The 144179-nt window shown below is 43.2% G+C and overlaps 2 protein-coding genes across 3 annotated transcripts; one reads left to right on the plus strand and one right to left on the minus strand.

The window, feature by feature from the left end:
* Window positions 1–15708: 15708 nt before the first annotated feature.
* Window positions 15709–44774, plus strand: LOC124595208. Of its 2 annotated transcripts, XM_047133845.1 has the most exons (6): window positions 15709–15892; window positions 27874–28141; window positions 35859–36076; window positions 38054–38371; window positions 39427–39507; window positions 42278–44774. In XM_047133845.1, exons 1-6 carry the CDS (start codon window positions 15848–15850, stop codon window positions 42986–42988), a joined length of 1641 nt encoding a protein of 546 aa, XP_046989801.1. In that variant the 5' UTR covers window positions 15709–15847; the 3' UTR covers window positions 42989–44774. The 2 variants fall into 2 exon arrangements, with proteins under 2 accessions (XP_046989801.1, XP_046989803.1); XM_047133847.1 differs by lacking the exon at window positions 27874–28141.
* Window positions 44775–46785: 2011 nt separating this feature from the next.
* LOC124595866 (glutathione S-transferase 1-1) lies at window positions 46786–110052 on the minus strand. The gene is made up of 6 exons (XM_047134773.1): window positions 109964–110052; window positions 90110–90281; window positions 72718–72776; window positions 72362–72503; window positions 57910–58027; window positions 46786–47504 (listed from the first exon to the last, which is right to left on the minus strand). Exons 2-6 carry the CDS (start codon window positions 90251–90253, stop codon window positions 47266–47268), a joined length of 702 nt encoding a protein of 233 aa, XP_046990729.1. The 5' UTR covers window positions 90254–90281; window positions 109964–110052; the 3' UTR covers window positions 46786–47265.
* Between the last annotated feature and the right edge of the window lie 34127 nt (window positions 110053–144179).

Raw genomic sequence — 144179 nt, forward strand, 5'->3', positions numbered from 1 at the left:
CCTCCCTTTCATGACACTCGGCTCTTATAACTGCCGTTTGGTTTTTGTACAATTTGTAAATAGCCTTTCACTCCCAGTATTTTACCCCTGCTTCTTTCATTTCAAAGAGAGTATTCCGATCAACGTTGTCAAAAGTTTTCTCTAATTCTACAAATACTACAAACGTAGGTTTGCCTTTCCTTAACCTATCTGCTAAGATAAGTCGTAGGTTCAGTATTACCTCTCATGTTTCTACATCTCTCCGGAATCCAAACTGATCTCCGCCGAGGTCGGCTTCTACCAGTTTTTTCATTCTTCTGTAAGAAATCATGCTAGTATTTTGCAACCATGACTTATTAAACTGATACTTCCGCAATATTCACGCCTGCCGGCACCTCATATCTTTGAAATTGGAATTATTATAGTCCTCTTGAAGTCTAAGAGTATTTTTGCCTGTCTCACACGTCTTGCATACGAGATGGAAGAGTTTCGTCATGGCCGGCTCCCCAAAGGTATCTGTAGTTCCAATGCAATGTCGTCTATTCCCGGGGGCTTGTTTCGATTTATGTCTTTCAGTGCTTTGCCAGGTTCTTGGTCTGCTGAATTTGGTGCATTTTTATGTATTCTCCTTTCATTAATGAAATTCAATATCTCCTCCGTTATCCAATGATTTCTATTATGCCTTGCTTTCCCATCCATCTGATCTTCTGCTGGCCTCACTATTTCATCTCTCAAAGCTACCCAATCGTGTTCTATGTACACCTTTCTCCCAATGTATATTGCTTTCTCTGAAACTTTTTACAACCTCTGGTTCTTTCAATCTATCGAGGCCCCATTTCGCTTATTTCCTACAGTTTTACAGTATATTTAGTTTTAATATACAGTACACAAACAACGAATTGTGGTTAGAGACCACATCTGCCTCTGGAAATGCCGGCCGAAGTGGCCGTGCGGTTAAAGGCGCTGCAGTCTGGAATCGCAAGACCGCTACGGTCGCAGGTTCGAATCCTGCCTCGGGGATGGATGTTTGTGATGTCCTTAGGTTAGTTAGGTTTAACTAGTTCTAAGTTCTAGGGGACTAATGACCTCAGCAGTTGAGTCCCATAGTGCTCAGAGCCATTTGAACCGTTTTTTTTTTTTGCCTCTGGAAATGTCTTGCATTTTAAAATATGGTTCCGAAATCTCTATCTTACCATTATATGCTCTGTGCAAAATTCTATCAGGCCGCTTCCTCTTTCATTCCTTCCCCCAGTCCATATTCATCCAGTTTTTTCTCCTCTTCCTTTTATTACTATTCGAGCCATGGCGGCTGCAGTCTTGGCAGCATGGCACTCTGCTGGCGCCACTTATTACTTGGGTTGCCGATATCGATCTGATCGTTTGTCGCTATCAAGGGATTTTGGTAGAGGTGGTGTCGTTGGTTTGGTGGAGCCTGGGGCAGCCAGTTAGCTGGAGGCCACCTGGCTGGAAAATCGTTGCTTCAGGGGGACTCCGACTGTCCAGCACGGGCCTCGAGAAATCACGAATGGTTAAATGGGTCGGCTGTCTTACGGATTGGTAGTGGTGAGTTGTGGGAAGAGCAGCAGACGTCGCATGGGGCCTGGTCGGCAAGTTCTCGGTCTACTCAGCAAGCTTAAATTTTACGGCACCTAAACGACCGGTTTTAAGGACTGGAGGCAACAACGACACGGTTTGGAATCCTGGAAGTCACTGTTTCTTCACATATGAGTGGAGTTAAGTGTTGTTTCCGTATTTTTTGGGTGCTTGATATTGAAAAGCCATGTCTGTGTTAATGTGGTTCAAATGGCTCTTAGCACTATGGGACTTAACTTCTGAGGTCATCAGTCCCCTAGAACTTAGAACTACTTAAATCTAACTAACCTAAGGACATCACACACATCCATGCCCGAGGCAGGATTCGAACCAGCGACCGTAGCGGTCACGCGGTTCGAGATTGTAGCGCCTAGAACCGCTCGGCGATTACGGCCGGCTGTGTCAATGTGAGACTGGACCTGTTATATTAACGTGTCTCTATGTGATTGTGTGTACGATCATCAGTCAGCGTAACTGATCGCAATTTGTTATTCCAGCCCATGTGTATGAGTAATCTCTGTTATAAATTGAATCGACGAAATTAAATTTGTAACGTAATATGTGCTGGAGGCAGGGCACCCGTTAATCATTGTATCAGCAGGCGCTGATATTTCATCTCTTAATTTACAAGTAATTTTAAGGAGTGTTAAGCTTGTAACTTGTCTATGTAGTCGCTTTCGCGATAAGTTGAGATTTCCCACTCTTAGGCATTCTCGCCTGTAGCCTTATGTGAGCAGATTACTGTTCCCTTCTGGTGTGTGTTGGCAGGGTAAGGTTGGTAGCGGACGACGTGTTCCTGTTTTCTGGGCCTGCAGCAGAGACGTGTTTCCTTTCTGCTGCGACGGCACTTCCGCCATCGCACGATGTCTGGGATGCCCGGAAATCTGGTGCCTCTACCAGCCGTGTCGCAGTGGCTCAAGTTAAGTTGATCGTTTGATACGTACCACGGCTGAGAGGAACCGATTAATTAGAAACAATTAGTCCATCCTATTTGATGAACTCAGTATGCTCATGAGGTTTAGAGCGTGTTCTGCAAGCCCAAAGTTCCTCCTCGCTATACCTGCTCTTTAACTACTCGTTAAAACTTTGCATGCTTATTTGCCACTCCTGGAATGAGTTAAATTTTAAGGCCTTTTACTTATCAATATAAACCTTTGAACATTTCCTTTGATCCACAGTCATTAGCTACCTCCACTCGTTGTAAAACTTGCATACTTGTTCCTTGTCGCCTGCGATAGCCATCTGCTGTAATTCTCAGCTTACCTTGTATTTTGGGCAATTGTATTCTTATTAAGTGTCGTTGTCAACGATTCTGCAGTTCAACCCCATAGCCCTTACCCCAAATTTCCAATTTTTTTTCACTGTCCACTAACGCGGCAACAGCATGCGCTTTTTCTTCAGAGACACTAGGACGATCTGCCCGATGCATGTCTGCCACAGTTTGTCGACCTTCGTTGAAGGCTTTTACCCAACGTACCATTGTTCTAAACGGCAATGCTGATTCCCCGCAAGCCTCTTGAAGACGTTGATGACACTGTCGTGCTGTACGACCTCTGGTACATTCAATCTTGACCCATCTCCGTTGTTCCTGTTTCGAAAACGTAGTGACACCGTTAAGTTAGACCGCTCACTCACAAATAACTGTGTTTCTTTCGATTGTGCGCACGCCGGTGACGTGGGACGGGCGAGTCCATTTGCTCGGAGGTAAGGTAGATATGTCAAATGGTTCAAATGGCTCTGAGCACTATGGGACTTAACATCTGTGGTCATAATTCCGCTAGAACTTAGAACTACTTAAACCTTACTAACCTAAGGACATCACTACATCCATGCCCGCGGCAGGATTCGAACCTGCGACCGTAGCAGTCGCGCGGTTCCAGACTGAGCGCCTAGAACCGCTCGGCCACCGCGGCCGGCGGTAGATATGTCAACAACGTGTACTATCAGAGACAATAGTAGATTCCATTGCATAATGTCTCCACAGCAGTGTTGCCACTATTTAAGTTCCAACCTACGTATAATTGTTCGTTGATACTGCTTGCACCAACGCCTACATGGTGTGATTTCTTTATTGCATTTTGGAACTGTACACTCTTGGTTTCTGGCCCCGTTCTTAAATTGTTAAAGCTTGTTATTAATGAATTGAGTCTGTACAATTTTTTAAATGGTTGTCAGCGTTGTTATTTTTTTAATATTTTTTTTTTTTTAAATTGACATTTAGTATTGTTGTTAACCAGTAAAGTGTATTCCGTGAAACAACAATAGATGAAATATACGAGTCCATCTTCCATGTGTTTCTTCTTAAAATTGTCCCAACCCTATTTGTGAAGTATTAACCATATAATTCCACTCCCCTACCACAATTAAATCTTCGCCTCCCTTACCTTTATGAAGAATTTCTTATATCTAATTGTACATTGCTTCAATATCCTCATCATTTTCGAAGCTTGTTGGCACATAAACTTGTACTACTGTGGTGGGTGTTGGCTTTGAGTATCTTAGCTGTGATAAGGCGTTCACTATATTGTTCATAATAGCTTACCCGCATTCCTCCTTTCTTATTCATTATCAAACCTAATCCTGCATTAGCCCTGTTTGATTTCGTATTTATAGTTCTATATTCACCTGATCAGAAGTCAAGTTCCTCCCGCAACCGAACATCACTAATTCCCACCATATCTTACAACATTTCCAAATTTTCTAGCCTACCTGTGTGTTTAAGGGATCCAACATACCACGCTCCGATCCGTAGAACTCCAGTTTTCTTTCTCCTGATGACGACGTTCTCTTCCCCAACCGGAGAGCCGGATATGCGACTATTTTACCTCCTTGATATTTTACCCAAGAGGATTCCTTCAGCACTTAAACATACAGTAGAGCCGCACTCCGTCGGAAAAATATTTTGCTGTAATTTGTCCTTACTTTCAGCCGTTTGCAGTACCAGCACAACAAGACTGTTTTGGTTGATGTTAAAAAGTCAGATCAGTCAGTCATTCAGACTGCTGTTCCTGCAACTACCAAAAAGGCTGCTCCTCCCCTTAAGGAACCACATGTTTGTCTGACCTCTCAACAGATAACCCTCTCTTGTGGTTGCATCTGCGGTACGGTTATCTACACTATGTGGTCAAAAGTATACGGACACACCCAAGCCGGCCGCGGTGGTCTAGCGGTTCTAGGCGCGCAGTCCGGAACCGCGCGACTGCTACGGTCGCAGTTTCGAATCCTGCCTCGGGCGTGGATATGTGTGATGTCCTTAGGTTAGTTAGGTTTAAGTAGTTCTAAGTTCTAGGGGACTGATGACCACAGATGTTAAGTCCCATAGTGCTCAGAACCATTTGAACCATTTTTTTGACACACCCAAAAACATACGTGTTTCATATTAGGTGCATTCTGTTGACACCTACTGCCAGGTACTTCATATCAGCGACCTCACTAGTCATTAGACATCATGATAGAGTCGAATGGGGCTCTCCCGGAACTCACGGACTTCGAACGTGGTCAGGTGATTGGGTGTCACTCGTGTCATACGTCTGTACGCGAAATTTCCACCCTCCTAAACATCCCAAGGTCCACTGTTTCCGATGTGATAGCGAAGTGGAAACGTGAAGTGGCATGTACAGCACAAAAGCGTACAGGCCGACCGCGTCTGTTGACTGACAGAGACCGCCGACAGTTGAGGAGGGTCTTAATATGTAACAGGCAGACATCTATCCAGACCATCACACAGGAATTCCAAACTGCATCAGGATCCACTGAAAATACTATGACACTTAGGTGGGAGGTGAGAAAATTTGGATTTCATGGTCAATCGACTGCTTATAAGCCATACATCACGCGTGTAAACGCCAAACGATGTCTCGCTTGGTGTAAGGAGCGTAAACATTGGAGGACTGAACAGTGGAAAAACGTTGTGTCGAGAGACGAATCACGGTACACAATGTGGCGATCCGATGACAGGTGTGGGTATGGCGAAATCGTGATGAACTTCATCTGTCAGCGTGTGTAGTGCCTACAGTAAAATTCGGAGGCGGTGGTGTTATAGTGTGGTCGTATCTTTCATGGAAGGGGCTTGCACCCCTTGTCGTTTTGCGTGGCACTATCACAGCACAGGCCTACATTGATGTTTTAAGCACCTTTTTGCTTCCCACAGTTGAAGAGCAATTCGGGGATGGCGACTGCAACTTTCAACACGATCGAGCACCTGTTCATAATGCAAGGCCTGTGTTGAAGTGGTTACACTACAATAACATCCCTGTAATGGACTGGCCTGCATAGAGTCCTGACCTGTAGAACACCTTTGGGACGGTTTGCAACGCCGACTTCGTGCCAGGCCTCACCGACCGCCATCGATACTTCTCCTCGTGCAGCACTCGGTTTAGAATGGGCTGTAATTCCCCAAGAAACCTTCCAGCACTTGATTGAACGTATTACTGCAAGAGTGGAAGCTGTCATCAAGGCTAAGAATTACCGATGGCTGGCGCCACGAACTTATAAGTCATTTTCAGCGAGGTGTCCGGATATCTGTGATCACATAGTTTACGTTTTGGTGGCAACGTTTTTAATCGACCTCTGCTGACATGCCTGTTTGGTAATGACTACCAACCAAGGAATAATACTTTAGTATTAGTCACACAACATATTCCGTCGGTTTCCTTTGGTTTTGCATTCCATTTTTCCAGACCTCTTCCAACAAATCTAAATCTTACATTTCGTCTTCCCTAATTCTGATTTTACATGGTCGTCCCACATCATACCACTTTTCAGTTTGGTCCTTAAATATGTATACAATTTGTTGTTGACCATCTATCTTCTAATCAGATGATATCGGGTTGTTTCTTTTTATTACTGCCGTTAGTTTACATTTATCCAGTTTTAAAAAGAACTTCCATTAATTATACTAAATGTTCTTGTAATTCCTTATAGTGGCACGTGATACTATTGACTGCGATCCACACGTCTGAGTAGAATGCTGTGCTCGACATCTCCTGTGGCACATTTCGAGAGAAATAGGATATATGTCGCCACTGGGTTTCGTCTTCTTCGTTAATGGTGATCAGAAACCATAGGTGGAAATGTCGGTAGTAATGAAAGCCTAGTGAAAGCCTGGAGGCGTCTACGTTCTGACGGTTATGGCGACTGCTAAAATAAAAAAATAAAAGAAAGAAAGGAAAATCAGGCCAGAATTCAGACCTGGCACATATTTTCGTTAGTGAAAACATATTTTACACTCTTCCACCACAAAATAAACACGACGCTGTGCACTTCACACCCATTCATCACAAAAAATGGCTCTGAGCACTATAGGACTTAACTCCTGAGGTCATCAGTCCCCTAGAACTTACAACTACTTAAACCTACTTCATTTATTGGGTCGAGGTTTTATGCAAAGTAAAGTACACGAAGGAGTGACAGTTTCTCTCTGCTGTTAATAGTAAAAGCAGCAGCGTAGGAAGCAATATAGTTCCTTTTAAGCAAAACAAAATAATTCTAATGGACTTCGATAAAAAGTTGTAGGACATCTGAATGTTCGCCTTGAAACTATTCCCAAAAGAGTATTGAAATGTACGGAATGTGAGACTAGTGAGTGGAAATAGTGCTGCTTCACACCCATTACTATGTGAACACAATATATAACGGAGCTGAAACTGTGACGTGTCGGAAACCTTTGCCCAGACGTTAACCCTTAGGTGGCTATGCTATGTAACTTTTTGCGGCAGATGCAGACATACGCTCTACCACTACACGCCTCTTACGCAAGATGTCGAATGCAGTTATAAAACTGAACTGTTTTGTTTTCTTTTTAATGACGTAATTGTTCGGTGTCTGTAGAAGTACCGTGCGTTTGCCGAGCGGAGAAATACTGCCCCCGTTGTCTTGAGTTTGGTTCCTTAAATTTTTCGTGAATTATTTTCGATACAATTCAGAATAATATGGAACTTGTATGTTTACAAATATTACACATTTTCCCTGTGAAAATGTGGCTACATGATGGCCATTTACATAATTTTATTTCTAATTTAATCTTATTCTACGACACGGTTTAAGAAAATACAAGCATCTATCAGAATTTCTATTTTCTACTACCTACTCAGAAATTTATGTATGGATAGGAAAGAGACATCAAACAGAAATTATTTTAGTTTGTTCCACAAATTGTTTTATTCTGTACCAGTACCTCTACTTTCATGGAGTATAGTCAAATATTTTTATGGCTGCAAGTTTTGCTGCTCTCTCCACAGAAGTATGGCTAAGATGGGGATAAGGATGCCGGTTTTTGTTGTTAGTGTTATATTTTAAGTACTATAACTTGGTAGAAACCGTGTAATATTTGTACATACAATTTGGGCAAAATAATAGTTAAAAGATACACCCATCACTGACTCCTTGTTAATGAACAGGAGAACTGCCCATCACAGAAAATGGCAAAACCGTTATTTTATTGTAGAAATCAGTTTCTGTCACATATTTGCGCATGCGTATCCCGCGCATCCTCTACCGAACGAGTGGTGCTGTGGTTAGCATACTGGACTCGCATTCGGGAGGATGACGGTTCAAATCCGCGTCCACTCACCCTGATTTAGGTTTTCAGTGATTTCCCTACACCACTTCAGGCAGATGGTTCAAATGGCTCTGAGCACTATGGGACTCAACTGCTGAGGTCATTAGTCCCCTAGAACGTAGAACTAGTTAAACCTAACTAACCTAAGGACATCACAAACATCCATGCCCGAGGCAGGATTCGAACCTGCGACCGTAGCGGTCTTGCGGTTCCAGACTGCAGCGCCTTTAACCGCACGGCCACTTCGGCCGGCTACTTCAGGCAGATTCCGGGATGGTACCAGTGAAAGGGGACGGCCGACTTCCTTCCCCATCGACTCATAATCCATGGGACCGATGACCTCGCCGTTTGGTCCTCTTCACCGAGAATCAACCATTTAATCAACCGCAACTGCATCCTCTGCATTGAGTACTTCGCTGTTTCATTACGTTTGAGAGAGTGGGAGGCGCAGACGTATTTACTGACCAGTTGAATGCAGCGCAAAATGGTACACACGTTAAAACAGCACGTGTTCATTGCCGAGTGTTATGCGAAGTACAATCCGTTGATAACGTATGCGGAACCGTTTGCGCAACATTTTAAGAATGGAAGTGTTATGGCAGACACGAACCATGTACCTCGCCGCAGGTGGAGTGGCTTGTGTGCCTCGGCATATATACTATGTGATCAAAAGTATCCGGACAACTGACTGAAAATGACTTACAAATTCGTGGCGCCCGCCATCGGTAATACTGGAATTCAATATGGTGTTGGCCCACCCTTAGCATTGACGACAACTTCCACTCTTGCAGGAATACGTTCAATCAGGTGCTGGAAAGTTTCTTTGGGAACGGCAGCGCATTCTTCTCCGCGTGCTGCACTGAGAAGTATCGATGTCGGTCGGTGAGGCCTGGCACAAAGTCGGCATTCAAAAACTTCCCAAAGGTGTTCTATAGGATTCAAGTCGGGACTCTGTGCATGCCAGGCCATTACAGGGTTGTTATTGTCGAGTAACAACTCCGCCACATGTCGTGCATTATGAACAGGTGCTCGATAGTGATGAAAGATGCAGTCGCCATCCCCGAATTGCTCTTCAGCAGTGAGAAGCAAGAAGATGCTTAAAACATCAATGTAGGTCTGTGCTGTGGTAGTGCCACGCAAAGCAACAAGAGGTGCAAGCCCCCTCCATGAAAAACACGATCACACCATAACACCAACGCCTCCAAATTTTACTTTGGCACTACACACTCTGCCCGAGGACGTTCATCAGGTTTCCGCTATACCCACACCTACTATCGGATCGCTACATTGTGTACTGTGATTCCCCACTCGACACAACGTTTTTCAATTGTTCAGTCGTCCATTGTTTACTCTCCTTACACCAAGCGAGGCGTCGTTTGGCATTTACCGGCGTGATGTGTGGCTTATAAGCAGCCGATTGACCATGAAATCCAAATTTTCTCACCTCCCACCTAACCATCATAGTATTTGCAGTGGATCATGATGCAGTCTGGAATTCCTGTGTGATGATCTGAATAGATGTCTGCCAATTACACATTACAACCCTCTTCAACTGTCGGCGGTCTCTGTCAGTCAACAGACGAGGTCGGCCTGTGTGCTTTTGTGCTGAACGTGTCCCTTCACGTCTCCGCTTCACTATCACATCGGAAACAGCGGACCTACGGATATTTAATAGTGTGGAAATCCCGCGTACAGACGTATGACACAAGTGGCACCCAATCACCTGACCACGTTCGAAGTCCGTGAGTTCCGCCGAGCGCCCCATTCGGCACTTTTACGATGTCTAATGACTACTGAGGTACCTGGCACTGGTGACAGCATAATGCACCTAATATGAAAAACGTATATTTTTGGGGGTGTCCGGATACTTCTGATCGCATAGCATATCTCTTGTATGGCTCATGATGAGTGTAACGTAATGGAGATCATGACACGTACACAAACATATAGACAGTATGTTTTATCTCGCTCAGTATGAAAAAAAAAAAAGAAACAAGCTGTTCGTACGCAGTGCGCTTCGCCATGCACTGTACAGGGGCTTGTGGTGAACATAACTAGATACAGGTGTAGATGCCATCACTACGTTCCTGAAAGGTTTGATATTTGACTAACAAAGGGACCATGCCTACATTCGTCCAGATTTATAGTAGATGCAGCCCTCAGTCGAAAATGAAAGTTATGGAAGTGGTAGCTCCAGGTCAAAAGTTTAGGAGAAAAAAAAAGCATTTTTGTCGAGGTTTGGGTGAGGCACGAGCCGGATGTGTTAGAGTAGTTAGCACGCAGTGGTTGGCGCAGCGGAAAGAGTACAGGAAGGAAATCCGGGGGTAGTGGGGTTGAATCCCTGTATGGAAACTTAGGTTATTTTCAGTCTTTATGCTACGTACACTGAAAATAATCCCAAATACTGCTCCATACATCACGTTTATTAATATCTTCATGAAAAGGAAAAACAAATCTGAAATTGCAAATAAATTTCCAAGACGTGATTGTACTTACATTGCATGGGGGCTTAATTAAATAAATAATGAATGCAAATACTTTTTAATTTTCAGTCGCTGTATGTACGATTACGAAGTCTCGTAACCGGTTGGCCCTAAGTAGTATTAGTACGCAATCTGACTGCATAGAATAACAACAAAGAACGAAAGAAAACTTCCGTTAACACAATTAATTAATTAAGTCCCCAGCAACTATGAAAGCTATGAAACAACAAGGCACAAGTGTCGCTGTTCTGTGTGTGGAGGTGTGATTCAACGTACACATCTGGCACGGTTCTTCCTCAATACGACAAGATATTTTAAATACCATTTATACTGAAGTAATTAAAAAAAAAACAGAAATACTATAATTGCACATAGAAACCAGAAATACAGTCTAATACAAGAACACGAGCCAGATGCTTTGTTGACTGAACCTGTGACCAAGAGGCATTATTGTTTAAGACAATGAAATAATTAAAAAAAAGGAATTTTTTTTTACCTTCATATATATTGCCGAAAAGCACACTCTGATCGTTACAGCATCCCCAATCCAACAACATCTGGTGTCTAGCCCATCAAAACAATACTACAAGTTCTGAACAAGCACTCTCCATGGGAACTTCTCAACAACGACTCACCACTACTACATCTCAACAAGCACTGCCTACTGCTACTTCTCAATAAGCACTCTCCACTACCACCTCTCAACAAACACTGCCAGTGGAGGCGGCTGAATAATACTCTTTGGCGCAATCTCTGGCGCTGTGACTCAGTGTAGCCACCTTTCAACTTCACCTACGAGGTCTTTGCAAACAATTTTCCAAGAAGGGATTGTAATTAATCCGTGTAGGTCTCCGTATCTCTTTTTTTTTTTCACTTTCCGATTCGATCAGACTGCATCAAAATACATCCCATGGTACATCACCCGCTTTACTCACCAATATTTGCCGAAATTATGCGTTATGTGTGGTTTGCTGCCAAACAGTACTATAAAACAGAAACTTTTATGGCTGTGAACCAAGTTTTCCAGTCATGTAATTGAAAAAAATGCGGTTTTTATAATGCATGCTAATGCCAAGAAAATTATGGCATCTGTTTGTACGGTCAATATCACCGCAGAACGTGTAAATCAGGTTGTTCCAACCGAACTCCAGGGAGCCGGAGCGCTCCGGAGCGGTCACTGCGGCAGCTCGAAGTCCGCGTGGAGGGGGAAAGCGAACTCACTGCCCCCTGGCCGCATACAGCCGCAACTGACGCAATAATCCGTGTTCAATGACAGCTATGACTAGCCGCGGCAGCCCTGTACCTTTATTGGAGGATACCTTTCTATTCATTGAGAGGGATGGTCGTCCGCAGTGTCTTGCATGTCATAAAATATTTAATTCTGCGAAGAGGTACAATATACAACGACATTATACACGTCTTCACGCAGCGCACTACGATCAGGTAGAAGGCGTTGCACGCAGGGAACTGGTAGCCAGGCTTAAGAACGACATACCAGGAGACGAAAGTTTAAAAACGGTGTCGTAATACGGAAGGTATCAAAATATGCACCATAGTTCGTGTTCTGTAATGCGTTTACAATTTTCAGGTGAATGAGAGCGGAGAAAACACTACTGAATCTGCAATTCGAGCAAGCTACAGGGTCGCTCACATAATTGCGACGAGTGGCAAGCCGTTATCGGTGGGCACACTCGTAAAATCGTGCATGATAGCAGTTGCAGAATGTTTGTTTCCAAGGGAGGTGCAGGCAATTGAGGGGGTTTGCCCGTCGAAGCAAACAATGTGTCGTCGAATCCTGGACATGGCAGCGGATTTAGAAACACAACTCAGGAAAAAGGCGGAGAGCTTTGTTGCATTTTCGCTAGTGCTTGACGAAAGCACCGAGATATCGGACTGTGCTCAGCTGGGAGTCTTTGTGCGTGGTGTCGACATGGAGCTGCAAGTAACTGAAGAACTCTTGGATGTGGTACCACTCGATTACACCGCAACAGGACGTGACATTTTTGAAGCTGTTTGTGAATCAGTGGACAATATGAATTTGCAGTACGAAAAGCTCCATTCTGTAGCGACAGACGGTGCACCACAAATGATCGGGCGTCACTAAGGTTTTGCTTCTCGTTTGAAAAATAAACTCAGGAACGAATTGGGGAAAGACATTTTGAGTCTTCATTATTTTATTCACCAAGAGGCTCTGTGTGCTGAAACAGTAGAGCTAGGTGGCGTAATGAAAGATGTCGTGAAGTGTTAGAATTTTGTGCGGCGTCACGGTATGAATCATCGCCAATTCAAAGGATTCCTGAAAGGTATGAAAGCGGAGTATGGGGATATACCTTATCACAGTAGAGTTCGTTGGCTGAGTCGAGGAAAAGCTCTTGATGTTTTCTTTGCCATTTGTGAGGAAATTCTCAAAATTAAAGGGGAAGAAATGCGTTGTCTGAAAGATATGAAATGGATATCAGACCTGGCGCTCCTAGCTGACATAACTATGCATCTGAATAATTTAAATCGGTCATTGCAGGGCAAAGGGCAGCTAATCGTTGACATGCACTATCAGATCAAAGCGTTCATGGAAAAGTTACGTTTATTTGAAAGGCAGATGAGTAATGGACATTTAACGTTCTTCAATCGTCTTGCTTTTTTAAAACTACCTGAGGGTACTACTTTCGGCGAGTACCAAGCAAAGTTAAAACAGCTCATCACGTCGTTTGAAACACGATTCCGAGACCTCACTAGTTTGGAAATGGAACTTATGGTGTTCAGCACTCCTTTTTCAGTTTCCCCCGATGACTTGTCATCGTCACTTCAATTGGAGATTATTTATTTGGAAAATTCAACTTTGTTGAAAGAGAGGTACTACATAACGTTGGATTTGTCACGATGGTATCCTTCATTACAGCAAAAACATTTCCCAAGCTTCACAACAATGCCGCTCAGATCAGTGCATGTTTGGATCTACGAATTGTTGTGAGCAGCTTTTCTCAGCAATGAAAAGAGTAAAAGTAAGGAACGATCGTTTCTTCAGGATGCAACAATGAAGGCCATCCTCCGCACTAACGCTGCGAGCACTTTGACGACTGATATTTCCGATCTTTTAATGAAAAGAAAATGTCAAGCTACAGAGACCCAATAAATTTAGCATGCAGTTTCTTGTAAAACAGTTGTCTCTCATTTATTTCCTGAACATCGTATTTCCTGGACTAGCATGTCACCACGCCTTAGGAGCTAAGAGTATGAGGTTGTCGATCTTGTAAGACACTTGCCTTGCCGCCTGCCTTCAGCCAGCCGTGCCACGTGCCGGCGTGCCGGCCCACTTGAATGGCCACAGCGACACGGCTCCCTGGAGCAGGGAGCGCTCCGCGGCTCACCGCGGAGCCGACGAGCTGGAACAGCCTGGTGTAAATCATCAATCGTAAAATAATGAAAGTATCCAATTTTATAGAGAGTTCTCATGCACGCTTGCAGTTGCTGTCTGGAAATTTATTTGCAATCTCAAATCTTTCTTTGCCGTTTTTTCTTATGCCTTTTGTGAAAATATCGATACATACGACATACTGTGCATTATTTCGGTTTCTTTGCAGTGTAAATAACGTAAACATTAAAATAAAAGCAATTCCACATAACGGCTCGATCCCAGGACTCTCGGGTTTCCGTTCTGCCCTCTTTCCGCTGCGTGGTAACTTCGCTAACATACTGGGTGATTATAATTAAAAATGAAAAACGAGTAGTCTTTGGACAATGAAACATTGTTTAAGCATTTGTAGGACATTCGGAAGAATGAGGGTAACATTTGCTGATCGTGTACCATGTTTACGTTCCAGGTTACGGACGTTGCTCAATGTGCACCCATCTGCATCCACTATACCAGAGATTGCGCTACAGTTGCCCGAAACGACTGTTATGTGACGGGCCATTGAATGTTTAGCTGTCGTGACACAAATCGTGTACTGCCTGAAGATAAAACATTGCGTCTACCATTCTCAGCAATGGCAAAAGTAATTTCTTGAACAATTTGTGGCGCAATTGGCCGCTTGCCTCTCCCAGGAACAATTCCCAGATCGCCAGTTAATTCGAACGTCCGAACAGCGTTCTTCAACTCCGGCGCGTGAAAAGGGCCTCTGCGTATTCCTTTAATGCATCGATACGCGCGAAGAGCAGCAGCGCTATTGCTGTTTTGATAAAACAGCTTTATGAGTAAAGCCCTGTTGACCTCGTGTACACCCGTGTTGACTGTAACGCACACTTATGCTCGAGTTTCAGCCCTATGGCCGTACCAGTATCGGCACCTAACGGCAAGTTATGACACTAACACTACTAACAACACAAATCCTACAGCGCACATTCTGAGTGTCATTCCATTAAGTTGGGTGCCCGTTAGGTAATAGTTTTCCGTCAACGCTGGTCCAAGTAGGGAAAATTTAGTTATAACCAGCCCGTATATGGTTCATACCCTGTCTGACCCGTGCCAAAGATGATAAAATTTTATAAACGCTTGGCAATGTGGAGCTTCCATTTCTGTCACTTTCATTTCTGATGAAACACTGCATATAAAACAAATCTGGACGAGATCGATGATGATGAGTAGGCGCAGTTCCCTTGTAAGAAGATTAGTGATCCTCCTAGTGACCTTGTTTTTTGCGCCGTCACTTTCGTCCCTCTTGCCGTCTAAATTTTGGTGGTAAAATTTTTTACACGACCTAGTTTCGAAACGACCACCTCAAGGTCGCGCGCCTATTGTGTAATTAGCGACGTCTGCCGAGATAACGGTTGGAACTGCATGTCAGTACCAGTCGTACAATGCGGGATGCTACGGAGATATCACGTGACGAGCAGCGTAAGAGGAAGATATGAGGGAGGACGTTCTTTGTGTGAGGTGTGACGTAGCATCACTATCGGCGCGTCCCTGCAACCATCGCCACGGCCAATAGTACGCCGGGTAAATATTGTGGAGGCGGTCCACGGCGTGGCGGAACGCGATGCTGACCTGCACTGCGCCCGCTTTGTTTGTTTACGCTGCGCGCGCATCCTGTGACGTGGCCAGCCGGAGGCTGTGGTGGGGCGCCGCGGAGCGCCTAAGTAGTGGTCGCCGAGCGGGTCTCGGCGCAGTCTACTGTCAGCTGAGCTCGCGAGAGAGAGCCGAGCCAACCCACTTCAGAGATGGCCAGCTGCTTCGCGCAACAAAGCGCCGAGTGTCCGCTGCTGCGACTCCTGCAGAAGGCGATCGACGTGTTGGCGAATGGCATCACCGAACTCTGCCGCCGCATTCGCTCCGTCTTCAGACGTAAGCGCTCCCAATTGTTGCGCCTTAGTTACTTATTTAGCAATGTAGTGCTTGCAAGTAGATCTGAGTAATTAATGTGAACGTACTTGTAACACAGTGATATAGCTTCAGGTTTTTTCACACTGTGCTGGTATTGTAGTTCTTTTCTTTGTCGTGTAAGGGAAATAATTTTTAGGTAAACAATTTGGTTTCTTGTCTTACATATCTCACAGCATTAAAAATTAATTTTGATCAACAATTTGTTTCATTCCTTTGAGGTTGTACAAATGTAATTCCAAGTCATCCAATCGGCTCATAGAGGGTGTATGTTCTCTTTTGATTGCCTGACGTTACAACACCACTCCTACGAAGTTAAAAGAATGAAATGAATTGTTTGTTTTTAAAATGGAGTTATAATGTTCTGAAACACATAAATAAATGATCGGAATTTAGTTTATTTCCTGTACAGTGAACTTTTTACCCTCATAAAATAATACTATAACAAACACAATTTCGATAGAGTTTAGATTTTCCGGCATTTGATGACGTCGATACGTTCTCGTGTGGCGACATCTGAATGTTTCCATATTTCGGCAAGCTGTTTTGTCACCACCGTTAGTCTTTTCCAAATTTAGTACTGACAGTGCATGTACCCGTAACACAATACTCTAACAAGTACAAATGCATATGAAACGAGCAAATATATACATATTTGTACAATATCTAAAATGCTACTTTACTGGTTTCCAGAAATATCCTCTATTTTACGTTAACATGTATTTCTTTCCATTTTTGTTTACCACTGAGATTTCCTTGATATATTAAGCTTTCGACTACATTTTTGTAGTCCGTGACATGTGACAGTGTACTGTGTCTTATTGTTGATGTGTGTCTTCTTACATAGATATTCGTTGCTGGTTGACACAACAAATATCAGTTAATTGTCAGAATGATACAAAATAAATTTCTCGCCTCACAAAGCCAAATATAAAGTTTTTCTACAAGAATCGGGTATGCGTAATAGGTGACGATATACCCATTCTGAAGACAAAAGAAATCGTATAAACATATTCCTGAATGTTTCCTTATAAACAGTTGTCTGAAGCTGTCAGGAATGAGAGAGGCCCAACTGACAATTTTCATTTGCAATTCACATTAAAAGCTTGCTATTATTTTCAGCTCGTGCGGATAAATTCTGTGCCATTAAACGCTGCTGGTATTTGTTTTCTAGTTTAAAGCGCACTAAATAGTTCAAATGCAAGCGAACAATTAATCTCTTATTTGTAATGCTTATCCGTAAACTTTACTCTGAAAATAATGCCAAAAGGTGATACTCTAACGTGGGAAGATAGTGTACTGCGTGGCAGTGAAGTGTTTGGCAGCACACTAGCCGTGAGTTTCAGTTTATTTGCATGATATTTTCTCATCATGATAGTACTCTGTATTTTGCTTTGCATAGGTCTTCTAACGATCTTATTTAAGGAAATAACACCTCCTGTCTCGGGACACAAAGTATTCACAACAATAACTCCGGAACACCTGATAATGCCCTTCAGCTGTAGCTTTTATTTATTCAGATTTCTAACAACAGCTACGTATTCACTATGAATAATATACTGCAAATATAATACTTCGCCGGCCGGTGTGGCCGGGCGGTTCTAGGCGCTACAGTCTGGAACCACGTGACCCCTACGGTCGCAGGCTCGAATCCTGCCTCGGGCATGGACGTGTGTGATGTCCTTAGGTTAGTTAGGTTTAAGCAGTTCTAAGTTCTAGGGGACTGATGACCACAGATGTTAAGTCTCATAGTGCTCAGAGCCATTTGAACCATTTTTTCCTTGTCTGCTGCATTCCCAAATACATAAAGAGGAAGATTATTGTCTGTATGCTTCCAGAAGTGCCCTGATCTGTCGTACCTTGTTTATATGCTCCTTAGCCAATTACCCAACAGTTAAAATTATAACATTGCTTCTCTGCTCCACAATAGCGTTTCGTGAAAATAAGGTCGTCTTTCTGCAAAATATCGAGTAGAAAAGCGGAAAACAGACTAATTTTGCGAAGTACTCAGTGAAGGTTTATATACTGGGAAAAGAAACACATCACAAAAATTAGCATTAACACCAGAAACTAAAAATTGTTTAAATAATTTCATACTGTGCTGTTACTGACACACAAAATAAGACGATATTGTGCATCTTTTTGCATTTATTGCGTTCGTTGTAACATATCCATTGCGTTCTGGTAAGGACTTTCGAGATTACCTCTCACTGAATGTAGCTAACTGAACAATTGTGTAACTATTAATAATCAACATTACGTTGTCAGTTATGTAGATGAGGAAAACTGGCTCTGACTAAGCGAACACGTCACACCAGTTGCGCTTTCTGCGAGAGTCGCTAGAGCTTACGCTACTGGTCGACTACAAGGAAATATTCATGTACCTGTCTGTCCAGTCCCGGCGTGCTGGGTCATAGATGCAACGGTCTTTTCTTTCCTGTTTTAATCTAAACACGCCTGCGGCCTGCAGGTCGCCCCGGACAGCGCAGCAGGCGGACAAGTGCTTTGCGGGTTGCGTCACTTGCAGGCGCACTAGTTTACATCTCCCGGTCTGTATTAGAGGTCGGGAAGTTACCTCAGCGTCATCAGCACTTAAGTAACAAAATTAGATCATTCGCTTGCATCCTGGATCCGCTTACATGAACTGAAGGAGCTCTTGTTGCTCGCTTCTACATTGTTAATCGAGAGAGGAGATATAATGGCCATGATGATTATCTAACGCAGCGAACGTAATTCCTTCCCATCCCAGCAGTATATTTTACATTTGCATTTGCGCATGAATGAGCTTATATATTCGTATGAGTGTCACGTATGTCTCGATAAAAGAACAGACGATACTGAAACTCAAGTTATCAGCCATTGATGGGCCTCACAGCTTTCCAGTGTAAACTTAATGTTCTAAATAGCTATCAACTTACTGTTCGTAGCAATCGTGTAATCACATTAGAAACACAGTTGTTGATTGTCGTTACTTGATTAGTTAACATAAAGTGTCTAACCAGTGGAAACGGCAATTGTACCTGTCCAGTAGGGTTTTGAAACTCGGAGCTTTCGTAAAGACATTCAGTCCAAACTAAAATGTTACTGGAGAGTCATTTTTAGTTCTAACAGGCATTTGAGACGAAATACAAAGTTCTCCAAAATTTCCGGTTCATCTAGAATGCAGTCTTAGTTGTAGGGACATCTAATGGCATTGTTGACATTGGTAGTATTTTTAGTTAGCTATTGCCATTTTTATAACTCGACAGTTACAATCGTGAGACTTACGCTGTATTTATAGAGAAAATACCTTAAGAACATGCAGGACAAAGCAGTTTATGAAGCTTTACGTGAACTGCTGGTTTTTCGATACAGGTAGAAAATTCATATTCAGCTTCAGCTACTGCGGAGCTCTGTCAATATTAGTGTAATCATTAATGTTTTTGTTTGAACTCTATCGTAAGCACGGTTTTCTTTGTATTACGAAGCTTTGGCAGCAGGCTTCTGAATACACTTTCATGTCGATTATTTCATTTCATTTTCCTTCTCCTGTGTATTTATAGTACACGAAGCCACCTTGAATGCTATCACTGTTGATATAATCATCGTCAGCAGTTGTTCTGCCATGCGGCAGGTCCTCTCCCTTCTCGAGCATTTCTATTCAGTTGGGTGGAGATCTCGCTTTCTTCCATTACACGGTCCGTTAATTGGTATCTCCTTCTCACCCTCTCTTTCTCTTTACTGTTCCTTCAATTTCTTGCTGCAGTAATCGTGGTATTACCATGGTATAGCACAGCCAAGTTTCATTTGTTTTCTTTGTGGTTTGTAAGAGGTTCCAGTTCTCCTGAACTCTTACCAACATCACCTCGTCCCTTAACCTGTCTTTCCAACTCTAGCCCCCTCTAGTTTGTAGTATACTCACACTTCCAGTACGTTAAGCCTTCTTCCTCATCTTTCTCAACGTCCAAGTCTATGCGGCGTACAAAAAACTATTTTCAGTGGTTTGAAACAGTCTGAAGAGCTTGTGAGGGTAGTGTAGGGTAGGTAGTGCTGACAATAATTGTTAAGAAAAAAATTCGATACGTTTCGCTTTTCCGAGTTAATTAGATTTGAAGTTAGCCAATCAGGTCGTTGTGCACGAAAATTCAAGCTGCCCGCCAGATACAATGTCAGTTGTTCTCATAGCGTAGATGATACCGCACGAGACTGCTCAGCTTATGACTAGGGTTGCGTCCAATTTTTGTGTAGCTCTTTTGTTCGGTTTTAGGAAACCAAAGGCAAAACACGTTCAGCGACACCAGCTCACTTGAATCTATGCACTAAACGCCATAATTGTCTCATTTAGATGCTAATTAACTCGGGAATGGCGTATAGTATCGGAAGTTTTTTCCGAACCATTATTTTTCAGCAAAACCTACCCTGCAACACGCTGTTTCTGATCATCATGTAAATCATTTGGCCCATATCTCCCTTAGGTTATTATTCAATGACCCACTAAATAATTTTTTCTCTTTGTTGAACGGCTCCTTAGCTATCGCTATTTTCAATCTTATTTTTGTTTTGCTATAGCACCAAAAACTTTCCTTGGATGAAAGTCTACGGCGTCCGTCATGACAATAGATTCTGACGACCCCAGGCATGCTGTCGGTTAACCGTAGTTCCCGACATGGTGTAATATAAGACGAAACAGTAGGCGGCACAGCGCGATACAGAGAATTCAAAGAATTAGCTCCGGGAGTGAGATGTTTGGCAGAGTGTATGTATTTTCATCCTGTACATGTGTAGATACGGACATACACTGACGAGTTACAACACTATGGCCAGCGCCCACCCCGAGATTGAATGCTGACTCGTGACTCTGACGGCACGTGACGTGATAAGGGAAGCATTTGAGCGGAACACAGACGAATGGGGAATCGTTCTGGTGACGGTAAGTCGCACAAATGGGGAAATACACTGGCGTAAGCGAATTTTACAGAGGTTAAATTACTTTGGTACTGCACCTTGGACGAGCATCTCGGAAACAGCGACGCTGGTCGGCTGTTCGCGTGCTATGGCTTGAGCATCTATGGAATATGGATGAAGATGAAGAAACTATGAATAGGCGACAACAAGTTGAACGTCCATCCCTTATCACAATAAATAGGGATCGAAGGCTTGCCCGTTCATTTTAGCGCGATCTGTGGCAGATCTGCCGACAGAGTACGATGCTGGCGGAGACACAAGTGTTTCGGAGTACACTGTTGAGTGCACATTATTGAACCGGTGTTTCGCAGCAGAAAACCTCTACCATGTTGATCCAACAGCATCGTCAAATATGCTTGTAGCGAAATCAGACAGTGGGTCATACCAGTTCGATGGTAGTTTACAGATACGTAGTCATCCAGGCGAACAGCTGTTGCCGGCCGGGGTGGCCGAGCGGTTCTAGGCGCTACAGTCTAGAACCGCGCGACCGCTACGGTCGCAGGTTCGAATTCTGCCTCGGGCATGGATGTGTGTGAAGTCGTTAGGTTAGTTTGGTTTAAGTAGTTCTATGTTCTAGTGGACTGATGACCTTGGCAGTTGAGTCCCATAGTGCTCAGAGACATTTTTGAACAGCTGTTCGAAGAATTCACCGTGCCACGGACACAGGCCTGTAGGAGCAGAATTATGTTATGGGGGCGGGGGATTCACCTGGGCTTCCATGGGACCTGCGTAGTAATCGAAGGCACCATGACAGCTGTGGACTATTAGGGACCACCTGTTTCCCATTATGAAACTTTCCTGGCAGATTACAACTGTGTGCCGGACCGAGACTCGATCTCGGGATCTTTGCCTTTCGCTGGCAAGTGCTCTACCATCTGAGCTACCCAAGCACGACTCACGCCCCGTCCTCACAGCTTTACTTCTGCCAGTACCTCGTCTCCTCCCTTCCAAACTTTGCAGAAGCTCTCCTGCAAACCTTGCAGAACTAGCACTCCTGAAAGAAAGGATATTGCGGAGATATGGTTTAGCCACAGCCTAAGGGATGTTTGCAGAATGAGATTTTCACTCTGCAGCGGAGTGTGCGCTGATATGAAACTTTCCTGGCAGATTAAAACTGTGCGCTGGACCGAGACTCGAACTCGGGACCTTTGCCTTTCGCGGGCAAGTGGTCTACCGCAGGAGAGCTTCTGCAAAGTTTGGAAGGTAGGAGACGAGGTACAGGCAGAAGTAAAGCTGTAAGGATAGGGTGTGAGTCGTGCTTGGGTAGCTCAGATGTTAGAGCACTTGCCCGCAAAAGGCAAAGGTCCCGAATTCGAGTCTCGGTCCGGCACACAGTTTTAATCTGCTAGGAAAGTTTCATATCAGCGCACACTCCGCTGCAGAGTGAAAATCTCATTCTGGATGTATCCCATTATGCTTGATGTCTTCCTCAACATCTATGGCATCTTGCAACCGGACAGCAGTTTGTGTCACAAGGCCATAATGGTGCTGCAGTGTTTTGAGGAACAGGACAGGGAAGTCACGTGACGTCTTGACCATTAAATTCGTCTTGTCTGAATTCGGTGAAACACAACTAGGATGCTATCGGGTGCCAGCTCCGCGCACACAAACCACCCGCCCGTAAAAGACGGGAACTGTGTGTACGCATCTAGTGCCACAAACCTCTGGGAACCTACCAAGTACAGGAAGAATCCATAGCACGCAGGATCACTGCAGTATTGCGTACCAGAGGTGGACCAACACACTTTGAAGCAGGCGGTCGTAATGTTTTGGCTGACCATTGTATGTTGCCAGACAGCGGCTGGCGAGGTGCGTCACGGTGCTGGGAGAGCCGGCCTGCGCAAAGCGTTGGTTGTTGGCCTTGGCGGCGGGCAGTCCCAGCAGCAGCTGAGCCACTCGCCGCAGCTGGCTGCAGCTGTCCCTGAACTCCGTAGCCGCTCCGGTCGTGCAGCAAGTACCCCGCACTGCGGGTAGACTGCCCGCAGGCGCCAGCTGCCATCTCCCATCCAAACCAGAGCCGTCACTTATCAGGCAAAGTCTCTCGGGAGGAGCACTCGCGTAGCTTTCGGGCCGGCTTAAAAGGGGTCACTTTGTAGCGCTGCTCTATGGTTCGCAAGCAGAGCCTTAGCTGATACTGATGGAGCAGCTACAGAGCGAAAAGGCTCAGGAAGCTCTGCTCACCTCATGTAAAATAGGATATTTCGTTAAATTCTCAACGAGATCTGGCGGAAATTGTGATAGATACTTGCTGCCTTCTGCATAACTTCGTCAAGGAAAGAGATGGGTATACGTCTGAAAACACATTTTCTGTTGCTGGGCTACAGGATGAGATGCCAGTAGACAACTCTCTACCTGGAAACTGTACTAAATGCATCCGAACAACATTTTCTGAGAACGAGGGCTACTCAGAAAGTAATAGACGTATTACAATAAAAAAAATTAACGAGATTTTGTTGTATACATTTTAAAGGTACACTCTGAAGCTGCTTTTCTGCTTAATCGCCTTCAAACTGAGGCAATTATCGTACGTGACACAAGTGTTTCAATACCGTCTCTGTAGAAATCTGCCGCCTCTCATTGCAACCCCTGGTTTATACCGACGTGCAGCTTGGCGTCGGTATCAAAGCGCTGTGTAGCGATCCATGTCTTCATTTCTGCGAAGACGTGGTCGTTGCGAAAGTTCCTTAATAATGAAACGAAGATTTTCACAAATTTGGTCTCTGCTTTTCATCACCAGTTTGTCAGTCAGAAAGCTAGGCATACCACTGCGGTCCTCAAATGATCTTTCGAAAGGCTATACATGAAATTTTTCTGGAACATTAATATCGTTTATACTTCAAGAAGACAGCTGTTGTATAGTAGTTGGCACTTTCTCCTTCCGTTTTCGATATGGTATCATGTGTTACTTTCTCCTATTCTGGTGTTCAAATCAGTCCCCTAGAACTTAGAACTACTTAAACCTAACTAACCTAAGGACATCACACCATCTACGCCCGAGGCAGGATTCGAACCGGCGACCGTAGCGATCGCGCGGTTCCAGATTGAAGCGCCTATAACCGCTCGGCCAGAGCGGCCGGCTATTCTGGTGTGTGCAAAAGATCGAAGGATAGTATTTCTGTACTTCTCTCCGACCGACACCGTACAGTGGCTTACGAATGTTACGGTGAGCGTGAGTAGACTAAAACACCTTTCATGGATGCGAATGTCACCGTTGGCTGCTAACTCATTTATAGGGGGTGGGAAGATGCACAAAATCTATGAAGACTGGGGGATTAACGCTGTTCTATCCATAGAATCATCCCAAGATATAAAAATACCATCCCTTTTTTTCCACTCGACTGTTTCTGTAAGACTATTGTATTTCTTAAAGAGGTGCATATGTAGTATGTTGCGTTGTCTTTGCTGGACCTACCTCTCAGACGATTCAGAAGCGTAAAACTTTTGATAAACTAGGAATAAAATCATTGAAACTTTGTCACCATCTTTCTCCTCCAAATGCGAAAGTATTTTGTTGACGCCGAGTTACATAGAGAGGAACGATCACCATACGGAATGACATAGACGTTCTTTTTTACCGCGCACTGTTCGAGAGTGGAGTAATAGTTATTGTGCAGGTGGTACGATGAACTCTCTGCCAGGCACTTAAGTGTGATTTGCAGAGTATCGATGTAGATGTAGATCTAGAATCTGAGTGCGAGTAGTTTCGGCACTGTAATTATACAAATTCCAACGTTAGCGAAGTGTTTAGCGCAGGCTATTTTGAATTGAACTACGAAGGGCGTTGCGCTGATAGGTAATTTAACTAGAGAGGAGAAACAGAAGCTAGAAGCTACAGGTAGGCGAGAGTATCCTTTAAGGACGAACATTCTGCTTCCAGTATGGATGAGCAAACAAATACCACAGATGGATCGATATCCGTCTGTTTGCTTCCGGCGATAGCCCTTATTGAAGTTTATTCTACAGAGATATCAATGTCCCGGCGCCACGGGTCAGAGCCGAAGGTCACTACTCCAGGGCAGCACTCTCTGGGGTTGTTTGCCATTGCCCGAATAAATAGGACGAGTTCAGTTGTAAATTATGATCCACTTCTATAAGAACACATTGTGTATCACTGTTTGGGAGAAACATATAATCGATAGGTCTGCAATATCCTTTTTTGTGTGATCTTTTTTCTTTTTTTTTTTTCGAGTATAGTTCCACAGTATTTGTTGGAGTCCTCTGTTCGGAAATCGATCTGCACGCTATTTTCGGCCTGTACAATCGATCTGCACGCTATTTTTGGTCTCTAAATAGTCTTGAGTTTCTCTCTGTTGGAGTTATGTCTGCGACACGTTGAATTTAACATAGAGAATGGAAAGTAATTGATTTGACTCGATGGGTGTTCAAGGATTTATGGTCATTGTCGAAGTAGAAACAGACAGAGTTGTAGACCAAACTCTTGTAGACGTTGTCATCTGCCTACCAATCACTACTTGATATTTTAAATTTAGGCTAAGGGGCTCAATTTTCTAAGCTTTTTGTTTCTGGGCTTTGTGAAGGTGATTTCTAATTTTGTGATCACAACCACTTTTTTATTCTTGCTTATCTCCACAATTTTCATCTTATAGTTAGTGTGGTGTCTAGGAAGCGTGCATACTCGATTTGCTAGATAAACAGTTCAAACAAGTTGTATTAATTAGTTTTATTACAATAAGATAATATACAATACTTTTGCGATTACACTGATATGTCGCAAGCAAAGGGCGACATTCAAAATAAGCAATCTTCTTCGCTACAGACAATGTCCAAGTTTGTGAGACAGAGAGAGTACAAGCGACGTAACTACAGCTTACACTGCTATAGTACTCACTAATCTTGAAGATGCTATTGAATAGGGCCCTCACCACGGCGCTTATGCTCTCTTCAACTAGAGGTCGCTGCTGTCGCGTTGTCATCCTGAAGAGGGGTCGGTCAGCGTGCTATTGGCTGACGTCTCACAGCCGTCTCTTCTCTTTCGTTCCCCACTGGCATGCCGGCTCTTGACTTTACGCCGTAACAGTTATGGTCTCGAACCTGTTTCAAGGGAAAACCTGGTCATGCTTTGGCGTAAACACACGAGTGGTAAATGAATGTTTAGAGGTGACAAGAATGAGCAGGCTAAATCAATAAATTTTCTGAAAATTTTCCCCTCATATAAAAGTGAGAATTCCATATAAATCGACTTTCTTGTTAAGCTGATAGTGATTTGTTGCACATTCGTATGACCGTCACCTCAAGGAAATGTAGGGAAGCATTTCTAAGACTACAAAACCAATGTCTTATGACTGTATATGTCCATCTTTACAGAGATGGTTGCGGGACTGGACTGTTCGTTAGAGGATGTCAAATGAAACACCTTTCAGCCGTCTAGTTTCCAAACTTATTTTATTTGGTTACCAGTTTTGGCGATTTACTACCCCATCTTCAGGCCCCTGACTGAAATTTTGGAAGATTGTACCTCAGTTCTGGTCAAAACAGGGGCCAGCAATACTGGTGTTAGAAGATTTCCACTTGCTATAGCGATTACTTTAACCATCATCTGCCAATGGTGGTATATGGTTCTATCCTTCGTTAATCCTAACATATATCATGCGATGTGTCGCTGCTTTCACATTTGTTGTTTGTGAAAATGATAAATATTGATATGATTTCCATTTCATATTAAACTGATTGTCCTACCCCCCTCCCACCCCACCCCTTACAAACGAGACTGGGTTAGTTGTTCCTCCGATTGGAGGAATACAGGGATACACGATTTGCGATAGCAAGAAGGCATGTCGTTTTCGAATCAACCGTGTTGGACAGTTTCACTTAAAATGGGTGTGTAATGAAAATATATCGAGAGTGAAATTGGCTTTATGAATATAGAGCGTCCATTGAAAGATTAAAAAAAAATGACAGGACTGCCAAGGAGCTGCAGGATGACGTTATTTGTTCGATGTTTAGTTTCTACGGCATTGTCTTACCCTCGTCAAAATAAACACTCCTACTAGCTTAATAGCGCCAGCCGTTCTCTTGTCCTAACTAGACAGTACGGCCTTTCATATGGACCAGAAGCATGTAATTCAATGTAAGCTAGACATTTAACAAACAGTCATAATGAAACCCCTCGGCTATCGTCTCTTTCTTTTTCAAATAGAATTTTCCGGACACTACCTTCAGAAAATACTTCGTTCATGATGGTCATGACGTGTTCTGCTCATAACGCAGATCCGTAAATGCAAGTTCTGCATTTTCCACTCTTCCCGGTTTTCCTCCATTCTTTTTGTAGCTGTTTTTGATTAATTAATCTTGATGTCAGTTCGAAGATGAGTGTGAGCCGTGAATGGAAACGGGGGCTCGTGGTAGTGTGGCGTAAGGCGGTGAGAGGAGCAGTGACTTCAGAAAATACATCGTTGATGATGATCATGATGATGACGACGGAAGTGATGATTCGTTCTGTCCATAATGCAGGTCCGTCACTGCAAGTTCATCATTCTCCACACCTCCCAGTTTTATGCCTTCCTTTTCGTAGCTGTTTATGGCGCATTAATCTTGATGTCGTTAGTTGTCTGATGGCTTCTTCTTTTTATGGTCCTTTTCAATATATCGTGAGCAGTTTCATATTCAGTATCGTGTTTAAGTTCCAATTGACGAATATGGGCGTGAGTAGATGGACGTGAAGACGTGAATAGAGATAGGGGAGGTGGTAGGTGCGTGTGAAGGGGTAAGACGGGCGGGTACTGGATGACAGAACGCTCAGTTTCGACAAAGAAACTGGAAGGAATAACTTTGGCCGGTTTTCCTGAAAAACAAACTAATTCGGTTTACTCTTACAGCCATGTTGTGTAGCTTGCTGCTTGGTAGTCAGAGCACGTGGTCTGAGCGCTTTTGTGGTGTCTTGTGGCTTAAGTGGAGGCGGTAGCTTGTGGTGGTGGTGGTGGTGGTGGTGGTTGTAGCGAGGGCAGAAGCCACGGGTGCAAGCGCGTCGGTCGGTGCCGCAGGCTGGCGGTGCGGCGCGTTCCCCGCCGACGTGTCCGGGCGTCGAGCCCCGTCGGGCCCCTTGCGCTGCTCCGTGGAGCTGCCGGAGCACGCGGAAGTGGCATCGGCGAAGGCGGCCCTCGAGTCGTCGTGGGCGTCTCCGTGCCCGTCTGTCTCGGGCGAGGCGCCTTCCGCCACCGACTCCTGGGACGAAGAGGACTGGGACGCTCGCAGCTTTGTCAGCGCCGCCAGCTCCGTCGGGGGCGCCATCTTCTGAGCTCCACCGCGCTAGTACGTCCCGCCTCTGTCCTCTTCTCTGCTATCCCTCTTGTCCGCTTTAGACTTCTGTCTGCTCCAGTAGCTGCCCGGCCCTTCAAACTGATCAGTTGCTATTGGCCAGAAGCTCCATTAGCTACCGTTGTTCTTCGTAATCTTCTCCATAATTTTCGAAACGAAAAAATGATATTCGGACAATATTGATGCCGGCCGTTGTGGACGAGCGGTTCTGGGCGCTTCAATCTGGAACCGCGCGACCGCTACGGTCGAAGGTTCGACTCCTGCCTCGGACATGGACGTGTGTGACGTCCATAGGTTAGTTAGGGTTAAGTAGTTCTAAGTTCTAGGGGACTGATGGCCTCAGATGTTAAGTCCCATAGTGCTCAGAGCCATTTGAACAATTTTTTTTTGGAAACAATTACGAGGGTTGGAAATTTAATAGTGGCAACTATTTATTTACAGCTCATACAAAATAGATGTGTGTTTCAAAGTTTTACTGACCTTCAAAGTAGTCACCGGCGTTGTGCATAACCCGTTGCCAGCGATGTGGGTCGTAGGATACTCTTAGCTGTGCCAGTTGTGCTGACAGTTCGAGCGGCGCGGTCTATTGCCCGACGAATTTGTAGCTCTTCTGAAGCGAATGCCGTGAAGTGTTTCCTTCAGTTTAGAAATCTAGTTGAACTCACGAGGGCTTAAGTAACGGGAGTGCAGTACGTCGTATAGCAAGTAGCAGCCCCATCAGTCAAACAAATCAGCAACAGCTTGCACTGTACGTGCTTCAGCATTGTCGTGCAAAATGATGGTAAGGTCCTGCAGAAAGTGTCATCACTTCTGTCTCTAAGCTGGTCGTAGGTTATGTTCCAAAAACGAAATGCATAGAGACAGAAGTAATTACACTTTCTGCAGGACCTGACCATCAATTTGCAGGACAATGCTGAAGCACGTACAGTGCCAACTGTTGCTGATTTGTTTGACTGTTGGGGCTGCTACGTGCTACACGACGTACTGCACTCCCGTGACTTAAGCCCTCGTGAGTTCAACTCGATTTCTAAAGTGAAGGAAACACTTCACGGCATTCGCTTCAGAAGAGCTGCAAATTCGTCGGGCAATAGACCGCGCCGCTCGAATTGTCAGCACAACTGGCACTGCTAAGAGTATCCTACAACCCACATCGCTGGCAACGGGTTATACACAGTGCTGGTGACTACTTTGAAGGTCAGTAAAACTTTGACACACGTATCTAATTTGTACGAGCTGTAAATAAATAGTTTCCACCATTAAAGTTCCAACACTCGTATAACGTCATGCGAAAGAGGCATAACGCATAAACCGTTGAAAGAAACACCTTTTACTAAGAGGGTAACATTCGTTAATTGCGTACCATGTTTACTATTGGGTTCGCGAACATCGCTCAATGTGAAGACCATCCGCCTCCACTACAGCCTGCAACCTCGCTAGAGATAGCATTTCACAACTGTTAGCAGCACTTTTCGAACGGTAGACCACGGAATGATCAGCTGTCATTTCACGGCTCGTACACTGGTTGAAGATCGCACATTGCGTCCAGAATTCTTAGTCGTGGCAACAGCAATTTCTGCAGCAATTTGTGGCGGAGTTGGCGGTCGGCCACTCCCAGAAGCAATTCCCAAATCGTCAGTTAATTCGAACTTGTGAACCGCGTTCTTCAATCCCGGCACGGTAAAAGGGCATCGACACTCGCGATGAGCAGTAGCAATATTACCATAGTTCTGACAAAACGTTGTTACGAGGAAAGCTCTGCTCACCACGTGTTGACTGTAGCGCACACTGATGCTCCTGTTTGAGCCCTACCAGTACCCACCTAATGGCAAGTCATGGTACTAACACTACTAACAACGCAAAATCCTGCAGCGCACAATCTTAACATCATACCTATTATCCATATGGTAGATAGTTTTCCATCTACGCTGACTCAAGTAATAAAATTTCAATTGTGATCAACTTGTCTATAGCCAAGCTATAGAGCTGGATTTGGCATCACTGTTGATTCGCTAATCGCGAAAAAGTATCTATAAATAAAATGAAAACAAAGTGCGACTGAGGTGTTGCTGTTTCCATAAGAAATACTTTTCTCTTTTCTTGATGTCAGTAATGTTGATTTATCGTATCAAAACATGCACGCCTATGCCTTGTTGTCCCATTGACACCTTCCACATCACGGTTCCACAAGCCGTACATACCACCACATATTTTGAAACTACATCTCATGTTCCAGTCTGTTGTTTCTGTACGCAAAGTAGTACATGCCATGAAACTGAAACACAAGTCTTCCCCCTGCTAGTTAATGTGCACACTGCGTAGCTACTAGTTATTACGTTGCTCTTAATTACTATTCCGTAAAGGAACAAGGGTACTTCTAATAATGACATTTTACAAAACACAGTCCCTAAGGAACTGTTTCTGCGGCATCCAGCAGTTATTAAAAGTGTACGGCAAGCTCGTAAATCAGATGTCAACTCTAGGTGCCGGGGTAATGGAAGGGAAGAGATGCGTGGACTCACTGGCTATCTGGAGGTTACATGGTTCAAATGGCTCTGAGCACTATGCGACTTAACTTCTGAGGTCATCAGTCGCCTAGAACTTAGAACTAATTAAACCTAACTAACCTAAAGACATCACACACATCCATGCCCGAGGCAGGATTCGAACCTGCGACCGTAGCGGTCACGCGGTTCTAGACTGAAGCGCCTAGAAACGCACGGCCACACCGGCCGGCGAGATCACATAAAAATGTAGCAGAATATGGGAATGAATGGTGGCACCACCTACAGAGGCCGTCCAACAAAGTACTGCCTGACAAAAGACTTCATTGTCATCCAGGGAAAAAAGAAGTTTCCGTACTCAAAGTATTATATCGACGTCATGTTTCCTGAATTGAAGCCGAGACGGGCCATAAGATGTACTACTTGACGAAAGAGCAAGAAAGCACTATTTACATTTAACAGCTCTAAACGTAATTTGACATAGCCTTTACAAGGTCTTTAAATCACTCTTCGATGTTAATTGCGATGTTTCTTAAGTTACTCTTTCTTGTTCTACCAGTGTGAAGCATACAGACCGTATTCGTGTCATAATGAAGTGATAATCTCTTAGGTACAGAAGAATTTTATAGTGATAGATAATATTACCATTTTGAGTAAAATCTGTGACAGAAATAATTAGGTTCAAATTCAGTTACGTACCTCCATACCACTACACCTATACCACTTTCCTTAGAATTTCAGCTCAAGCTACAAACTTGTCCTTCCTAAACCTTCCAGACCGTGTTTTAAGCTGCAGGCGAAGATTAAAACTAGGTAATTTATTTTGAATGAACTTTTTGGCCTTGATGTCAATAGAAAAAGTAGCAGCAGACACAGTGGAAACACGTTGAGTTGGCACACATGTGGCCATATCCGTGAGGGTAATTTGTGTGTGTGTGTGTGTGTGTGAGAGAGAGAGAGAGAGAGAGAGAGAGAGAGAGGGAGTGAAAACAGGTTTTGGTGCTCTAAACCTCAGGCTATGAATAAACTTCATGAAAAAAACTCAGCTGTCTCCGAAACCGGTTTCCCAATCTTCGCACAGCAGATCAGTGGACAACGATAATCACAATCACAATACGCGGTAAATATTTTCTCTACAGTATCATATTCTAATAACTTTCAGACTGCTCGGTAAATTTACGATGGGTATTTACACCCGATGCTTTTTATTTTTAATTGACGACTACATCATTAGTGCTTTTAAATTATACAATGTACACAGTATCCTTGTAAATGAGTTTCTGTCATTGTTTTGCGTAATTCTTTGAGCCCATTTGCTGAATTTTACCCGCCCATTTGACAGACTAGTTTATGATAAATTTTGGTGTATAAAATGCGTAGCTCTTCTTGAGTACACACAGGGTTCTTACATTGGAAATCATATGATTCCACATCATTCAAAGATATATCAAATGCGTAACTGAAAAACGAATAAAAACTGGTAAAAAGTTTTTCAGTTCGGATTGAGACGACAGAAACTGTGGTCATTCAAGGTCATTACTCCAGGAAAACAGTTTTTCTAAACTCTCGGGCTGCAATCGTAAGGAACATTTTAAACGGAGCCTAACCAAGTCGTTGTTCCTGCAGTCAGTCATGGGGAGAGCCTGAAGGCTACTCAGTCCACATGGCAGCTCTGTGCAGCAGGTTGCCTATATGTAAGTTACGCATCAGTAATTCGAGCTGCGATGAGTGAAAGTACACTCCTGGAAATTGAAATAAGAACACCGTGAATTCATTGTCCCAGGAAGGGGAAACTTTATTGACACATTCCTGGGGTCAGATACATCACATGATCACACTGACAGAACCACAGGCACATAGACACAGGCAACAGAGCATGCACAATGTCGGCACTAGTACAGTGTATATCCACCTTTCGCAGCAATGCAGGCTGCTATTCTCCCATGGAGACGATCGTAGAGATGCTGGATGTAGTCCTGTGGAACGGCTTGCCATGCCATTTCCACCTGGCGCCTCAGCTGGACCAGCGTTCGTGCTGGACGTGCAGACCGCGTGAGACGACGCTTCATCCAGTCCCAAACATGCTCAATGGGGGACAGATCCGGAGATCTTGCTGGCCAGGGTAGTTGACTTACACCTTCTAGAGCACGTTGGGTGGCACGGGATACATGCGGACGTGCATTGTCCTGTTGGAACAGCAAGTTCCCTTGCCGGTCTAGGAATGGTAGAACGATGGGTTCGATGACGGTTTGGATGTACCGTGCACTATTCAGTGTCCCCTCGACGATCACCAGTGGTGTACGGCCAGTGTAGGAGATCGCTCCCCACACCATGATGCCGGGTGTTGGCCCTGTGTGCCTCGGTCGTATGCAGTCCTGATTGTGGCGCTCACCTGCACGGCGCCAAACACGCATACGACCATCATTGGCACCAAGGCAGAAGTGACTCTCATCGCTGAAGACGACACATCTCCATTCGTCCCTCCAATCACGCCTGCCGCGACACTACTGGAGGCGGGCTGCACGATGTTGGGGCGTGAGCGGAAGACGGCCTAACAGTGTGCGGGACCGTAGCCCAGCTTCATGGAGACGCTTGCGAATGGTCCTCGCCGATACCGCAGGAGCAACAGTGTCCCTAATTTGCTGGGAAGTGGCGGTGCGGTCCCCTACGGCACTGCGTAGGATCCTACGGTCTTGGCGTGCATCCGTGCGTCGCTGCGGTCCGGTCCCAGGTCGACGGGCACGTGCACCTTCCGCCGACCACTGGCGACAACATCGATGTACTGTGGAGACCTCACGCCCCACGTGTTGAGCAATTCGGCGGTACGTCCACCCGGCCTCCCGCATGCCCACTATACGCCCTCGCTCAAAGTCCGTCAACTGCACATACGGTTCACGTCCACGCTGTCGCGGCATGCTACCAGTGTTAAAGACTGCGATGAAGCTCCGTATGCCACGGCAAACTGGCTGACACTGACGGCGGAGATGCACAAATGCTGCGCAGCTAGCGCCATTCGACGGCCAACACCGCGGTTCCTGGTGTGTCCGCTGTGCCGTGCGTGTGATCATTGCTTGTACAGCCCTCTCGCAGTGTCCGGAGCAAGTATGGTGGGTCTGACACACCGGTGTCAATGTGTTCTTTTTTCCATTTCCAGGAGTGTATAAACACTTATTTGCCTGCGATGAGATAACGTTAGTGTTAATTCACTGTGAGAGCACAGCGTCGTGCAGCAGAGCGTAAGATAGACGTAGCACCAGCTTGAGTCAGCGTGGGTCAACGGTCCGACGACACGCGGCGTAGCTTGCTTGCGTTTCACACAGTGACATTGTGGTGACGTGGAGGAGCCGGCTTGTAATGGACCGCCTGGGGTATGCGGGCCTAATCTAATGATAGTCGGCCAGAGATAACTGCCACGCCTTTGTCCATGGTGGTGACTAAGCGCGAGTGTGACCAATTGATCCTTACCGCTCTCAGTGCGATGAGTAAGCTCTCGGCACAACCGCTGCTGCTAATATAGCAGCTGGAGTAGACAGATGGCGAATGCTATTCTTGGCTTGTTGCCATATGCGCTGAATATCTCGCAAAGACCTTCTGATGATATGTGATGTCTCCACGCAGCGACTCTTTCACCTTTATGTATTCTCACTGAAGACGTTAGATGAATATTTTACTTACTGGTACACATCTAGTCTCGTGTTTTTTAATTTATTTCTGAATCATTTATTATTAACGTTCTAATTAGACAAGAGACAGTGAATTGTTCGGAATATACTCGAATGACACACACACACACACACAAACAAACAAACACAGTGAGAGAGACCTTACTAGTTTTACTTTTCTGACTTTAGGAAGAGGCTCAAAGAGGCCTATGTATGTTTATTTAGGAACAGTGCTAGTTACCGATTCCTCAGTTTTCCTGACAACGCAGTTTGGGGAAAGGTGAGGTTCCTTTTCTTTTATTGTCTTTCTGGCAGATTCCATTAAGCCATCTCACTTGTGTAAAGTCAATTATGAGGAAACGACCGTAAGGACAATACGACACCCCGTTCCCGAGCGTAGAAAATCTTTGACCAGGCCGGGTATCGAACCCGACTGAAAGGCGACTTGCGCTTACGAGTATTTACTCCGGGCCGCTAAGAAAAGTCTATTCCTTTTCGAATATTTGCAGATATTCCTTGTTTCTCGTCCTTCAGTTAACCGCCTGTCTTGAATGCTGAAGTTCAGGTGTTATCGTTCACTGTAGCTATGACACCGTTGACCACAAAACGTTGCCATAAAAAAACTGAGTCTCAATATTTATTCAATGTGACTGACGAGATTCAGTGTATTACACACTAGAAATCCGTATGTACTGACTGGTATGAGAGAACGTGAGAAGTATAATCAGTGATACTATTATGGTCACATTGCAGAAAGAAGTTCCTCATTTGAGAACATGGATCAGTAGAAGAGAAGAAACAGATACCTCCCTTTGGATGATCATATGAAAAAGTTTATTCGCACTGAAACTACCTGGCAGTCTGAAACTGTGTGGTGGACCAAAATTCGAAATCTGAACCTACATCTTTCGCGAACAAATACTCGACCATCTGAGCTACCCAGGCAGAACAGTGCACCCCACCCCTCCCAGTCCCCAACAACAGTCCGTTCTCCACCACCTTCCAAACTGCACAGAACTTCTCCTGCACACCTCGATGGATTAGCATCCCGGAAGAAAGGATAAGCGGAGAAATGGATTAGCTACAGATTAGGAGATTTTTTTCGACAATGAATTTTCAGTCTGTAGTGGAATGTGCGCGAAATATTGTACATTAGATTAAATGAATTTTTTCCGGAAATCGGTTGTTGGTGACTGCCATCAACGGCTGCTTGTTGACCCTATGCAACGCACTATTCAGGTCATCTACTTTCAGAAGATATTTCGCCAGTACAAGGAAAATAATCTTGAAAATATGGATAATTTCGAACATAACTCTGTACCACTTAACGCCAGTTGCTAACCAATGGAATACTTATGATACGTGCTGGAGAGACTTGGAACCGAGCTATATCGTTTTTCTGCGGTGGTGTGGGCAGCTACTGGAGCCATAGCCATAAAGTATACTGATTTCTTGGTGTTTCTTCTTTCCTCCAATTGGTATGCCTTATGAATATCGTGTGGATGGATAGACTGGTACTTGTAAGAGGCGTGTGCCGGCGTGTTTCAGGGTGGGGCGGGAAGCGGCGCTGCTTCAGCGCGCAGGAGGTGGAGAAGCGGGTGATGCGTCTGGCCGGAAACCGCCGCAGTCAGCTGGCGAAGGAGGTGCACGCATTCGTGGCAGCCATTCGGCGCAGGCCGCTGCTCCAGCCCGACGGCGACTGGAAGGCAGCCTTCAACGACACGCGCGACCAGATGACCGCCACCAGGAACTACCTCGCCCGCAAGGTCAGTGCTTCAGCCATTTGTGTATTATTATTATTATTATTATTATTACTATCAGAGCTATTCAGAAAGTAAGGTCCGATCGGTCGTGAAATGGAAACCACTGTGAAAAGGTTTCCACCAATTCTCTGTGCTGATCTGCAGCTCGTTGTCTGTGCCAAAAAGTTGTCTACATAGCCAGCGGTACATGTGAGGAGAGATAATACTCAAAGGGAACCAATTACGGGCTGTATTGTGGTTGGTCAAACAGCTCCCATCCCAACGCTGCAGGACCATCTTCATTGCTCCTGCAGAGAGCGCCCTAGAATTGTCGTGCAGAAGGAAAGGCATGACAGTTATGTTATGTGGTCTGCACGACATCAGGCGAAATCTCTCACCAGGCTGTCGTACTTGGCGGAAGACACTGTTTCCTAGGCATCTTTTCGTTGTCACTGTGTGCTAAAAACTGGAAAGGTAACTGCAAGGTAAAGTGACGTTTCAGAGTTTGTATCAATGTTCTTTTGGCAGTCTGATTTCACTTCGTTAGTTGAAAGTAGCAAACATATAGAATACATGTATAGTTAACACAACATTTACCTATGGACTCCGTAGCTTTGCTACTAACGAAGCGGAAGCAGCCTACCAAAACAACATTGCTACAAACTCCGAAATGTCATTTTACATGGCAGAAAAATGTTTTGCCGTGCAACACTTTCACACGTAATCTGTTAAAAGAAGCGATTAGTGGGTTTCGAATTCGGGACCTTTCGCACGGCGATCTGACGCTCTACCAACTCATCTGGCAGAGATATTGTCCTCGATTATAAGTGTTAATCGGAGGTGAGGGTATCATCTGGAGTGCCCAGGGAAGTGTGCTAGGTCCGCTGTTGTTTCGTATCTACATAAATGATCTTTTGGATAGGGTGGATAGCAATGTGCGGCTGTTTCCTGATGATGCTGTGGTGTACGGGAAGGTGTCGTCGTTGAGTGACTGTAGGAGGATACAAGATGACTTGGACAGGATTTGTGATTGGTGTAAAAAATGGCAGCTAACTAAATATAGATAAATGTAAATTAATGCAGATGAATAGGAAAAAGAATCCCATAATTTTTGAATACTCCATTAGTAGTGTAGCGCTTGACACAGTCACGTCGATTAAATATTTGGGCGTAGCATTGCAGAGCGATATGAAGTAGGACAAGCATGTAATGGCAGTTGTGGGGAAGGCGGATAGTCGTCTTCTGTTCATTGGTAGAATTTTGGGAAGATGTGGTTCATCTGTAAAGGAGACCGCTTATAAAACACTAATACGACCTATTCTTGAGTACCGCTCGAGCGTTTGCGATCCCTATCAGGTCGGATTGAGGGAGGACGTAGAAGCAATTCAGAGGCGGGCTGCTACATTTGTTACTGGTAGATTTGATCATCACGTGAGTGTTACGGAAATGTTTCAGAAACTCGGGTGGGAGTCTCTAGAGGACAGGAGGCGCTCTTTACGTGAATCGCTACTGAGGAAATTTAGAGAACCAGCATTTGAGGCTGACTGCAGTAAGATTTTACTGCCACCAACTTATATTTCGCGGAAGGACCACAAATATACGAGAGATTAGGGCTCGTACAAAGGCATATAGGCAGTCATTTTTCCCTCGTTCTGTTTGGGAGTGGAACAGGGAGAGAAGATGCTAGTTGTGATACGAGGTACCCTCCGCCACGCACCGTATGGTGGATTGCGGAGTATATATGTAGATGTTGATGTATATTTAGACACACAGACGCAATTTCCCTTTGCTCCGTAGTTCTGGTGTTGCTTTTACTTACCGTTTATTCATCTTCTATTGGACGACAGCACGCATCACTAACTACTCTCGACACAGTGTTTGGTACCGATGAGAGTGTAACATCTGGAGGTTTGGGTGTTAGCGTACTGTCGACTTCGTGTACGCCACGTGCACTTCGAGTACAGTACTTCCCTCGCCTTAACTCTCGCTGTTGTTACACAGCTGGGCACGGGCGGCAGCGAGGAGGAGGAGGACGCGCTGGAGCGGTGCGTGCAGAAGCTGCTGTACGAGCCGGTGTTCAAGGAGCTGTACCACCGCGCCATGCTGGGCCTGTGGAGGGAGAGCTGCGTGCGCGACATGGCGCTCATGGTGCGCCGGCACCGGCGCGTCGGCGTGTCGCCGGCCTGGCTGGGCGCGCCGCAGATATCGCCCGCCGCCACGGAGCGCGTGCGCGCCACGCTGCTCAAGATGCAGTCGGCGCGCCTGCCGTGCGACAAGCTGCACTTCCTCGCCACCGCAGCCGAGGACGCCACCAAGATGGTGAGTACTACTCCGCCCACTCCATTCTCTCTACCTGTCCTTTCCATCTAACCAGGCGTTCGTGTTGGGCCAGGCGGAGTAGTGCGTGGATTTTATGACTCAAAAGGTCCTTTCTAAACAAAGTAGCGAGTGTGGCACAGTGCTGAATCTCGTGTAAGTCAAAATGGTTCAAATGGCTGTAACCACTATGGGACTTAACATCTGAGGTCATCAGTCCCCTAGATTTAGAAATACTTAAACCTAACTAACCTAAGGACATCACACCCATCCATGCCCGAGGCAGGATTCGAACCTGCGACCGTCGCAGCAGCGCGGTTCCAGACTGAAGCGCCTAGAACCGCTGGGCCACAGTGGCCGGCTCGTGTAAGTCACTCCGATCCAAACGGAAGTACTTTCTGAACAGATCATCATAAGTCAGACGTCAAAGACAATTCACAGTGGCTTCTCCTATTGTTCATGTATCTTCTTTTTCTAGTTTGAATTACTCTGTTTGCAAGTTACGCAATATCAGCATCTCCATTTCCTCATCAGAAACCAACTCTAAATTGCGATCCGTGAGTTCACCCATTGTATCACGACCTAACATCGCACGATAGTGCCTAAGAGTCCAGTTCCGTGCTCGTACAGTGTTGCATAGCTTCACCTGCCTTGTGCTCTGCTGCCACGAGTCACTTGCTCACACACTGCTCGAGAACGTGTATCGTAATCGTGAGCCACTCGGCCCCTTGACGCGTGACAGTGGTCTCTGTTCCCTCTCGGTTAGGGTCCTTTTATGACCACTCTTCTTACGCCGTGTTACATGGCTGCCAATTGTACACCAACCCTTTTAGACATCTCGGACAGATGTACGGTAGTCTACTCTATTCCTTTCCTTCTTTCAGTGAATCGGTGCATAATGCTCCGTTTGAAACTCTTAACAACCTCTGTTTCTTTCAACTTATCGTGGACCCGTCTCCTTAATTTTCTACTAGAATGATTCAACACAGATTTTCAGTTCGCGATAAGCGGCTCAATTACAGGGATGCTAACGTGCCTCTTTTGTTTCTTGTCCCCAGGCAGAGGAGGAGAACGGAATCATCGTCAACTCTGATAACTTGATACCACTGATCAGCTGGATACTGATGGATATCGGCATGGTGAGTAAAACAAAAATATAAAAGTTGACTGGATATTGAGATAAGGAATCTATCGTTCTGAGAACTACCTTCTTAAAACTTTCTCACCCATACAATATTTTCACCCATAATAGAGTAAAAAAAATTGTTATCATTGGGATATGAACCCACGGCCCTTGGTAGGACGATATAAATCTCTGCAGACTTCCTCACGGAAGCCATAGATACTACATACAGTATGCTTTTCCTGTATTCTGTAGCTCTGGTGTTACTTTTATTAAACGTTTACACCTTTTCTGCTGGACGACGGCACATAGTACGAACTACATCGGACCTTTGGTTGATATTCCATCGGCATACGACGTTTGGTACCGCTCTTAGTGTATTACATCTGAAGATTAGGGTGTTAGTTGCAAGGTATTTTGTGGAGCTACTTAGATGAGCTATAAAATACAGGACAGGAGGGTTTGCTATAATTATACCAAACATATATCATGAAGAAGTCTGTTCAAACCTTTTAAAATATTATTTTTAATAAACGTAAAGATGTTTAGCTTTTGTATCCTTCAAAGTGGTCCCCTCCTCTTTCTACACTCTTGTCCCTGTCGTGATTCCGCTTCGCCATGCTGTCGTGAAAAAGTCTTTTGTAACATTGTTTTCTTTTCCCTTTGGAAATATCTTAGGTGCCCATGACGAATTCTTAGTCATCCTTTAAGTAGGGATTTTAGTTTTCGAAGTAGATAAAGTACCATGGAGCGACGTCTTTCGGACAGAATCGCTAGGGGCTGAATATTATCTGAATTTTGGACAGAACTCGCAAACTGACATAATGGAATGTACAGGCCCATTGCCATGGTGAACCATGGTGCATCTTATTATAACTGCGGTTCTTTCTGCGAATTTCCTCTCGAGAAATCCTCAAAATCATTACTCTGTAGTGGTTGTGGGCTGTGAGATTCTATGGCAAAAAACTCGAAAGGAACAATGCCACTGACATCGAAAGAGTAAACCGAGACTTTTGTATCTTCCTGGGTGTAGAAGTCGTTTACCAGCTCGTTGTGATAACTTTATTTTGGTGTTGACGTCATAGCCATAAAACCAAAACTCGACTCCTTTTATAATCCTAATGTTTCGTCTTCGAAAGCTTCTTCAAGGATTACCTTGCAAACGTACAGTTGATAATTCTTTTGTACTGCTATCCTTTAAATGTTTAGCTTCTCGGTTAATATCCTGAGAGGCGAACCAGTTGAGATTCAGACAGGTTTTCTGGCAGTAAAATGATATTTGGCGCCCCAGCTTCTTGATGTTCTGACTGTGCTCCACCGTTGACAACCTTCCTGGCCGAGAGTCATTTCCGATTGATTGACGACTAATTTCGATCCAGGAGAGCCATTCGGAACATCATTCGGTCCAGAACACTATCTATACTCGCATCATAAGTTGAAACGTGTTCGTTATTGTCATTCTCGCTTCCTGGAAAAAATTGAGGTTTCGTCTTTATTATCGAAAATAATTGCAAATATCGCCAGGAAAATTGTACTATCTTTCAATCACTGTACAGGTTGACTCAGACAGAACACCCTTTTACAACTGTTTACAAAAACTTTAATAACACAGATCTTCATGATTTACAAGTGCAAGCGTGTTAGTGAGACTTTGGAGTTTCATGCGGCATATAGCGCTCACTTCTTAAAGCTCACACCACTCAGATGAGCACCATCTTTGTCGGAGTGCTCACGTAGACGAGCTATTAAGGCGCTACATAAAGTTTCACACAGTACTGCAACTGAATTAGCGGTGACTTCCCCACAGATGTTCGCCTCCAGCGCCTGGAGGTTTGCAGGGTGAGTTTCGAACACTCTGAGGAACGCCAGAGGAAGAAATCTGGAGTCGTAAGAACGGGTGAACACGCTGGCCAAGCCAAATCACCAAATCTGGGGTGATACGTCCAGCAAACGGTTCACGAAGTTCGTCCGTTGACAAGCGGGCGGTGTGTGTATTGCACCGTCCTGTTGATATCGTGCGATTGGACGGGGATGGTTTAATCTGCGGGAAGTTCGTTGTGTCGCTACTGTTGACTTCGTTTCAATTTAAAGTTCTACGACAAGGACACGGTCTTGTACACTCTAGTTCTCCATCGTAACTGAATTTACCACTCCCTTTCAACGCTGCTAGGGTATCACCGACAACCTGCGCACGCACCCGCAGTCGCAATTGCCGACTGAAAAAGGGCGTCCTTTCTTACCATGTATGAGCAAAGCATAGTACATGGCTCATATTCTTATTTCAGTTATCAGTTTCGGCGAAATCAGGCCACCTATCTAGCCATGCATCAAGCGGTCCACGTCGTAAAAATAGTGAGAGAGAGAGAGAGAGAGGGAGAGAGAGAGAGGGAGGCATGCCAGCTCACGCCACTACTAAGAAATGCCATCCTCTTCATGGCTTAGGTCCTTAGGTCTGAATCTGGCTCACTTTTCCCAAAACCAAACATCACAATGAAAAATAGGTGAGCTAGTAGGCTGTTCTTAGTTCATCCGATGACAAAATAAGGTTACTGTCTTCCTGCGGCGACACAATGCAGCCATTTTGTATCTCTCATTCCGATAACAATAACTTGGAAACTAAGCGAGATACTTACAATGTGAAGCAATGCAGTTACTCAGCAGATTGTGACGAATACAGCGCTGCCAACAGTATGGTGCTATGACGCATCACAAAAGAGACTTTTTTTATAGGTTTCGTGTGTTGTTCTCGCTACGAAATTCTGACCTTTTGCTTATCTCCTTTTCAGATATACGCCATAATCGAGGCAGAAATGCTGCTGAAGCTTCTGCCACCAGAGAAGGCCCACGGAAAGGCCGGCTTCTACCTGACCATTTTGTACTGCGCTTGTGTGTGTGTTAAGACGAGGCCGGACGGGCCCAGTCGTACAATCACCAGCACCGAAACCGCGACGGCGGCCAACATCAGCAGCTGCGATGCAGCCGCCGTGTCGCTCTTCAACACCACCACTCGCGACGAAGCGGCGGAGGTCGGCGACGGCCGTGGGAGTGACGTCACGCCCTGCGACGAAATCACCTCAGCTGTTCGGCCCCTCAGCGACGACGATATGCAGAAGCACGAGCCAGATGCAGACAGTCTGGAGCGAGCCAGCGAGGGCTACTGTTCCGATCGCGACCGCGCCCGCTCTCCCGAGCCGGTCGAAGATGCAAAGGTCGACAACGCTGACCACGACTCTTGTTTCGGAGACGACTGTCTGCTATTCCAGTCGAAAACTTCGCTCAGCTCGTGGTCGTCGAACGTGGATCTGGACGCTGTATCTGCCACCAATGATTCCGGGACATGGAGTCTCTACAGGAGCGTCTCGAACCTCAGCACTGACTTCTCCGACGAATCTCTGTACGAGTCTGACATCGTAAACAAGAAAACAGCTCTGCTGGACAGCGCCGGCACGCTCTTCAGCGCCGTTCCGGTGTTACTGACTGCACCTTCGATGATTTAAAGACAGTATGCTTGCAAAATATAGGTTCCAAGGTGTGTAACGACATTGAAGAGATAATTTAAATTATACTACAATACTTTTAATTTAATGATCGAATGGCGCGGTGCTCTCAATTGTGAACCAATTTGACTGTATGTTTAAGCTTCGTACTTGCAGTTCAGTAACTGTCTTGTGCAAAGTATTTCATGCATCTTTGGAAAAATCCGGTTACTCCATTTGCGCCACTGTAAAAGTCTCCCACACAATTCTGCTTTTTCCTAAAAGTTTAATTTCGGGATTTTAGAAGACACTTAAAACTATTAACAGCAATAGAACGTTCATAGTAGCTCGTAAAAGAAATAATGGCTACTACATCTTTGAAAAGCTGTGATAATTTCCACTCAGGGGTAGATTAGTGTTTCTACAACATGTTCAGTCTAGCGACTTTATACTCTAATTTAAGAACGTCTTTCGATGTAAGATTATTCCAGAGTAATTGAAGAGGAAGTACAAAAATAAATGTGCAGCATATTTATTCGATTAGTGTTAGTGTACTAGTTGTAGAATATTCGAAAATTTATGACAAATTCCAGCTGGTGATGCCAACAAAATCAACAGGAAAAGACTATCGTGAAGTAGGTGCTGGTCACTTTTTTCACGCCGTTGTCCATGTAGTCGCCTTGGGATAATATAAAATGACAGGAAATAAGAATCATCATATTGGGGTCCTCGATTTTTCGTTCTCTCAACAACATCATAAGAAGTAGAAGGGAATTATTTATAAAGCTTACCCTTAATCAGTTTGATTTTGCTGAGAAAAGAGTAGCATTTCACAGGTGACTTGTCAGTGGGACAAGATTCTTTTTTCGTTCAATACAGAAGTATTTTGGACTTACCTGCCTTGTGCTGCAGTTTATAGACATGTTAATAAGACGTTCATAGCGCTCTATGGTACTGTACTTGTCGTATGTTTGTACGGTGTAATTGCTTTTCTGCTGTTGTTACACGAACGAATTTGTTGTTCTGTGACTTCAGAGGCTACAAGAAGTAAGCCGTTTGATATGCCTGGTCATATGAAACTTGAAACTTCTCTTGCTTGGCACTGAAAATTCATTATCTTATGTCGCGGAGACGTGAAAAAGGTCACTTATAGTGAATATCAGTTCAAGAAAGTAACAGCTCCTATTCCTTTTCTGCAGACAAGGTATCTTCCCCTAAATCACTGTTGAACTTCATCCAGTGTGTTCATAAATTTCTGATCTCAAATCTACAACTAGACTTTAATTTTTAATTATTTTTAAAATAATGAGTGCTAGTAACTTGAGGACAACGCAACTTCAGCACTAATAACGGTATACAAGAGTTGTACGTGAAGGTAAATTTAACAGGTACAAATCTTAAACGTAAAAACGTTTACTATTTTAGTATTTTGCTCACTGATTGTTGCGTAGCCCTCATATGTACTTCAAAGACAATAGCAGTTATTTTTTGATTAGACATAGGTTAAATGTTAGCCTAATGATAGTCAAAATATAAAAAGATACTCATTTAGCAGTATGTTTTCTGTTTTGTGTTGACACTAACAGTGTTCTGAACCTACTCAGTACCGCAGTGTTTCTTGTTGTGTGCATTAACTTATTGTTTTGGTGCTACAAAGCTAATTTATTGATATTTATGGAAGACTACCTTCTGTGAAGAAGTCTACACTTTATTTTCTATTAAATCCTTCTCTTTTGTACTGTCAAGTTTAGATACTTCTGTAGTTGATGCAAAATAAAGCAGCTGCAAGATATTCCATTTTTTTAAATGGTCTTAGATATGTCTGTCATTTCCTCTTACATGGATCCTAAGCTGTCTCGAATAGAAGTGTACGCAGCTACCCAAACGAACTTCTTCATAACCCATGAAATTCCTATCCACTAGTCTCTCAAACTGTGTTAAATATGTCTGAAATATACTAAGTATATTCATTGATTTGAGTTATCTCAGCTTTTATTTGTCGAACAGACGCGTTACTTCACAGACATATAAAAAGTAGTAGTACATACCGATGGCTGTATTTCAGAATCGTCTACCTCAAAATCAGCAGGTGTAGCTCAGGAGAAACTGCAATTATTTGTGTTGAGTGTATGTTATTTCCAGTGAAAGTAAATCTCAGAACTTTTGTGCTGAGGTAAAGATAAGGTAAGATCCTGGAAACAGAGGATGGAGACAATAAAAAATGCTGAGACTTGAGTTCACGTCGTAATACAGCAAAAAACAAAACATACGAGTATAGTGCATTTCATATCCAGAGTTTTTTTCAATTTCTTTCTGTTTCCCTGTTCCATTATCATAATATTAATTTTCATACACTGAATAAAGTTTTACTAACGTGTACTCACTCTCAGCCGGTTGCACAATCCATAACGCAATTTTGGAATTTTTGCTTCGCTTGTCGGATAAAAAGCAGATTTAAATTGTGTGCCCCTTAAAACAAGACACACTAAATATTAAATTTCCATGTTTCACCACAGCTGTTATATCTGAATGCACTTCCATCCTTTGCCACCTAGTGCTTTATTTGTACCCAAACGAAGCAACGTGAGAAACGGTTTTGTTCAATTGAAACATACAGTGTGAACGAGAATTCCGGAAACAGAATTTCAGAGGTTGTCCACGGCTATTTCAAATAATGGTTCAAATGGCTCTGAGAACTATGGGACTTAACATCTATGGTCATCAGTCCCCTAGAACTTAGAGCTACTTAAACCAAACTAACCTAAGGACATCACACAACACCCAGTCATCACGAGGCAGAGAAAATCCCTAACCCCACCGGGAATCGAACCCGGGAACCCGGGCGTGGGAAGCGAGAACGCTACCGCACGAGCACGAGCTGCGGACCCACGGCTATTTACTGAGTATTTTGGTGCACAGAACCTGTCATCTCCGGTGGCTCCTTACAGCTTCGTACAGAGATTTATTACCTCCCTTCTCCACATTTATCTCTGTATCTATGTTGCACTGAAAGTATCTACACTACAAAACTACATATATTTTCCACTCTACGGAGCGCCACTACACATGACGCCTGTAGTCAGCAACCACATTAACGTACAAAATCGACGACAGTGGTTTGGTCGGTGTCGTCCTGTTCCATGAATGGCTTGATCACCAAAAGAAACGCTTAAGGACTACTACTTCTGGGCTATGCGAAGAGCCTAGTATATGAGAATCTGGGCGATAGATGGACCTGGTAGTCTGGAGTTTCACCGCATCAGAAGTACTAGGCTAAGCCCCTGGTACCACTGAGCGAGTCAGACACTCGATGACTCGTCGTGTAGACTGTGGCGTGATCAGGGTGATAGTCATTTTCAACAATACTTTTAAGAGAACAACTGTGTATTTGTTACGCGCTGGACTGTACAGTGACGGACTGAACACAGTTACAAAAGTATAAGCGATTTATACAATAAAACACAGCGCCAGTTTGTTGTGGTGTGTGTGTATGTGTGTGTGTGTGTGAGAGAGAGAGAGAGAGAGAGAGAGAGAGAGAGAGAATCTGTCTGCGCAATGAAGACGGCACAGTACCGGTAAGTAGACAGACAAAATACTATTTTCTAATATTAAGAAGCAAAAATCAGAAATTTTATATTTTGGGATTTTCCGATTGCAAGAAAAAAAAAAGACTGTAGCGCAAGGGAGGCAGGACAACACACACGAAAACATAACATAATATGCCAATGTAAATATATGCATTTGATAATAATTATAAATTCTCGAAAAGCGTAGTGCTACACAGGAAAAAAAAAATGCATAACTGGTGCAGTGTTTTATTATTTCAATTATGAATGACACAACTGCAGGCTTTCTAAAATCGTCGATTGCAGTGAATGAAAAAAGATTGTATGTTCCGTCTAAAATTATTTACATCGCTTTGCTTGTTGTGTTGTATGTTTTGGTGATTGCAAATTAAGGGTTCTTTTCACTGCTGTGAAAGTAATTACCTGGGTTAACAAACCGAGTAAGTCATAATTACATTATAACTCCGTAATGAGCCACCGAGTACTACGGTTCCCTTCCACCAAAATGCTGAAGAAAATATTCATCAGCAGCCTCAGAAATTTTGTATGTCGATTTCAGATTCGCCCTGTATAATTTGATTCCTACGAAACACTGGTGAAGCTATCGACAAACACAAGAATTTTCCCGTTTATTGTTTTCATCTGGACACTATTACAAAAACATAGGAAACTGCAGAGAAAATTAGAAGGAACTCGTGGTGCAGGCTCGGGACACGGGGACGCGACGACGCGCTACTTGCTGGCCCTGACGGGGTGGTAGGGGTGCTGCAGCGACGACAGGTCCGGCGGGCTCTTGCTGAAGGTCCGCAGCTCCAGCATGGCGGGCTCTGCGATCGCCCAGAGGCGTGGCGCCGCCTGCTTGAAGTCTGCGTACCACCGCAGGACTCTCGGCCACAGCGACAACTCGAACTCCACCGCCTCCAGGCACATGGTCGCAGCCACCAGCGACAGATCCGCCAGAGTCACGTGCTCTGTCCAAACAGAAACGTAAGGCATTGCTGATTACTTAATCAGACACGTAAAGACGCATCAAAAGTGTGAGCAACACGACACCCATAATGAAATCGATACCCGACACTGTTCATGAAAGACTCGAGCAAAACTAGCGCGACTAGCGGATGTGCACGGTACCACTGCTTGCTGCTGCCGTTCGACAGCATACGTTTCATTGCAGGGCAGTACTGTGAGTGAAGTTGTGGTTTTTCAAACTCCCTTATTCGACTCAGGAGAGGATAGCTATAGCTGAAGTTTATATTAGCCCCTAAACTTTCGAAAAAAAAAAGAAAAAAGGAAACATATCAAGTGTTTACAGAAAAATTTCTGATTGCTGGTACCCCAGCGAAGAGTACAATGCACGATTTAATTTAAAAAAAGGTTCAATTTCAAATGCAAAACGAAATAGGCAACCTTCCATAAGGACTCCAAAACCCATGGCCGGTATTGAAGGGAAAATTACTCTCAGTCCAAAGAAGTCACTATGCTAGTTATCCCAACAATCTGTCGTTAAATATACAGAATTTCGTAAAGTTCTTCATCAGTTAAAACTTCGCTGGCCGCGGTGGCCGAGCGGTTCTAGGCGATTCAGTCCGGAACCGCGCGACTTCTACGGTCGTAGGTTCGAATACTGCCTCGGGCATTGATCTGTGTGATGTCTTTAGGTTCGTTAGGTTTAAGTAGTTCTAAGTTCTAGGGGACTGATGACCTCAGATGTTAAGTCCCATAGTGCTCAGAGCCATTTGAAACAATATTTGATTTAAAACTTCAACCATAGTATGTTTCACCTTTGCGCCAAGTGAAGGAGACAGGAGACTCAAAACGAACTGCTTATTGCAACTGGCTTCTCGAAAAGATTCATCTGGCCACGTTACTTCACAGAACACCAGGTATCTGTTCGCAAGCAATCCTCACGAGATAGCTTACGCTCCACTTCACGACGAGAAAATTGTTGTTTGGTGTGTCGTTACAGGTAATCGTGTTCAAAAAAATGGTTCAAATGGCTCTGAGCACTATGGGACTTAACTTCTAAGGTCATCAGTCCCCTAGAACTTAGAACTACTAAAACCTAACTAACCTATGGACATCACACACATCCATGCCCGAGGCAGGATTCGAACCTGTGACCGTAGCAGTCGCACGGTTCCAGACTCTAGCACCTAGAACCGCTCGGCCACCCTGGTCGGCGGTAATCGTGTAGTGGAACCAATATTTTTTTTTCAGTGGACTCTCTGGTACAGAAGCTTACCTAACAATTTTCGAGAGATAATTATGCGAAATTAAATAATAATAAAAAAGGATACACACACTTCCAACAAGACGGAGCAACCTGTCAAACATCAGACGTTTCACTTCATCGCTTTCAAGTATCTTTCATAAACGAACGTGTCGTCAGCAGTGGACAATGGCCTCCACGTTCCCCAGCGTTCGCTATTTGCGATACTTTGCTTTGGTGCTACGTGAAGGCGAGACTTTATGCGTTTAATGCTCACAATATCGATGAGCTGTAGGGTAAAATTCAACGAGAAATCAACGCAGCTGACTGTATCGTTTAGCGCCAGATGACTCTAAATATGATGAACCGAGCACAAAAGTGCATTGACGCCCGGAGTGATCCTTAACAAAACCCAAAGAATTTCTGGTCTTTTTTGAAGGCTGTTAGTGGCACCAAAGTTAGTGTCCAGGCACTCACGAATAGACAGGAACTGAAACTGAGGGTAGCAAAGCACAAGCAGAAATACTTAACCCAATTTTCAAATATTCCTTTACAATGGAAGGCCCGGGAGTATTGCCCAGTTTGATTCTCGTAAAATGAAACAGATATTAGTGTAAGTGGCATTGATCATTAAAAGTCAACAAAACTCCACAGTGGAAACGCTATCAGATTCTATACCAGTTTGTGGCTATGTTGGCCTCTCTGTAAACTATGATCTATTGTAGATTCCTCGGACAAGAATCTCTGCCCAGTAGTTGGCAAAAAAAAAAGAAGAAAAAAATGAGCTTATGGCATTGTTGGCCGGGTGGCCCCATTCGGGGAAGTTCGGGCGCCGAGTGTAAGTCTTATTTCAGTAGACGCCACATTGGGCAACTTGCGTGCCGGTGATGAGGATGAAGACAACACAACACCTGTTCCACGAGCGGGGAAAATCTCCATCCAGGCTGGGAATCGAACCCGGGCCCGCTGCACGGGAGGCAAGCACGTTTCCCAGTACTTTTTTTTCCGTCGCGTTTGGTCTGGGCGGACGTCACAAGATATCCGTTCAAGTTGATCGTTGAGTTCTTTACTCAGTTTTTTATCACAGAGGGCGAGCAGTCGTCTGACAGAACACACTGAGCCGCGTGGGATTAGCCGAGCGGTCTAGGGCGCTGCAGTCATGGACTGTGTGGCAAGTCCCGGCGGAGGTTCGAGTCCTCCCTCGGGCATGGGTGTGTGTGTGTTTGTCCTTAGGATAATTTAGTTTAAGTAGTGTGTAAGCTTAGGGACTGATGACCTTAGCAGTTAAGTCCCTTAAGATTTCACACACACACGCAGAACACGCTGAGCTACCGTGCCAGCCGCTAAGCAGGCGGACAGTAGTTGGCTAAAAGCACAGGTCACACAAGGCAGCAGAAGTGTCCACAAAATTACCTTCAGGTCACCTTCACATCCACTTGCTGTAGAATCCTAAAGCATATTTTGAGGATCTAGGCACCTTTAATAGAAGGACCTCCATGCCAGCCAGCATACAGTCCGAAAACGTTGATCATGTGAACCCCACATCACATTTTCCTCACATGACATCGTGCAGGCTACTGGTCAAGGCAGGCAGTGAGATGCAGTATAACGTCACTCTGTAAATCGTCTGACTCAGTACGATACATACGCTTACCGATTACCGATTACCGAAAATGCGATTGTTTGGGGTATCAACCGAAATTTGTGAGTGAATTGAAGATTTCTTAGTGGGTTCCTTGCTACTCATGTTGTATATTAATGGTCTTGCGGGCAATATTGATAGCAATCTCAGACTCCTCGCAGATGATAGAGTTATCTGCAGTGAGACTGATAAGATTTCAAATTAGTGCACAGACTGGCAACTTGCTTTAAAAAAAAAAAAAATGTTGAACTTTGCACTTCACAAAACGAAAAATCGTAGTGTTCTACGACTACAGTATCAATGAGTCGCAGTTGGAATCGGTAGACTCCTAGAAATACCAGAATGTAGCACTTTGCAGAAATATCAAATGGAACAATCACATAGGCTCACTCGTGGGCAAAGCAGGTTTATTGGTAGAATACCAGGGAAATGCAGTCAGTCTACAAAAGTTATTTCATACAGATCCCGCGTGCTTCGAATCCCCAAAATATTGCTCAAGTGTGTGGTACCATTACCAAATAGGACACATAGGGGATATTGAACGGATACCGAGAAGGGCAGCGCGAATGGTCACGAGTTCGTTGTACCCGCGGTAGAGTGTCACAGAGATGTTGAAAGAAGTAAACTGGCAAACCTCTGAAGATAGTTTACGTCCATCCCGAGAAAGTCTACTTATAAAGTTTCAAGAAACGCCTTGAAATGATGACTCTAGGAGTATACTACAACACCGTACGTACCGCTCCCGTAGGGATAGCGATGACAAGATTGGAATAATTACAGCACTCCCAGATGCATTTAAATATTCTTCCCACGCTCCATATCTGAACGGAATGGGAAAGTCCTAATACGAGGTCGCCCAAAAAATATTGCCCCACATTGTTTTTAGAAAGCTATTAATATACATAGACAAACGTCCTTACTGGTGGTTCACTTTTGATGTCTGTTCTATGCACAGGTGGAGTTTCTAACCGTTCTGGCAGATGGTAGTGCCGCAGTACTGCGTCAAAATGCGTCTACATACGACTCACGTTACAAGCAAGGTGCTTTTACTTAATTCTTGTGTACGGAAAAAGAAACCGTGATGAACATCAACAAACGTTTGTGTGCAGTGTATAGCGATGCTGCAGTTGATAGGAGTACAGCTGAGTGATGGGTAAAGAAAATTACAGTCTCAGGAAATGCAGAAACAGAGCTTTATGATCAGCCACGCTCGGGACCTCCTGTCACAGCTACTGCTCCAGACATGCTGAATCGTGCAGATGTCATTATTCGTGCCGACCGGCGCATCACAACTCGACAATTGGCTCTACAGTTGTCGGTCAGCATTGGAAGTACGTCTGCAATGATTAGAGAGGTGCTCACGATGTGTTCCACGAATGCGCACAGAAAGGGCATTTCAGCTGAATTGTTGGAGCGTTTTGAGACTGACGGGGAAGCCTTTCTGTCACGGATCGTTACGGAGGACAAAACCTGGGTCCACTACTTTACGCCGGAAACAAAAAGGCAGTCCATGGAATTGCATCATCCTCTTTCACCACAAAAGGAGAAATTCAAGACAACCCTCTCTGCCGGAAAAGTCATGGTGACAGCCTTCTGGGATTCTAGCGGCGTCATTCCCGTGAATGTGATGCCAAGAGGGTCAACAATGAATTCAGAAGCATACGCGAAGACTCTGAATAAACTCAAGAACCATTTACGACGTGTTCGATCGGACAAGAATCCAGCAGAAATCTTGCTCCAAGATGATGATGCACGCCCACACACAAGTCTGAGAACCCGGGAACGCATCGCCAAACTGGGTTGGAAATCATCGCCTCATTCACCCTACAGTCCAGACCTGGCACCATCGGACATCCATCTCTTTGGGCCGTTTACAGATTCTGTACGGGGAACACACATTGAAGATGACGAGAGTGTCAGTCATGCAGTGACTATGCCTAGGGGAGAAGAGCTTTTACCAGCAGAGAATAAATTATCTTCCACAAAGTTGGCGTACGGTCAGCGAACGTCACGAAATTCTGACTCTTAACAATAAATATGTTCTGTAAAAAATGTGGGGCATTACTTATTGAACGACCGTCGTAACTGGTAGAATAGGACATAATCTCTGCCGTGTCCTTCACAGTGATTTTCAGAGCATAGATATAGACAGATATTGAATATTTTTTCATACAGTTTCGTACTGTCAAAAATAGCCCACCTCCCATTACCATAGCGTGCCAACAAGAAATAATAGACGGTGCAGAAAATTGTAAGTTTTCAGATGTGCGTATTGATGAAAACTGACAATGAAAAACCATATAGTAGACCTACTAAAACATTAAGGTTCGGCTACTTTGGTAGTAAGAATTGTTGCCAGCTTTGGGGATATAGAAGTTCGTAAGTTAAGGGTAATGCAGATCAGTTTCCCTTTTGGGGTTGTGCTTTTGAATATCTCCGTTGCTCTAAAGCTTTGATGAATTGTTTATAAAAATTATAAGTGAATAAATGTACTGTGAGCATTAATAAAACCGACAAACTGCAGGGACGGACTCGTCACTGGAAATGGCAGAGAAAAGGTGCTTCAATCAAATGAAACTATGGTTTCAGAGATGTTTTCAAATTTGAAGCATCTATGAAAGTATATATGCGGACTGAAAGCCTCAGCTCTTGCTATTCCCCCTAAACCCTAGCAGCGTGTGTCAGGGTGGTATAGTGGCTAGCTCATCTGCCTAATGAGCAAGAGATCTGGGATTCGAATCCCAGCCTTGGTAGACATTTTCATTCGTCGCTTCGGTCTGCATATATACATGAAGATGATAATTTTTATCATTATCGGTGATCACATGCTGCTCTTTTTGTACAACTCCATACAGAATACCCTGTGGTCTGTCCTGTCTTCCAAGATGACGACAGCCTTGTTCAAAGGGATGCGCGCATACGTTCCTTATTTTGTGACTATCAGTCTAATCACATCTGCATTGTCTCCTCTAAATCACGCGCTCTTAATCCTACAGAAAATGTTTGATACCATTTGCAACAGCGTTTCAAACACAGCAGCCAACATTCCCTCACTTTTGAAGGTTCCGTCCTCAATCGGCAACAGTTAAGAACCATTTTCTCAGGAACAGATAGACGTATTAATTTCAAATTAATATTACATACTAAAGTCTACAGTCCCTAGTTAATGCAACAAAATTTAGTCTTGTAAGTCTATGCAATCAAAAGATACAGTCATTTATGGAACATATTTCGACACCTTGCCAGAATAGATATCGACAAGAGGCAGGCAAAAGTCTTCGAAATTCTCGATTCCTGGGATGGATGAACTATCTACAAACATGATGAAGATTGAACAGAAACCTCGGTGAACGAGCCCTACTCATACTCCTCCGTATTTTGTTTTTTTACCTCTACGGAATCTAATCTTCAATGAGCGGCTTCAAATCGATTTGGCCTGCCTGAAGACTTCCTTACTCGCCCACGTGAAGCCATTGTCGTGCCTTGAGTTGGTGTTCGAAGTTATTAGCGTGGTAACTTATGAGGGTGACTAATTTTTGAGCTGGTGTCATTATTTCCTCTAATAATGACTAAAATACACAAAGATGAAAGCTGTAGCAGAGGTGCCAAATTCGTTTTCCTCTGGAACTGAACACTGTGTTTTACTTGATAGTGGCACAAGGGGAAGAAGGGGATGTCTTTCTTTAAGCACGCAGAACTAGCTGTTGTTGGTGGATGACAAATTTTACCACTGTTGCTGTGAATGGACGAAGATAAATGTCCCTATATTACGTTTCATTTGCTGCACAGTTTCGTATGTGAAGGCCTTTTTGAAATAAAATTGAGCTTCGCTCCACGGCCACTGTGATACAATTTAATCGCTCAGACAATTTGTGGTGACCGTGGAATCTTAGCTGTCGCATTTCTGAAAATCGTGTAGATTTGTAAATCGAGTCCAGCGTGACTGTATTAGCATGTTTGCACTCATATATTTGCACTTTCAAGATAATACGACAAAATAAATGTGACTTGATCTGTGGCAGCATCCGTTTGGAAAGATTTAGGACAGTCATAAATTAGACCTCACGTACATTCTCATAAATATAAAGAACAACGTCTCCCTCTCTCTCTCACCACACACACACACACACACACACACACACACACACACACACACACACACACACATTTTCAAACTGATAGCATAGCATACATAAAATATTCTGCAAAGCTGTAATGCGAGACTTAGCAGAAAACTCGAGAACTCAATTGATTATTAAATTATTAACAACTTATTAATAGTTTCCTAATAGCGATGTGGTGTTTATCAAAGATGCGATCAGTGAATGCAATAACATGAGCTACATTCGTAAAATTTAAGACAAAATGCGTTGGTATTTGAACATGAAAGTCAATTACATGTCGCTCTTTAGTGGACACAAAGAAATTTTCGTATGATTTGTTGTCGAGCCTAATGAATATTTACGCTCGTAACTCCTTCATAGTTCAAATTCGAGAGGATTTGTATGTGTAAAGGTAGGAAGAATTTATAGAAAAATGAGAGTCTGCCGTAAGATGTCACCGAAATTTCTTCTAGGGAACGTATTTTATGATTTCATTTAGACTGAGAAATTCAAGTTTTTATCAAGTAATTCATATTATTTTTACTCTGCTTACTTAAGTATATTCCAGATCGTAGTTTTTCTTCTAGTGTTTATCGCGTGAGTAACCATGTTCCTAGACTCAGCAGCCTGTCGCGTGTTGGAATGACTTTAATTATTAACCTATAATGGATCCGAAACATTCAATGGCAAGACATTAAAATTTAGTACTTTTTGGAGTTTCCGTATTTGAGTGGTATTAAAGTTTATTTGTTATACTCGGACGGGAAATCTATGAGACTGATTGTAATTACCACGAAACTCGCATTTTGAGAGATGTAGCTATAATTATAAAGCCTCATATTCATGTTTCCCCATAAAGCACACTTCAGTATGAAATACTTCGATCTATTGGGCAGACGCAAAACGCACATACGTTAACAGATTTTCCAGGATGATTGTTGACTTAAATAGTAGCGTCACTCAATCTTAGATTATTCACTATCTCTTACTAACACTGGAAGTTCCAAAGTAGAATAAATCGCACAGAAAACATTTAAATGTATTTGCGAAGATATGGGTACCGTTAGAAAATCCGGTAGCAGTCAAATAAGTAAGATATTGCTACAAGAAGATCTCAATATCATCCATCTTGATCAAAGACAGTACGGATGGTTTATTATAAAATATTAAGTATCTTACTTTTGTATATATTTACAAGGTGAGGTGAAATCAGATGATTAAATTAGCTGACATGTTCATAACTGTGTGAGGAGGTATAAACTACGTTGTTGATATGAAAGCTGGCTGACAAGAAATATTTTAGGTACGCTGATACGTGAGAAGTAAGAGGAACCTAGGGAAAAGGGTAGAGCTCATGGGATGTAAGAGAGACAAAGAGAGAGACAGAGAGGGGAGGGGGGGAGGAAGAGAGAGAGAGAAAGAGAGAGCATATACACTCCTGGAAATGGAAAAAAGAACACATTGACACCGGTGTGTCAGACCCACCATACTTGCTCCGGACACTGCGAGAGGGCTGTACAAGCAATGATCACACGCACGGCACAGCGGACACACCAGGAACCGCGGTGTTGGCCGTCGAATGGCGCTAGCTGCGCAGCATTTGTGCACCGCCGCCGTCAGTGTCAGCCAGTTTGCCGTGGCATACGGAGCTCCATCGCAGTCTTTAACACTTGTAGCATGCCGCGACAGCGTGGACGTGAACCGTATGTGCAGTTGACGGACTTTGAGCGAGGGCGTATAGTGGGCATGCGGGAGGCCGGGTGGACATACCGCCGAATTGCTCAACACGTGGGGCGTGAGGTCTCCACAGTACATCGATGTTGTCGCCAGTGGTCGGCGGAAGGTGCACGTGCCCGTCGACCTGGGACCGGACCGCAGCGACGCACGGATGCACGCCAAGACCGTAGGATCCTACGCAGTGCCGTAGGGGACCGCACCGCCACTTCCCAGCAAATTAGGGACACTGTTGCTCCTGCGGTATCGGCGAGGACCATTCGCAACCGTCTCCATGAAGCTGGGCTACGGTCCCGCACACCGTTAGGCCGTCTTCCACTCACGCCCCAACATCGTGCAGCCCGCCTCCAGTGGCGTCGCGACATGTGTGAATGGAGGGACGAATGGAGACGTGTCGTCTTCAGCGATGAGAGTCGCTTCTGCCTTGGTGTCAATGATGGTCGCATGCGTGTTTGGCGCCGTGCAGGTGAGCGCCACAATCAGGACTGCATACGACCGAGGCACACAGGGCCAACACCCGGCATCATGGTGTGGGGAGCGATCTCATACACTGGCCGTACACCACTGGTGATCGTCGAGGGGACACTGAATAGTGCACGGTACATCCAAACCGTCATCGAACCCATCGTTCTACCATTCCTAGACCGGCAAGGGAACTTGCTGTTCCAACAGGACAATGCACGTCCGCATGTATCCCGTGCCACCCAACGTGCTCTAGAAGGTGTAAGTCAACTACCCTGGCCAGCAAGATCTCCGGATCTGTCCCCCATTGAGCATGTTTGGGACTGGATGAAGCGTCGTCTCACGCGGTCTGCACGTCTAGCACGAACGCTGGTCCAACTGAGGCGCCAGGTGGAAATGGCATGGCAAGCCGTTCCACAGGACTACATCCAGCATCTCTACGATCGTCTCCATGGGAGAATAGCAGCCTGCATTGCTGCGAAAGGTGGATATACACTGTACTAGTGCCGACATTGTGCATGCTCTGTTGCCTGTGTCTATGTGCCTGTGGTTCTGTCAGTGTGATCATGTGATGTATCTGACCCCAGGAATGTGTCAATAAAGTTTCCCCATCCTGGGACAATGAATTCACGGTGTTCTTATTTCCATTTCCAGGAGTGTATGTTAGGAATACAAGTTGCTGGAATCGGTGTGAGTATTTCAGATACATCCAGAACGACTTATAAGAATAATGTGTAACTGATATTGGAATAAATGCAGTGGACCATGAAAATGGAGAACTTTTTTTCTTTAATGTCAGTCAGTGATCACAAATTGTCGTTAGTCGCTCTATTTTGCTCCACGGTAACCATCTTCAGATCACTCAAGAAAAAAATAAAGAAAATACAACTGCTGGAAAACATACATCTTACACCTTATTTTTCTCATAATATGTTGTAGCCCGTCAGCTCTAATATCGTTTCTTCGTGATCAGGTATGTACACGTACAGCGCACAACAAACGCTTCATTATAACCGTCACACGGTAACGCCTATAAAACCTGGTGTTTGTGGTTGATTACATTGTCAAGTGGTGAGTATTAAGTTTCTTTCAATGTACCAAAAACACAGACTAAGCTCAGGGAGAAAGAAATATACACGTCAATAAAATATGCCTACATAGTCAGAAACTTAATAATGATTCTGTGCATTTGTCAAAACAATATAAAGATGTAAGTTAATACAAACCTCCTGCTGCAAATTTGGTTCCCTGTCTTTCTAAGATGGTGTTTAAGACGTTCAGAGCTATCTTCAGTTTTTTAAGAGCCTCGGGAGTCCTCTTGTAATCAAAGAATATCGGTGCCACCTGCAAAAAGAAAAGTGTCTTAACCTACATTCAAATGAATGAAAAGTACGAGTTAAAGTGTTACTACTACTAACAATATCTTAATTTTCTTATTATGCAACGTTCACCACTCTTCGTCCAAAGTTTTCAGAATGTCAATAGTTTTCGTTTCCACCATTTTACCAGATAAATTATACGCAGGAGCCTAGATGTTCAATGACGGATCTAGCATGTCTATCCTCCACTCGAAAGAGAAATTTGTGATTCAGATGCCATTTGTGAACTATATTGAAGGGTTGTTACTACACTCTATGTGGTGTCCGGTCTGTGTGGTGAGTGCTAACAAATAACTGAGGCAACAGACTGTGTTCTGGAGAAGTGTTTTTCAAATCGCCGACTAGTTATTCTCATTTAGATATGCCGTCGCTATTCTAAATCGCAGGAGGAGGATATTGGGATGATTCCTACGGTTTCTCAGATTTTCTGTCCAATCTTGTCCATCAGGGTCAATGCTTCCACCATATCGAGCAACAGAGAAAGTGTGTTGACTGCCCGCGCGTTAGCATAGGAGAGGTGGCGTGTCCGTGAACTGTGAGCAGCACTATCGCTTGAAACTGCGTAATCGTACGGTATTTTTGGCTTTTGTCTGCACTTATTTTGTAAGTTTGTTTACGGCGTTATGAGTGAACGCTGAAGATGGAAGGCTGTGGAGATAAAGAGATGTTAAGAGTTATAGTTGCACGTAGTTATAGAAATCTAACAAAGAAATGGTTCAATGAGACAAGTGAAAACATGCCCTGATATTTTTTTTTGTATAGTAACAATGCACCAGAAGAAAGACCCTGTCAAAATTTTGGCTGTTAATATGCCCTGCAATTTTTTTTAACGTTGAAAATAGACAGATTCGTAGCTCGCCAAGCGCCTGGAGACATGTACACCCCTAGCAGAGTCGTAGCTGACTGTGCATTTGCAACAAGGCCTCCAAGACGGCATTGAGCCTGTACTTTTGCATTGTGATTTCACATCGTGAATATGAGGGTCTACATTAATTGGGCAGTGGTTCTTCGGATCCAACTGCTGGACTCCTAGGAGTGGTTCCATGCGACGACCGCATTAGCATGTCCTTGGTTAAAGGTTCATTGGTAGAAAGTTAAGACGAACCAGTGCGATCGTAACGTGTATGATGAATTACAGTTTTCGTCATAATTTCATTGTAACAATTGTCTGCAGTTACCGTTCGCTCAAATTTGCAACTTACTTAATATCCATAATAATTATCAGTTGCTTTTGCGCTAATGTAAGTTAACACTGAAGTTAAAAATGATTAACATTCACTTTGTTTAATGCTTAATGTTAAGCAGTGTGTAAACCCGGTTTGCTTGGTAAAAGCTGGCGGTGAACGATATAATAATGTAAGAAAGACTTACAACGGAGTAATAAATACGTGCCGAAATGAAACTCACGAAACTGTGAAAGAGAAACATCCGAAAGATTTACTTTACGGGGTGGCCACGAAGTCCCGTTACCCCAATAACCAACATAAACCCCTAAACCCGAATAAGTAACATGAACACCAGTTATTTACAGGAGGTTTCTGAAGATGTGAATCATGTAGAGCTGCTCGTGAGAGGCGATGCACTTTTACCGATGGAGGTCTACGAGACTGGGCTCCTCGATTTGCAATTGAGATGAACATTGCTGATTTTAAGTCTTCTTTGACTCAGTTAAGCAAATTCTAGAAATCGTACAGTGCGGGAAGTTGCAAAACTACGAAGTTTCCTTCAAGTAAAACTGTTGAGGAGACGCCGTTAATTTACAGTCGACCTGAAGACCAAGTTTCTATTATCCTCACATCTGCTGCGTGTAACGACGATCAGTCAGGTTTTGTGAAAGAACTGCGAGAAAACTGCACTTTATCATTTCCAGGTGATAAAAAGATACAGTCTGTTGTGCAATCAATTAATGCTATGACACATTCATATTCAACTATGACAATGATAAGTATGAGAGGGTTACTGCAGCTTTATCTCTGTCTTCAGGGAACTCAAGGCTTTTTAGGACCAAAATTGAAGTAATGCTGTTTAGTGTAAAAAATATTATAACCGACCTACCAAATTCTGGAAAAACAGGAGACAACAATTTTTAACCTTTCATTCGAAACAGTTTCTACCCAGTTGCAGAAATTAATTCATTGTTTTTGTTGGATCCTTGCCTGGAAATAACGACACCTCTGTCTTTCAGGAGGACGACGAAAAGACAGTTGATATAATGTAGATTCCACCCAGAACAACCAGTATAACTCTCGATGAGGAATTTTTTCGTCTGTGGGAAGTATTTGTAAGAAAGTTGTCGAACAATGTAATAACCGATAGCTGCGGGTGATTTCAGGTATATCAGGATAACAGCATTCTTAAATTTCTGTCATCTGTGCATTATCAGTTTGCATTGGCACAATTTACGAGTTGCTTTGAGTATGCTTGGTATGCAGTACAATAAGCAGAGCAATACAGTGTTCATAGACTTTACCAAAGCCTTTGACCTACTGGAAAGAGATCTCATAGTCCGAAAACTGGAAAACACAATGGGAGAAGGTAGCGTATGGGCAAGAATAGTCAAGTTAATCCTCGAATACAACTTAACTACAATATCAAACACCCTCTCTTTTTCGAACCTCATTCTGCAATCGAACAGAGTCTTACAGGGTGACTCAATGAGCCCTTTGCTGTACATTCTTGCCACTGAAGAAGTACTCCGAATTGGAGAAAATGGAGAAGATGTATACGTATATGCATAAGCTGACGAAATAGCCATAGGTTCAGCAAATATACAGAAGCTGCAGAAAATTATTGAGAAAATAGACAGATGGTGCAGTGAACACAAACTACACATAAACATAACAACGACAGAAATGGTGATTTTCAGAACAGGAGACAAAACACCCATGAATGCGGAAATCAACATCAGAGGACAAAAAATAAAAATCTCATCAGATTTTAAATACCTAGGGGTGACATTGCAACCAACAGCCAAATGCTTCACAAAACATACAACAGAACGTGCAACCCAAGCAATAATAGCAATACAGGATATCAAAAAGATCCGTCTACTCAGTCTAGAAACATCCATGAAATTATTCAACTCAAAAATCTTGCCAATCCTGGCCTACGGGATGGAGGTTGTATGGGACCACCTGACAGAAAGAACATCTAGACTAGTGTACCTGCTAGCGAGAGAGACATTCCTAATTGAAGACATCAATCTTCGGTATATGATGCCACACACCACGGCTTCGAGAAATCAACTGAAGATCATGGAGGAGAAACGAGAAAAAGTATGACCGGAGTTCTATGGCACTGAAGCAATGACGAACCGCACATGGACAGCACCAAACTTCGAGCTGCGACATGTCGTAACTATATTTTCTATTCACGGCTTTCATCACCTAATTTGCAAAAACAAAACTTATCACGACCCAACCACAACATGTGTATGTGAACTGTGTAACGAAGCCTGCGAGCGATATCACATAGAACTGTGCAGTAAAAGAGTGAAATCGATAACTGAATATGCAAAAATGTAAAATGTAAATGGAAATATAAAATGTTAAGCAAAGTAACTGTATATGGCTATTTGGTTGCAATTTTATTAAATAATTAAGCAGAACAACGACCAGAACCATTTCTTACTTCAACGCACTTCTGTCTAAAAAAAAAATAGTAATTACTGTGTACAGAGAGCATTAAATTTTCTTTCGTCAGATGTTCCTGATGTGAGGAAAATGTTACAAATGACACGTCGCTTTTATTGTGACGACTATGGGTAACAAATAAGGAACTATTTTATTGTTACTTAAATATATATTATACAAAAATTATCATAAGGTCTGTGGTACAGGAGTTTGTGTGAAGTGATGTATGTGTAAGATATAATTCATTTCAATAAATTAAAGTCACCATTGATGAAAATCGTCTGTAATGTTACATCAGAGACTCCCTTGAATTATTTTCCTGTGTTAGTTACCTTTATATGAATTACACATGCAAAAGTTTGGATGTCGTTACTAGTTGTCTTTTATTCAAAACGTTAATGATATGTAAAATGTTTTGTATGGTTTGGATGCTTCAAATTAGCTTGTGTCACTCCGGATATTTACACTAAATGGTGATATGCTTTCTTCTCACGGCCGATCACGCGTTAGACAGGAAGAACTGTACAAACCGCTGTCATATGCGGTTCCTCGAGCGACAAAAATAATCAACTTCAACGTTTTTTAAAAGATGCTAGTGGTGTGGCCTATCAACTAAAATTTTTGTAACGCATTTCTCTTGTTGTGTTGTTCCTGCAAAAGAAATTTCAGGGTGGGTTTTGGCTTGTCGGATTGAATCGTTATCTTGTAAGAACAAAGTATGCTCACTGTTTTCGTTCCAGCGTGCAGATCTAGCTCCAGAGAAAGCAAAGGTAAATATTTTTTGCGCCGCTAAAAAACGGAGTAGAATTTTCAAAATGGATTAGAGCAATTATTCAATTATTCGTGAAGACAGAGATCTGATTCTCAATTGTTCTGGAAGCGTGTCACACGTCGGCGGCGAAAAACGAAATCAGACGTATGTATCACAGGTAAAGATAAAGGTGGTTTCATAAACCATGAACGGTTGCTCATTTATTTCTCTTTTCACTAAAATACGTGTCGAAAACATTACACAAAGGATAATTTCTCGTAGAACACTGGCGAAAGAGAACCTGCGGCAAAGAAGGTGGTAAATAAGATGAAGTTGCGATGTCTGGCAGCGTTTCCTCTGTCGAAGAAAATGTACAAATCTGATAGGTACCGGTCGGAGCTTAATTTAATTAAAAAGAAAATAGAAATGCAAGAAACTGGAAGTTGTGTGGTTACGTAACAAATTAAGAGCAGCGATTGCAGGAATTAATCTCTTGTGAAATCATCTCTCACGGCTCAATCAAATGTCCTAGTCAATTGAAAACTTAGTAAGATATGGAAAATTGTAACTGACACTGTTGTTGTGGTCTTCAGTCCTGAGACTGGTTTGATGCAGCTCTCCATGCTACTCTATACTGTGCAAGCTTCTTCATCTCCCAGTACCTACTGACACTACGTCAAAGAAAAACCAATTGAAAAACAATAAGGGATGCCATATGATGAGATTCTTCTGGACAGGTACTCTTAAAAATTATTTAGCCCGCAGGATACAGACATTATTTGAATCAGGGATTGTTGCCACTTTCCTTCGAAACGCATCCTCGAAATTTATTAAATGATGTCAAATTCTCATGTGGAATTAATACACAGTTTGTGGAAGCAATTAAGGCTTATTTTCAGGAACGACAAGATGGAAACAAAGGAGTGTTGTTTTATTAAGTTAAGTTCCAAGGAAAACTACTTCAGAAACACTTCGCTGAAAGTTAACTATTCCGTCAGTTTAGGGGAATACACTGCAAACAATTGCAATACTCTTGGAAAATTATGCTTTGGTGTTGATGTTCCTTCCTCAGCTGCATAACTGGATTCAGTCTGTTGCTGCGTATGCAAGTCTCAACACAACTCCTGGTGCTGTCTCGTAGATATTGATTCAAATAATTATCTAGCTAGAACAAGCTGGTACGAGAACTATAGCATTCGCTTCTTACGGCAGTCAACCAAATACAGGTCTAGGTATTATGGGCATAAAAAGTACAGTTACTTGCTCTAGAGTATGGATGTTTTCAGAAGTCATACAACTAGTAGCGTAAGAAACAATTTCTGTGATAAAACTTATGTACTTTTCAGCGGTGAGATGATGAACTGTAATTATTTTCGACGAGTTTATGCACGAGATACTTTTCCAACATTCGCTGAATTGAAAGTTTACCACAAGTAAACGTCCGCTCAGTTGGACAAGAAGTCATTTGAACGAATGAATGTAAGATTAGCTCTGCGGTTATTCCATGATTCGATAGCTAACGGTGTAAAATACTTTAGGCAAATTAAAACAATGTGATTCGAAGAAAGCGAATCAACGGGATGAGTCATTCGATATATGAACAGCTTAGTGGAGACACTTATTTTCGTAATGGTGTTTTGTATAAAACGTAAAAGGCTCACAAAACGTTAATGAAATGGAGAAGTATTCTCGCTGGTAAGAATAACAGCTTCGCTCCCAAAAAAACTCTCCAGTCTCTAAGAGCAAATTGGCAGTGCCTTCGGAGTATCCCACTACGTCCTGAGGGCAAAATTTAACAATGATCCACTTCAACGTCATTTGAGTGTCGTATGGTCTCTGACTTCCAATGATCATCCATCAGTAATGGATTACCTCAATTTCACATGTTGCAGTGGGTTTATATTCCTGTAAAACTTTCATTATCGTCTCTGGAAGTCGCGAACATAAACGTGAATTTTTGTTGACGTTATACATAAGCCAAATGCGGAGGCTAGCTAGGCATTTCCAACAAAAGAACACAGATAGAGTTCTGAAATAGGAAAACATAATTAAGAAAACAAGGTGTGTATTTTATCCATAAATGATACAGTTTACCTCTGCGACCGTTCCTTTATACGGTGTAGAGTAATGACTGGTACCAGTCACAACAGAAGGTTATTTTATTTAGCATGCGACCGTTTTCAGGCTTGTGTCCACCTTCAGCTGGTGGACATTCAGTAGCAAGTTCCCATACTCAGTGCTAGAGATCACTATTTAAATCAAAACCAAATAACATGATGACGACTAAGTAGACAAAAATGAAACATTTGGAAGGGGCCAAGCGACATGTGTTGCAAAATATTGTAATATTTAGATAAAGATAGTATATCAATATCATTTTCACATTACATATATCACCACTTTGTGCAAAACTAATTCGGTTTTTACAAGTTAACTCTATATCAGTCACCATGCTAATTATTGGTGCTTGTATGTCATATCTTTGATAAAATATTTTCACTTTAGATGTTGGTACCTTCTGCCAACCATGCACTCAGAACGTGTTTACATTTGAAAAACAGAGGTCAAAGAAGTACAGAGATGTTATATGTACAGATACGTAATAGTAAAAATTGCTAGCTGTGATGGGGCTATAGTATACAGTTCTTGTTTTTTAAAATATTTCATTAAAGTTGTTTAGAAATGACTTACTTGTAACATTTATTTGTACATTGGAAATTGTTGTGATTTCGACCTATGAATGTAAATTTTGAGCGCTTCAAGAAGATTCATTTTCATTCCTTTGCTGACAGTGTGTAGTATCTGTCGGTTGTCTTTATTGTCTGTGTTTGAGTGGTCACCTTCTTTCAGATGTGTTGAAACTCCTTCCTGTCTGGCCTATGTAAAATTATGGGCAATTGTAACATAGAAGTTTGTAAACACTTCATTAGCTGCAGCACTGGTTGATAATTTTGTTACAGTGAATGATGTGCTGTTGCAATGTTTTGTTAGTACTGAATGATATTTGAAAACCGCTTTTACGAAAAAGGTTGGCTACCTGGCATTGAATTTCTCCCGTAAACAGGATGTGAGCAAATGTATGGTTGTTGTGAATTTGATTTAGAAGGGGTGCATTATTTATTTTCCATTTCTTTCTGAAGTTTGCCAATTATAACTGGATTGTATCTATTCTGTATGCAATTTCGTTCACAATGTTAATTTCTTTTTATTCATCAAGAGGCCTGAGTAGGACTTTGTGTATACAGTTGAGAGTAGATCTAAGAACGCCAATTTCTTTTTCTTGTTGTATTTGGTGACAGGAAGTGTTGTTTATGGTAACATCACTGGTAATCAGTTGTTTGTAAATTTTAAAGGCATATTTGTTGTTTGCATTAGAGTTTGTAAGATCAAGAAAACTGATTCCTTTATCTACTTCATGTTCCACACTAAAGTTAATGTTGTTGTGTATGCTACTGAGAGCATTTGCAAGCTTTTCAATCTCTTCAGGTGTACCATTCTACAAGATAATGGTATCATCAACATACCTTTTGTAATAAATTAGCTTGTCTTTAAATAAGGATTCAGACTTTAACAATTGATTTTCTACGTGCTTAACGTAAATATCTACAAGGATTCCTGCTGTACTTCCACCCACCACAAGATTATATTCTTACTTGTAATTTTATTTATTAAAAGTGAAATAATTATGTGACAGGATTAGTTCTTGCAGTTCATTGTGTCTTGAATAAGTATGTTGGTGTAAGGGCTTATTACACCCATTGAGTCAGATTCGACACCCTGTAGTATTGGTAAATCTTTGATGTCTTCCATAAGATTATAGCTGTTTTTAATTAAGAAATTCTTTTCACAAGTGAAACTACTTTATCAAAGACATAATATAAAGTGACTAATGTACAGTTATCTTGTAAGAAACGAAATATTATTGTTAAAATATCTGATAAATGTAATGTAAAATGTTATGTATTCAACAGTTTTATGTATGTATTGTAATATTTTGCCACACAAGTCGCTTAGCCACTGCTAGATGTTTCATTTGTGTTTATTTTGGCATCACATCATTTGTTTTTTATTCAAACAGTGATCTCCAGCACTGAATATGGCAACATATAACTTAATGTAATGTAAAATGTTATGCATTCAACAGTTTTATGTATGTATTGTAATATTTTGCCACACAAGTCACTTTGCCAGTTCTAGATGTTTCATTTGTGTTTATTTTGGCATCACATCATTTGTTTTTGGTTTAAACAGTGATCTCCAGTACTGAATATGGAAACATATAACTTAATGTGAACCACCTGAAGATGGACACAATCCTGAAACCTGATATATGTTAAATAAAATCACCTTCTATTGTGACTAGTAGTGGTTATTATTCTACACTCTACCAAAGAACAGTCACGAAGTTCAACTGAATCCATTATGGATAAAATGCAGTTCATGTTACCTAGTCATGCATCACAAATGGTGAGCGCATTTAGCACATGGGAATCAATATGATTAAGACCATTCTGGCCATGAAATTTAACAAAAACTGCCTTTTTTTCTAAAGTAACACCAAATTACATTAAAATTAGCGTAAGGAGCACACTCAGCCAGCCAAAACTGCAAAGCTAAACTGTAAAACTATGTGGTTAAAATATGAAATCAAATCATTATATAAATGCAAAGATACTCTCAACAAGTAAATGCTCAAATTGCACCTGCCACTAAACAACTCTTTGACTCCCATGGAATTCATGTAGATATTAGATAAAATCAGTGACCAAGTTAGCAAAGAAGAACTCGTGTCAACTAGACATAATCAGAAATTATTTGCTCTCAATTCTAAGACAACAATTAGAATCTCCTCCCATACCAAAACAAACGTTTTATGACAGTGTAATAAACTCCACCACTATCACATTTTACAAAGGTGGAAAGTGGGTTACTTGAGAAAGGCATCAAACATAATATGCTATCACACTCAATCAAATACACAAAGTCCCACTCAGTCCTCTTGATGAACAAAAATAAATTAATATTATAAAAGTAATTGCACACAGAAATGGATACAATCCAATCATAATTGATAAACTTCACAACAAATTAAAAACAGTACACCACTCCTAAATCAGAGTCACATCAACAAACACACACATTAGTTTGCAACCCATTCATAGGAAAAATTTAATACCAAGTAGCTAACCTTTCTTATCACAGTGGTATTCAAATATCTGCGGTACTGAGAGTAAGCTACAACAGCACATCATCCACTGTAACAAGACAAACAGGAAGCCTCACATATAATCACATATTGACATACTTTTATTTTACAATTGTCCACATTCTACATAGGCCAGGCAGGAAGGAGGTTCACTAGAAGATACTGGAAACACATGGATGTCTTCTAGCACAATAATTTTGATAAATTCACTTTTGCAACACATCTAAAAGAATGTGACCACTCAGCCACAAACGTTAAAGACAACCTACAGATAGTATACACTGTCAGTAAAGGACAGAAAATGAATCTTCTTGAAGAGCTCGAAGTTTAGGTCCATGGGTCCAGAACACTACACCTAATTCTCAGTGAACAAACTGAGTTTTAAAGAAAGTCATTTGTATACATCTGTAATGAAATATTTTAAAAATCGAGAAACGTAACGAATGGCTCCCTCACAACTAGCATTTTTACAGTTATGTATCTGTAAATGCAGAATATTTCTACTTCTTTGACTTAAGCTGATTGAAGATAACCTCTGCTTTGCAAATAACTACATTGTGAGTGCTTGTGTCTGAAGTTACCAACATCTGAAGTGAAACTATTTGATCAAAGACATAATATGGAAGCACCAATGATTATCATGGTAACTAACATATAGTTATGTGTAAAAAGCGAAGTATTTCTGTACAAAAAGGTGATAAATGTAACGCGAAAATGATATGGATACACCAACTATATCTAAGTACTATAATATTTTGCTACACTTTCGCTTAGCCTCTTCCAAATGTTTCATTTGTCTCTATTTAGTCATGATCATATTCTTTGTTTTTTATTTAAACAGTGATCTCCAGCACATGGAAACATGTAACTGAATGTAAACCACCTGTAAATAGTCACAGGTGGTCCTATATTAAATAAAATCATTTTCTGTTGTGACTATAAGCGCTTATTATTCTACGCTCTAAAACCTATGTTGTTCCACATCACTTTGCAGTGTCTCCGTTCGATCACAATATAAATTTCATGAATGGATAGACCGAGTGCTGCGTTCGCCTTAGTAACATGTACCTTACTTCGTTGGGGCATAAGCGGAGCAACTGACATCTCGCGCCGGAACCGATTAACTAGGACAGTCAGCACATTTTCTCTTGTACTCGCTACGCTTTCTTCCTAACAACGTCGACGCCAACAAAACATTACTGCCTTAACCTTTCGGATATCTGGGCTCCTTCAAGGAACTATCTTAGACAGTGACGTAAGTTTTTATAGCTAAATGTCGCAAATGGCACAATGTCTAGGAAGCCGTGTAAACTTCGCATTGTACTGCAGACTGATTTTTGAAATATGCTTTTAGCAGTTCAGTTACAAGTTCCGGAAATCGATTACTGTTGCCTAAAAAAGTGCGTGTAGTTTCAGAATCAACTTATTCGGTAGCGGTGGTATCGTGCTGACACGCTTAAAGGTATACCGTGGAAAAACCTGATAACAGATACTATGTGTTGCTTGAGGCTTTCGTGACGGACCGATTTGAGAAACGGTTTTCGAGGTACTCGTTGGATGCCGTTCTGAAATCCCTACAATTTCTCATCGGCGCAAGTGACCGACATCTTCAGGTGCTACGAACAAACTGCTGAGTTATGACTGAAGTATTATATTTCTGTCAGTCTAAGTAGTAAACGTATGGGAATGAAGGTGCCAAATTCGGTGACCAATAGTGAAAATTTCCGGATCTATATTGACAAGGACAGCTACACCACACATGAGATGATGAACGAAAGAGCTCGACACACGCGCTAAGGCTGTTGCAGGCCACCCCAGCGCCGACTGTATGAAGCCGCCTCCCGAAATACGCGTCCGCGCTAGAATGCGGCCATCGTCGCTGTTTTCATCCGAATATTCAAGACGCCACCATAGAGTAATTCGTTTTATGACCGATGGTTTCTCCCTGTGTTCGCTGTGACTTTAATATTGCCAGCGCTGGGTCCCATGCTATGCTAAGCTGAAACCCTATATCTCCGTTCACAATCTTTATGAAGTTGCGAATTTCCACCTCTTCTTTAATTGCGATATCCTAGAAAGAAAATGTAGATGAGAGAATTTTGGTCCTTTTGTACTTATTGCACCCGATTCTGAGACAGTGCTTTGCCACTGCAGATTTCCCTGCTTGGTCTGGAGCTGCGTGTCGTCGATGTACGTTGGATCTGTCTTCCACCAGGTGACAGCTTCGTCCAATGAGTGACTTTCCACAGCTACAAGACCTTCTCAAACCAAGACTGTCCGTCACTGAAATCCGTTGGCGGGTAGGAGACAGATTTAGCTATATGTTTCTTTGCTAATATTCCTATTTTTGTAGAAACGCCAACGACGTGTGGTAAGATGCCCTCTTTCTTCTTCATTTTATTCTAGTTCTCATATTATTTAAAATGCGTCGTATGTAAGGCACGCCGAATATCCCCATCAGCATGTCAATTTTGTAGGAATACGACACTGAGGTTACGAAGCTCATCGGGTAAACTGAATCAAATTTGGCTCGTTCTCTGTGGACAAACATCCTAAGTGCGCCATTCGTTGTGCAGTATGGTAACAGCTGCTGGTCTGTAAGTGTAAGTCTGTGTGTTTTGGTTTATAGTATACAGCACGACCCAAGGTGTCATCCTCTTTTCTCCGCACGAACACGTCCAGGAACGGTAGTTCGCCGGTTTTCTCCACGAGCATTTTGAAACTGACGTTAAAATGAAGAGAATTTCGATGTTGTACAAATACGTCCAGCGATGCAATGCCGCGAGCAAAAATACAAAGATGTTATCTATCAGCAAAAGGACCTAGGTTTTAAGTCGCTCAGCCGATTGGAGTGCTCCTTGCTCGAAACATTCCATAAGAAGATTAGACAAAATGGGTGACAAGGATTGCCCATTGTGACACTTCTGTCTGTATCGGTCATTGAATAAAAATAGGTCGAGGTGAGCACATGCATGAACAAATCGACAAGTTCCCCTTCCATATTTTTACCAGTGAGCAACAGAGGTTCCTGCAATGGCAGTCGAGTGGAATGTGAGATTACGTCAAAAATCAGGAGCACATCTGATGGTGCGAGTCGTTAGTTCTTGAGCCGACAAACGAAGACTTCTAAGCTCATATTTTCATATTAAAGGGCCTAATTGGGTTGCTAGATGTTTTCCCAACTTGTTTGTTGACACCCCAGTATTGTTCACAACTGGTCGAAGCAGAATGCTATTGCTATGAATTTTAGGCAATCCACGTAGCCTGGGATAGAAGGGGTGCCTTGGCCACAGCGTCAGAGATCGTGCTGTTCTTGACGAGCTCAAAATTTTTTTAGGTATTTTGGCCATAAGGTCACGTGACATTCAGAGTCATCATATAGCTGGTTCATCTTGCTTAAGAACATCGGTCTGCAGAAGACGGAAATTGCCCTTGCCTTTATGTGCCGGTAAGATCATAATATCAAAATCCTCCTTTACAGATCGAAGCATTGACCTCTCTCGGACTGAGATACGGTTGCTGGGCGCAAATCACCCACCTCATTTCCTTAGCAGTGACCCTGGGCAGATGTATGATTAGCAAGAAAGCAGTCGCACGTAACTGCGTTAAAATTAGTACCACCGACACGGAAATCGTCCTGTCTAATAACTGAGAAGGTGTACATCTATTGCACATTAGTTGTCGTGTGAAGACAAACGCTGAACCTTTCTTGGCTCAAAATATTTCATAATGTGGAAGAGTCTTTCAGAAACAAATTAACTTAAGCCCGTCGATCTTGAGCTTCACGCGACACCGTCTACAACATTGTATTTTGAGAATTCTCCACTGTTTTAAATGAGACATTTCTTCTGGCTGTTTCAAAAGACCGTACTTAAAAAAATAGCTTATTTGATAATACAACAAGAAATAATTTTTCTCTAATCATAGGTTGAGCTATGTATTTCATGATCTTTTCAGAGGTCTCGATTCCTCCTGACATTTCGCTGACTATTCGGGACGGTAAAAGTATATTTTTAATTTTCAATAACTGGAATTAAAGAATTACTAAACGTGAAACCCGAAGTTACCTCAAGCAGAAATAGCAAAGTTGCCTGATACTGTTTATTGTGGTGTTAGCGACGGAGATGGAGTCGCGAGGGGGACTGTTGAGGGGAAAGGGAAGGTGAAATATGAAGTCGTCATTAAGTCTTAACTTTTCTGAAATGTCGATAAAGAGAACCTTGTCTTTCAATAGAAGGTCCGACCTCCTTACGATATCATTTGAAATGAACCCGAAGCTTGTGCTGTGTCACAGTACTTTGGCTAAAAATAAATAAATAAACAAATGTGTCGACATAATTTTGGAGACTACTTATTTTCCACCAAAACGCCTTAGGTAATTTACCTTAGCATCTAACTTGTCATGACACCGCGACTTTACGTGATCTTGACGAAGATACAGGATGACATGATGGCGTTGTTGAAATCAGGTTTGTGGCACGTTTGGAGTCACTTACTTTCCACTTACGAAAGAAGAGAGGTGATCTTGGCAAGACCTTGGGAGATGGAAATAGACAGAAAGTGAAGTACAGGTTTAATATTTTCTTCGTCGGGAACTTATATCTGACAATAACTGCCTATGCTCCGTCCGATGTAAAGCGACGAGTGTGAGATGACTTTTTAAAGGTATGCACTAGAAATGTTGGTGTTACAAAGGTCTCTCATACTAACCGCATATTCTGCTATTCGAGCGTAGTACGTGGAAACGTTGAAGGCGAGCCTGTGGTTGACCAGGGCCCTCTGCTGCGGATCCCGCGGGTAAATGCTGTGTCCGGGGCCGTACTTGTCAGCCAGGTACTGCAGGATGGCGATGCTGAAACGACAAATGCAATATATCGGGAGGGAACCTTACAGCTTTACGTTACTCAACCACGAAAACTTAGTTTCTCCAGCGTAACAATAAATACTGCAGAAAAACGTGTCTCATACAAAAACAAATTTACGTTTCTTAATTCTGTAGGTGTAAATTTACTGTATAGCGGTCATAAACATTACAGAGACCATATGTAATGGAGAAGTATTTTTACCTTTCACTTAGGAAAAAACCGTTATCGTCCAGGCAAGGAATTTCTCGTTGCGGGTTTTTCTGCAATAAAAGAAAAGACATTACTTATTCTTTCAGCATTATTTCATATTACAGCATGGTATCCACAGCACACACTATTTGTTCGCCATGCTGATTATGAAATGTGTTACTGCTAGACTGGTGCCAATAGGTAATGGTTATTAATAACGAAGCGTCAACTCATACGGCCGAACTCTTTCTGTAGGAGAGAGTGTTGCACTTGGAGCACTCTTCAGAATTTCTCCTCTAGCCAGTCCTATAATAGAAGTTTAATATATACTTCGTTATTCCATTTTTAAATAATAGTATTCGTTTTTAAGTGTTGCAGCCTTTTTTTATAAAATTACAAAAATACTCTGGAAGATTAAGGTTTTTCCAAATACGAAAACATTTTCCAAAGAAGAACCTAGTCATGTGCCTAGGAACAAATATTCCTTTGAAATTTAAACGCGTTTCCGTCTGTAACGTTCCCTGGCAGCACACACACTACTAATAAAATGAAATGACACACAGAATTGCTGAACTCGACCGTGCACATTTGCAAATGCTTAACAACAACTGTGGCACGCCTGTTAGGAATGTGTACGGTAATGAGAACACTACGTACAGTTCATACCAACAAAAAGCAATTCGTATGTACAGTAATTGTTTAACAAAAAATATTATTTAATTTTGTATAAAGGACGTTGGTTATTATTGTAATATTTTCTATAATAATATTCTCGATGTATTTACGATTGTAATATTTCTATACTCATAATGTAATTACGAAATATGTTAATATCTGCGATGAAAAAATGTAAAATATAGCCACAGAGGAAAATAATGTTGTAAGATTACAAAGAGATATTCATTATCAGCAATACTATAAAAAGCACTACATAATGTGCATTCTTTGTCGTCTTCCTCGAGAGCTGAGAGGGAGAGGAACCTGTGACGTAGCATTATATGAATGAGTAGACTTCTTTTGTCTGTAACTATCTTTAGCCGCCATTAGAGGAGAAATTATAAAGATGTGTAACTTTAATTATTGTTGTGGTCTAAATACATTATAATTTATCAAAATTGTGTATTACTAATGTAAATTAGCTTGCCCACGTCATCTATAATATTTCTTTAAAGAATTTTCAGCACTTTTAGCGATTATCGTTGGTGTTGCTGGGCTATGCCGCGACCGAACGATTTGCAGCGGCGGCACATTTAAAAAATTGTTCCCCTATAAAATTAACCAAACCCGTAAATCGGGAGCAGGTAAAATTAGCAGTGAATTACGAAATATTTTTCTTTTACAGCGATCCTGAGGCTGACTGAACTTATTACTGGTTTTACATTTGTGCATTCGTAGGCGGATAATTAAAGTTGAAGTTGTTAATCTGTTGGTTCTTTCAATTTCTAAAGCAAATAACTTATACGTATAGTGAAATGTGTTTTGTCAATGATAATTAAACGTTCAGGTCGGCTTGGTAACATTTAACCATTTTATGCTAACAGAGACAGTCTTGTGTTCCATAGCTAACGCCGGGAAAGAATTCAGTAAATATTTAAAAACCCACTGCATTTAGAAAATGTGTGCCAAGGCCGAAACAAGTAAAAAATTAATTTAAATAATTTTCAAAGTCATAAATGTTATTAATCAGTTAGTTTGAATTTATCAGCGGGAGAGGGTTGCTACGGTTCACGTAATTTTAAGTGTGCTTAATTCTGTCTAAATGAATTTTTATTACCACACGTAAATAAGGGGTTCTACAACAAAGTTCGTACTGAAAAAGTAAATAACAAAAATATTTAAAGCCATTTCTTCCCCATTTTCATACATTCTTTTTACATAATAAATATTTTTTTTCTCATTAAACGTCGAAGAAATCTTTTAAATAATGTATTTATTCGTATATCCGCTAATTGTTCTACGAAAGACTAGTAACCATTGAATCAAATACAACCAAGCAGAAGTGTTATCAAAAACCAGTTACATATATTATAAAACTGGACCTATTGAGTACTAACACAAGTTTCCATCTAAACATATGTAAATTTGTTAAAAAATTAACGAAATTCAGTCAATTTAGAAATATCACACATTTCATGGTATAAGACCCGCTTCCTATTCAAGATACAAGATGGTGCACGACTGACGAAGTATGGTTCAATAGTTCACATATTATATAACTAGTTGTAAAGGTAAATACAGTTCTACTTGCAGGTTTAATATTTTATGCAGTACTTAAATGTGTTTAGCTGGAAATATTCCCTAAGAAAAGAAATACTCACCACGAAGGAACCCTCAATCGGACGGAAATCGGTAAATCTGATGTACATGTACAGACAATCAAATGATTACAATTTCAGAAAAATTGAATGATTTATTCAAAGAAAGAGCTTCACACACTGAGAAAGTCAATAACGCCTTGGTCCACCTCTGGTCCTTAAGCAAATAATTATTTGTGTTACCATTGATTGTCAGAGTGTTTTTGAATGTCCTTCTGAAGGATATCATGCCAAATTCTGTACAACTGGCGCGTTATATCGTCAAAATCCCGAGATGATTGGAGGTCCCGCCCGTGATACTCCAAACATTCTGAACTGGGAGGGATACGGCGGTCTTGCTGGCCAAGGTAGGATTTGGCAAGCATGAAGATAAGTAATACAAACCCATCCGTGTGCGGGCGGGAATTATCTTGTTGAAATGTTAGCCCGGGATGGCTTGTCATGAAGGGAAACAAAACGGGGCGTATAATATCATCGACGTACCACTGTGCAGTAAAGGTGCAATGGATAACAACCAACGGGGTCCCACTACCAAAAGAAAATGCACCCCAGACCCATTACTCATGTTTGTCAGGTCACATGGCGCGTGACTGTCTGGTTGGTATCCCACCTACGTCTGGGGTGTCTCCAGACCCATCATCGGTGGCCATCGGGCTCGCTCCGAAGCGAGAGTCATCATTGAAGACAGTCAATCAGATTTCAGGCAGAAGACGCCCCATGGAGTTGTGGAATCCCAACGCGACTGTCACCCGCTATAAGGCCCGACGATCAGGAGTGATGGGTGTGGGGTGCCATTTAATTTCATAGCAGGACGCCTTTGGTTGTCATCCACAGCACCCTTACATCACAGCGGCCCGTCACGCTATTCTACGTCCCGTTTTGTTGTCCTTTATGGCAAGCAATCTCCGACTAATATCTCAGCTAGATAACGCCCACCCGCACACGACAAGTGTTTCTACTGCTTGTCTTCGTGCTTGCTAAAGCCTACCTTGGCCAGAAAACTCGCCGAATCTGTCCGCCGTTGACAAAATTTGGATCATCATGGACACAGCCCTCCAACCGGCAAGGGATTTTGCCGATTTAACGTGCCAGTTGGATAGAATTTGGCACACTATCCATCGAGAGGACAACTAATAACTCTGTCAACCAGTAGCAATCATAATAACTGCTTACATAAGGGTTAGGGATGTACCAACGCGTTATTGACTTGCTCAATTTGTGAAACTCTTTCCCTCGAATAAATCATCCAAGTTTTCTGAAATTGTAATCAGTTGTTTGTCTGCACATACAGGGTGTTACAAAAAGGTACGGCCAAACTTTCAGGAAACATTCCTCACACACAAATAAAGAAAAGATGTTATGTGGACATGTGTCCGGAAACGCTTAATTTCCATGTTAGAGCTCATTTTAGTTTCGTCAGTATGTACTGTACTTCCTTGATTCACCGCCAGTTGGCCCAATTGAAGGAAGGTAATGTTGACTTCGGTGCTTGTGTTGACATGCGACTCATAGCTCTACAGTACTAGCATCAAGCACATCTGTACGTAGCATCAACAGATTAGAGTTCATCACGAACGTGGTTTTGCAGTCAGTGCAATGTTCACAAATGCGGAGTTGGCAGATGCCCGTTTGATGTATGGATTAGCACGAGGCAATAGCCGTGGCGCGGTACGTTTGTATCGAGACAGATTTCCAGAACGAAGGTGTCCCGACAGGAAGACGTTCGAAGCAACTGATCAGCGTCTTAGGGAGCACGGAACATTCCAGCCTATGGGGAAGACCTAGAACGACGAGGACACCTGCAATGGACGAGGAAATTCTTCGTGCAGTTGACGATAACCCTAATGTCGGCGTCAGAGAAGTTGCTGCTGTAGAAGTTAACGTTGACCACGTCACTGTAGGGAGAGTGCTACGGGAGAACCAGTTGTTTCCCTACCATGTACAGCGTGAGCAGGCATTATCAGCAGCTGATTGGCCTCAACGGGTACACTTCTGCGAATGGTTCATCCAACAATGTGTCAATCCTCATTTCAGTGCAAATGTTCTCTATACGGATGAGGCTTCGTTCCAGAGTGATCAAATTGTAAATTTTCACAATCAACATGTGTGGGCTGACGAGAATCCGCACGCAATTGTGCAATCACGTCATCAACACAGATTTTCTGTGAACGTTTGGTCAGGCATTGTTGGTGATGTCTTGATTGGGTCCCATGTTCTTCCACCTACTCTCAATGGAGCATGTTATCATGCTTTCATACAGGATACTCTACCTGTGCTGCTAGAACATGTGCCTTTACAAGTACGACACAACATGTGGTTCATGCACGATGGAGCTCCTGCACATTTCAGTCGAAGTGTTCGTACGCTTCTCAACAACAGATTCGGTGACCGATGGATTGGCAGAGGCGGACCAATTCCATGGCCTCCACGCTCTCCTGACCTCAACCCTCTTGACTTTCATTTACGGGGGCATTTGAAAGCTCTTGTCTACGCAACCCCGGTACCAAATGTAGAGACTCTTCGTGCACGTATTGTGGACGGCTGTGATACAATACGCCATTCTCCAGGGCTGCAACAGCGCATCAGGGATTCCATGCGACGGAGGGTGGCTGCATGTATCGTCGCTAACGGAGGACATTTTGAACATTTCCTGTAACAAAGTGTTTGAAGTCACGCTGGTACGTTCTGTTGCTGTGTGTTTCCATTCCATGATTAATGTGATTTGAAGAGAAGTAATAAAATGAGCTCTAACATGGAAAGTAAGCGTTTCCGGACACATGTCCACATAACATATTTTCTTTCTTTGTGTGTGAGGAATGTTTCATGAAAGTTTGGCCGTACCTTTTTGTAACACCCTGTATATCTCACATCTATCGATTTCCGTCCCATTTGAATAATTCCTTGGTGCCACGTCGTTTTTTTGTCTCTCAGTGTTGCCCAATACACGACCTCATGTAAAAGAACTACAAAAACTTTATAAAGTGATGGAGACTGCTTACGGAGGTCTTCCGTGCGCATTCCTTCGTGCGGGTCTAAAATCAGTCACTAAACTGACGTACCGACCAAAAAACGACATGTGCTCGAAGCACAACGTTCTCCCCTGCTCACTCCCAGGGAGCAGAGAAGGGATCGAGTTCAGTTACATTCCCCTGCTTGTTTGTGACCTGGACTTTATGTGTGGATTGTTTTTCGTAGGCACATCTAGGTAGAAAGTCAGTGCTTTAAGGGGCGTCATAACACGCAGATCACAGTAAATTCCAGTCCACACTGACGAGGCAAACATTATGACCATCTGCCAAATAGCTTATCGGTTCACACCTAGAATGAAAAACAACGGTGATGCTGAGTGACATGTAATCTTCGTGTCATGGAGTCTTACATGCGTTTCCGGAGACATGTGGCACCAGGTGTCCAGGTGTCAACGTATGGGTCACGCAATTTCCGTAAATCAGGGGAGAGTGGATTGTGGGCACGGATCATGCGCCCGAGAGCGTCACAGATGTGTTCCAGCTCACTCAGATGAGGCAAAGTCGACGCACAAAACTTCAGTTTGAGTTCGCTAACTTTCTTCTCAAAGTAATAACGCACTGTCCTGCCTCTGAGACGCGAGTAATTGTCCATCTGGAAGAGGCCATCGCCGTCAAGCATGAAGGAATGCAGGTGGTGCGCAATAGTGTTCTTCGCAGCTGTCAAGGTAAATCCGATTACGCTATGTGTTCCATGGAAGCCAAGGTCAATGTACCCCGTGGCATAATACTATCCCCACCGTCCTGCTTCCGCGGTGCTGTCCATGTTCCGAACAGCTGGTTTCCTGGATTTTGACGTATGCAGACAAGACTATCGACCTGCTGAAACAAGAATCGAGATTCATCCGACCTGCGACACGCTTCCATTGATCAACGGTACAATCTCGATGATCCCGCGTCTACTGAAATTGTAATTGACGATGTTGTTGAGTCAACGTGGGACACGCAGGGATCCTCTGCTGCGGTCCCCGTGATTAAAAATGTGCGATCAGTGTTATGCTCCGAAAACCCTTATTCCTACACCAAAAATGTTCCATATTATCAGATCTGCCACAGATAGTCGCCCATCCTGCTCTACAGAGACGGTAAGTCTGCGTCCTACACTTTTTGTGATAAGACGCTTTTCCACGGTCTTTCACTACAGGCGATTACTTTCACTGTTCCCAAGACTCTCTTTCCTAAGCGCCGGGCCATAATAATCTGCCTTATGTCGATGTCGCTATGAGTGGCTTTACATACATGCCGCTCATGTTGTACAACAGTTCCTAATTCGTCTCCGCTTAGGAAAGTTCCGATGTGAAAGGGATGGCGACAGCGAGCGAAATAGGTAGGCTGTACCAAGACTTGACGCCTGGAACACCACCCCCCCTCCCCCTCCAATCTCGTCCCACGTAACCAACCGAAGGAGCTGCCCACCACAGGCAGTGACGTCTTTCCCCAAGGCAAGCTACTAGCCCACCCGTTGGATCATCGACAAAGGAGTCTGTAGATGAAATCGACACTTACCCTCAAGGTCGAAACCTTGCGACAACACGGCGCATCTACTAGGGTAATAACCTAGAAGATTTCATTAATATACACCCATCAACAAAAGTTTTACATCACCCCTTTAATTCTAAATTCATGGCACAAAAAATAAGAATATGGCTGTGAGGCCTGCACTTGCAATGTATCCATACGACAAAAATATGTGGAACTGCAAAATCGTCTGTTTCCAATGGGGAAGTTTCATAACACTCCTGAGCAACATCAATACGTGGTGTAAAGTTTCCTTGCTGGGATACAGGCTTCAGTTTGTCTAGGCGAACGACCGATGAGAACATCAGGTCAGCCCTATTCCGAACTGTCTCAACCTTCAGTGACGATTGTGCGTAAGTAACGCAGTATACATGGTAGTTAACAACGTCCAAAAACAACTCGCCTCAATCTACCCCACACATTTTCCATTGGGTTCATGTTCCAGAAACAGGCAGGCTAGCCGCGCGGAGTGGCCGCGCGGTTAGACGCGCCATGCCACGAATTGCCCGGCCCCTCCCGGCGGAGGGTCGAGTACTCCCTCGAGCAAGGGTGTGTGTGCTGTCCTTAGCATAAGTTAGTTTAAGTAGTGTGTAAGTCTAGGGACCGATGATCACCGCAGTTCGGTCCCTTCGGAATTCACACACACCGACAGGCAACTTCATTTTAGTGATCTTAGTTAGCATGCTGAAAGAGCGAAGTCACCAGAACAGCACGATAGCACGCAGGTTTTCATTCAACAAGATGAAATTGCCACCAATGTGTTGGCAATACTGTTCCAGTATTGGTTGCAGAATCTCGTCCGTGTAGCATAAAGCAGTGGGACCCACTCTCAACAACCATGAGAATTGCACGGTGGTCCCATGCAATACCATCGCTGAACTTCACTCCACCACTATCTTGTTGCACATGTGGGACACAGTGTTGAGGGCGTTGGATATTATTGGTTTTTTATTCGTGTTTTTGGCCTCCGTAGTCTATATTAACAGGTTGTCTCCAAACTCGTTGTCCGCGATAATCAGGATACAAGGAAATCCTAGATTCGTCCGCAACCAACACCTGACGCCAATCCTGAAGCGTCCATACTGCACTGATTTCTTGCCCATCTGTCCCGAAGCCCATGGAATTTTTCATATCACGCAATCGTCTCCTGACAGTCTGATGCGATACATGCCGTCATTTTGCTTCTTCGAAAGCCGAATTCAGTCCCGGGTACTCGGCCCACGGATGCTTTGACTCGAAAGTAGTAGATATCGACCGTCCTGTGGACCTGTCGGACATGAACAGCCTGTGCGATGTGAGTCCTCAACATTACCTGTCAGCTGGAGTCGATTCCATATTGGCACCACATCATTTTAACGCCTGTGGACACGTCGAGTAGTTTCCCTGGTTGACAAGCCCTCTGTCCATAACATGATGATGCGGACTCAATCATTGGTCGCGGTTGTCCTTCAGGCATGACGAATGTTCACTCTACTGTTTCACAGACGTTTCTGTATTGCATACAAAAAACTTCCTGTTACAATAACGTGTGAACTCTATTAAAAGAAGAAACAAAAAAACTTCAGAAGATTTCTTGTTATTTAGCACTGTTTCTGTTGAGTAAATCTCACACTGCAGACTGTAAATAACTCACTTAGTCTGGATCAAAAAGACTCTTTGAAAATGAAAGTTAACTATAAATGTCATGCAAATTTTGTTTACACTGCATTTGAATTGAAGATTCTTGGAGTGCAGCGATTTCGACAGTGATTCCGCCAGTTAATAAATAAGTTTATTCACTGGAAAGGAGGGATTAATGGGCTACCACCCAAGTTTCACTTAGTCTTACTCACATTTCACATGCGAACAAAGTATGACAAAGTGTACCAAACGTAAAATGTCCAGCGAGCACATTATACCATGCAAAATTGTATGTTGTTTGGTAAATTAATTTCAAAACATTACATTGATCATGGCAAATAACGGAATAATAATCAATTAATCATAAGGTGCTGACGTGAGACTGTAAGATACGAAACATTTAACTCTTTTAGTAGTAATATTTCCTTATAATATACTGAGAAACACCGTAGGGCAAAATATGACGCGGAATTAAAAACCAAAACATTTATTAGAATACTAACTTCACACATGGATACAGCCGCTCTCCGCAGAAATAAAAAAATTTCTTCTAAATCGCAACAGTCAACTGTTTTTGTGTGGTAGCTGCCATGTGCAAAAGACACTTTGCCTGGTAGTGTTACTTAGTCACCTTCATGCATGGTACGTCGCAAGCGCCGGAAATTCCTGACCCACTTTGTACAGGGTGTCAAGTCCTCTGACGTCTTTCTACTTGAACGCGCCATTATCACTCAACCTACGGTCAGTAGCCTTCACATCGGTCACCTTCACGGTTTCTCAAGTGTAAAAACGACCGAAACGAGACAGTAGAATATTTGGCGCTATTTTTCACAGCTGAGGCTCGGCAGCGGACATCGGTTTACCCTGTAAGCAAACGACACTGCTTGGCAGCACCGACCACCCAGTTGCCTAACGCCGAAATCGTAGGCAAAGTCACTCCTGTAAGTTGCTTAGCGTGCGCTGTGTGTATTAGCCAGGCATTAAGCCCATCTGAGTTGTAAAGTCCATCACCCGGGGCTGATATATTCTCTCTTAAGCGAAGCGACAAATGCCGAAACTATGGGCAGAGAGCAAGAAGAGCAATATCTAAGAGAAGGCACAGATACCATTGAGACGCTGGATTTTGGATTTTCCTTGTAGAACATATCACGGAATCTTATATATGCTTTTCTTACACAGGGTATAATCATGTTTTTTACTAAGCAAAGATCACGTTGTTCCGTGTTGAGAAAGGTAATGACCTAATAGTGAATTTTATAACAACTGATTCTGTATTTAACTAAGTTAATTTCCGTTCAGATTTATGAGTTTATCCTTAGATGGCTTGTATTTAATATTTAGAGCACTTTTAGCAGGTCTTATTTCATTGCTATCAGACAAGGAATTATTGTGCAATCCGATGTATGCTTATTTATTTATTTATTTACATGTCAAGTTTCTTAGAAACAAGTTGAGAAGCAAATCTCCAAGGTCATGAAACATGTCAGTACATGAAATTACAACATAAAAGTAATAACAGATAAAAACTAAATGTTTAAGAACCCGAAAAAAGTCAGTCCATAAGTTTAAGTAAGCGCAATCAATAACACAATAAGAATCAGCTTAATTTTTAAAGGAACTCCTCGACAGAATAGAAGGAGTGACCCATGTGGAAACTCTTTAGTTTCGATTTGAATGCGGTTGGAGTACTGCAAAGATTTTTGAATTCGAGCGGTAGCTTGTTGAAAATGGATGCAGCAGTATACTGCACACCTTTCTGCACAAGAGTTAAGGAAGTCCGATCCAAATGCAGGTTTGATCGCTGCCGAATATTCTTGGGAATAAGCTAATATTGTTATCAAGAAATGACAGTAAGAAATGTATATATTTAAAGGCCAATGTCGAAATACTCGGACTCGTGAAGAGGGGTCGACAAGAGGTTCGTAAACTTACAACCCCTATTGCCCGAACGCCAAAATATAATACCATACGACATAAGCGAATGAAAATAAGCAAAGTAAACTAATTTTCATGTCGAACGATCACTCACTAGAGATACCGTATACTGTATTACTATCCTTCACACAGATGTAATAATGCCATTTAGTGACATTTTCCAGGAGGCAAAGATGTTCTTCCAAAATTCAGATGAATGTAAATTCATGGTATATATTCAGCACATGTTCCTTTGTTTCTTCGTGACTACAGGAATAATTGAAAAATGGTGTGGGTTGAGTACAGGAGTAAGCTCCAAAATTTAAAATGGTAAGTGGAGGTGAAAATGTTTCCAAATATGTCTCTGCCGAAACTGTTCAGAGAAGTAATGCTGTATGAACAATACTGAGATCATCTCTGTCGGTTTAAATTAAAACCTTGAAGTGGAAAATGGCTACTGAGAATGGTCATTCACAATTTCAGAATGTAACACAGTAGGACAGGAAGGCAAGAATTTTAACCAGGAGAATCCTATAGATTAAATACGCTTAGAATCCTAATAAAATTCAGAAGTGTATCATATGTGGATGACATATTTAACCATATGGAAACTACATTTCATAACTGTTCTGTGTGAAAACAAATATTTGTAGAACATATCTACTATGACTGTATAAGGTAAGAGCCTAATAACAATAGAATGTTCACATTGCCAAAAAAATCATGTAGTAATTTTGTACGACGCTCTTCGATATTCAATACCGTGAATCTTGTAAAATATTTGATATATATAATATTGGCGTTGATGTTTATCTGTACGAAGTTTTCATGACATTTATGACATGGCACAAGTATGTTCTTCTTTGTACGCGGCATGTGCCTGACGGTAAGTGATTTAAGCGTCTAAGCGCGTGTGTAAAAAATTAACAAAGTTAAATGCGGGTGGTTGCGGCGAACAATCTATTCTTTTTCTAATATCGTAACTACTTCACTAGGAAAGGGGGAGTAGTTTGTTGTGTATATAAGTAGTGACAGAAATGTCGTGGCTCATTACATCTTAATCCAGAAAATACGGACTTTCTTCTGAATGCAGAAAGCCAGCCTAGAAACATTTCCTAATCGAATGATAACAGTAGTATGAATAAGGACGTATGCAGCAATGTTGTGTAGAAGAGCTATGTATCGGCCTCGTTTAGCATTATCACTGGTAAGATGTATGCGAATTACAGCGGCAAACGCTAGGTAGGCCAACACCATCCATGTGTGTTACCTAGAGATTTCTCTTATTCCGTTATGTCACACTTCAGGATATCAATACACCAATGTTACATATGTGCTAAGCGGTGACTACAAACTGTATGAGATGGCTATTTGTGGATGCTTCGTCTATTTCTTAGTCATCTAGACGTACATATGTAGCAGCAGGCCACAAGACCTTGTTAAATATTTCATGTAAAGAACTTAACGAAACAATACCAAGTTATACCCGATTCCGGAAAGATAAAGTACTGGTATGACTGGTACATCCAAAAATCCAGTTGGATAATTGTAGTTTTTTTAGTGGTGGGAGTGACAAGACAGCCTGTAAAGTATTACTAAATGCCTTCTCCGAAAACTGCCTAGAAGAGGTAGATCGAAACCCCACTGATCACGGAAATGTATTAGACCTAATGGTGACAGAAAGACCTACCCTCTTGAGGATTCCGCTCTTGAGGCAGTTCTACCGACAATGAATAACGATGTAGAAAGGGAAACTAAAACAAGTAGAAACACATTCAGCGAACTAGACAATGAAGCATTAGAGTCATATCTCAATGACAAACACGAAACTTTTACCTCAGGATAGGGAGCATGCAGGGGAACTGCGTCTCAAACTAAAAAAGAAAAAAAGTACCCAGTAGAACAGTTCATAATGGGAAAGACCCTCCCTCCCCTTGTATACAGTCACTGTAAATAAACTTCTAAGGAAACGGAGACTACTGCAAAATAGATGTAAAACAAAGCGTAGGAATATAGGTAGAGAGGTGCTGCTAAGATGCCTTCAGTGACTACCGTAGTAGAATATTGTCAAAAGATCTTTCACAACATCCAAAGAAATTCTGACCGCATGTAAAGGCTCTTAGTGGCATTAAAGTTAGTGCCCAGTCACTCACGGACGAGACATGGGCGCTGATAACCGCGCAGTTGAGCGCCCCACAAACCAAACATCATCATCATCATCATCACGGACGAGACAGGAACTGATATTGAGAGTAGCACAACAAAATCAGAAATATCGAATCTGAGAACGATTTAGCTCCTCATTTAACTAAAATATACCATAGCTTCCCCCCCCCCCCTTCCCACCAAAAAAAAGAACTCTTCCCAGTGGTTGGAAGAAAGCACTGGTCACACCAGTCTACCATGAATTCCGAAAACGTTGATCAATTGAAACCCAAAGCCATAATTTTCCTACATGACATACTGGATGCTAATTGTCGATGCAGTCAAGAAGATGTAATATTACTTGACTGACGAAACGCATTTGAATCAGTACCAAATGTAAGGTTATTATCTAACCTACAGTCGTATGTGGTATCAAGCGAAATTTGTGAGTGGACTGAACATTTCCCAGTGGGGAGGACGCAGCATGTTATCATGGAAGGCGAGTAAGTGACAGAACAGGTGTACCATAGGTAAGTATATTCGGTCTCTTACTGTTCGTGTTGTATATTAATGACTTTCTATACAATATTAACTGTAACCTCATAATTTTCACAGATGATACAGTAAGTCAGAAAGAAGTACATCCTGAACGAAGCTGTACAAATATTCAGTAAGACATTGATAAAATTTCAAAGTGGTGCAGTGATTGTCAACTTGCTTTAAATGTTCAGAAATGTAAAACTGTGCACTTCACAAAACCAAAGCCCGCAGTATTCTATTGCTACAGTATCAACGAGTCACAGTAGACTCGGTAAAAATCATACGAATAGTGGGTCTAATACTTTGCGGGGGCATGAAATGGAACTATCATATAGAATCAGTTGTTAATAAAACAGGTAGCAAATTCGGTTCATTTTGTAGAATACCCGGGAAATGCAATCAGTCTACAAAGGAGAATGCTTACAAAGCACTCGTACGACCCATGTAAGTATGACGATCAAACGAGTGGGTCCCGCGCCATATAGGACTATCAAGAGATACCGAACGCGCACAGAGAAGGGCAGCACGAATGGTCGCAGGTTTATTTGAAGTGATGGAGAGTGTCATGGAGATGTTGAAAGGTCTGAACTGGCAGACACTTAAAGGTAGACGTAAACTACCCCAAGGAAGGCTACTTGCAAAGTTTCAGGAATCGGCTTTCAATACTACTCTAGGAATATATTAGATCCCCCTACATATCGCCCCCGTAGGGTCCGTAAGGACAAGATTAGACTGATAATAGGACAAAGAGACGCATACAAACAGTCATCCTTTCATCCTTCCCGAGCTCCATACGTGGAACGGGAAAAAACTCTAATATCGGGTAAAATTTGGCGTACTGGCTGCCACTCACTTCACAGTGGTTTGCAGAGTATGGATGTACACGTAAATGTACCCATCCGTGCGTAGCTAATTTCTCTATTTTATTTCCCTTTGTATTATGTGAGGTATTTGTTCAAATGGTTCAAATGGCTCTGAGCACTATGGGACTTAACTTCTGAGGTCATCAGTCCCCTAGAACTTAGAACTACTTAAACCTAACTAACCTAAGGACATCACACACATCCACGCCCGAGGCAGGATTCGAATCTGCGACCGTAGCGGTCGCGCGGTTCCAGACTGAAGGTATTTGTAAGAGTAGTAAACATATTTCGTGACGTATTTAAGAAGTATTTGAAACGGATGTATTTTTGTTAATTAAGATAACCAGCTGATTTTTATATGCATTCATTTGTTCATATTTAAATTTTATTGTGTAAAATTCCTCTTATGGCTTTTTTGTCATGTGACAAACTGTAGAATTATACTCTGGTTTCCACATATGTAAAATACTGTCTGGGTTGTAATTATAAAATGATCCAAAAATATTATTCTGTATGTAAGATTATTCGATCGCTCATTTCAAGAGATATTTTATGTGAGTAAAATGCTGTCAAGATTCAGGAGAGTTTGTTGTTGAAACAAGAGGAAGTGAGTTGCCTTATAGGGAGGAGGATACGTGTTTATGCAGACACGCTGTGTGGACGTTTGGATTTGATTTTGATAACGGATTTGAGAGTGAACATCAATTACTGGTTCCACAGAGACCCTTTGGTTGTACTTCGGTACGTGAAGCCGTCGAAGGAGCTGTGGAATACTAATTTCTTACGGAGAATTATTATGCAAATGGAGGTGACTACTGTATTAAACCGGAATATTATTGAAAGACTGTCCTCGTGGACTTAAGCTGTAGGGGAAATGAAAGTTTAACAAGTGAAAATCGCTGATGAGAAGTGTGAACTGTGTTAATTAGATGCTGAGGTGTACCTAACTGTGATTTGTTTTTCAGGGCTGCATTAAGGACAGAATAAGATTTTAGGCGTAAAACGTTGTGTGCACAGCACAGTGAAGTTTAAGCAGACAGAAGCTGACTGACTGTACAGGCCATTCCTGCACTTTACGTGTTGAGTGTATGGACTAAACTGTGAACACAGTAACAAAATAAACTTTCAACGGGCGCTGGCTGTGTTAACTGTATATTGACCTAACTGAGCACCAAACAGCTGTTCTAGTATTAGTTGGAACTGCTGAGGCTTTCAGCATGTCGCGAACTATCGGCCGGTGGACTCTCACTGCAGAACTTCAAAACCCTAAGATCTAACGTGATATTAATTTTAGCAAGTACGTTATTGCCAAGATGTTCATTTTGTCCTGGTGTAGCGGACGTCACAGATTTTACTGCAGCACCAGTGAGGATACGTCATCCCCAAAAGGCGGTACAGATATTGACGTCCTCGTATGACAATATTTATTTAAAAGCATAAATTTTACAGCTACCAGTACTAATGTACAATCAGAAATAAATCTAGTAAAAGGTAGATGGTTATCACTATCAAGAAAACTCACTGTTATATAAGCAAAATAAAAAGAGAGAAAGGAAAAACTCATAATTAATAGACTATAATATAAACAGTCAGCTTTTGAGACGAGTGAAGTATTTGATTGACAGTTTGGTAACAGCATTCGACTAACCACTGAAACTTAACTGCATTGTAATATCATGTATTACTTCATACAGATAGCGCGAGCAGAACAGTAAACAATTTACGTTTGTCAACTAGTTTTGGAGGGTCGGATATTAAATGATTAACGGAATCATTTCTTGGAGTCGTCTGTTATCACAGGTCATTAATCATAAAAGCAAGCATCACAATTGATTTCACAACGGAGGACTCTGTACAGTATACTTACTTATCTGACATAATTTGTCAAATACTTGTTTGCTTATTCTGCCTACACATGCATTACAAAGATTTATTCACATCAGTACAATCTTGATATGTCTGGACTTTAAAAACGTGCTACCTTGTTTGAATATGTTACTATGAAGTATGATTGAGACAGAGCATATGACTAATGTGTGTGCGTTCTATGCTTACATTTGACAGTATGTGAATCCAGTATTTGTGTACGATATGTAGCGAAGGACAAAGATACGTCTGGCAGTCGCCAATATACTGTTCCGTTATCCAAGTACAGGGTAGTTGTCGTAATAAACTAGATAGTACAGCAAGTACGTTTCGAAACAGGATAAAATACCAGTGCATTAGCGTTCTCTACAATTTCAATACTAATCTTTTTCTAGGATAAGTTGCTTCTTTTTCGTACAGTTTCACAATTTCTGACCAAACACATGACAAACCAGCGGCTCGTTTTGCAAGTTTTCCTATTTCTTCCATTAACGGAACTTTACAGAGTTTCTAAACTGCCAAAACGACCAAGAAATGGTGGATGAGTTGCATGTATGCATCTGTTTGTCATCTTATTCACATCCATAATAAGAGTTTGTCGTTGTTCCAACTGAAACAGCTCTAGATGGATACCTGTGGCCATTTCAACTGACGAGCATCAGCTACGACAGTCCTTTCTCCCCGTAAGGATTACCTGCAGCTTTTCCTACATTTCTAAACAACTTTCTGATGATGTGAGCATCCTGTGAACAATGGCGACGATCATATTATGCTTCCACGATGAATACCCTACTCCTTCCCATGTCTCCCAGTCAGGGAAGACTTGCTGAGTTGTGTTTCGACAAGAAACAGTGCTCAGTAGTACAGGACAGTATTAAAGGCTTTCTGGAAGGTAAGGTTCACAGTATCAACTTGGGTCCAGTTATCAGCAATCATTTGAATTTCTAAAGGAAGAAGAACGAACTAGTCACAAGTTCTGTGTTAAGAAGGCTACATGATTCTTGCGAACGGGCAGTTCAGCATTCAGAGAAGTTGTTATACGTGAGAACAAAGCACGTTCCTACAAACTGACATGCTATGGTTATGTTTAACTGTATCTGTTCTGCCACAGCTTTGAAAAACTGTTTTGAAGTGTGCATTTCCACTGATAGAGAATACTCTATTATCCAATACATCTACAACAAACTGTGGGATGAATAAGGATCAATTCTATCACAAAGTTCATGTTAAAGCTATGAGTTACCCAATCATGCGCGATTTTAGTTGCTTTACGGCTTACCAAACTTCACTGTGTCACGCCTCTAATTATATAGGCAAGAATTATTAGTAATTAGCACCTTCATTAGTTCAAGATCGTTGAGGGTTACCGCAAAAAATCACAAATATTTTCAAAAGCTTATTTTATTTCATTACAAGTACTCCTAAAAGTATTTTTAGGTGGTTATGGTCAGACTCAACAGTCTTCAGTAGAATGATAAGGAATTCAACATTGTTCAGGAACGTATGTCGCAGTGCACTGTTGTATCATTCGACTCTCCTCGTACACATAGATCGGTTTTTGGCGTCCTAATGACTGCAAGGTGTCGTGGCGCCATACCTTGGAAAACTCTTCACTGAGGTGCTCTCCGGCTGCGAAGTCCACCTCCATGTTGGTGTACTCGAGTGCTAGAGCCTCGAGCGCCATCTTGACAGCCGTCGACGGGGGACTGTCACTGACCGAGTACAGCTTCAGGCCAGCCATCTCGGACACAGTACGGACGACACGTCACCTGCAAACAGGACTGGCGTCACGAAAACGTCCAAAACTTACAGCACGTCAAAAGCGCCCAGTGAATGTTCTGTGCTCTAATTAATTACTAAGTTATAGAAAGAATCACTTGCTAGAACGTGGAGTGTGCCCGATCACGGATTTTGTGTTGAAGGAGCGTCAAAATGAATGCAGGGATTAGTGACACAGAGTTGTTGTAGCATGACTTAATATCATAACATCCAAAACCAGTAAAAACATACGAAAAATAGGTCTATTTAAAGAAACAAATAAAGATTCTCTTGACACCCTCCTAAGAGAGAGTCTCCAGTCCTTACAGTCTGATTATGCGAGAGTAGACCACATGAGATTTAAATTCAAAGAAATAGTTTCGACGACAATGGAGAGACATTTACCAAATTAATAAGAGATGGTCCTGATCCCCTATTTTACGCAAAAATGGTCAGAACAGTATTGCAGAAAATAATGAAAAAACATGCCAAATTTAAAAGAATGCAAGGCCCCAAGACTGACGCAGTTTTACAGAAACACGAAATTTCGCGCTAGCTTCAATACGAAATGCTTTTAGTAGTTCCGACAATGAAACTCTGTCTCGAAATCTGGCAGAAAATCTCATGAGATTGTGGTCGTATGTAAAATACACCAGCGGCAAGACGTGATAGTACCTTCACTGTGCGATAACAGTGGTGGTGATACTGATGACAGTGCCACTAATGCAGAGTTCTCTGAAATTCCTTCACCAAAAAAGTAAATATTCCAGAATTCTCATCGAGAAGAACAGCAAACGTGAGTTACTTAAAAGCAAATATCCTCGATGTAGCGAATCAGCTTAAATCACTTAATAAAGGCAAGGTCTCCAGTCTAGATTGTATACCAATCAGGTTCCTTTCAGAGTATGCTGATACGACAGCTCCACTCTTAGCAGTCATATACACTGTGGGGAAAATAAAAGAGCCCTTATGACTGGATACGATTGGACTTGAATGTATACATACAACCACACCCCGTAAGACGCACACGTGTACGCCCGCCACGTGATCGACGCCGGTTCAGAGCGATATAAGGGCTCTGTCAGTGTGAGTTTGCTTTGTGGGGCGCTCAGCTACGATGTCATAAGCGCATGTGTATGTTACTGTGAGTGGAGCAGTGCAAAGAGGACTGTGATACTCACAGTGGAGTAGTGAGTGTTCGTTGTGGAAATTTACGTGACACCAAAGTCGTGGAAACAGTGTGCTCAGTTGTTTGCTGAGAAGTTCAATGGTGTCACAGGGCCAGTAAAGAGTACCATGCAACGCTTAGTCCGAAAATTGCGTCAGACAGGATCTGTTTTGAACAAGTCAAAAAACATTCCGAAACGTGCCCACGCACCTCAAAATGTGGCTGCAGCTCAGCAGAAAATGTTTCAGTCTTACCAAATCATCCCGACGCCTGTCGCAAGGAACCGGCATATCACGTCGATCACGCGGACGAATTTTCCACTTGGATCTGCACATGCATACCTTCCTAGTGTCAGTTGTTCACATATTAGAACCAACAGATGCTTCCCAGCGTCTCCAGTTTTGTGCGTAGCTGTTCACTGAGATAACAATGAATGGCTTGGAGATGAATATGTTCTTCATGTCTGATGAAGCCTGGTTTCATCTGAGTGGTTATGTCAACCCAAGGAATCACAGGTCAAGGGTAGCGGCGAATCCTCCTAACCTCTACGAAACACCGTTGCATGCTCAGAAGGTTGGGGTTTGGTGTGCAGTATCTGCACGCCGCATTATTGGTCCCATCTTCCTTCATCAGACGCTGACTTCAGCGCTTTATATCACCAAAGTTTTGGAACCATTTGTGGCAGCGTTAATGGAGCTGTGGATTGCCGTGCTATAAAGGTCATGTCCAGAAGAGGATGGGCGCCAGGTTGAGGAAGCTGAAACAAAGTTTGAGAAACAAGAAACTTTCTGATGGTAAAACCATAAGAGGCAGGCTGACAGACAAAATGATTGATGAACTACAGCATTATTATGGGATGGCCATTAGGTATAATACTGAGGATTTGTTGAAAATGAAATAGGCAGTATGGCGTACCTTCTTCCACAGACTGTCAACTGATGAAAAATCAGTACACCATTTTTGCCCTCCTGGACCTGATACATGGTGCAATTACCATATTTGCCTAATACTCAAACAGTTCATACATCCATAAACAGTCCATCACAGCAGCGGTCATGGATATCATAAAACCTATTTACAGAGGCCTGAAACATCTGAATTACTGAAGAAGTGTCTGCATCGTCAGACTCAAAATCCTATTGAGTCGTTCAATAATCTTATATGGACTCACTTACCAAAAAATGTTTTTGTTGGAATGAAGACACTGAAGTGGGGGCGGGGGGGGGGGGGGGTCAATAATGCTGTTATTGCTTTTAATGATGGCAATATTCGTAGGGTGAAAGTGCTACAGCATATTGCAATTAATCCTGCAGCAAACTGCATCAGACAACTCGAACGGATGGACAAGGTTCGCATCGATAAAGCAGAGTATGCAGCACAGTTGGCCACTAAGGAGTTCAGAAAGAAGAAAAGAAGAAAAAAATTAGAAAAATATCAAGGTGATGATATACAGTATGGTTCAGGGTGCTTCTGAGTTACTAAAAATAACAAATTAAGCATATATTGAGTTACAGTCTTCTGAAACTTTAGAAGCCGTTCCTGAAAATTTAAATTTTCTGTTGCATTTTTTCCTAAATCTCAGAAACCACTTCGAGTAGAGTATTCAAATTTTCAGGGAGTAATAAAATACATATCCTGAGTCTACTGAACAAAAGAAGAACATAATGTTATGTATAATTAAAATTATTTAAGATAACGTACAAAAAAGTACACAAAATATTTACCGTGTAATTAAAAAATTGTATTTCCGAAACCAGTGGCTGAAATGCAATTATTGTTGTTCAGTAGACTCAGAACATACAGTTTAAAGTCCTGTAAAAGTTTTATGTCACTATAGTGGTTCCTGAAATACAGGGAAGCCAAGCCACTCAATTTAATGTTGTCGGAATAGGGCGTTCCAACTCCCCTTAAGCAAGCATCGATCCAATAACCCACAGGCGAGGAAACTATCCAGAAGATTCAAAGAACGAGGAAGGAACAGGGGCTTTAAATCTTTTATTCGCATGCGCGAGAAGAATTTATGTAAAAGCTGCGAAACGTAATTACTATAATGACGAGATTACAGTGATCTTGGGGGTCCATAACCATTGTCATATGGTATCTGTGCAAAACAGAGTCCTCTTGTCGTAGGATCTGCGCTGATTTTCCTTAAATCGACGGTGTATAAACCAACCTATACTCCTCGAGATAATCGAATCGCTTCACAACTGCAATCTGTTTGATGATACATGTATACAAGCATGTCTCTCATTAAAGAAGAGAATAATGAGTTTGTGGAAGCCATTTGGAAATGAAAGGCGGAAGAGGCTCCACGTAATTAATTAATTAAAGCACTGTACCGTGAATGAAACTGCCGATCTTTTTGCTAATGTGGCAGTGATCTCACGTAAAGAAAGTTATGTATTTGTTCCTGATGAGTATAGCATATGTCAGGAAAATACGAGAAGAATATTCCTAAAGAATGGGACGAAGAGTGGCAAATGTCTCAGATAACTAGAGTAAATCATTACAAACAAATAAAACCGGCAATACCAGCCAGGCCGTGGGACGGTTGTAGCTCACTCATTACAGCCTTGCACAGCACCTAACATCCACAAGTGTTGTACCACACCTATTTTGTGGCTGTGGCGACACAGGGGAAAAGAATCACATATTTCTTGGATGCACTAACCAGTGAGACCTGATATAAAATGTTATGATTGAGTGCTAGGAGAGAGTATCAGTTATCGACATTACTGCCTACAATTTTATCACTCACCAACTGTAGAAAACATAAAGAAGTTTATTCCTTCCTAACCGAATGGCAAAACAAATGCATATCCCAATAAATGTAAATCAAAGAACCTGGCGTGGTTCACGCATGTTGTTTGTATTTATTTTATTTTTATTTTTAAATCAGGAGTATGTGCATGTTCTTTTTTTTTCAGTTTGTTGGTAATTCATAATTAATATATCTAAACCAAAGATAACTAGATAATTTTGCATCGTTATATCAATTTATTTTGTTATGCGCACCGTTTGCATGTACATCTGTTTTTTCCATGTGGGCGGGTGTGTCAGGTGTTTTCAAAGGCCAATAAAAACAAAAATAAAAACAGCAATATCAAAATATGCAAGAAGAAGTTTTAGACCGAGAATATCCAAAGCTATGTTCTAGTCCAGAGGAGAAACGCCGTACCTCCTTTCCAACCACCGCTCATCACTTTCAAAATGAATTTCTCGAAGGTGCTCTTTAGGTATTGGGAATTGCCGAAAATTCGATGGAGCTAATTCGGGACTGAATGGAGAATGACCGATGAATGTGAATCAGAGGCGTCAGATTGCTGCAAATATCGCAGCACTCGCCTGTGGTCTGTCATTGTCATCCTGCAGGAGAGGGTACTCAGTGTACAGATGAACTCTTCAAAGTCGATACTCGGTTACAGCACGCTGTTACTCTCGCATAGACATAATTAAGTTACACACCAGCAAGTTACACGCTAAATAAGTGGTCATGAAGAATAACGATGTGGAATATTAAAAACGTTGGTTTCATTTTAAAAACCTTATGAGTTTGTACATAAATAATACTAAGGTATTACTTTTCACCTCTTCGTAAGTTAGAGAAAGCGATCATAGCGTACAATCATGATTTGTGCTATAAATCACCAAAAGGGGATGAAATCTCTTACATATAAGAACAATCACAAATAAAGTTGCATGCTAAAAATTGCTTCTGTCCAGAAAGCCAAGAACTGTTAATTAAATGGGCGCTCACAACTTGCGAAAGTCTTCGGTACCCAGCTCCTGGACACACTGTTAATTTCTTACATGCGGTTAACATGACAGTTGTTTTCTAATGATTAATGTTACATTAAGCATATTCAGTACCGAGTACTAACATCAAATATACCTGATGTCAAGAAGGAGGAACTATTGAAGCATTCTATGTGCATAATTGATTGGAATCTGGGACTTCTATTGTCAAATGTGACAGAATTGTTTTCTTCATAGGTAATCTACTCGCCATAGCATGTCCTTGAACTAAGTAATCTATATCCGAGAAATTTTAGAATTTATTAAAGTGTCACTGTAAGACGTATATAATAGTTTAGTTACACAGATATTACATATTACTTTTTCTTACCTTTTCACATTAAACTTGTACAATGGCAAGTTTTTATCCTTTCAGATATATAGTCCGTGTTATATAATAGGAGTTATTCGGTGATTAGTTCTTGATTGTTTCCTTCTATACTCATGCCACTAGTAGGTTAACGAATCCTTTATTATTATAGAATATTGCACAATAGCTCGGATGAAAAATAACACTGAGACGCACTTACTTGGGTAGAAATAGAGCGCAAAGAAATATACGTACAAGAAGGAAAAGAAAATACAAACTTTGTTAGTTAAGACACACCGAAAATATATGTCAGTGAAGGAAACCTACGATTCGCAGAACTTAAAAAGGAAGCCAGTATCCTTAGTAGTTTAGACATAAAATCAATAGGACGTAAAGACAAGCAAATATATCATGGGAGAAATGTGAAGTAACACAAAAAGGAAGAACTGTGAAAATAAACGGATAACGTTTGCTGAAAAGTGTATGGGAAAGCCTTACGGAAGAACTGAACGACCGGAAGTCAATGTGACAACTCTTCAGAGGAGCAGTGTGTATGCTGTGCCCAGCCATCTTTTCTATTCTGAACTCACAAATTTTCGTTGTTAGCGGAATATGTTGAAATACTATGTCAGAGATCTCTTCTTACCTCAAAGTAATGTCAGAGGCACGTGTCGTGTAGACGACTACTATGAGGGCTCGTACGATTGTGGTGACGAGAGCGAGAGAGAACAGAGGGTGAAATCTGGTCTCGGTATGACCCAAACAGCGCCAAGGGCATCGCTGCGGCTATCGTCTCCCATCTGAAGGAAAAATAACGTTCTCACCACATGACGCATAGGAGAGATCGTAGATGTCTAGCATTGGTCTGTAGTTCTCTGATCAGGAACAGTATATCACTACCTCTCGTTTAGGAGCACTGTAGTGAGAAATTGTACAGAACACGAACACTGACTATGAAGTACAGATCGTTGTGGTTACTTGCTGTATATTTAGACACTGATAGAAGATAAGAAAAAATTACAATTATGTTGCACTTATACTGATCACATTGAATATGCTATATCTGTCAATATGTGCCAATCTATTCTTGTTACAGAGTGGTTTATATTTCGACTTGGCCCTTATCGTAGCATTTGAAGTTATTTGCTGAATAATGAGACTCGTAAGTAGCTCACAAGACATCCGTTCGATCGACTTTTGAGTACTGCCCGTTGGTCTGCGACTCTTAACACGGATTATTAAAATGGAAAGTAGCGAAGATCGGATGAATTCCGTTATGGGACTGACCACGAAATTGCAGCTGCTTTTAGTTCTAGCCTAAGATTAGTTATAACTTTAGTGGCTGTTGCTACGACGAAACAAAGTATACATTCGTCCACGATCGGCTGCCTTTGTATTGCATTCACTTGTCTGTTGACTTAAGTCTGAATATAGGCGTTGCTCTAATAAATATACACAGTTTAAATTGCGTGCCAAATTCTTTCCGATTGGTGGACAACGGTTACTAGAGAATGCCGTGATGGTTCCTTTAAAAGGGCTTCTTCAGTGTCAAACCGAGATTGTGCTCCTTCTCTAATGACCTCGTTATTGACCTCTTCCCTCCTTTTCTTTAAGTAAATTACGCAAATTGTGCATAATTTAAGATCAGCGAAACGCATCAGATTAACCAACAACTCTACGAGTAATTTAAAAGATAGAGAAATAGTGAGTAGTTGCTGATGTTTATATGTCAAAGAGAAATCGTACCGGTCGGTTGGTCCAAATATTGGTTGAGTAAAAGAGTGTAGATCAAAGCCTCCGACCTTCGACTGGCCATCGGAAGCAAGATCTGAACATTTCAGCGAGCATCACACAGTGAGTGAATTCTGACACAGGATCTTTAGCCACACCCGTACCTGACATAACAGATGCAACGGTTGCCGCCAATCAACGATTTGAAATAGCATGAATTTGCCGTTTGGGTGTTGGTAAACCAAAATGTTGACGACAATTTTGCGAGGAATGTCATCTTTACCCACGGGGCGTGTTTAGAAGTGGGTGGTGATTCAACGAGTATAACAGTCGGGTTTGGGGCGGTTAGAGTCCTCGCATACCACTTCAGCAACTGATGCACGCACAGTGCTCCATTTTTTGATTAGGGATTTGGGCGGACAGGGATTTGGCCACCGCCATACTTAGCGTATGTAGACCCACAGGCAGAATGTGTAGTGTGAGACCTACCAGGAGGTGTAACAACTAACCCGTAAAGATTTACCTTAGACCAACTCCCAAATTAAAAGCCTATTACGCAGCGTTTGGGGTTTTTAATTTAATTATATGATGTTCTGTTATGCATTTTCTGACTTAATTATCTGATGAATTTCAAATGGTTCAAATGGCTCTAAGCACTATGGAACTTAACATCTGAGGTCATCCGTCCCCTAGACTTAGAGGTACTTGAACCTTACTAACTAACCTAAGGACCCAACTCGCTTTATTTGTTCATGAGACCCAGAAAATATTAGATACAGGCTCCCAGGTAGATGCTATTTTCCTTGACTTCCGGAAGGCGTTCGATACAGTTCCACGCTGTCGCCTGATAAACAAAGTAAGAGCCCACGGAATATCAGACCAGCTGTGTGGCTGGATTGAAGAGTTTTTAGCAAACAGAACACAGCATGTTGTTCTCAATGGAGAGACATATACAGACGTTAAAGTAACCTCTGGTGTGCCACAGGGGAGTGTTATGGGACCATTGCTTTTCACAATGTATATAAATGACCTAGTAGATAGTGTCGGAAGTTCCATGCGGCTTTTCGCGGATGATGCTGTACTATACAAAGAAGTTGCAGCATTAGAAAATTGTAGCGAAATGCAGGAAGAACTGCAGCTGATAGGCACTTGGTGCAGGGAGTGGCAACTGACCCTTAACATAGACAAATGTAATGTATTGAGAAAACATAGAAAGAAGGATCCTTTATTGTATGATTATATGATAGCGGAACAAACACTGGTAGCAGTTACTTCTGAAAATATCTTGGAGTATGCGTGTGGAACGATTTGAAGTGGAATGATAATATAAAACTAATTGTTGGTAAGGCGGGTACCAGGTTGAGATTCATTGGAAGAGTCCTTAGGAAATGTAGTCCATCAACAAAGGAGGTGGCTTACAAAACACTCGTTCGGCCTATACTTCAGTATTACTCATCAGTGTGGGATCCGTACCAGATCGGGTTGACGGAGGAAATAGAGAAGATCCAAAGAAGAGCGGCGAGTTTCGTCACAGGGTTATATGGTAAGCGTGACAGCATTACGGAGATATTTAGCAAACTCAAGTGGCAGACTCTGCAAGAGAGGCGCTCTGCATCGCGGTGTAGCTTTCTGTCCAGGTTTCGAAAGGGTGCGTTTCTGGATGAGGTATCGGGTATATTGCTTCCCCCTACTTATACCTCACGAGGAGGTCACGAATGTAAAATTAGAGAGATTCGAGCGTGCACGGAGCCTTTCCGGCAGTCGTTCTTCCTGCGAACCATACACGACTGGAACAGAAAAATGAGGTAATGACAGTGGCACGTAAAGTGCCCTTCGCCACACACCGTTGGGTGGCTTGCGGAGTATAAATGTTGATATAGATGTAGATGTAGACAGCACACACATCCATGCCCTAGACAGGATTCTAACCTGCGACCGTAGCAGCAGCGCGGTTCGGGATCTAAGCGCCTAGAACCGCTCAGCCACAGCGACCGGTCTGATGAATTTACAGAATAAAATCATCCAACAAAATATATTAGCAACACTTTGAAGAACTAAGGTAAAAATCTGCCCATGCAAAAATAAGTATTCAGTTTTAAAAATAACGTTTGTGAGTACCCTGTTTATATGTTTGTATGTTGGCAGCACTTTAGACTGCATTAATATCATTGACAGCACTGCGCCCTGTGTAAGAGAATCTGTGGATGGTCAGACTCGCAGTGCCAAGTTAGTTGGCAGTGATGGAGGTTGGAAGCACTGTTGGGGCGAGCGGACGGCATGGACGTGTGTCCGTCATGGAGATTTTGATATTGGATGGACATGGATTGTTAAATGTGAGTAATGGAATTATTGACGATTATATAATTTTTGTAACTGGATGTCATGGACAATTATATATTTTTTGGAACTGGATGTCACATGATTAACGTAAAATCTGCTAAATACATTGTTTGCTCGGCAACAAAATCTTTCCTTTGCTAACCACGTACCTATTAGTAGTTAGAACCTACAGTAGTTAGAATCTTTTTGTTTAGCTGGCTGTATAACTGCTGTATTTGCTGTAGTTCGTGTCATCAAGACTTTCTGTGAGGTAAGTGACTTATGAAATGTTTGGGTTATTGTTAGGATTTCGTCTAATTCAGGGCCATTCTTTTGCGTTAATTAATAGTCAGATTGCGTTATCCTGGTATATTGTGGGTTACAAATGAATAGAATAAGTTTGGGCTGTATTTTTCAGGGAAAATTCTGTAGGTCAGTGTTCAAAAGCATAGAGACAAGCAAAGTGACAGTACGTTCAGTTTTACACAGCAGTTTCAGAATTAATTATAGAAGTTCCACATCTTGTAATTATAAGTAAAATAATGTTAAGAAAATACAAGATTACAAAAGGAATGTAACGAACAGGCAAATTATTCATATATTTTGTTTAGTTAAAATGCTTACCCAAAAATTGAACCTCAAAATGAAAGTTCAAATAATGTTATTGTTCATTTACTCGCATCTACGCTTCACAGTAATAAAGCTACTTACAATATTCCATAACTTCGTTTTTTAGACTTTTGTCTCACCTCGATAGAGAAAATATCAAAGCTATCGAGGCAAAGAGGTTGCGGCGCCCAGCAGCACACGATAGGCAGCGCGCCAGGTGTTCAAATGACTTAGAATATAAACAGTTGCCGGAAGACTCAGAGTCTGACTGAGCGCCGAGTGAAGACTTTACACATCATCCATATCACGCCCTATTGGATGCCGGCTGCCTGCTACTGATTTGGATTTCCAATTGCTGTAAGGATTGTTTTCTGCCTTCCTGATTACGACTTTGCGACGAGTTACGGAATTTCTAGTATAATTATTCCACCGACGTGCTTGTTAAACTTTATTCTTTACAAGGAAGTAATTCGAGTGGGTCGAGGTCCGGGGAAATTGCAAACAAATCCTCCCTGACCGATACCTGGACTGCTGAACATACGGCGACTACAGTGCTACTTGCTGTTGACGAAGTGCTTATCAGTCCTCGGCTTCTCCTGGCTAAAATTGATGTAGATTAGCTCTGATGTTTTGGCATTATGCCTTGTTGTTTACATTATATGCAATATTAACGGCGTTGTTAAAATGCGTGTGAAATCTTATAGGACTTAACTTCAAAATGGCTCTGAGCACTATGCGACTTAACTTCTGAGGTCATCAGTCGCCTAGAACTTAGAATTAATTAAACCTAACTAACCTAAGGACATCACACACATCCATGCCCGAGGCAGGATTCGAACCTGCGACCGTAGCGGTCACGTGGTTCCAGACTGAAGCGGCTTTAACCGCACGGCCACACCGGCCGGCATAGGACTTAACTGCTAAGGTCATCAGTCCCTAAGCTTACACACTACTTAACCTAAATTATCCTAAGCACAAACACACACACCCATGCCCGAGGGAGGACTCGAACCTCCGCCGGGACCAGCCGCACAGTCTATGACTGAAGCGCCTGAGACCGCTCGACTAATCTCGCGCGACGTTAACGGCGTGCCAGTACCATTTGTTTTTATGTACATGGCGCAAGAAAAGAGAACTCACAGTGAAAGAGAGTAGTCCTATGATTAAGTTTTTCTTTCTTTAAAAGGAACACTACCAAACAAATTTATCATTATGCATACGGTACATTTGATGCTAACTGCCATTCCTATCAAGAATGGTTTACTTCAATTAAAACAGTAGCACTGAAGATGAAGAGCATTGTGGAAGGCCAACTCAAGTCACAGTTCTGGAAGCTGCAGATCTTGCTCCTTACCTGACGATCAGAGGCCAACTGCTACAAAGACAGCAGAGACCCTGGGCATATCACCAGAACGTGTGGGTCGTATTACTCATGGGTTCTTGGACATGAAAAACCTCTCAGCCAAATGGGTTCCCAAATATCCCAATGCAGATCAAAAGCGTGAACGTCTGATTGTTTCACAGTCCATTTAGAACCAATGTCGCCGGGATCTTTGGGGGTTTTTAGATCGTCTCGTCACTACGAATGAAACATGGATATAGAATTATGATCCATAGACCAAGAACAGCCCACGTCCAAAGAAGTTCAAAACACAAAATCAGCAGAAAAATTGCTCGCATTCGTCTTTTGGGAGGAAGATAGAATCCTAAATATTGACGACATAAAACATGGTAAAACCATCACGGTAAAATACTGTTTTGAACTTATCGACAAACTGAAGTAACAACTGGTCACCAAACGGCAGGAAAAGCTGAGAAAATGGTTCTTCATTCTGGACGACAATACCCTCTTCATAAGGCCAACATCACGCAGGGAAAATTTGGAAATCTTCAATTTCAGATACTCAGACATCCACCCAGTTCACCTGAATTAGTCCCCTCAGGCTATTATTTGTTCCCAAATCTCAACAAACATTTGAAAACAAGCTTTCTGAACACTAAGAAGGCCTTTATGGCCGCGGATGAATGCCGAAAATATGTTATGTTTGAGTAATTTTTTTTTTCAAATCCATGCTATCATTTTTTCTTTATAAAACTAAGGACTCATCATTGTCTCCTCGTACTACCTCAGTGAGAACGCCAGCACGCCACAACGCTACGTGCTTCAAACGAAATCTGTTGTAATGATATGTGAAAAGGATACTTTCTGTTTTTCTTATTCGCAGCGGGCGTTGTGATGCATACTTAGTAATCATTCATAATCTATTTCCGACACCTGGTTGCTTAGCGAAATATATTTGTTGTTTGCTACGTCGTAATATCTATTAGTTTGAAGTTTTGAACACTCCATGCTATCTATTGCACAGTGCACGAGAGGGTACTATCTGTTTTCTTTCCTACGCCATTCGCGTACTGAGCGTTTTCGTCATACCTACGCGAGTTATACGTTGGTGGCATCATAACAGCCGCACAGTGTCCCTGGAGTACAGGTCCTCTAAATTTTTCAAACAGGGATTCGCGAGAATTATGTCACCTCCCTTCCAACGCTTCCCCTTTAAGTTTCTCTAGCTTTCCCGTTACACTTTCGAATGGGACCACTCCTACCTGTCACGACCCGAGCATCATGCATCTGAATTCGGTAGATGTCTGTTGCTTTGCCTACTTGATAAGGACACCGAACACTGGAACAGTTTTCTATTCTAGAATCGGTCTTATTTACGATTTGTATGTGTTTTTTTTTACAGATGCACCGAATTTTCTCAGAACTCTTCCAAACAATCTTAGTGTAGTTGTGGCTCCATAAACTTCCCCGGCGTAGTAATTTTTGATATTCGTGTCGGGTCTCCAGCCGGAACATATCGTCATCTGGACGCAATATTTCGGCGGTCCACCTGTCCGCTATCTTCAGGTGAGTAAGCCGTCGCACTAACTAGCGGGAACTGAAATCAAACACGCCGCGGCGACTCCTTTTACCAGAATTTCTCTTGCAGATTCTTTGCAGTTAATTGACGAAAAATTGGACGGTCCGCAGCTCGTGGTCGTGCAGTAGCGTTCTCGCTTCCCACGCCCGGGTTCCCGGGTTCGATTCCCGGCGGGGTCAGGGATTTTCTCTGCCTCGTGATGACTGGGTGTTGTGTGCTGTCCTTAGGTTAGTTAGGTTTAAGTAGTTCTAAGTTCTAGGGGACTGATGACCATAGATGTCTAGTCCCATAGTGCTCACAGCCATTTGAACCAAAAATTGGACGAATAAACAACTAAGCTTTGTCGCCATGTGTTGACGTCGACGCATTTTTTATTTAATGACAAATACTTTGAACAAACGGACGGAGTGGCTATGGGGAGTACATAGTCGCCAGTTTGTTTATGAAAGAATTTGAGGACATGGCACTGAAGACGGAATTCTTAAAACCAACTTGTTTTTGGAGATACATCGGCGATACATTTTTGGTATGGCCACATGGGAGGGATGCTCTGGATCGTTTCGTAGATCATTTTAACTGGCTGCCTCTCAATATTAAGTTCTCGATGGAAGTTGAAAAGTGTGGAAGACTTCCGTTTTTATATGACTTGGTCTGCTGGAGGGATCATGGAACATTAGGACATAGTGTTTATCGTAAGCCCACGCATACGGACCGATATCTTCAAGCATCAAGTTTTCATCCATCGTGCCAAGGCAATAGGGTCCTACGTACATTCGCAAAAAGGTCTTACGCCGCTTCAGATGCAGATACTTTGACACAAGAACTGGATTATCTAAAAGCTGAGTTCAAGCAGAATGGTTAAACTGACAATCACATCCGTCGTGCTTTACACGACCTTCGCGTGAACCAGCTGAAGATATAAACAAATCGGTGGCATTCCTATCTTTTTATGAGAGCGTATCTTCAAAAATAGGAGGAAATTTAAAGAAATATGATATTAAAAGTTTATTCCGTCCGCCAGCTAAGACCAGAGCTCTGTTGGGCTAGGTGAAGGATGATTCGGGTTTGAGAAATCCCAGGGTCTACAAGATTCCCTGCCATTGCGGTAAAATCTATACTGGACAAACGATTGTGCGGTCCAGGATCGATACGAGGAGCATCATCGCCACACACGTTTATTTCAACCAGAAAAATCTGCAATGGCGGGGCACTGTCTTACTGGAGGACATATAATGTTGTACGATGAGACACAAGTGGTTGCCCCTGCGTCACGGTATTGAGACTGTGTAGTGAAAGAAGCCATCGTAATCCGGCTACCTGAGAATATTATAAACAGAGGTAAGGGGTATTCTTTAATTAAGAGTTGGAAACTTGTTTTGTTTGACATTAAGAAACAAGGGTCTTTGTTTCGGTATTCAAAAACTGACAATATCATTTGATACCGATTTATTGTTTCCGCGACACAGACTTCCAAATACTGGGACTGTGTTATCGAAGAAGCTATAGAGATCAGAGTAAGGGAGCCACAACTAAATCGTGACAGCGGTTACATCCTTAGCAAGGCGTGGGAACCCGCGGTCACCTGGATTAAGAAGAAAAATGATATTTCCCAGAGTGTACCGACTTCGAGGAAGGAGGGAAGAATAACGACAGCAGTGCCGGCAGACCCTCCTGAACGAGAAGACCTAGGACGCAGCGCCCAGACGGCGGGAGAACGTGCGCTGCACCTGGACCGGGCGGGACGCGGACCGCACCGACTCATAGGAAGCGCCTGAGGGAGGAGCAGGAGGGGGGATTGTCCTATATATACCTGGCGCCGGCCCACCGCCTGGCAGTCTCGCTGAACCCCAAGAAGGCTGGAGGCAGCGATGGCGTCACAAACCTCCTGCTGAAGAACCTTCCGCCGGGCTTACACCGGCAACTTGGCGATGTCTTCAACGAGATTCTCCGATCAGGTGACTACCCCTCTGCGTGGAAACACGCGGAGGTCGTGGCTATTCTGAAATCCAGCAAGGACCCACTCCAGGCATCGAGCTACCGACCCATCAGCCTGCTCCCTTCCCTCTCGAAAGTTTTCGAGAGGCTGTACGCGAGAAGACTGATGCGACACGTCACCCAGGAGGGCATCATCCCGGACGAGCAATTTGGGTTCCGAGAAGAACATGGCACTTCCCACCAGCTCTTGCGGGTGGTAGAACCGGCGATGAGGGCACTGTAAACAAGGGAATTCTTTGGTGCAGTGTTCCTCGACGTCTCTCGAGCGTTTGACTCGGGATGGCACGGCGGTCTCGAGTTCAAACAAGGGATGCCGACGTCCCACATCACGCTGTTGCGGTCGTACCTGTCGAACGAACCTTCCACTTGAGGGCTGACGACGGTACGTCCACAGACCGGCAGATACGTGCAGGGGTGCAGCAGGGGTCGGTTCTCGGCCCCTCGCTGTACTCCCTGTACACTGCCGACGCGCCGAAAGTGGCAGGAGTCGAACTGACGCTGTACGCTGATGACACAGCCCTGTTCACTCGCAGCATTAACACCCAAGTGCTGAGAAACCGCCTCCAACGCGGGTGCGACGCCTTGGGCTCATGGGCAACAAGGTGGCGGTTGAAATTCAACGCCACAACGAGTCAGGCAGTCGTCTTCACCCGAAGACTTCTGCCGCCAGGGCTTACGCCGGTCGAAATCCTGGGAGAACCTATCCCATGGAGTGGGACGGCGAAGTACCTAGGGGTTACCCTAGACCGCAGGCTCACCTGGATGGTAGAGCAATAGGACGCCTTCGCGCCCTGTATCCGCTGCTAAACCCGCAGTCGTCATTGCCACCGCAACACGGCATCACGCTTTACCTAACATTGGTTCGCCCACTTTTAGAGTATGCGGCCGTGGTCTGGGGGAAAGCCGCAGATGCTCACATTGTGACTCTGCAGCGGATACAGAACCGCTCCCTAAAGACTGCGATGCATCTTCCGAGGCGCTTCTCGACGCGTCAACTCCACGAGGACACCGCGTCCCTGCCTCTCCGAGACAGGTTTCGCGCCATCGCCAGGAATTTCTACGAGAAGACGGGGCGCTCCCGCAACCGGCTCATCCGTGGACTGGGCCAACAACCTCGTCACAGGCCAACCACGCGTTGGCCTGACCTGCTGAGGGACTAAGTTTTACTAATCCCTGAACAGAGTGTGTCTTTCTCTTTTTCAGGTTACACCAGACAGGACCAATCAACAAGAGTGGTAATATATCTTTCTCTCCCCTACAGGAACCGCAGGAATGACAAATTTTTGTCTAAACTGCACCACCACGAGCCAAGGACAGGCTCGTCATTCCAGCGTCAGCGTCAACCGCCTGTCAATACAACAGCGCACCTGATGATAGCAACGTGATCGATTGCCGAAGTATTGTGTCCTACGCACACTCATACCAGGCTGTTCACCCGAGATTTATTTCGTCATCACTAGGCTGAGTGCACACCTTACCAGTCCTACAGCCAAGAAAGTCTTCCTGACAGTACCGGGAATCGAATCCGGGTCCTCCGCATAACAACTATCTATGCTGACCACTCAGCTACGGTGGTGTATTGTTGATAATTCTTCTAAGTATATTGAAAATATTAGAGGTCTAAATACGCTTCCCGTTGCTAATTTCGTTTCTGTGGAATGTTCGCCATTCAGTATAACGAACAGGGTCCTATTATACAAGTGGTAGACTGTGAAAAGCCTTTTGCGAATCTAGAAAGACGGAATTTACCTGTTCATCACCATACATTGTTTGCAGAATGTCGTCTATGAATGAAGCAAACAGTGGTTCACACGTGTGGTTTCCCTGAGTCCGTCCTAATTCTTCAAGAAAATTTCATCATGATGAAGTTGTTACTAAACAGGGAACCGGAGAAGCTTTGGTCATTTTTTTTTTCTTTAGCACTGTGTTTATAAGATGATAACTGATTCGTCTTCTCTGTTTTTTCCGTTGCTTGTCACTTAAGCGGATCGAAGGTGTCTATTCATAGACTCATCGATCAGTCTGATGTAACAGACAACAAAACGGAACTTGCAATTTTAAATTTCACTTTTAAAAATCACTCACACAGGAGGATCGCGCAGACCGTTCCACAGACTCCTGTATGGAGATAACAGAAATAGGCTTCCCTGGCATTGAGAAGCAACTGAAAGAGTTGAAACCAAATACATCGGCGAGTCCGAATGGAATCCCAGTTCTGTTTTCCAAAGGGTACTCTTCGTTTTTGGTCCCTAACTCAGCTTGCATCTATCGTGAGTCTCCCTCCTAGGACAAAAGTCCCAACCGACTGGAAAAATTTATATATGAAGCGTAAAAGGGGAGACCCGTAAAATTACAGACCAATACCCTTAACAACGAGTTACTGCATATTTGTTGAGCATATTCTAGGATCGAATATAAGGAATTTCCGCGTTTCTGCCCCAAAATCAGCATGTATTTATAAAGCATTACTCGTGCAAAACTCTTACCCTTTTCTCACACAATATCATGCGAACCATGACTGAAGGGGAGCAGGCAGATAATATATTCCTAGATTTCGGAAAAGCATTTGAGATGCTGCCCCACTACAGACTCTTGAAGGTCAGAGTACACAAAACAGGCGCCCAGAAATGTGAGTGGCTCGAAGAAAAAATGGTTCAAATGGCTCTGAGCACTATGTGACTTAACATCTGTGGTCATCAGTCCCCTAGAACTTAGAACTACTTAAACCTAACTAACCTAAGGACATCAAACACAACCATGCCCGAGGCAGGATTCGAACCTGCGACCGTAGCGGTCACGCGGTTCCAGACTGAAGCGCCTAGAACCACACGGTCACACCGGCCGGCTGGCTCAATGACTTCTTGAGTAATAGAACTGAGTACGTTATCGTGAAGGACGAGTGCTCATCAGAAATGCTTCAGGAAAGTTGATAGGACCACCCTTGTTATCTACACAGGCTGTCACAGGAGGAATGGTTAATATTGAGGGATATGACAAGAACGATCAAATGAAGCAAACAAAGTCCAGTAAACATGGGCTCTAAAATTCGGACCTATAGACCTATGAGTACTTCATCTTCGAAACTGTGAAATACATCTTTTCTTCTGAAAGCCTTTTCCTTTCCACATTTTAGAAATAGGTAGCAGGGACCAAAATAAGAAAAAATGTCTGGTAAACATCGGGCCTAAAATGAAATCCTTAAAAACTGGGAGCACTTGTTCAGTAGAAGACACGTGATTGTCAATAGGGAAGATGAACAAGCACTCACATACCTTAAGGTATGCCTTTGAGAACCCGTGTTTAATAGCCTTTTATGCTTCGAATGGTCGTTTCTGTCATATCTCTGAATACTGATCATTGCTCGTGGAATACCCTGAGTACATAAGCGATCTGACGGGCGTAGGGTTTGCAGCAATCTGGGAGTATTTGCTGATGACGTTGCAGTGCACAGTAAATTGTCGTGTGTGAGTAACTGTACAGGATACAGCATGTCTTAGAGAGAATTTCTGTTTGGTGTGATGAATGGCAGCTTGCTCCAGATTTAAGTTAATGAAGGTGGGTATTAGCAGTGCGCTGCTTGGCAAAGCCACGTCGATTAAATACCTAGTCTAAGCGTAAAGCTGCAAAGCGATGTGAAATGGAACCAGCACTTACGTTGGTATTAGGGAAGGCGAATAATTGAGTTCGGCTCAAAGAAACGCTAGCTCATCTATGAAGAATACCACGTGTAGAAAACTATTGCACTCCAGTGCAAAGTACTGCCTGAGTGTTCGGGCTCCCCATTAAATCGGAAAGTATTTGAGAGGCGTGCTGTTCAGTTTGTTACCGGTAGGCTAAATCAACACACAAGTATTGTGGAAATGCTCTGTGAACTCAAAGGCGACTGACTCGAGGGAAGATGACGTTCTTTTCGCGAAACAACATTGTAAAAGTTTAGAGAACCAGTATTTGCGGATGACTGAAAAGCGATTGTACGGGGGCAAACGTCAATCTCGCGTACCTATCGTGGACACAAGATAAGAGAAATCTGGACTTGTACGGAGGCGACAACATCCGCCATGCACAGTACAATGGCTTGTGGAATATGTATGTAGATGTACGAGGGCTGTTCGGAAAGTAAGTTCCGGTAGGTCGCGAAATGGAAACGACAGTGTAAATCCGATGAATCTTTGTACAGATTGTGTGTCCAGCGTGCCTGTCGGTCACGTCACGTCGCTCTTTTCAGTTCTGAGAACACAGTGAGCACGTAAAGATGCCCACAAAATAGTGTCTCCCTCCAAGTATGGTTGCCGTCTGATTTCGTGTAACCCCACAGAACGTAGCTGTCATGCATTTCCTTCTTCATTGTAATTCTCGGCCACGCACTACAGCAGCAATGAGGACGCCACTGCAGACTTTTCGATAAGAAGTGTTTGATCACGTTCGAAACACCCAGAACTTGGCTCCCTCTGATGTTCATTTCTGCTCACATGAGCCGCTGGCAATGTAGACAACATTTTGCCACGGACAACTGCAGAAGAGAGCAGAGAAGCAGCGGAAAGCACAGGCGGGTACTGGAAAGTAGGTACAGCGCAGCAACAAGTGTCAAAGACGGAGCGGCGACTATGTAGAGAAGTTGCTGGAAATGGAAGCAAACTATTGGAAATTAAACTGTTTTTATTTTCACTGAGGTTTCCATTTTGCGACCGATCGCATCTTACTTTCTGAATAGCCCTCGTATATACAATGAGAAATTGCCAGCAGTGCAGGTAAAATCACAGACATATGGTTAGACGTCGGTGTTCGCATGCGTGCTGTTGAAATGCGCGTGAGCGTTAACGTACGGTGGCAGGTGTTCTCACTCACCTGGGGATCGGCAGCCGTGCCGGCGCGAACTGCACAGAGGTAACTGACTGCCTGCTCTGATCCGGCCAGCGGCCGCCGCGCAGCCCAGGAATGTGGGTCGCACTTTCTCCGCTGCGATGCATCGGGTGGGAGAGCGCGCCTCGCAGACCGCCTCGCAGCTACCGTACACCGCCGGTCTGCTGCCTGCTCACGCTTCCACACGTCGTCACAGTCACACAAGCGTATCCTGCTCCATCACACCAGCATAAATTAAATGCGAATGGCAGGTTCACACAACTCATTTACATCTACATCATACTTCATGGTGTGTGGCGTAGGGTCCTTTCGGTACCACTATCCCTCTAACCCTGTTCCTCTCGCGAATAGTGCGTGGGAAGAATGATTGTCGGCAAGTCTCTGTATTGGCTCTAATTTCTCGAATTTTCTCCTCGTGGTCAGTAGCCTACGCCAGATCTATGAGGGAGGAAGTAATATGTTGTCCGACTCCTCCTGAAAAGTGCTTTCCCGAAATTTCAGTAGTAAATCTCTCCGTGATGGACAACGCCGCTCTTTTAACGTCTGCCAGTGGAGTTTGTTTAGCATTTCCGTGGCCGGCCGCTGTGGCCGAGCTGTTATGGCGCTTCAGTCTGGAACCACGCGATCGCTACGGTCGCAGGTTCGAATCCTGCCTCGGGCATGGATGTGTGTGATGTCCTTAGGTTAGTTAGGTTTAAGTAGTTCTAAGTTCTAGGGGACTGGTGACCTCATATGTTAAGTCCCATAGTGCTCAGAACCATTTGCACCACTTTTTTCTCTTTTTTTTTTTTTTTTTTTGCAGCAGTTCCGTAACACTCTCTCGCCAGCTAAACGACCCCGTGACGAAACGCGGCACTCCTCGTTGAATCTTCTCTATCTCCTCTATCAGTCCTACCTGATAGGGATCCCAGATAGACGAACAATACTCAAGAATCGGGCGAACAAGCGCCTATAAGCCACCTCTTTCGTGGATGAGTTACATTTGCTGAAGATTCTTCCGATGAATCTGAGTCTGGTGTGTGCTTTTCCCAGTATCCGTTTTATATAGTCATTCCACTTAAGGTCACTCGGCAGTTACGCCTTGATATTTTACGGCAGACGCTGTCTCCAGCTGTTTGTCATCAATAGTGTAGCTGTACAGTATTGGATTTCTTTTCCCATGTACTCGCAACAAGTTACATTTACTTGCGTTCAGGGTCAACTGCCAGAGCTTGCACCAATCATCAGTTCTCTACAGGTCGTTCTGCAAGTTCTTACTATCTCCTGGCATTGCTACTTTGTTACAGACAAACGCATGATCTGCGAATAGCGTTAAAGAGCATCCGACGCTTTCCACTAGATCATTTATATACATTGTAATCAGCAATGGTCCTATCACACTTCCCTGTGGTACTTCGGGTAATACCTTTACATCTGTCGGCTTAGTTCCGTTAAGAGCGACGTGTTGAGTTCCATCTGCAAGAAAGTCTTGAATCCAATCGCAAGTCTGCTCCGATACTTCACAAGCTTGTTATTTTTCATTAAACAGCAGTGCGGGACGGTGTCAAATGCCTTGCCAAAATCAAGGACCACGGCATCAACCTGAGCGCCTTTGTCCACTGCGCTGTGGATCTCATGGAGGAACGGAGTAATCTGAGTTTCGCAGGATCTCTGTTTGCGGAATGCATGTTGATTTTTATAGAGGAGACGTTCATTTACCACAAACATCACAGTTCTTTGACAACCTTTCAAAAACCTGAATAACCACCATTTGCAGCGCAGACCGCTGCAAGACGTACCCGAAGAGAGTCAGTGAGGTTTCTGGGAGGTACGGGCACTAGTTTTCTCGGCTAAGAATCAATGACGCGAACAATCCAATTGAGACGGTGCCACAGATTTTCGACTGAATTTAAATCGAGGAAGTTTGGTGGCCAGGGGATTATGGGAAACTCATCCCCGTGCTCATCGAATCACGCACGTACGCTGCAAGCTGTGTGGCACGTTGCATTGTTATGCTAATAGATACCATCATGTCGAGGAGACTCAAACTCCATGCGGAGATGGACATGAGCCCCAAGAACAGAAGTATACCTGCGCTTATCCATTGTGCCTGCCAGAATGACGAGACCATCCAGGGAATGCGCACCGGTCTGGATCCTTCCGAAGATTGCTGTATAATGTTTGTTTCAGACATTTTACGCCGTACACGCCAGTGGCCATCTGTCCAGTGGAGCATAAATACGTGATTCACCTGGAAGGGCCATCCTTCGTCATTCGGTGGACGTCCAGTTGTAGTATTGCGGTGCAAATTTCAGCCTCCGTTTTCGATGAACACCAGCCAGCATGCGTTCACGAAGCAAGCACCTTCTGCTGAAGCCCATGGCAGAAACCTTCGCTGAACGGCCGTTGAGGAGAAACTGTTGGTAGTCGCTTGCTCATCAGGTCCGTCGGTTGCTCAATAGTCGCACGGCCTATTTCGCTTGTACACATCTCCGCAGCAGTCGTTCACTCCTGATGTCTGTGGCTCGTGGTGCACCAATGTTTCCACAGCGCCGGTTTGGATAGTGCCATTTTGGCATGCATGGTGTAATTTAACCATGGTGGCATGCGGACAGTTTAAGAACATAGCTGTTTCGGAAATACTTACACCCTTGGCCTGAGAGCCAATTATAACGCCCTACTGGACGCTAGACATATCGCTCCGCTTCCGCATTCCGACAACGACTGCACTGTTTTCTCCGTCCTCCTGACACGTTTTATATACCCTCCACTGTTACTGCTGCCACCTGCCGTATTTCAGTGGCTGTTGTATGCTGACGTAGATGGCGATCACATTAATCTGACTGGACCGTGTCAAATCAAAACGGGACAGATGGAAAAAAAAGTAAGTCATCTGTTTACTATTTCAAAAGGAATCGACATGACTATTATTACATTTATGCCGCTGTGGGGCAAGACAGTCAATGCCTTCATGGAAAAACGTTAGCGCTTGTCTACGGAACCATGATTGTACCAGGCGTACAACTCATCAACGCGAAGATTCGCTGGGAAGCCCTTAAACATTTTCCATAGAGTCCCGACCTCTCACCATACGATTTCCGTATTTTTGGAGCCATTAACAAAGAAATTCGTGGCTATTGATTTCCTTCTGACGAAGAGGTGCATGCCTGAGTACAATCATGCTTCCGTAAGCAACCGCGAACATTGTTTCCATGAAGGCATTGACGGTCTTGTCATATCGTGGCATAAATGTATTAACAGTTATGACGATTACTTTTGATATAACGAACAGTTCACTTTATTCCGTAAGTCTCGTTTCCACTTGACGGCCCCTTATACAGTGTGTAATGAAATTTCCTGTACAGACTTTGAGGGCAGGGTCCTGACACCAAAACAAGAAAAAAATGTCTAGCAAACAAGGGGTCTAAACAAATGGGCTCTATAGTGCACAGCTTAACACAAACGTTTGATACAGTTTCAAGCTTCATGTCGCGGACACCACCCACAGAATGATGAGAGGAAGGAAGTTTATCGCTTACTACTTTTATACTGCTCGTGCAGTGAAACTGCTGCGTCAGCTATGACATTTTATTTAATACTTCTTCTAGAACAAAAACAGTGCATTAGCTAGTACAAAACATATACTAGAGGAGAAGTAAGAGTGGTACTGAGAAAGGCAAGAAATGGAAAGGCAAGGAGACTGGAATGAGTTGTGATGGAATTTTGGCAATATGGGCTCCCTCAGATGATGAGACTTATATGTAAATTGTTCATTGGGATTGTGGAGGGAGACTAAATGCCAAGAGATTGGTTTATATCATACACATCTGCTGTCTACACGGTGACAGTTATTGAACTATATGAAAAAAACGTAAATTAAATACAAGCTACAGCGTGCACACACTTTATTCAACATGCAAACATCACTACAGTATTCGTATTTGGGTTATGACATATTCGATATGCCTGCCATCATTGGCGATGATGTGGCGCAGACGAATAGCGAATTATTCGTGTACACCTTGTCTTTAATAAAGCCACACAAAAAAGAGTCGCATGTGTTCAGATCCGGAGAATATGGCGGCCAATCGAGGACCGTGCCAGTGGCCTCTGGGTGCCCCGAGAACCAGAATGCGGTCTCCGAAGTGCTCGTCCAGCACCCTCCTGCTTCGATGGGGCCAAACTCCGTCTTGTATGAACCACATCTTGTTGAAATCAGGGTCACTTTGGATAATGGAAGTGAAGTCATCTACCAAAATTTTCATTTACCGTTCGGTAGTCAAAGTGCCATCAAGGAATATCGCACCGATTTTTCCGTGACCGGACCTTGCTCACCACACAATCGCCCTTTGACGGTGAAGAGACTTCTCGATCGCGAAATGCGGATTCTCAGGATCCCAAATACGCCAGCTTTGCTTATTGACAAAACCATCCAAATGAAAGTGGGCTTCGTTGTTAAACCAAACCATACAGCGCATACTAATTCTTATCATCCCCTGCGGCCAACTGCGCAGTTTCAAAGTCCTAACGCAAACCGTTCAAAATTTATGACGATTTTGTCATATAATTCAATAACTGTCACCTTTTACTACAAAGGTAACTAGAAACGCACAAATAATTACAGGGGAATTAGTGTTATGGCTCTATCAGGGCCAGACTGAAAAACAGGTGGGAGAATGAGATTGAGAGAAAGATGTAAGAGATCCAGTCAGGTTTTACTGCTGGACTATCTTGTTTTTATCATTTTTTAGTGAGAAGACGCATTGTAGGGGTCAGAAAGTACACGTAATATTTGTGGATCTAGAAAAAGCATATGATTCTGTACTCATGAACATACTATGGGAAGCGATGGCGTACATAGATGCAGAAGCGCAAGAAATATTCCCAGTTCGGACAATACACCACCAGCCGTACGCAGCAGTTAAAGTAGGGAGAAAGTTGAGTGCGCCATTCCGAACATCGAAATGACTTAGACAGGGCTGCAGTATGTCGCCGTCTCTGTTTAAAATATATATGCAGTATACATTGGAACGCTGTAATCAGCCACGCGGAGGTATGAGGACTCCTTTCCAGCGTGGTACTGTCTACTCAGTAATATTTGCTGATGATCAAGGACTGATAGCAAAAAGTGGAGACGATGTCAAATTTATGATAGAGAAGTTAAGGGAAGGATTGGAACTAGGCGGCCTTAGACTAAATATGAGCAAAACAGAATATCTACTAGTGGGGGGAGATGGAAGGGGGATAGTATTGCCCCAAAGAACTATTAAACAATGCTTAGGATCGATTATTGATTCCTTGGGGAGTGCAAAGCAGACGTGGAACGTACGATCCAGCTGGCAAGAGGAGTCATTAAAACGCTGAACGGAGTTCTGTGGAGTAGGCAATATCAAAAGAGACAAAGATGAGGATTCTGCAAATAGTAGTGGAACCTATACAACATATGGTGCAGAAGGATGGACCCTAAGGAAGCGGCAGAGAAACAGAATGTAGGCAGTAGAGATGAATGCAATAAGGAGAGCAGCGAGGACATCCAGAACAGAGCACAGAAGAGATGAGGAAATCAGGGAAATAGTGGATATGAAACAACCAGTAGTGCAAAGAACTGAGAGTAAAGCTCTTCAATGGTATGGCAATGTACGGTAAATGGAGCAAAGGACAATGGCCAAAAGCATTCCTGGAATGGTCGCCGCCAGGAAGGAGGAAGCGTGGACGGCCGGGATTAACATGAAGAGTGGGAATAACTACAACGATGAGGAAGGGGGATCTGAAAGGGCCGGCCGGAGTGGCCGTGCGGTTCTAGGCGCTACAGTCTGGAGCCGAGCGACCGATACGGTCGCAGGTTCGAATCCTGCCTCGGGCATGGATGTGTGTGATGTCCTTAGGTTAGTTAGGTCTAATTAGTTCTAAGTTCTAGGCGACTGATGACCTCAGAAGTTAAGTCGCATAGTGCTCAGAGCCATTTTTGATCTGAAAGGGGAAGACTGCTATAATAGTGAAAGCTGGCGAACGTAAGTAGAGGGCAACTGCAGAAGGGTGGAGAAGCCCTTGAAAGTAAAAGTAAGTTCTTATTTACTGCTAACTCTGTCTGGAACACATTTTGCAGGCAGTGTCAACATATACCACTGGAAGTACTTGCAATATTAGATCATTGTACGAAACATAGTTCGGCAGATATGACTATTTGTACACGGAAGTTCGATCCTTAAAGACTTGTTGGTAGAGGTTCACTGGTATAATTCTATCCAGATTGCCACCCTTTTCATAAATCCGAGCTCGACTGCCACCAATCGATCTGTTCCAAATCAATTTCTGCTTCGTTCATCGTATCCCAAACTTTCGTAATGAAATCTGATTCTGATGTAACATAACAAGACACTTTCTGTCACTACACAAATTTTCTTAAAATTATCCGTCTCTTCCCACATCGATCTTTCTGTTTGTATCTACTGTCTGAGCTTCCTTCGTGTGGTTCAAGTTTCCGTATTTGGTTTTCTTTTTTTTAGAAATTATCCTCATTTTTACTAACACCTATTGGAAGTCAGAACCACCTCATATACAGTCACATAATATGTTTTTGTGAGGGAGAGGTTCCATCAACTAATCCTGCAAACGCTGGTAAGAGAATACTTCAAAGTATAACATATTTTTAGAAAAGCCTGTTAAAGCAATTGATGCGGTTCAATTGAAGAACGAGGTGATTGGATTCTGACAATTAGTTTCACGTAATCACCTGAGAAAACGAAATCGTTTGATGTGTGTCACGTTAACATCTCGATAATTCCTTTATTTTCACACTGTATATATTTATCCTAGTCTTATATTAGTGCATCTCCTACTTTCCCCTCTCTCTGTCCATTTCCTCCTTTCCCTTTCTATCCACCTTCTCTCTATCGTTCTCCTCCTCTTCCTTTTCTGTGCATTTCCCCATTTCTCTGTCTATTTCCTTCTCCCCCTACCTGTATCCATGTCCTTCTTCCCACTGTGTCTATCCGTGTCCTCCTATCCCCCCTCTCTATACATGTTATCACCTCTGCCCCAGTAAGAGGATGTTAGTTCTTAAGACCTCAGCATTTCTTTCCAGATTGTACGTAGTATATGTACCAGGTTTGGTTGACGTCAATCGAGGGGTTTAGAAGCTTTCTACCCGTGGCTTTTCCTGCCTACGCACATTTCACAGGTATTTCACATATTTTAATATTTTTCCCACATACTTGCACACATAGTCCACACATATCTCCAGTGAATTTCACCCTGCAGTTTCGTTTACACGCAGCCCACTACTTATGACGTCATATCTCCTGAACTATTAGTTGTACGATGGTATAATTTTGTGTGGACACTGTATGAGGAATGCGTTACGAATAGAGTTGGTTACAAAGAAGTACTTAAACGTTATGCGGCTGTTTTTCACGCATCTCAGTGTTACGCCTTATCCCCTGAATATGTGGCGCACGATGATACAGTGTGACAGGTACATCCAGTATATATGAGAATACTGTCCGCGAAAGTGTTGCGAATACAGTTAATACTAAAGATGTAATAAATTAAAACGTCATGCCTGATGTGACAGTTTTACTGCACGATCATCGAAAATGTAGTAAGCGATAAACTTTTCTCCTTTAATCATTTTGTGGGGAAATCAAGAAGAAAATGTTTCCTAAATCTTTGAAATTATATGTAAACTTTGTTTCAAGCCATTAAATGCTCTCATTCTCGAAACTGGGTTAATAATCCCTGGGTGTTCGCGCATCGAGGCCTACACTTCTCATTCACCCCTATCCCTTTGACAAGCAGATGGTTTGAACCCCTTCCAGACGGTATGTGATATATGAACGAAGTTAGTTTGAAATCGGCCCAATGGTTTAGGAAAAGATGTGGAAAACACATACATTCCTTTTTATAATATGTATGGATTTCGCTAGTGATTTTGGTTATTGAATGTTTTTAGCCATTTTACCTTTCCACCCTCTTTCATCGCGGCTCAATCAGTATATTATACATCGGCTTACACGCAGTCATAACTGTCAGTTTGTGACGGACTCCCAAAATCATTTGAACGCAATGAACTGTCTGTGTAAATGGCAATCAGTATATCTGAAAAGTATGTGAAATTTAATTTGTGTCATGAGCTACGCCGTATTTCTGTTGTAAGGCTTGGTTGATGCCGTGGAAATGACATCTGCTTGCTCGCTTTCCAGTCAAGTTGCCCGTCTGTCTGCACTGGTCTCATATTAAAAATAGGAGGCGGTCATTCTCCTCTTCCTGGCACATCGTTTTGTCCGTTATATTTCCACCTATTTCTAAGCCAACCTTAGAGATTTTCACTATTACATAACAAGGAATGTAACTGGTCAAGCGGACTCACAATGGCACTGACGTCTGTTTTTTGCCATTCATATTCATTTTCCTGCACTGCTACAGGTAGCTTAATCATTAAAAGTAGATCAGAATCCTAAAGCGAATCTTCTAAATACAGGTTCTTTTCTGAATAGGTCTTAAAGAAATTCTCTTGATAGGCTATCGACATGTGTAGATAACCGACGTGCGTATGCTTCCAAACGGACGCTCTTTTTTTCCTCATTGTAGTAAAGGGGGCATCACTGACCCACTGAGGCTGCGAGACATTTCAGGGCATCAAGCTCGCTTTGTTTTTGTCGAGAACAATAATAAACACTCAGTTTTTATTCATAATTTACAATGTTAAAAAACCACTCATTCAACATAGGAAGGCATGGACTTACACCACTGGACAACAAACGACTACAAGGTAAGTTTGGGTATATTCGCGGGAGATGTGGATTTGGTAATCTACACCGAAGAGCCAAAACATTATGGCCAGCTACTTATTAGCTTATCTGTCCCTTTTTTAACCAAATACATCGCTGACACTGCGTATCAGGAATCCGAAAGTTTGTTGCTAGTAGAAAGGAGGTAGATGGCATTACATGTCTACGCACAGATCACGTAATTCGTTCCACAGGATTTGCATCAGGCGAATTTGATCGCCGAGACATCAAAGTGAGTTCACTGTAACGCTGCCAAACCATGTAGCACTGTTCTTGCTCCGAGACACGGACCATTATACTGCTGAAAGACGACATCGGCGTCGGGGAAGACATCAAGCAAAAGGGGATGGAAGTGGTTCACAGCCTCTCAGTGGGTCTTCGATTATTACCAGAGGTCCCACGCAAGAACAGGAGATTGTCTTCCATAGCATAATACTGCTGCCACCAGCCTGCGTCCGTAGTGCCCTGCACGTTTCGAGCCGCCGTTAGATGACCGCGTTTGTGGAGACGACCATCGACCTAGTGAAGCAAAAATGTGATTCGCCCTAAGAGCCGACACGTTTCCGTTGATCAACGGTCGAATCCCGATGGAACCATACCCACTGCAAACATAACTGGCGATGTCGTTAGGTCAGCATGTGAACAAGTAAGGGGTGGTCTGCTGCGCCGCTCCATGTTCATCAAAGTACGACGAACGGTGTTCTCCGAAACACTTGTGCGTGCACCAGCATTGTGCTCTTCCAGCAGAGATGCCACAGGTCACCATCTACCCTATTTTATAGAGCAGACAAGCCTCCGAACCCCACGTTCAGTGAAGAGTCGTGGACGTCCAACAATTTAGCACGTAATGGTAGTTTCACTGTCCTACCTCTTTCCGTAGATGCTCATGACAGCAGCAAGCGAACATTCGACCAACTTCACCGTTTACGAGATACTCGTTCATACACTCCGCGTAATGATAATTTGCCCTTTGTCAAACTCTGTTATCTCAATGGATTTCCGCATTTACGGCCCATACCTTCGCTTTTGTTACCGCAGCACGTGCCCGCAGCGCTTCAAGGTGGCATCCTACGTCGCGGAGGGCAGAGGTCACAATGCTTTGGCTGATCAGTGTATGTCACTAGTGGGGTCGCCTATGAATTTCATTAATAATAAACTATAGATCTATGCCACTGGGTAATGAGTAGATATAATGTATAGCCTCTGGATACTACAATCGATGCCTATATGATTTTTGCCTCATTATTAAGAAAAGTCTTACGTGTAGATAGCTGTACATGAAGCTTTGTACGCGGTGTCACATCAGACACTTCCTTACGAAATGACTTCAATGAACGTGTAAATGAACTACGTTGTATACGACGATAGGTGTGACCTCCGCAGTTCACCAATTTACATCCTATACGAGGAAATATGCATAGCGCCGAGATGGTTAACGTATAGTTATTGTTGTTGTTGTTGTTGCTCTCTTCAGGCCAAAGACTCGTTTGATCAGCTCAAGTCTTCCCGCGTGATCACTGCAATTAACGTACTTATAATGAAATAATAAGTAACCACTGGCATAAAGGAAATTTAATTTATTTACCGGTTTCGGGCACTTAGTGCCCCTCTTCAGAAGTTTATACTTATCGACAGGTACAACCTTATACAGGGTGGTCCATTGACCGTGACCGGGCCGAATATCTCACGAAATAAGCGTCAAACGAAAACCCTACAAAGAACGAAATTTGTCTAGCTTGAAGGGGGAAACCAGATGGCGCTGTGTTAGGCCCGGTAGATGGCGCTGCCATAGGTCAAAAAGATATCGACTTCGTTTTTTAAATAGGAACCCCCATTTTTATAGCATATTCGTGTAGTACGTAAAGAAATATGAATGTTTTAGTTGGACCACTTTTTTCGCTTTGTGATAGATGGCGCTGTAATAGCCACAAATATATGGCTCACAATTTTAGACGAACAGTTGGTAACAGGTAGGTTTTTTAAATTAAAATACAGAACGTAGGTACGTTTGAACATTTTATTTCGGTTGTTCCAATGTGAATCATGTACCTTTGTGAACTTATGATTTCTGAGAACGCATTCTGTTACACTGTGATTACCTGTAAATACCATATTAATGCAATAAATGCTCAAAATTATGTCCGTCAACCTCAGTGCATTTGGCAATACGTGTAACGACATTCCTCTCAACAGCGAGTAGTTCGCTTTCCGTAGTGTTCGCACATGCATTTACAGTGGGCTGACGCATGTTGTCAGGCATTGTCGGTGGATCACGATAGCAAATATCCTTCAACTTTCCCCGCAGAAAGAAATCCGGGAACGTCAAATCCGGTGAACGTGCGGGCCATGGTATGGTGCTTCGACGACCAATCCACCTGTCATGCAATATGCTATTCAATACTGCTTCAACCGCACGCGCGCTACGTGCTGGACATCCATCATGTTGGAAGTAAATTGCCATTCTGCCATGCACTGAAACGTCTTGTAGTAACATCGGTAGAACTTTACGTAGGAAATCAGCATGCATTGCACCATTTAGACTGCCATCAATAAAATGGGGGCCAATTATCCTTCCTCCCATAATGCCACACCATACATTAACCCGCCAAGGTCGCTGATGTTCCACTTGTCGCAGCCATCGTGGATTTTCCGTTGCCCAATAGTTCAGATTATGCCGGTTTACGTTACCGCTGTTGGTGAATGACGCTTTGTCGCTAAATAGAACGCGTGCAAGAAATCTGTCATCATCCCGTAATTTCTCTTGTGCCCAGTGGCATAACTGTATACGACGTTCAAAGTCGTCGCCATGCAATTCCTGGTGCATAGAAATATGGTACGGGTGCAATCTATGTTGATGTAGCATTCTCAACACCGAAGTTTTTGAGATTCCCGTTTCTCGCGCAATTTGTCTGCTACTGATGTGCGGATTAGCCGCGACACCAGCTAAAACACCTACTTGGGCATTATCATTTGTTGCAGGTCGTGGTTGACTTTTCACATGTGGACGGCGAACGGTCCGGACACTTGGACGATGTCGTCCAGGATACCGAGCAGCATATATAGCACACGCCCATTGGGCATTTTGATCACAATAGCCAAACATCAACACGATATCGACCTTTTCCGCAATTGGTAACCAGTCCATTTTTTTTCCTTTGTTGAATTTCAATTCCCCCCGAAGGGGGCGGGCTGGCAGCAGCTTAGTACGCTGCACTACAGCCTACAGACTTTTTTTAAAAACGTAAGAAGAAAAGAAACAAGAAAAACAGGCGATAAAACGGTGACTTAAATTGTAAAATGGCGGAAAATTGTGGAAAGTTAAAACATAAAGCAAAGGGGTTGGCAATGTTAATAAAATACACAGGAATCAGACAAGTAACATAGTAGACACACAATTAAAAAAAACATCGCGACAGTCCGGTTTCTGTTTGCAAGAGATAAAAAATCACACCCAGCGACAGTATGATGGCCATTCGCAACACTTCCCAAAAGACACACAACACGGAACACTCACTGTAAAACACTCACTGGAAAACACTGAACGAAAATGTCGGCACAAAGATGACACTCCCTAGCCAAGGGCAGATGGGGGGGGGGGGGAGGGGACCTGGAGGAGAGGGAAAAATAGGAGGGAGGAGAGCAAAAACGAAAAGGGGGGTAACCAAAGGAGGGAGAGGACTCATAAGGGGGGAGAGGGGCAGGGCAGACGCGAGAGGGAATGGGAAAAGGCAGAGGAGGGAAATGAAAAAGTGAAAAAGGACTCGTGGGAGAGAAGGGGGGTAGAGAGAGGGGAGGAGGGAAAAAAGAGGATGGAAGGGGGGAGAGGGAGCCCAGAAAAAGGACAGAGGGAAGGAGGGGATCAGAGTTGATACGAGGGATAAATGGAGGGAGAGAGGGCATCACCCAGGAGCGGGAGTTGATGGAAGCCACCTTGGGAAAGGAGATGAAGGGTGTAGAGTTGGAGGGTAGGGGGGACACAACAGTGAAGACGTGGCAGGGAGCAGGGATGGGAGAGGAGAAGAGAGGAGCAACCAGGGGGTGAGGGGGATCAAGGTGGCAGGAGGAGGAGAGTATGCGGATATGTTCAAGAAATAGGAGCAGATGGGGGAAAGGAATGAGGTCATAGAGGATTCGCGTGGGGGACAGGAGGCGTATACGGAAGGTGAGGCGGAGTCCATGACGCTCAAGGATCTGGAGGGACTTATAGAATTTGGGGGGGGGGGCAGATATCCAGGTGGGACTGGTATAACAGAGGATGGGATGGATTAAGGATCCGTAGGTGTGGAGGATGGTAGAGGGGTGCAACCCCCATGTCCAGCCAGAGAGGAGTTTGAGGAGTCGGAGGCGGTTGTGGGTTTTGGATTGGATGGAGCAGAGATGAGGGATCCAGGGATCCAGGTGAGGTGACGGTCAATAGTGAGGCCAAGGTAGGTGAGGGTGGGGGTGAGGTGGACAGGACGGGCACAGATGGTAAGGGAGAAATCCAGGATCCGGAAGGAGCGAGTGGTACGACCTATGATGATTGCCTGGATCTTGGAAGGATTGATTTTTAGGAGCCACTGGTTACACGAAGCAGCAAAAAGGTCAAGGTGATTCTGGAGAAGGCGTTTGGATTGTTGGAGGGTATGAGTGAGGACGAGGAATGTGGTGTCATCGGCATATTGCAAGAGGTGTACTGGAAGGGGGGGGGTTCGGGAATATCGGCCGTGTACAGGAGGTAGAGGAGAGGGGAGAGGACAGAGCCCTGGGGCACACCTGTGGGAATTGGCATTATGGATGGATAGGAGAGGCAGCGGGAGAGGAAGGAGGCCATCAGACGGATGTAGTTGACAGGAAGGGCGTAGGTTTGGAGTTTAAACAGGAGATCGGGATGCCAGACACGGTCGTAGGCCTTTTCGAGGTCGAGGGAGACAGAAATGGCGGAGCGACGGGAGTCAAGCTGGAGGGAGAGGAGTGAGGCGGAGGAGTTGGTCATCGGCAGAGAAGGAAGGTCGAAAGCCACATTGGGTGTCGGGGAGGAGGTGGTTTTGGTGGAGGTGGTGATGGATGTGCCGGGAAAGGATGGATTTCAAGAGCTTGCTGAACACCGATGTGAGACAGATAGGACGATAGGAGGAGGTTTCAGATGGAGGCTTGTTGGGTTTGGAGAACATCAGGATATGGGAGGTTTTCCACAGGTCAGGATAGAAGCCAGTGGCAAGGATGACATTGTAGAGGGTGACAAGGACTGAAAGGATGGAGGGAGGGCACTGTTTGAGGTGGCGGTAGGTAGTGCAGTCATGGCTGGGAGTAGTGTTGCGTTTAGTGCGGAATGTGAGGCTGATGTCCTGTGTAGTGATGGGAGTGTTAAGTTCAGATGGTGGTGTGTGGCCCAAGTACTGGAAGCTAGGAGCAAGGGGAGGAACAAAGGTATTCGTACGGTCCATGACGTCGGTGAAGAGGGAATAATCAAAGTGGGGATCATCTGGGATGGAAAAAACATCTGAGAGGTGAGAGGAAAAGTGGTTGGCCTTACTGAGGTTGTCAGGAAAGGGATGGTCATCAAGGAGAAGAGGTTACTGGGGGGGTGGGGCGGTTCCCAGCAAGGCGGTGGAAAGCAGACCAATACTTGGGAGAGTTTACGGGCAGCGTGGTGTTGAGTTGTGTACAGGTCTGGCGCCGGGCACGGTGTTTCTTCGCAGTAAGCAGGTTGCGGATGTGTCGTTGTAATTGCCGGTGGTGGGTAAGTGTATCCTGGTCACGAGTGTGGAGAAAAGAGTGGTAGAGGCGGCGGGGCTCTCGAAGGAGAAGGATGGCCTTTGCAGGCAGGGCAGGACGGTGAGGGTGGATGGCTTTGGTGGGGATATGGGTGGCGACGGCGTCAGACAAGGTCTCGTGCAGGAAGGCAGCAGTGCGAGAGATGTCATCAGGAGATTGGAGGGTAAAGTCGTGGCTGTCAACCTGGGTGCGAATGGAGTCCCGGTAGGCATCCCAGTTGGCACGGGAGTAATCATGGACAAGTTTAGGAGGGATGTTGGGGCGAGGAGCGTTGTGGGGAGGGCGACCATGTGAGATGGTGAGGAGAACAGGAGCATGGTCACTGCCAATGAGGTCAAGGACATCTGCGGTGGTGCGCCCAAGGAGGTTGGGAGAGGCAAGGACCACATCGGGAGTGGTGTTGGATTCGGGTCGGGTGTGCTGAGGGAGGGGAACCAGGTCTCCCCGGAGGGTGGTGAGAAACTGATGTCACCGCTGGAGGTCGGCAGGATCACAGCTGTGGATATTGAGGTCAGCGGCAATCATGTAGGTGGAGAATGTGCGGTTAATGTGAGCCAGGAAATCGTACGGGATGGGGGTGCTAGGGCAGACATAAATGGTGGCACAGGTGACGGTAAGGGTGGGGAAGAAGAAGCTAAGGGTGAGATGTCGGCAGGATTGTTAAGGAGAGGTTGGGGCCGGACAGGGAGGTGCTTGAGGTGGCCTATAGCAACTCCGCCATGCGCCAGAGGGTACGGGTTATCGGTGCGGTGAAGGGTGTAAGCAGCTGTGGAGATGGAGATACGGGGTTGAAGGAAGGTTTCATTTAGGACAAAGGCATCCACGCGGTTCTGACAGAGGGTGTAGAGGAAGAGGAGTTTGTGGGTGAGCAGGGAGCGAATATTGTGATACAGGATACGGTAGGGTTGTTGTACCATGGGAGGGGAGAGTTAGACGAGGGCGGTGAGGGGGATGAAGGTGAAGTGGGCCTGGTTGTGAGAGTTATGTGGCATAGGTGGTAAGATGGAAGATGGAACGGGCAGCGAGGGCGATTTGGAAAAGGGTGTGGGAGTGCTGGAAGGGGTGGATGTTTTGGAGCACAATAGTGATGAAACGGATGATGTCCTCTGCAGTAGGTGGAGGGCGGAGCGAGTTCTTGGGGTGGATGGGATCATCAACAGGACGGACAGGGACGGTGAGCTCAGGGGTGACTGGAGGAGATTCCGCTTCACACTTCGAGGAGTAGGTAGGATGCAGTTCATTACAGAACGGTCCATTTTAACACGGGTAATGTATCACGAAGCAAATACCGTCTACGTGATACCACGTACTTATACGTTTGTTACTATTACAGCGCCGTCTATCACAAAGCGAAAAAAGTGGTCCAACTAAAACGTTCATATTTATTTACGTACTACACGAATATGTAATAAAAAATGGTGTCCCTATTTAAAAATCGCAGTTGATATCCGTTTGACCTATGGCAGCACCATCTAGCGGGCCAACCATAGCGCCTTCTGGTTTCCCCCTTCAAGCTAGACGAGTTTCGGTCTTTGTAGTTTTTTACGTTTGATGCTTATTTCGTGAGGTATTTGGCCCGGTCACTATCAATGGACCACACTGTGTATGACCACAGTTGCTGTGGATAGAAAAATACTAAACCAACGTAATGCTTACTTTACTTAAGATTTGATCTTCCAACTTCACCGATGCGAGGCTCGTGTAAGGTCAGCCACCACCCCTGAGGGACTTTGGCTGACGTATACCAAGCTGTCTGTGGTCCATCTGCGAGATGTCCGCCATGGTACCCTCCTAGCTACTTACACATTATAACCCACCGTACTGATATGCTCTTGGGGGTTGAACACGACACTGCTGCACGGCATCAGGACATCTAGTATTGGCTGTTAGTCTGGTGTTCACTTGACTATTTCATTTCATTTTATTTTATTTGCACAGGTAAAACCAACAGCGGTCCTAACCCACTATTGCAGGCACCGAAACAGGGCTTATTGTGTGGTTTCACTATCTGTGCTTCTAGTAAAGCCAACCAGTACCCTTAAAGAGTAGAAGGAGACCCTTTACCAGTTCTTCATTAGAGATATTTCCTTCAGGACTTGATTACGAGAATATTATGGGTATTTTGATCTCCACCGCTTTGCACTGGAGTATTAGTTGTGGTGTAGCTTCATCACCTTTACCATACAAGCTACACATAGGGGCTTCTTTCTCTATATCCATAGTGTGTTGGTCTTTTTTGAAGTTCCCATGGTCTGTTATTAGTCGGTGGGAGGGATTAGCGGAGCGGTCTAAGGCGCTGCAGTGAAGGACTGTGCTACTAGTCCCGGCGGAGGTTCGAGTCCTCCCTCGGGCATAGGTGTGTGTGTTTGTCCTTAGGATAATTTAGGTGAAGTAGTGTGTAAGCTTAGGGACTGATGACCTTACCAGTTGAGTCCCATAAGATTTCACACACATCTGAACATCATCATCTGTTATTAGTCCTACAATGAGTTTAGTCTGTTTCCTGTTCATGCCCAGGGTTACAGAACTTCTCTTATAACATGGCTTTGGCACCATCAGCTTGCCATGTTTTTGTTTTTCGATCATGGTCCAATATTCTACATGGTGCCTCATGATACAGTTTCAGATTAATCTTAGTGATGATTAGAACAGGTTCCGATCCAATAAATGGAGTTGTCACAAATGACCTGGCCAGCCTGTCAGCGTCTTAATTGTCACTGATTTCAGAGTGATCAGGGAACGATAGCAGGTTTACTCCGTTGCTTTCCCATAGTCTCACAAGGGCTTTGTGGCAGTCTGCAAAGATGTATGATGATCTTGCAAGGGATGATGGAGATTTGAGCGTCACTTGGAGGTCTGAATAAATGTAGATGCTATGATTTTGTACCTCCTACGCAAATTCTCCTCCGCCCACAGCCTGATAGCTGATGTTTCGGCCAGGAATAGTGCGGCCAGCTTCCGTAGAGAGACTGTCTAGGCTGTACCACGCATAAACCGACCCCAGCGCCTTCGTCTGTTTCCGACCCGCCGGTAAACCAGACTTTGCCTCACGCACGGTGTCGTGGTTCGTTCTTTAACTGCTCCCTACTTCCAATTGTTGCAAGCAAAATTTATTGAAGCACCTAGAAGCTATTGTGTAGTCAACCGGCATTCCCCAGATCATTTGTATATTTATCACTTACCCTAGGTCATTGACGGATAAAGGGTGTCCTAAGGGTACCCAGTTACTTGAATTTTTATATCCCCCTGCCGCTGCCTCCGTTTCATGCCGCAGGTGTAACAGCGGCGTGCCCAGCATGGTTGCCATCCCAGCAGTGGACGTGCTGCGAATACGCCTGTTACGGATGAGCAGGCTGGTCTCTGCAGCTTACCAAGTTCCTTAGCAGCCATTTTCTGTAGGAGATGGCTTCGCACTTAAGAAATCGTTCACGCAGGAGAATCGTACAAACATACTATCATTAGACCACGCACAGTCTCGTGTATGGAGGACAGTATCACTAGTGTAGAGATACAAGTCAAAGAGCTGAAAGCAAATAAATCGCCAGCTTCTGAAGGAATCCCAATTCGGTTTAACGATGAGTGCTCTACAGCACTGGCCCCTTATTCAGCTTGCATTTATCGCGAATCTCTCGCCAAGCGCAAAGTTCCAAGCGACTGGAAGAAAGCGCAGGTGACTCCTGTACATAAGAAGGGTAAAATAACGGACCAGCAAAATTACAGACCAACATCTTTAACCTCCGTTTGCTGTAGGATTTGAACATATTCTCAGTTCGAATATAATAAATTTCCTTGAGAGAGAAAAGCTTCTGTCCACAAATCAGCACGGTTTTAGAAAGCATCGCTCGTGCAGATCTCAGCGTACCCTTTTCTCAAATGATACCTTACGAACCATGGATGAAGGGCAACAGGCGGATTCCATATTCCTATATTTCCATAAACCGTTTGACACGGATCCACATTGCCGATGGTTAACGACGGAACAAGCATACGGAATAGCTTCCCAGGTATGGAGTGGGTCGAAGATTTATTGAGTAACAGAACCCAGTATGTTATTCTCGACGGCGGGTGTTCATCAGAGACAAGGTTATCGTCAGGCACCTCGGTGAAGTGTGACAGAACTGCTTTTATTTTCTGTAGACATAAATGACCTGGCTGACAGGGTTATCAGCAGTATACGGCTGTTTACTGATGATGCCGTGGTGTATATGAAGCCGGTAGCCGGATAAAAGGTGACCTAAACAAAATTTCGAGTTCATGTGATGAATGGCAGCTAGCTTTAAATGTAGAAAAATGTAAGTTAATGTAGATCAGTAGGAAAAACAAACCCATTGTATTCTAGTAAATATTACTACTGTCCTGCCTGACACAAACACGTCGATCAAATATCTAAGCGTAATGTTGTAAAACAATATGGGATAGAATTATCTTGAAAGAATTGTATTGGGAAGGCGAATGGTCGACTTCGGTTTATCGATAGAATTTTAGGAAAGTGTTGTTTATCTGTAAAGGGGACCGCATGTAGGACACTAGAGGAAGCAATTTTTGAGTACCGTTCGAGTGCTTGGGGTCCGCACCGAATCGGATTAAAGGAAAAGGTCGAAGTATTTCAGATGCTGACCGCTGGAGTTGTTACCGGTAGATTCGAACAATACGCAAGTATTGCGGAAGTGCTTCGGGAACTCAAGTGGGAATCACTGGAGTGAAGGCGACTTTCTTTTCGATGAGCGCTGTTGAGAAAACTTAGAGAACCGGCATTTAAGGATAACTGCAGAGCGATACTACAGCTGCCAATGCGCATTTCAAGCAAGGACCGTGAAGATAACATTAAAGGGATTTGGGCACGTATGGAAGTATACAGACAGCAGTTTCTCCCTCGCTGTATTGGCGAGTGGAACAGAAAAGGAAATGTCGAGTAGTGGTACAGCGTACACTTCACCACGCACCACGCGGTGGCTTGCGGAGCATGTGTGGAGATGTAAACGTAGGTGAGTACTTTGTTCCATCATACTGTAGCCTCATAAATCATATGTTCCACTATAGTTGTAGTGTATATTCAGAACATACTCTCGAGGTTTAGATTCCACTTTTTTCCACGTGCTCTTCTAGTGCTCACAATATATCTTTGGTCTTGGAACACATGTTTTTTAGTTGAGGGGTCCATGATAGTTTCACATCCAGGATGACCGCTAGATGTTTCACTACCGCTCTAAGGTAGAGTTTCATCGACAAGATTAAGGTTCCAGTACTTGTGTTGAAACTCTTTCTCTAAATGGTGCTATAACAGTTTTGTTGGGGCTAGCCTGCACCATTTTTGCACTGTTTTAAATGCACATTGTGCCATATACCTAACAGTACTAGCAAATTTGACAAGTATTATTATGACTAACACCTCTGGGTACCCTTGGCAAAAGTAGTCTCTTGTATTTACCTGATCAACGAGTTCATTAACCATTAGATTCCACAGTACTGGGGACAAAACCCTTCCTTGTGGGCAACCTCCGCTGTTGTTGATCGTTTTTTCATTCATCATGGTGGCTTCTTCCTTTCTTCTGCTCAAGATTATCTTAATCCACCTACATGTGATGATCACAGAGCCATGCTTTTCCGCAACTCTAACCATGGTTTTGATGGTCTTATTGCTAAAGCCCCTCGACATCCAGGAAGATGCAGAGAACAGTTTCTTGAAAGTTTAGCGCTTTTCCACCTTACCAACAATTTGGTGAAGTGCTGTTTCGTATGATTTGCCTGGTTGATATGCGTGTTGCTTTACATATAGAGGAACCTTAATTGGCATCCTTTCCCTAACGTGCACATTAACTCTTTTTTCTAACGTCTATAAGGGAGAGGAGAATAGACTGGTCGGTGTCATGTCCTTGGCCTTCGTATTATCAGTTACCCCTGGCTTCGGAATGAAAACAACTCCTGCTGTCTTCAATGTATTAGGAATTATACCTGCTGTTAGGGTGACCGTAACAGTCTACATCGGAATCTGATTAAACTCTCTCCTGGGCTCGTGGCCTGTATAACGTTTCCACCGTCCATCAGTTGGTCATAGTTGCAGCATACTTCAACAGTTAAAATGCGTCTCAAAATTTGGAGATTTTCACTGGTAACATATTCCTAAAGAAAGCTTAAAACATCGACATATCCTCTGTTGTTAGACTGTGATCGCGTGAGATGCATTTCTTCCGCAAGATAGGAGAACCTGTCACCGTCTCTAGACGACGTACCGTTAGTTTTCTCCCAGAAATTTCGGTTCATGGCTACATGGATAACGTTAATTTCACTGTGAAATTCTATTTAACGCTCCGAAAAATACTGTTCTGTTTGACATTTAATATGTTTTCTCCTGTATGTGAGTAGTCGACCTGGTTCTTTGGAAACCATGTTTTCGTTGGCTGTCATGTCAGCAGTAGAAAGAATATACGGTAGACTTGTCCCCATTGATTGTAAATTTTCTACTATCCGTTTCTCCTCCTTGCAAGTAAAACAGAAGTATTTTCTCCATTTAATTCATCAGTTTCTGTGGATCTCGTTGAAGCAGAGTAGGGCCTGTATAAGTTCCTGAAAGATCTTTTTCCTATCCATCTGTGCAACACATTTTAAATATATATCTGTTTCGCTTTAAACTGCCCACAATGCTCTAGCGTACTATATATCATTAAAATATTTTTTCAGCTTACTGTTTAACAACAATACATATTGGCGAGTGTAACGAACTGTGAAATGTGGTAAACAAGCAATTTTCAGTAGGTAGTACTGGAGTACTTGTTGGATAGGGAAGTATAAGTGGATACTACAAGAAGTAGTGCACATCAGTAAATTTTCTTTCTAAAGAACAAGTAGAAGTAAAGAAAAACATCGAGAAAGGTGGCACAATTGTTAGGAAGGAAGATTAAGGTTTAACATCCCGTCGACAACTAAGTCCTTAGAGACGGAGCACAAAACTGTTTTTTTTTATTTTTTATTTTTATAAGCGCGGAGAAGCAAATCGGCAGTGTTTTTCAAAGAAACCATCCCGGCATTTGCTTGGGCCGATTTAGGGAATTCATTGAGAATCTAAATTTGGTTGGCCGGACGAGGATTTGAACCGTCATCCTCCCGAATACGAGCCTAGTGTGCTAACCACTGTGCCACCACGCTCGGTACAGTTGTTAGTAAGCTTGTTTCATTTTCTGGAAAACTGGATTTCAAGTCCTCTTCTGTCCTTTTCATTTTAAGTTTCTTGACTGTCTTTAACCACCTAAGGCGAATAATGGGATGGTTCCTTCAAGAGGGACATTGCCGATTACAGACCTACTTATTCGCCAACTGAACCAGCACATTGTCTATAATGACATTTACGCCACGTTATGCTAAACTCCAAACTACTTTTTTTACGTAAATTTTTGATACAAAGCATTTTTCGCTAGGACGCTTAATACTAAACAGCACATTTTAGCGTTTTAGAATGCATTACGTTTATTATTTTTGCATAAAGTAACGAAAATCCTGGAAAACGAAGGACAAACGGTACAACTGCATTTCATATCCCCTGAGGTTTACTTCTTCACCAGATTGGATGGGCTATATGATAACAGGCAAGAAGTGTTCAAATTGTACAAGTTGTCTACACCGAAATGGCCTATTTTTGAGACGGTTTAAAAACAGTAAATTCTTCTTTGTTTTAGGCACTACTTGTCCGTGCAGAAGGACTTAAAGTTGCTGCCTACCTTTGTCAACGTTTGGTGCGTTTTCATTGATTCACTGTTGTCCGTCCAAGCGGAAATGACGTCAGTTCAGGAGAAGGACAGAATGCCCGTTGGTACGCAGAATTTAAATCCATTGTTATAGTGGAAAGACAGTTTTGTTCTGTATAGAAGAAAGCCAAAATGATGAAATCGTGACATAGGCAGTGTCTCAGTTTCTCGACACTGGCATCATTCTGATGCCGATTGCAGGGGTCGGTGTGTCTCTGAAGAACAGATTGAGAATGTCCGCCAAGCGTTCCAACGAAATCCACGCAAATCAATTCGTCAGGAGTCACGTGAACTTCAGGTGTCATGTGCAACAATTTTCGTAACTGTTGCGTTTCCATTCACACAGGATGCAGATTCTGCGGGCCATAAAGCCAGATGTCAAGCAACGACGATATGAATTTGCATGTGAAATGATTAACCAAATCGATATTAAACAAGCTTCCTTGTCAAGCGTAATGTTTTCTGATGATACCTCATTCCATGCCTCTGAAATTGTGAATAAGCAAGAGGTTCGCTTTTTGGGGTCACAGAATCCACACAGTAGCAGGAAAAAGTAGGGAGACAGCCCGAAAGTAAACGTTTGGTGTGGGTTCCTGAGCTACATGTTAATTGGACCGTTCTTCTTTGCTGACGAGACTGCTACAGGAACGACATACCTAAATGTGTTGGAGATGACTGCTTTTCCCAGGCTGAAGACCTGTAACCAAACCTTTGGTTTCAAAGAGACATTCTCCGCCTCATTGCTCGTTGAATGTTAAGGCAATTCTGAAAAGGGCATTTCGAAGACACTGAATCGGACGAGTTGACCAGTGAATTGCCCTTCACGTTCTCCTGACATCATACAACTGGATTTCTTTCCGTGGTGCTACGTGGAGAATACGGTGTTCCCCACTGCAGTGCGGCGGACATTCAAGACCTTCGCATTCCAATTGTGGACGTCATCTGTACCATGCCTCTGAACACGTTGCCGTGGACCTGCATGGAAACTGAATACAGACTAGACACTCACCGCTGGGACTCACATGGGAGTGTTTCAATCAGATGTAATTTTTTTAACATTTATCTTGACATACAACTTATTTTTAAGAAGTAGATAAATTTACTTAATTTAATTTTGTCTTGATAGCAAATTCAAACTAGGGAATTTCGGTGTAGATATTTTATGAGGGGGGAATTTTTGTTCACTCAACATCCACATAAATATGACAACCTGGATTTGGACGCAAAACTAGGGAAAAAGACTTTTCTATATCTGTCTATAACCACACACTTTTGTTTAAGTGACGGCCGTTGTGGCCGAGCGGTTCTAGGCGCTTCAGTCTGGAACCGCGCGACCGCTACGGTCGCAGGTTCGAATCCTGCCTCGGGCATGGATGTGTGTGATGTCCTTAGGTTAGTTAGGTTTAAGTAGTTCTAGGTTCTACGGGACTGATGACCTCAGATTTTAAGTCCCATAGCGCTCAAAGCCATTTGAACCATTTTTTTGTTTAAGCCAATTTACACCTACAAGTATACACACACACACACACACACACACACACACACACACACACACAGACAGACAGACACAGACAGACACACTTGTTACTTGTTGGTGTACACTGTCGCAGACACATCTCAATAAATAAATAAGGAACACTCCTTGCCTCTGCCTCTGCTTCCAAATACAGGTACTTGCGGTTATCCAGTTGCTGTGTGAGCCAAAATTAATATGGTAGAGAGAGGAGAGGAGGGGAAGCGAGAGGGAGAGTATTCTGCCTTTTTGTGAAAATAACGACTAGTGAATCCTGCCTGATCAACGGCCACAGACGAGACCAGCTCGGAAGTGGCTGTGCTTCTCCCCCCTTCTCTCTCTCTCTCTCTCTCTCTCTCTCTCTCTCTCTCTCTCTGTGTGTGTGTGTGTCAGGGGCCTCAGGAATCGACTTCAATTCAGGTTTATGTTTTACAGTCCACGATTATTCACTGGTATATGTCACTATTGATGACCCAAAGATGCACAGCCATCGGTCTTCTTGTCCTTCATAGCACAAATCATTTACCAATAGTAAAATAATGTTACCCTTATTTACAATAACGGAAGTACTGTAAAAACTCTCAATCGTATCCATTACGCACCAATGTCATCGCGGAGAGCGTCCGTACCGTCGGCAACGAAGGCGAGCAGATAGTAGGAAGAAAAAATTTTGAACCATTCATTCGGCCGTACTCGGATGGCGCTATGGGATATACCACTGCACGCGGAAAGCATGCGTTGTGCTCCACTCCAGCCCCTGCGAACAGTTTTAAATTGTCGCAAGTAATCAGCACAGTGCGAACACCACCTAGAAAAAAAAACCGTTCCACCTTATTTCCAACCTCTCTCTGATCTAAAACTCGCAATGAAGGACTCTGAATCTGCAGAAACTCGAATACCATGTATTCCTTCATTCTCCTCCTTATTCCATGTCTGACGTGATTCTGTTTCTGGTCTTTGCTCTTATTATTTTCTCTCCTTGCAAAGTTGTACTGCCTTCGGTCCTTATGGGACAAATGGTTCAAATGGCTCTGAGCACTATGGGACTTAACATCTATGCTCACCAGTTCCCTAGAACTTAGAACTACTTAAACCTAACTAACCTAAGGACATCACACAACACCCAGTCATCCTTATGGGACAATTTATTAACATTGACATTACTTAAGACTCAAACTATTCAGTTTATGTCATGATATCCATACTTATCTTTTATTTTAAGGGTTTATTTCAATAGTGGTACAAGTCCATTACCTCCACTTTTCTGCCTATAATGCTTGTGAAATTGCTGATCCAAACAAACAGAAAGAAAGGTTCATCTCTAGCAAGAAGGCATATGCTTGAATATATCTGGTATCTCAACTGCAGATTTTTCAGCGCTCATTTAACTTTATGACTCTGTATCTCAAGATGAACAAAAATGGACTTGTACCACTATTAAAATAAGCCCTTCATTTGTGTGTTATCCATACATTTTCGTTGTGCTCATCAGTCCAAGGACTGGTTTATTGCAACTCTCCACACTGTTACATCCTACGCGAACCTTTTCATCTCCGAAACTACTGTAGCCCACATCTTTTTGAACTTGCTTACTGTTCCCATCCGTTGGTCTGCCTCCCACACCAAACAGCCAATTACTTGGCGCCTCTAAATGTGTCCTATCAACCGATTCGTCCTTTTGTTGTGCCATAAATTTGTTTCCTCCTCAAATCAGTTCAGTTACTCGATCTATCCATCTAACCTTCAGCATTCTTTTGCAGCAACACTTTTCAAAAACTTCTATACTATTCTTGTTTGAACTGCTTATCGGCCACATTTCCCTTCCGTACAAGACTACACTCCAGACAAATACCATCATTACAGACTTGCTAGTACAAATTTATATTCAACGTTAAAAAATTCGTCTGTTTTTACATATGTTTTTCTTTCTATAACCAAACTGCATTTAATATCCTCTCTAATTCGATCATCTTTCAAAAACTTCTATACTATTCTTGTTTGAACTGTTTATCGTCCACATTTCCCTTCCGTACAAGACTACACTCCAGACAAATACCATCATTACAGACTTGCTAGTACAAATTTATATTCAACGTTAAAAAATTCGTCTGTTTTTACATATTTTTTTCTTTCTATAACCAAACTGCCTTTAATATCCTCCTTACTTCGATCATCACAGTCAAGTCGCAGTCCAAATTAGTAAAACTCACCTACTACTTTCAGTGTCATTGTTTCTAATATAATCGACATCGGCTGATTTAATTTGACTACGTTAGAATTAGCATTGTTTTACTTTTGCTGATATTCATCTTGTTAGTTCTATTCAAGAAACTGTCTGTTCCTCATTTGTGTGGCCATATTGTCCGTAGCTGCGTTACAATTCCTGAGGGCATTACCGTTCTGTTGTTGCAACTACAAGAAAATGTGTCTTTTCTTCAACAGACGCGTTTAGCTTTATTAAGGCAAAGCATATACATCTACATCATATCTCCGCAAGCCACCTAATGCTGTTCCACTCGCGAATAGTGCTTGGGAAGAAAGATTGTTCAAATGGTTCAAATGGCTCTGAGCACTATGGGACTTAACTTCTGAGGTCATCAGTCCCCTAGAACTTAGAACTACTTAAACCTAACTAACCTAAGGACATCACACACATCCATGGCAATGGCAGGATTCGAACCTGCCGCCGTAGCAGCAGCGCGGTTCCGGACTGAAGCGCCTAGAACCGCTCGGCCACCGTGGCCGGCGAAGAATGATTGTCGGTAAGACAATCATTGGCTCTAATTTCTCGAATTTTCTCTTCGTGTTCAATACTCCAGATGTATGTTGTCCGGCTGCTCCTGAAAAGTGCTGTCCAGAAATTTCAATAGTAAATCTCTCCGTGATGCACAACGCCTCTCTTGTACCGTCTGCCAGTAGAGATTGTTTAGCATCTCCGTAACGCTCTCTCGCCAGCTAACCTATCCCGTGACGAAACGCGCCGCTCTCCGTTGGATCTTCTCTATCTCTTGTATCAGTGCTACCTGATAAGTATCCCAGATGTGTGCTTTTCCCAGTATCCGTTTTATATAGTCATTCCACTTAAGGTCACTCGGTAGTTACGCCTTGATATTTTACGGCAGACTGTGTCTCTAGCTGTTTGCCATCAATAGTGTAGCTGTACAGTAGTGGGTTTCTTTTCCTATGTATGCGCAATATGGTACATTTATTTACGTTCAGGGCCAACTGCCAGAGTCTGCACCACTCATCAATTCTTCGCAGGTCGATCTGCAAATTATTACTATCTTCTGGCGATGGTACTTTGGTATAAACAAATGCATCATCTGCGAATATCCTTAAGAAGCATCCGACGCTTTCCACTAGATCATTTATATACATTATAAACAGCAACGGTCCTATCACACTTCCTGTGGTACTCCGGGTATTACCTTTACATCTGTCGGTTTAGTTCCGTGTTGAGTTCCATCTGCAAGAAAGTCTTGAATCCAATTGCAGGTCTGCTCTGATACTCCGTAAGCTCGTGTTTTTTCATTAAACAGCGATGCGGGACGGTGCCAAATGTCTTACTGAAATCAAGGAACACGGCATCAATCTGAGCGCTGTTGTCCATTGCGCTGTGGATCTCATAGAGGAACAGAGCGAGCTGTGTTTCGCAGGATCCCTGTTTGCGGAATCCATGTTGATTCTAATAGAGCAGATCTTCATTTTCCAAAAACTTTATAATTCTTGAGCATAAAACATGTTCCATAATTCTACAACATATTGACGTCAACTTTATAGGTCTGCAAACTGTGTGGATCTGTCTTATGGCCTTTCTTAAAACCGGAAATGACCTGCGCTTTTTTCCAGTGGTCTGTAACTAAAGATATTTATAATTTGTTTGTTTTTAAGATTGAAACACAGTTCTTTAACAATATGTTGCTTTCTCCTTACTGTGATATTCGCTTGGTTCTCGCCTACATCGGGAAATGCCGTCTGCTAAAAAATTGCAAAGATGTGGTAGCAGACGGCGTTTCCCGATGTAGGCGAGAAACCAAGCGCAAATGACATTAAGCAAAAATCAAAATATTGTTAAGGAACTGCTTTTCGATCTCAAAAATAAACCAATATCTCTTTAATTACACAGCACTGATGATGCTTAACCTCAATAAAGGAAACACGTGTGGTGAAAAAGAAACACTCAATCTCCTTTAGTTGCAACTACAGAACGAAAATCCCTCAGGAATCGTCTATTCCGTTCCTGCTGATATTCTAGGTCCTTTGCTTCCATGACAGAATTACAACAACATCGAGAAACGTCAGATTTTTTGTTTCTTTTCCCTGAATTTGAATTCCTCTTCCAAATTTTTCTTTTGTTTCCTTTATTGCTTGCTCAACGTACAGACTGGATACCATCTGGGATAGGCTACAAACGTCTCACGCTCTCGACAACCGTTGCTTCCCACTCATACTCTTCGACTCTTGTAACTGCAGTCTCGTTTCTGTACGGGCGGTATATAACTTCCGATTCCATATATTTTATCCCTGATATCTCCAGAATTTCAAAGAGTGTATTGTCGTCAACATTGTCGAAAGCTTTCTCGAAATCTACAAATGATATAAAAGTAGGTTTGTATTCATTTAGCGTGTCTTCTAATTCGTTGGGGCAGTATGGACTCGCGTGTTCCAACACTTTTCCAGAATCCAAACTAATCGTCCTCAGAGTCGGTTTCTATGAATTTTTCCATTCTTCTGGAAATAATTGGTGTCAGTTTTTTGCAACCACGACTTATTAAACTGATAGTTCGGTAATATTCACACCTGTCAGTACCTAATTTCTTTGGAACTGGAATTATTACTTTCTTCTTGAAGTCTGAGGGTATTGAGTCTATCCCATACATCTTGCACTCCAGGTGGAAATATTTTGTCATGGCTGGCTCTCCCAAGGGTCTCTATAATTTTGACGGGATGCCGTCTACGTCTGCTCTTATGGCCATGTTGGACCTAGTGCTCTTTCAGTCTTCTGTCAAATTCTTCTGGCAGTATCATACCTCCCATCTCATTGTCATCTTCTTCCACTTCCTTGTCTATAATAGTGTCTTCCAGTTCGTTTCCCTTGTAGGATCCCTCTATACAAGATGAGTCAGCTAAGAGGGGCCACTCCAAATATATCCAGAATAAATAATACATCGAGGTGCAGTTTTCGCGACTTTATAACAGACAATATGGCGAATTTCCTAACATTTGCAAGTAATTTTTATCTTTTATAGTTGCCGAACTACGACACCGACTTTTTTTAAATATTCGATCTGAAAAAAGCTTCTAAGAGAACTTCTACTACATGAAATACACGGCTATTAAAATAGAAGGAACCGGTTTCAAACAGTTATTGCTTCCAAAATACTAAAGACAGAGACACAATTCCTGGAAATAGAAAAGTTCAATTTTTTTTTTATGGAAAGAGAAAAGTTCAAATTTTTATGCCTTAAATGTGACACCATGTCACCTGGAAGAGGAAGAGCAGAAGATGAACTACATCGCCAGTGGCCTGCTAAGTCTCCAGAGCTCGCACCTTAGGTGGGGTTACGTAAAAGATCGCTTTTTTTTATCTCCCCTATGCCCGACACTCTTGAAAGTCTGCGAGATCGCATTGTTGAAGCTGTGAATTCTATAACGAGAGACCAGCCGCTTCAATGTGTGGCAGGGAATGAGCCTCGTTTTGATATTTGTCGTGTAACACGTAGTGCTAACGCTGAATGAACAAAAATTTTCCGGCCGGAGTGGCCGAGCGGTTCTAGGCGCTACAGTCTGGAACCACGTGACCGCTACAGTCGCAGGTTCGAATCCTGCCTCGGGCATGGATGTGTGTGATGTCCTTAGGTTAGTTAGATTTAAGTAGTTCTAAGTTCTAGAGGACTGATGACCAAAGAAGTTAACTCCGATAGTGCTCAGAACCATTTGAACCATTTGAACAAAAATTTGAACTTTTCTCTTTCCATGAACGTTGGATTGCGTTTCTATCTTTTGTAGTTTGGAAGCAATAAATGTTTGAAATCTGTTTCTTTCTTTTTGAATAGTACTGTAGTATCAAGACAACAGGTTTCGCCATCAGTAGAAGATGTTTCACAAGCGTCTGCCTTATTATACCAAATGTAAGCTAAGTTGTAATTTAGGTATTATTCATGTGTTCATTTGTCACCTTGAGCTCATCTGTTGTAGTAGCAATCAGGTAACTGGCTCGTAAAGCTATTGAGATTTTCACAATGTATATGACAATCAAAAAAGTGAATACCGTTTATGGCTAATGTCGCCAAGCTATTAGAGCAGAGGTGTGGTTGTGTGCCGAAGAGTATCCAGATCGTGCCAAGCACTCACGACCTGTCTTTGCAAACTTTATAAGAAAGTTCTAGACACTGGAAGTGTGGCGAATAAAAATATTCAAGGAAAAAGAAAAACAAATGATGAAAGAAACGAGACCAACGATTTAGCAGGAGTAACACACGGTGCAATTGTCACTAAGCGGCATCTCTAGGGTACGAGGGAGATCAACCGAATGAGTGTTCTGTGAACGTTTCATTCCACTGCATCTGACCCTCTTCACATTTCGCTACATCTAGAGTTTCCTGGCTGTGACTTCCAAAACTGGTTTCAGTTCTCCTAATGTCAACTACGAAAAGTCCGCCCCCGGTAGCTGAATGGTCGTGCTTCGGTAGCTCAGATGGTAGAGCACTTTCCCGCGAAAGGCAAAGGTCCCGAGTTCGAGTCTCGGTCGGGCATACAGTTTTAATCTGCCAGGAAGTTTCATTTTTTTTTTTAGCCGGCACGGTAACTCAGCGTGTTTGGTCAGAGGGTTAGCTGCCCTCTGTAATAAAAAAACTGAGTTAATGGATCAACGACGAACTGAAACGGGTCTCGCGACGTCTGCACCGAGCAGATACAACGAACAAATACGGACAAAATGAGATTAATTAAAAATAAATGGTCAGCGCGACAGACTGTCAATCCTAAGGGCCCGGGTTCGATTCCCGGCTGGGTCGGAGATTTTCTCCGCCCAGGGACTGGGTGTTGTGTTGTCCTCATCATCGTCATTTCATCCCCATCGACGCGCAAGTCGCCGAAGTGACGTCAAATCGAAAGACTTGCACCAGGCGAGTGGTCTACCCGACGGGAGGCCCTCGTCACACGACATTTCATTTCAACTACGAAAAGTGCAAAATGGTATTATATATCTATGCAAGATTTTGCTGAAGGAAGAAGCATCCTTTTGAAACCACTGGAAAGTCAGTGTTTGCAATATGCACTAATCGTCAGTTGAAAATCCCCTCTGACTTAAAGAAGTGTATGAAAAAACCGCTCTCGGTGAATCAACGTTACATGCGTGTTTTTCAAGACTCGCATCATTGGTCCTCGTTTCATTTGATGGGAATCTAAATACTCTGAAGTATCTCGAGATCCTAAGGCATGGTGCTGCCGCAGTTATTGGAAGACATCCCATTGCTCATAAGGCAATCAATGTTGTACCAGCATGACATTTCCCTCCCATACCGCACAAGCTGCGATGGAACCTGGAGATCATTATAACGATCGTTCAGGAAACGCAAAATGGTCTACAGACTCACCAAAATTAACGCTTCCATACTTCTACCTCCTCCCCAAGAACCATGGACCTTGCCGTTGGTGGAGAGGCATGCGTGCCTCAGCGATACAGATAGCCGTACAGTAGGTGCAACCACAACGGAGGGGTATCTGTTGAGAGGCCAGACAAACGTATGGCTCCTGAAGAGGGGCAGCAGCCTTTTCAGTGGTTGCTGTGCAGCGAGCTACCTTAATTTAAGTATTAACTGTATTTTTCTTACTTGTCACTTCTTTTTCCGTGTGTATTTGCTTTTAGGAAGCTTTAATTGTCGGGTGCTATTAATAGTGTTCCATAGATTTCGTGTTTGTTTTGAATACAGTCAGAGAGAGTCCCTTTAGTCAGCCATAGTGCCAGCAGAGTCAGTGTCGTCGTAACTGCCGTCTGCTTCACATCTGCTGTGCAGCGAGCTACCTTAATTTAAGTATTAACTGTATTTTTCTTACTTGTCACTTCTTCTTCCGTGTGTACTTGCTTTTAGGAAGCTTTAATTGACGGGTGCTATTAATAGTGTTCCATAGATTTCGTGTTTGTTTTGAATACAGTCAGAGAGAGTCCCTTTAGTCAGCCATAGTGCCTGTAGAGTCAGTGTCGTCGTAACTGCCGTCTGCTTCACGTCTGCTGTGCAGCGAGCTACCTTAATTTAAGTATTAACTGTATTTTTCTTACTTGTCACTTCTTCTTCCGTGTGTATTTGCTTTTAGGAAGCTTTAATTGTCGAGTGCTATTAATGGTTCCATAGATTTCGTGTTTGTTTTGAATACAGTCAGAGAGAGTCCCTTTAGTCAACCATAGTGCCAGTAGTGCTAGTGTTTGTTTGCAATACAGTCCAGAGACAGATAGTGCTATTTTCATTGTTTTCTACAAGAAGTGCCCAGCAACCACAGTTTAGTGAATAAACAGCCGCCTTTAGTGAATTAGCAGTCTAGTTAAAGGTTGATTAACTCTCTTCAGTAAATTGATTCCTTAGGATGGATAGGATGTGTGACTGCTGTGTACGGACGCAGGAGGAGCTGGCCACTATTCGCGAACAGCTGAGCGTGTTGATGGCCGCGGTCAGCCGTCTTCAGGCTGCTGCCTCGGGGTGTAGCGGCAGTGGGGAGTCTGGTGCGTCGCAAGGTACACCCCAGGTGTTACATACTTCACCCACTGTCCTTGCTGTCGAGACATCTTCGCGTGTACTGGGCGCGGTTGGGCCACCCTCTCCCCAAGGGGAGTCGCGGGTTCAGCGGCGTTCGCGGCGCACGAGGCGGAGGGTCAATGTGGAGGCTGGCCGTGTGGCATCGCCCGCTCTGCCTGTGAGTGGACATGTGGCTGCTCCTTCAGCAAGGTCCGAGCAGGCACACGGGGGGAGAGGTTTATTAGCTATTGGGAGCTCCAACGTTAGGCGGGTGATGGAGCCCCTTAGAGAAATAGCGGGAAGATCGGGGAAGAAGACCAGTGTTCACTCTGTCTGCTTGCCGGGGGGTCTCATCCGAGATGTGGAGGAGGCCCTACCGGCGGCGATAGAGAGCACTGGGTGCACCCGACTTCAAATTGTTGCTCATGTCGGCACCAATGACTCCTGCCGTCTGGGTTCAGAGGTCATCCTCAGTTCGTATAGGCGGTTGGCGGAATTGGTGAAGGCGGAAAGCCTCGCTCGCGGGGTGAAATCAGAGCTAACTATTTGTAGTATCGTTCCCAGAACCGATCGCGGTCCTCTGGTTTGGAGCCGAGTGGAAGGCTTAAACCAGAGGCTCAGACGATTCTGCGGAGATCTGGGGTGCAAATTTCTCGACCTCCGCTATCGGGTGGAGAAATGTAGGGTCCCCCTGAATAGGTCAGGCGTGCACTACACGCCGGAAGCGGCTACAAGGGTAGCGGAGTACGTGTGGAGTGCACATGGGGGTTTTTTAGGTTAGAAAATCCCCTCCCTAGGCCCGACAAAACGCCTCCTGAGACGCAGCAAGGTAGGAGTAGGCAAAATGCAACAGGGAATAACAATATTAATGTGCTAATAGTAAACTGCAGGAGCGTCTACAGAAAGGTCCCAGAACTGCTCTCATTAATACACGGTCACAACGCTCATATAGTACTAGGGACAGAAAGTTGGCTGAAACCAGACGTAAATAGTACTGAAATCCTAAACTCAGATTGGAATGTATACCGCAGAGACAGGCTGGACAGTGAAGGGGGAGGCGTGTTTATAGCGATAAGAAGTGCAATAGTATCGAAGGAAATTGACGGAGATCCGAAATGTGAAATGATTTGGGTGAAGGTCACAGTTAAAGCAGGCTCAGACATGGTAATTGGATGTCTCTATAGGCCCCCTGGCTCAGCAGCTGTTGTGACTGAGCACCTGAAGGATAATTTGGAAAATATTTCGAGTAGATTTCCCCACCACGTTATAGTTCTGGGTGGAGATTTTAATTTGCCGGATATAGACTGGGAGATTCAGACGTTCATAACGGGTGGCAGGGACAAAGAATCCAGTGAAATTTTTTTAAGTGCTTTATCTGAAAACTACCTTGAGCAGTTAAACAGAGAACCGACTCGTGGCGATAACATATTAGACCTTCTGGTGACAAATAGACCCGAACTATTTGAAAAAGTTAACGCAGAACAGGGAATCAGCGATCATAAAGCGGTTACGGCATCGATGATTTCAGCCGTAAATAAGAATATTAAAAAGGGTAGGAAGATTTTTCTGTTTAGAAAAAGTGACAAAAAACAGATTTCGGAGTACCTGTTGGCTCAACACAAAAGTTTTGTCTCAAGTACAGATTGTGTTGAGGATCAGTGGACAAAGTTCAAAACCGTCGTACATAATGCG

Source organism: Schistocerca americana, chromosome 2 (assembly GCF_021461395.2).
Source record: "Schistocerca americana isolate TAMUIC-IGC-003095 chromosome 2, iqSchAmer2.1, whole genome shotgun sequence".
In the NCBI taxonomy this organism is placed as follows: Eukaryota; Metazoa; Arthropoda; class Insecta; order Orthoptera; family Acrididae; genus Schistocerca; species Schistocerca americana.

Coding starts and splice junctions, on each gene's coding strand:
- LOC124595866 (XM_047134773.1), bottom strand. CDS start 90,253: ATGGCTGGCCTGAAGCTGTACTCGGTCAGTGACAGTCCCCCGTCGACG. Junction 72,777..90,109: donor TCAGTGAAGAGTTTTCCAAG/GTATGGCGCCAC, acceptor CTTTTATTGCAG/AAAAACCCGCAACGAGAAAT. Junction 72,504..72,717: donor GGTTTTTTCCTAAGTGAAAG/GTAAAAATACTT, acceptor TTGTCGTTTCAG/CATCGCCATCCTGCAGTACC.
- LOC124595208 (XM_047133845.1), top strand. CDS start 15,848: ATGGCATCACCGAACTCTGCCGCCGCATTCGCTCCGTCTTCAGAC. Junction 15,893..27,873: donor CATTCGCTCCGTCTTCAGAC/GTAAGCGCTCCC, acceptor TCGGTGCCGCAG/GCTGGCGGTGCGGCGCGTTC. Junction 36,077..38,053: donor GGAACTACCTCGCCCGCAAG/GTCAGTGCTTCA, acceptor GTTGTTACACAG/CTGGGCACGGGCGGCAGCGA.